At 44.7% G+C, this 144,179-nt stretch overlaps 2 long non-coding RNA genes and 11 other non-coding genes across 15 annotated transcripts; 4 read left to right on the forward strand and 9 right to left on the reverse strand.

The window, feature by feature from the left end:
* Positions 1 to 4,491: 4,491 nt before the first annotated feature.
* On the reverse strand, positions 4,492 to 4,563 carry trnat-cgu. Its single transcript has one exon. It is a non-coding gene; the product is annotated as a tRNA-Thr (tRNA).
* Positions 4,564 to 20,588: 16,025 nt separating this feature from the next.
* trnad-guc lies at positions 20,589 to 20,660 on the reverse strand. Its single transcript has one exon. It is a non-coding gene; the product is annotated as a tRNA-Asp (tRNA).
* A 4,419-nt stretch (positions 20,661 to 25,079) lies between these two features.
* On the reverse strand, positions 25,080 to 25,151 carry trnae-uuc. Its single transcript has one exon. It is a non-coding gene; the product is annotated as a tRNA-Glu (tRNA).
* A 22,810-nt stretch (positions 25,152 to 47,961) lies between these two features.
* On the reverse strand, positions 47,962 to 48,033 carry trnad-guc. Its single transcript has one exon. It is a non-coding gene; the product is annotated as a tRNA-Asp (tRNA).
* Positions 48,034 to 52,857: 4,824 nt separating this feature from the next.
* trnae-uuc lies at positions 52,858 to 52,929 on the reverse strand. Its single transcript has one exon. It is a non-coding gene; the product is annotated as a tRNA-Glu (tRNA).
* A 1,120-nt stretch (positions 52,930 to 54,049) lies between these two features.
* On the forward strand, positions 54,050 to 64,710 carry LOC119975938. Its single transcript, XR_005462835.1, has 3 exons — positions 54,050 to 54,187; positions 60,556 to 60,634; positions 61,513 to 64,710. It is a non-coding gene; the product is annotated as an uncharacterized LOC119975938 (long non-coding RNA).
* Positions 64,711 to 67,070: 2,360 nt separating this feature from the next.
* trnad-guc lies at positions 67,071 to 67,142 on the reverse strand. Its single transcript has one exon. It is a non-coding gene; the product is annotated as a tRNA-Asp (tRNA).
* A 7,075-nt stretch (positions 67,143 to 74,217) lies between these two features.
* On the reverse strand, positions 74,218 to 74,289 carry trnad-guc. The gene has a single exon. It is a non-coding gene; the product is annotated as a tRNA-Asp (tRNA).
* Positions 74,290 to 74,527: 238 nt separating this feature from the next.
* LOC119975937 lies at positions 74,528 to 110,202 on the forward strand. 3 transcript variants are annotated; one of them, XR_005462832.1, is made up of 4 exons: positions 74,528 to 74,704; positions 86,170 to 86,262; positions 97,920 to 98,140; positions 109,774 to 110,202. It is a non-coding gene; the product is annotated as an uncharacterized LOC119975937 (long non-coding RNA). The 3 variants fall into 3 exon arrangements; XR_005462834.1 differs by lacking the exons at positions 74,528 to 74,704; positions 86,170 to 86,262 and adding an exon at positions 86,271 to 86,332; XR_005462833.1 differs by lacking the exons at positions 74,528 to 74,704; positions 86,170 to 86,262 and adding an exon at positions 87,292 to 87,393.
* trnae-cuc lies at positions 83,293 to 83,364 on the reverse strand. Its single transcript has one exon. It is a non-coding gene; the product is annotated as a tRNA-Glu (tRNA).
* Positions 110,203 to 125,139: 14,937 nt separating the features above from the next.
* trnad-guc lies at positions 125,140 to 125,212 on the forward strand. The gene has a single exon. It is a non-coding gene; the product is annotated as a tRNA-Asp (tRNA).
* A 17,532-nt stretch (positions 125,213 to 142,744) lies between these two features.
* trnae-cuc lies at positions 142,745 to 142,816 on the reverse strand. Its single transcript has one exon. It is a non-coding gene; the product is annotated as a tRNA-Glu (tRNA).
* A 237-nt stretch (positions 142,817 to 143,053) lies between these two features.
* trnae-cuc lies at positions 143,054 to 143,125 on the forward strand. Its single transcript has one exon. It is a non-coding gene; the product is annotated as a tRNA-Glu (tRNA).
* Positions 143,126 to 144,179: the final 1,054 nt, after the last annotated feature.

Consider the following 144,179-nt stretch of genomic DNA (forward strand, 5'->3'; position numbering starts at 1 on the left):
CCCACTACCTTCCCATTGCAACCCGCCCGCCTCTTCAAGTATTCAATTCATTATATTTATTTGACCTTTCAGTGAAGGGTCATATGGACCGGATTCTTTACCTATGTTTTTTTCTCCACTGATGCTGCGAGACTAACTGATTTATCCAGAGTTTTCTGTTTCTATTTCAGCTCCCTATTGGCTCAACTGCTGTTATGCTGAGTAATAAGGGAGAAATTATAAACAAACTTGCGGACTCCACCTGTGTGAGACTGCGTGTTCTTTCAATCATTAGCAACATTCTGCAGACGGCAGGTCACCCTTCCAATTCTGCATTGCGCCTCCGTATGTTGATTGGTTCATTTTCTTGTGACCTTCACATACGATTTTCGGCGTCAATTTGGTCCCATCAAAGTTCTGCTGCAACAGTCTCTCTCCCAAGAAACTGACAATTGAAAATTACTGCACAATGAAACTTGACATTTGATCTTACTGCCCGGAATTTAATTTAGTGCTCCCCAACTCTCCTGCGCATTTAATTAATCTGAAATAAATCGCTGCACGATCGAGAAAATAATGCGATCTGTTTCTTGAAACATTTAAAATAAGATAAACTAATATCATATCTAAAAGAAACTGTGCTGCGTCCAGCCCTATGTTCTGCCCCACATTGCAAGTGAAAACATACAGCGCCATGCATGAACTCACGAGCATGTGGAAACTGCTCAGAGCGGATTACTCGACAGAGTTCATGGGTGAGAACGTTGAAAATATATCGTGCTTCTTTCCGCGCGTGTTGCTCCGATGGACTTCCTGCGTTAAGATAGATGATTCTCAGCATTAGCACGGATTCAAATAGTACACGTCTACTGGCTCTCCTTTGTCTAACTTTCTCGTTACCTAAAGAATCTAACACCTTTGCCAGGCATGACACCGTCTTGAAGAAGCCGTGCTCAATCAGCCCTATTTTACCATGCACTTCCAAGTACTCCTCAATATTAATAATTGACTGTAAAATCTTACCGGATTCAGACTGGCCGGCCTATAATACACGACTATAATATCCCGTGTTAAACAGGGATGTTCCATTCGTCATTTTCCAGTCCCCTGGGACCATACCTGACCGCAGTGATTCCTGAAAGATCACCGCCAGTGCCTCCATAATCTCTTCAGCTATCTCCTTCATAACCTTGGTGTACAGTCGATCCTTTCAAGATGTTTTATCCTCCTGCAGACCTTTCAGCTTCCCAGCACATTTTCCTTCGTGATGGCCACCACCCTCACCTCTTGCCTCTGACTCTCTTGAAGATCTGGTATGTCAGTGGCGTGTGTCACTGTGAAGACTGAAGGAGAAGGTGCCTTCATTACCTCCACGTGTGTTACGTTGCTAGCCTCTGTTCGTCTCTTTTTTCCTTTTCAAAGTTGTTTTTTTATAAATCTCGTGGACCCAATTCATTTCGTTTTCCACTTAAGGGGCAATTTAGCGTGGCGAAGCCACCTAGCCTGCACATCTTTGGTTGTGGGGGCGAAACACACGCAAAGAGGGAGAGAATGTGCAAACTCCACACGGGCAGTGACCCAGAGCCGAGAGCGAACATGGGACCTCGGCGCCGTGAGGCATCAGGACTAACCCACTTCTGCTGCCCTTCATTTTCAAATCAATCGAAAATTTTGCAACGCAAAGATTGAAAGAAATAGGCAATACTAAATCAAACTGCAGTTTGCTCAGAAGGAACTCCGACAATAAGCATTAATCTTGCCAACCAATGCAGATGAACCATTTTATCTGACAGCGAATAAACAACATCAAATCTTAGAAAACCTCTGCAGGTCAGGAAACAAGTAAGAAAATCACAGCCTCTGCCTGACGTCATCACAACCGCCGAGGCGGTTCGAGGATTTGAACCCGGGGCCATTCACATTCAGCACAAAGCAAAAACAGTCAAACCCTTAGTACAATGAACCTATTCCATTAGGTGCAGGTGCAGCCAGTATTGTGTTTATCCAGCATTTTCTGATTTTATTTCAGATTGCTAGCATGTGCAGTATTTTGTTTTCATTGTTACATATGGCCATTTTCCATTTCACTTGCTATTTTATTCCAATGAGACATTATTTCACATTGCAACTGTAAAACGGGAAATACTGGGTAATCCCCTCAACTCGGGCAGCATCAATGGAAAGGGAAATAAAGCCATTAACACAACACGGAACATTTCGAAATTCATTATGACGAAAAATATATAGAAGCCAGACGGGGGGACAAATACATCTGCGATACGTTGCTGGGAGGGGAATTAATGAGAAAACAAATTATCCTATTGTCATGGGAATCGGCCACATTAGAAACGGAAAATGACTGAAAAACAAAACACAAAAGCTAACCCGCTCCACGTCAGCTCTCCCAAATAACAGATTAGAAAGTAAAGAACATTTAATTGAAATAAAATACTGCGGATGCTAGAAATCTTAACTAAAATCTTATCTTTGACCAGAAACTGAACTTGACTAGCCCGATAAATGCTGTGACTGCAAGTGCAGGTCAGAGGCGAGGACTCCAGCGGCGAGCAACTCACCCCCTGAATCCCCAAATCATGTCCACCTCATACATGCCACAAGTCAGGAATATGATGGGACTCTTCCGACTTGCCTGGATGAGTGTAGCTGCAACAACACTCAGGAGCTCCATTCCATCCAGGAGAAAGCAGCCTGCTCGACTGGCGTCCCGTCCATCAACATTCAGTCCCTCCACCACTAACGCACAATAGCAGCCGTGTGTAGCAGCTTCAGGATGCATTGCAGGAACTCACCAAGTTTCCTTCGACAGCACCATCCAAACTAAATGAGGCTACCATTTAGAAGGACAGGGGCAACAGATAGATTCGAATATATGACATCGCCAGTTGGATGTTCCCATTTCTCGTACATTGTTGCAAAATATTTTGTCTGTCCCGTGTCCCGCTTCTTATCCCCGCCCTGCTGCAAGCTTTGTTCTGCAGTCTTCGTGTTAGTTACCATCCTTTGGGGTGACTGTTTACAGTTTTGGACACTGGAAAACCTCTGTCCTGTTGGGCCAGGCATCACGTCCCCTGAGGTTCTAGGCATAACCTGTGAGATCTTTCAGAAACTAGGCAATCAGCTAATTGGTGTTTGTGGGATTTTAGGCCTGGCCCTGTAGTTGCCCGGGATTGAGCAAGCCAGACAGAAAGTTTCAGGAAAGAAGCCGAGTCATCTGCAGAGTTCCATTTTATCTTCAGTTCTCAGAAATTTTCAGCCAGGTCGCAGCTGGAAGGCATTCTCTCTCTACTGTTCTTTTTCTGTCGGACAGGTGACAATTAAAACCTCCAAGGTAGTACCGTGAAGAAAGAAAGCTCGTAAGCCAACACTCTCTCAGGGTGTTGTAGCACCCTACAGATTACGCACCATTCTGACTTAGAAATATATCGTAATTTCTTCACTGTCGGTGCTTCAAAGTCCTAGAACCCTCCCTAAAGCACATTGCGTAGACTTGCATTAGATGGAATGCAGCGGTTCAAGAAGGAAGCTCACCACCACCTCCTCAGGGGTCATTAGGGAATGGAAACAAATGCTGGCCTAGCCAGAGAAACCCAGATCTTGTAAAAATGAATAAAATAAAAATACAATCCATTAACGAAATGCTCAATCCGCCGAACTTTAATGTTCTTAACACAAATTGCCAATACTCTTTACATTTTTCATAATTCTTCACCGTTTCTTGGATTTCAGATTCTATGTTTCATTTTCTATGTTTCACCCCCATGCGCTTCTAACCTTATTTTCAACCTTTGTTATCCCTCTTCAAATCTTCCCACATTCTGCTCTCTACTGTTATTGCACCAGTACCTCGCTGTTCCAATCCTTTTCAGACCTTGCTTTGCGTTTCTTATCAAGGAGAAATTCTGCTGCATTCGACGCTACCAAATTAATCTGAAAACCAGTAAAGGGATCTTCCATCCTAGTTCTGTTGAGCTAAGCCACATCTAGAATGTACAGATGCCACCTCTAGCAACCCTGACTCCGCTATTCAGCAAATTCGCTTTCACTCCCTGCACTGCATATTTCATTCGCATATTCGCCCACTAAAGAAGATAGCGCATGAAACTGGAAGCAATCTGCAATTATTACATTTTCAGTCCAGTTCGATTTTCTAACACTCTCAAATTCGTCAGCAGATACCGAAACTCTGACACCGAGGTCAAGCGTTCCGGGAACAGCACCTGGTTCCTCACTATCCCCGGTAGAATGATCTGCAGCCTGTAGGCGAGTTTGGTAATTGTGACACCAGCGTGAAAACGTGCGCTCCTGCAAGGATGTCCGGAGTTGCCGAACCATATTGACGAAGGAAAATTGTTAAAACCAGAACTGGGGACTAAAGTAGAGCTAAAACATGGGTTAAAAGTTTTTTTTTAATGCGATCACAATTTGAAATGAACGGCTCATTATGGCAAACAACACCTCGAGACGTACAAACTGAAACTGTACGGACTCATTAGGCACGGACGGGAATCGAACCCGCGATCTTTGGTTTACGAAACCAACGCCGTCCCACTTGGCCACCGCGCCCACGGGGATCACTGCAACAGATATAGGTATCTGTGGCATCGCGTGCCAGTGAGAAAAATGTGGCTAAAGCGAAGATGTTGAGAAGCAAAAAAGAGTTCAAAACATGTGGAATGGCAACTGGTGGCAACCTCCGCTATCTCGAAAAAACACTATAAACATTCAAAAGGTTGTGGGCCGACCAGCCGCTCACTTGTTATGACTCCCCAGTCCTTACGGTCCTCGTCCTGACTAACTGAAGCTGTGAAGTAAGGTACACTTTCCTACAGAGCAAGCCTGCTCTGGCGCCTTCTTCCGCCTGAAGGGAGTGGCAATGCGTTTATCTCACGAAGCGGTGACAAACTACCTATGGAAAGTCCATCCCTATCTCCTCCAGGCTACTAGGTCCGCGACTAGCTCTGGAAGAATTGCTGGCCAGTGGTCCAAGCTCAATTGGTAATGGGTCGACTCGTGAAGAACAGTCTATTAGCGCATCAATCAGATGTCGTCTGATTCTTCCTCCCCACTACTAATAAAAATAATAATCGCTTATCACTAACAAAAACTATTCACCGTCACTTCATAACCAGGGCCTTGGGAGAAGTCAAAACTTTCGTCTGACTCCTCCTCCTCACAACATTTTTGCAACAATTGTTTACCAGCACCCCGTAATCAGAACCAAAGTCAAAGTCAAGACTCTTGTCTAATTTCTCAGCCATACAGCCACCATCGGTCTGAAAATGTTCGGGACTTGGTTCACCATGGTCGCTTGAAACATGCTCAACAACCGTCAACATCTTTTTCTCTAAGTCCTCCATTGGCACTGAATGTTCAGTCGGCATTTCAGGGGCTAACTGCAGTACTGCCTTTCGAATCTCTGGGCGGCACGGTAGCACAGCGGACAGCACTGTTGCATCACAGCGCCAGGGTCTGCGATTTGATTCTCAGTTTAGGTTATTGTGCGGTGCCTGCACATTGTCGACTTGTCTACATGGGTTTCCTCCGGGTGTACCACAAGTCCCAAAAGACCTACTGATATGTGAATTGGATATTCTGAATTCTCCCTCTGTGTACCCGAACAGCCTCCAAAATGTGTACGAGCGTTTTTTCATAGTAACATCGTTGCTGTGTTAATGTGAAGCCGATTTAAATAAAGATTATTATACCATGGATATAATCGCTAAATCGTTCCTCATATATAAGTCTATTCCTTCCACTTGGAGTTGTTAAACCACTCCAACAAGTACGAGACCTGATACTAAATCACACTCCAAATGCAATTTATACAATGGAACTGTAATATAACCATATATAATATCCATTCATCAAGAATTCAGCTTTCACTGAGCTCTCTTGAGGAAAAATCAACTGCTTCTCCAACACAAGAGTTTGACTAGCCCTGGTGTCTCTGAAAATCGTTACGGTTTGCAGATCTCTGTTGAGGAAAATGAGGTGGCTTTCCATTTCGACACAAAACCGGTCTATCTTTCACCGACCTCTTTCTCTCCTCCCACAGGCTTGCACCAGAGCGTTCTCCACTTTCGCTTCTTTCTCAGAACACACATTTTGAACCCCCACCAGGGCCATGGGCCTTCCCTGCAGCTTCCAGCATGCCGGCCGAATGTGTCCTATCATATTACAGTAAAAATTTAGGCTTCCAACCATTACTTCTACCCCCACTATCTTTCTTCCTTTTCCGAGGCGGTGAGCACGGCGCCGTCCCAGCTATCCACTCGGTACCTTGGCTAATTACCATCCTCTCACTTTTCCACTTCTCATCCTTTTCAAAATTATGGAGGTGATGGATAAAAGGTTTAAATTTACGGATTAGCACGGAATCGTTAGGCATAATTGCTGCTTGCCTAACAATTTTCACCCTCTGTTCTTCAACATGGATTCTTATTGCTGAAGATAAGGAATTCTTAAACTCTTCTAAGAAAATTACCTCTCTCAGAGCCTCATAGGTAGTCGCAACTCCCAGTGTTCGTATCTAACTATTAAAATTGTTCTGTTCAACCTTCACAAGTCTGTCCCGGCGGTCTCTTAAAATTCCTGGTTTTTTTTATATATGTTTTGGGAACCAATTCATATGTATCCAGAATGGCTTTTTTTTTTTACTGTGTCATAATCTCTGACACCTGTTCTGACAAGGCAGCATAAAATTCCTGTGCCCTCCCTGTCAAATTACTCTGTAGGCGTAATAACCAATTCTCGTCTGTCCACTTCAATTTATTCTCTATTTTTCGAAAGTGCTCACGTTTCTACTTCATTCTCTTCATATTTTGGGAGAGCCTGTTTGAACCTAAACATACCAGCACCAAGTTCTGATCTAGGACTAGGCTCCTCTCTACGTTCTGGCAGCTTTCCACTCTGTGTCAGTACCTTTTCCATCTCTCCTCATTTCCATTTATTTCTGCTTCAACTCCATTAAAAGAAAATCCGTTTAATGCATTAATTGTAACCGGATTCTCTCCAGCTACTTGACGAAGTCTCTGATGCTACACGACGAAGACGGCTTCCCCGTGTTCCTGACAGCTGTATCAAATTTAAATGCTTAACAATCGCATCAACTACCTCCGCCATTTACAACTGTAGTTGGTGCCACTATTGTAGTTCACCTGCCAACTCGACAAGCTTGTCTTTATGAAGCTCCATTACGTAAACGACTGATAAGTGTTCGAATTGGAAACATGTTTAGCAGTTTCCATTGCAAACCTGTTATCTTGTGACAAACTTGATGTTTATGTATAATTATCTCTGTACACCAAATGCGCCGTCTATAGTTTCAAATCGAGGACCCGAGCCCCAATTTATGTCACAACACCCTGAGCGAGCGCGTGGTCAGTTCTAGCCACCCTCGACCGGGGTCGCTACACACGTGAATTAAAAAATAATTCTTATTAATTTATCGAGATTTGGGCCCTAGATGCCACAATGAGAGACAGACACGAGACTTGCAAGTAAAGACATGAACAAGCTATTAATTAATAACAAGTGGTAAAGATGACTATATGGAGCAATAACAGAACAATGATCTAACAATCTACCTGATCCCAAAAGCCACCCTCCAGCCAGTCCCACACAAGACAGACACACACACGGCGGCAATGGAGGGAAAAGGTTTAACATGAAAAGGGGATTAATAAGTACGAGATTCTTCTTTACTGCTACAGTAGCTCTTCGTAGCCAATGATTTCCTAAATATGTATCGAATCTTAAACTGCAGGTTGCAGAAAGCCCTCTAAATCGTCAGCCAGAGAGAGGGAGATATTCTAAGCTGCCTCGTGCCTGGATATCATCACAGCACATGCATATAAAAAAGGCACTTTTCACCAGATCCGCCTTCTCTCTGGAACTTTCTGTTTGGCTTCACCAATCACAGCCCCAATAGGAAATTGTACATTCCGCTTGCCAAATCAATCAAAATATCATCACCGCTTCTACCACGAAGTCTAAAGGGGATGCCTTGGATTCAAATATCATGATAGGGGTTCCAACTCTGCCCAAACTGTAGTTTAAACAGAAATCCCAGATGGTGCAGCAACGTTGTGGCAGCTTCACCAGAGGATACGCAGCAGGGTGGAGGTAAAAAGGAAAACACAGGAGACAATAAAAGGGTTTTACAACAGTATCGTAACGAATTTCTCGAATGAGCTGCTGCAATTCAGTCTTCTGCATTTCGACAGATCTCATTTAATCAAGGTCGTTTATATTCAGCCGAATTACATCTGCTTTTCAATCACGACAAAATACATTTATACACAACGCACATCAGCACAAATACATTGCGAGATAACTCAGATAAACACACAATTCTTCAGTACCATCACGCTGACAAACAGTTTATATGTTTCTATCATTTGCTGCATCCACAGTGCAATTTAGATTTGAGGAGATATCAAAAAGCACATGTGTATTCCATCGGATAGAACAAAATAATCTCATATGGGCATGTAGAATACAAGCGCGGAATGCCATCAATAACAGGTGCAGGGACAGTCAGTAAAGATGTGCGGAGTTACGTAAATGCCTTCCATTGCAGGCGCCAATGTGAAATTGCTGTATTTTGCAGATGGTGAGAAACGACAGACCTTGGAGGAGCAAGGGGATTGTAGACCATAGATACAGACTCATTCAACGTCAGTGGATATGTACAATAACTAGTTTCTAGTTCTCAAGGTCCTAACTGTCATCTCGGAGAAGACATTTATTCCTCAAGTTCAATTCTCTCGTATGAGCTGCTGCAATTAACGGAACAATAGAATCCCTACCAGACAGAATGAGGCAATAAGGCCCATCAGGTGCGTACCGACACTCCGAAGGAGCACCTTTGTCTTAAACGAGCGATTTATTATTAAACTGTGACCAACTCGTTCTAAATTGTCCTACCAGACGGCACATCGTCTCCAGCTCTACTTTGCCAAGACCATAGAGGATCTTGTAAGTTTATGCCAGCACCTCTTGCGCTTCCAAATTCGAGTGGATACAAAGCTAATCTCTCCAGCCTTTTCTGGTAAGACAATCCGTCCATTCCTAGACTATATGTAATAAATCCTCTTTGTAACGTTCCCAATTCATTTCTATATGTCCTTACATCATGGAGTCGAGTGTGTGCAAAATGCTCCAGATTAGGCCTCTTCAAATCCCTGGAGTACGGAATCATAACCTATAACTTTTGTAATCACTGTTCCTCAAAATGAACAAGATAATTATATCAGCTTTTTTGATTAATTGTTGTACCTTCGGGATTCATGCACTCAAATAATAGAGCAGGAAATATGGTGTCGTGCAGCAGTGTCTGCGGTGGTGTTGTAACCGTTGGTGCAAGACATTTCTAAATAAAATTATTGTGATGCTAATTGATGCTAATACATTCCAAAAAGTTTAACGGAACCACATAAAGTGTTATACGTTTACAAAAGTCCTCTGAACTCACAACAGTTTTCAGGCTGTGTGTTTTCAATATTTACTGCTACTCACTGAAGTAGCGATTAAATATAAAATTGCAAAACCAAACTCTGCAATTTCTTTTCATGTCAAAATCCTTGTTTCCTGCTCTCACTCACAGTCAATTCTATAACAAGTTTATTAAAGTTCCAAATTTTTGTTCATACAATGCTCTATTGTTTTTTATATGTTGTTAAACATTCGTTATTGTAAGATCCACGATGGTCAAATTGCAATATTATGTAGCTGCAATTGAGCCTGTTTGGCTTCCTTTCGTTTCAGCATATTCTCTCAGCACCATTTTATGACCAAGTGAGACCGGCGTCTGAGCTTCCTCTGTACAAGTCAGTTTGCCTCCTCCGTATCTGATACTGACGGGGGTGATTATTCTGTGGCCCTTTCAGCAATGCTGTGAAGGTACATAATTCCCACGAACTTAAAATGAGTTCGACATATCACTGGTTGGTATGGCCTCCCAGCCAAACACTGCCAACTGCCGAAGCAGTTAATATCCAGGGACTTAAATTGCACTGCATGTTATCCAGGAGTGAACCACTGAATAAAAGCGAAAACTGAAAGGTCAGTGTGAGAGAGCCACATACTGAATACTCCCTCCGATAGGAACCTGGAAACAAAGGGAGGCCATTTTGCCCCTCAAACATGTTCTGCCATTCAATGAGATAACAGGTGACCTGCAGCCTAACTCTATATATACCCATTAACCCACCTCCTTTAATACTTTTGGTTCACAAAAATCTATCAATCTGACATTTCAAATTTAAACTTGATTTGGCTCAATTGCCAATCATGGAAGAGAATGTAACTTTTGTTGGTGGAAGTGTTTCCTAATTTCTCCACGAATTTGTGGTCCATGGTGATCCTAAAAACATGAAATTTGATGTAACACGAAACCAAACTTGCACATATATAACGCATTTCACAAATTAACTTTCGGAATTCCCAGCATTGAGCATAATCCAAGATAAAGCAATCCAATTGATCAGAACTCCATGCATTAACTTAAACATGTACCCACTCCAGCTGCACATAGCCTTTTTCCAAAATTCTACTCCAATTCACAAATGTCGTCTTGAATATGCATTTTTTAAATTGTTATTTCGATAGTTCCCTGGAGCAATATGTTATGGAATTAACTCAGGAAAAAGTTATTTTACATCTAGTATTGTGTAATAAGACAGGTTAAATTTGTAAAGTCGTAGTCAGGATCCACTTGGAAATCGTGATCATAATACCATTGAATTCCATGTTAAATTTAAAAAGTACATAGACAAATCACAGATAGGAATCTTAAACTTAAAGAAAGTCAGCTGCATAGATACGAGGGCAAAGCTGGCTGTGGTTAATTGGGTGAATAGGTTAAAAGATAAGGCAGAAGAAAACAGTGGAAAACATTTAAAACACATTTAAGATGCTCAACATAAAAAGATTCCATTGCAAAACAAGAGTTCGGTGCGAAATATCCGTGTTTTATAAAGGAGGTCAAGGATAGGGTTATAATTAAAGGCGAGCTATAGTGTTGTAAAAGTCGGGTTAAGGCTAAGGGAGAGACTGTTTCAGAAACCAATAAAGAGCCAAAACAAGTTGCTGGAAGGGGGAAATAGAATATGAGAGTAAAAAAGGCAGAAATAATAAAACAGATTGCAAGAGCTTTTTCAAGTATATAAAAAGGAAGCGAGTAGTTCGAGTAAATGCCAATTACTTAGATGAAAGAACAGGAAACATTATCATGGGGAATTAAGGTACAGATGAGACATTGCTCAAATATTTTGTTTTGTCTTCATTCGAAGAAACAAATTACATTCAAGATGTCAAGGGTAAAGTTTAATATGAGTGAAGTAATTAAGTTAACTAATATCAGCAGACAAAAGGTGATGGAAATAACAGGAGAAGCTAAAGGATCAACTCCGCTGGTGGTGCTGAGGCAATCTGTGTTCATATGCAGCGAGACCTGGACAACATTTAGGCATGGGCTGACGATTGGCAAGTTGCATTTGTGCTGTTGAAAAAGGGTGAAGCAAAAAGGGGAAGTTCAGTTCAGGTTGGAGAGTAGGGAAGATCAAATTACTAAGATGCATTGGTCTCATGTTAACTTTCAGACAGCACTGGCATTCAATGGCCCGACCATCACTGAATCGCCCATTATCAACAGCCTGGGGATTACCATTGACTCCTGACTGAAAGATCTCACCGGTGTGATGTGCCTCAAAATCTCGCTTTAGTCTTAAATCTAGTTCTACAGTTTGTTTAATTTTACTGACTCCACACTTTGTCTTCACCAATCAAGCACAGAGAATCAACAGTATACAGACTCGCCGAATTAAACACAAAAGAATGGACCATGAAACAGCTGTGTTTCAAGAATTTGAACGTTCTTGAGGGCAGTGAGGGATGTGCAATGAATACGGATCTTGCCAATAGAAAATGCAGAAAAGGAGAGATCTCTATTTACACTGCATTACTTAAATCATGTATTTCTGTCGGAATATCCACTTGTTCAGAGATTTGTAGATTAAAGTTATATGGAATGTCCCAGAACAAAATTGAGGGAAGCTGAGTTTGGGGATAAACTCAAGTCAAACTTATTGGTCAAACATAGAAAAATAGGAAATAGAAGCAGGAGGAGGCCGTTCAGCCCTTCAAACCTGCTCCACCATTCATTATGATCATGGCTAATCAGCAAGTTCAATACCCTGATCCTGCCTGCTCCCATATCCCTTGATCACTTTAGATCCAGGAGGTATATCTAATTACTTCTTGAAATTACACGTTTTGTCGTCAATTACATTTGTGGTAGCGAATTCCAGGGGTTCACCACTCTCTGGGTGAAGAAATGTCTCCTCACTTCAGTCCTAAACGGTTATCCACAAACTATAACCCCTCGTTCTGAATTTCCACACCATCGTGAACATTCTTTCTGAATGTACCCTGTCTAATCCTGCCAGAATTTTGTAAGTTTCTATGAGAGTCCATCTCACTTCTCTAAACTCCATTGAATCTAATCCTTACCGACGTAGTCTCCTCTTATATGACAGTCCCGCACCACAGGAATCAACCTGGTAATCCTTCGCTGCACTCCCTCCATAGCAAGAACATCCTTTCTCAGTTAAGGATACTGCATACATTACTCCAGATGTGGCCTCATCTATGTCCTATACAATTGCAGTAAAATATCTCTATTCCACGGTGGAAACATCATAAGACCTGTTCAGATTCACCAGGGTCTCAAAAACACATGAATTACCTTTGAAGTACAGACCTTGACGTCATCTTCTATTCGGTACATCTGACACAGAAACAATTTGGCCGGATTGACCCGAGCTGGTGTTTATGTTCCATACCAGTAACCTCCCACCTATTTCATTTAATTCTATTAACATAACCTCGTCTTCCTTTCTTGTTAATGTGTCTACATAATTATTATTATCCAGTTTTTAAAAAATGCCTCTGCCAGGACCAATAATCCTCGACACCTTAAAGGATTGCAGTCTCTGGACTTTCAGACAATAAGCTTTTCCTGCCTAAATGGAAGCTTTATTATTTTCTCAAAATAGATCAGAATGTTGTTCACTCACTTATCTTATCTATATCCTTTCTTGCCTCCTTGCGGTTCCCTCACATTTATCTTCCCTACCTGCCTTCATGGCGTCTGGAAATTTAGCAACTGCACTTTTACGGGCGACAAGGTAGCACAGTGGGTAGCACTGTTGCTCCACCACGCCAGGGTTTCCGGTTCGATTCTCGATTGGTCACTGCATGTGCGGAATCTGCACGTTCTACCCGTGTCTGCGTGTTTCCTCTGGGTGCTCAGCTTTCCTCCCACATGTCCCGACAGGCGTGCTTGTTAGGTCTATTGGACGTTCTGAATTCTCCCTCTGTATATCCGAACAGGCTTTTCACAGTAACATTATTTAAGACTACTTGTGACAATATATATTATACCCCTTTTTCCAAGTCATTTACGTCAATTGTAAAAAGTCTATCCCAATGGCAGATTACTTGACATATCCTGTCAAATAGAAAAAAACAATTTATGCCAATATTCTGATGCCTATGAGCTATCCAAACTTCAACTCAAAAGATGAAACTAAAGCATCCAAGCGTAAATTATACTGCGAGGTGAGAAGGAAGTGTCCGCAGCATAATGGGGAGAACCCAGCGGAACAAAACAGGTGATTTGCTTTTCCTCCGTGTGGTCCGGTTTCCTCCCACAGTCCAAAGATGTGCAGGTTAGCTGGATTGGCCATGATAAATTGCCCTTAGTTTCCAAAAAGGTTAAGTAGGGTAACTGGGTTCCAGGGATTGGGTGGAGACATGGCCTGCAGTAGGGTGCTCTTTCCAAGGGCCGATGCAGACTCGATGGGCCGAATGGCATCCTTCTGCACTGTAAATTCTATGATTCTATGCTAACACGATCGGCCAAATGGTTTCCTGACTCGTAAAAATCCTGTGATTCAAAGCAACATAATTGTTTTTATTTTTTTGCGAAGAGAACAAACAATTCATTTGACAGGAGAGGCAAAGTGTCACGGAAGGCGAAGAATTGCAGCGTAGCCAATCATTCAAACAAGCTCACTGTTGTCGGCTCCATAAAGCGTGGCTCGTTCGAAAGAATGCCGGAGGGCGCTAATGAAAACTGTCTGAAGAATATGAAGATTTGCATTTCTTATCTTGCTGTTGTGTCTAGTCTTTCCAATGTTAGACAGCCGCGCGAGTAAAATTTGCTATTTTAAGATACAGAGAAACTCCCACTGGGGAACTAGGGGCTGGTTTAGCACAGAGCTAGATCGCTGGCTTTGAAAGGTGACCAAGGCAGGCCAGCACGGTTCAATACCCATAATAGCTTCCCCGAACAGGCGCCGGAATGTGGCGACTGGCGGCTTTTCACAGTAACTTCATTTGAGGCCTACTTATGACAATAAGCGATTTTCATTTCATAAACCCCACAGCAAATAAACTCTGACCGGATCTGTATTCTTTCGCTCAGTTTCAAGGATGCAGTTGGTGTTTAAGTGGTCAGTACTTCTGCCTTACAACTAGGGACCCAGGTTTAATATCAACCATGGTTTATCGCGTTTGTATGTTCTCTTTGATTTGGCTATGGTTTCTTCCACGTGTGTTCCGATTTCCTCCCACAGGCGGTAGGTATGAAGGTTAGATGGATTGGCCACTCTAATGTCACAGTATCGACAGCTTTGAGGTGGGGTGATAGTCCGAGTGACTGGTAGGGTGCCCTTTCAGACGATCAGTTGTCTCGAGGGTAGGAATGGCCTCATTATGTACTGTAGGCATTCCATTCTGCAGTATGTGGAGGACTTGAGAGGGATGCATGGAGAATCTTGCAGTGCACAGCTCCGTCTTTTTGTTTACTCAGGAAGAAATGCACAAATTCAGGAAATTAATGTTTTATTTTCTCGCAATCATTGGACATCCCAGAGCACTGTACAACTGAGAAGTGTTTGTTAAATCCTTACTTTTGAAGCGCCAGGTGAAAAGCTGCAGCTTCAGCAAATGCCGAAATAGCATATTTCGAATCCTCATTATAATTTGGAAACATTCTTTCTGCCACTGCGACAAAGTCAATGTTTGTTTGAGAGAGATTCAGCAATTGCCAGCAGTGCTCCTTTTTCAAATGCTGACTCATTTGAACTTCAATTGTGCGGAGCGCAACATGGTTTAGCTCACTGAGCTAAATCGCTGGCTTTTAAAGCAAACCAAGCAGGCTAGCAGCACGGTTCGATTCCTGTACCAGCCACCCCGGAAAGGCGCCGGAATGTGGCGACTAGGGGCTTTTCACAGTAACTTCATTGAAGCCTACTCGTGACATTAAGCGATTTTCATTTTCATATTAGCAATAGTATGCAATTACTGCATGTTTCCAAAGCTCTGGTCATCTACAAAACTATGGAGTTAAATGTTTTATATTCAACGTTTCCAAGGAGAATTTTTAGAAGCGGCTGTACATGAATTAACATTACATTGATGTGGAGATGCCGGCGTTGGACTGGGGTGAGCACAGTAAGAAGTCTTACAACACCAGGTTAAAGTCCAACAGGTTTGTTTCAAACACGAGCTTTCGGAGCACGTGCTCCGAAAGCTCGTGTTTGAAACAAACCTGTTGGACTTTAACCTGGTGTTGTAAGACTTCTTACTGTAACATTACATTGTCATTGTTAGCGTTGTTAATCCCGGTTTCCCAGACGGTAGCTGGAGATACTTAGCAGTGTGCTCACGAGAAACTAATTTCCAGCCTTCGGGCAGCAGGGATAATGGTTCCTGTTCCAGATTTTTTGTTTCAAACAGTCATTTGATGGCACGATATTTATCATAACATCGAATATTGTCGAGAGACAACACGCAGCTCACATTTCCATCTCTTTGTAAATTACAAAGCCTGGCATAATAGGGATAAAATTTGAAGGCTCCTTCAGCAGTTGAACTCATATTAAATTTATTTTTCCTTTGCCTCTTGTGCGGCTTGGAACACTGAAATATTTGCTTAAGTGTGTAAAGAAGGAGATTTCACTATTTATCCTGCTTCCATTAGGCTATCATTGACATGACGCCAATAGGTTTGATGTTTACCATGTGTTCCAGTCTTGCAGACTGGTACATACATGTGTAGCACATCCACCAGGATGTCCGGGCAGCGGGGATCCTGGTGCAGGGGGTCATCGAAGGGGAGCATGTTGCCCTACAACCACCAGCGTTTGACAGGCCGATGTTAATGAACAGGAAGGGGGTACCACTCAATGAACATTCAGGTGGTCTGTGACCAGCAGATGAGGATCCAGCAAGCCCACGCCCGGTACCCGGGCAGTGTGCATGACTCATTCATGTTGGTGCAATCATTCACCCCCAGCATGCTAGAGGGACACCGACACACCGGCTGTGGGGCTGGTTGCTGAGCGACAGCAGTTACCCATTGCAGTCGTGGCTGATGACGCCTATACGCGGCCAAAAACCGACGGGGAGAATCGATACAATGATGACCATTGTGTGACAGGGGTAGGTCGAGAGATGCTTCGGGGTGCTGAAGATGTGCTTCAGGTACCTGGACTGTTCTGGAGGCTTCCGCCAGTATGAGTCAAGAGGGTCAGCCGCATTGTTGTGGTCTGCTGCGTCCAGCACAATATAGCACAGCATTGGGGCGATATGCTGGAGGAGGAGGGGTAAGGGCAGGCCTCGTGAGACGAGGAGAATGAGGGTGAAGGGGCAATGGGTAGGACATGGGGTGCGACCATGCACGGGAGGCCGCAGTATGCCATCGGCAGGGACACGGAGCACGGGATGCTTTAGTCGACGCAAATTTCACCAACTGGCGATGGGGGAGGGTATTGCTCTGCAGGAGTACGGACATCACAATACTACCCCTTCACCACCGACCACCCTCACTCCCACACCCCAGAACACCCTCATCTTCCACACCACAGAGCACCCTTTACTCCCACACCACCGAGCCACCTCCATTATATATACACCTGTGAGACAATGAGTTAGGAGCATTGGGTTGACAGTGACAGTGGGATCGGTCAATGGGATGCAGGATGATGACAGCCAACTCTGCGGTGAGCTCTGTGCTCCATGATGTGAGACAATTTCTGACTCATGTCCCCAGGAGAATTTCCCACCTTGGTGATCCCTGCAGTGAGCTGGCGAGTCCATCACATGGCCCTGTCAAGTAGCTGGGGACGGCGTGATGGGGACGGTCGGTAGTTGCGGGGGGGGGGGGAAGTTACACGGTGCAGCCACTGGGCCTCACCAGTCGCCCAGCTCCTACTCCAGTGGCCAGCACTGACCGCCCACCCCCACACCCATCAGTCAGAGCACAGAGGCAGCTTTCAGAGTTGTTAACAGGTGTTGATTGTGAACAAATATATAGTCTGTGCCGTAGCCCCTACAACTAGTCTGTGCCCTGCACCCGTGCCAACTTAACTGGTGTCTAGCTTTCTGGCCTTACAGGCCCTAGTGATTCCCCGGACGGTACAGCAGGGGTGGAGGTGGACTGTTTTGACCCCTGCCCTGCGATGAGCGTCCCCGTTGGCGCAGACCGCCTGGGGCAGCCCGGCCTGGATGTGCCCGGCTGCTCTTCAGGCATCCCGGGTGGTGTGGTGCCAACCTGTTCTGTGCTCTGCCAACCTGATGCACCAGGGACAGGAGGTTGGGAGTCCGAAGTGCTGTGGTAGTCCGGCACCACCACTGCAGGAGTCACCGGCACGGGCCCCAGCACCATTTCCGCTCTCGGGGTGCCCGATGGCTCCCGTGCATCTCCATGGGACGGAGTTACGAGTCGAGCCTAACTCTGAGCCCACCCCACCTCCCCGACACCTGGTCCTGCCAGTCCTGGATGCCCGCTCTGGTATCGACCAGGTTCTGACTTTTAGCGGCCACGAAGCACATGGTGGCCCATCCCTGTCTGCGACTGTGCCACCCATCTATGGGACTGTGCCACCACCATCTGGGACTGCGCCATCGCCCTCTGTCTGTGCGATGCCGGCCAGCACCTGGGCAATGGCGCTGATGCTCTCAGACATGGCCTGCTGTGACTGGGCCAGGCTGAAGGGCGCCGCTGCAATCTGCAGCTGTCTCTGGCACATGATTGCCTGTGAGTGGGCAGACTGTCCTGAGCCCCGGCTCCCACCTGCACAAATAGCCCAGGCGTTGCATAACCTGACCCATGCTCGACACCTTTGCCCCCTGTGCCTCCACTGCAGTTTCGGCCTGGCCAGCAGAACTCCCTGCTTCTGCAGGCGGTTGAACGACTCCACCTGTGCCTGCAGTCGCTGGAAGCCGATCGCCTTCCCCTCCTCTGGTCCATGGGTCTCTGACTGTACTGAAACTACGGGTTTGGATGGATATTCCAGGGGCCTGGGACCCATCTGGGCTGAAGCTGGCTCCTGGGGCCAGGCTGCCCTCCGATCATCCGGCCTCTCGGATGCTCCTACCTCCACCTGCTGTACCGGGATGGCTGTACGCTGCACACCACGGTGTCCCAGGTGCCTCCTCACTAAATTGGTCAACCAAGGTGCTAGTCTCTGAGATAGTGGAGGGAGTAGGCGATAGCAGTGCTGGAAAGTCAATGTTATCATCGGACCCGTGGTCCTCGGTGTGAGGTGAGGGGTGTTGGTTTGTGGAGTGAGGGGGTGGGGGTTGAGAGATTGGGTTGTGGGGTCAAGGGTGTGAGGGGTTGGGGTGAGGGGTGCGTGGGCGGTTGGGCTGGGCACCCATATGTCAGACGGAGCCGCTACCAGGTATGGGGGTAACCTTTCCCTCGTAACGCAACCCGTCCGTTCCAGAAATCTGTGTTGTAAACCATCACTAAGCTGCTTCTAACACATTTATATTCGTCCTTAAATAAGGAGACTAACAGTATACGCGATAATCAATATTTTGTATCACCAACGACTGAACATAACCTTGCCAATTTACAACCAATTCCCTTCACAATAAATGATAACATTTATTAATTTTCTTCATTAACTGATGTATCTTTATAACAGCCTTTTATGATTCGTGCACTGGGACTCCACGTCCTTCTGAATACCAGGGCTCTGAAATTTCTTATCATCTTAATAACAAGCTTCCTTTTTATTCATCCTGCCAATATTGACAATTTTCACTGTCCACATTATATTCCATTTGCCATATGTTTGCCCTTCCCAGAGTCTAACTATGCCCTTTTGTAGCTTCCTTGTGTTCTCTTCACTATTTACTTTCCGATTTCTTTCGACAGTAAATTTAGCAATCATTCTTTCAGTGGCTTCATCTGAGTCATTTGTAAAATGTTGAGGCCCCTCCACTGAAGCCTGAGGCACACTGCTCATCACATACAACCAACTGGAAAAAAATATTCTCTCAAATCTCTGCTTCGTCTTCGCCAGCCAATCTTAATTTCCATCATAAGGTGGTGATGAGTGCATTCTTAAACCGACCAGTTCCATGTTTTTTTTTTCGGTACAACCAAAGTTCTGTTAGCAAGTAACCTCCAGGATTATTGCCCAGCAGCAGTGAAGGAAAAGAGATAGACTTCCAATCAGGAGAGCGTTGCAATATGGAGGGGATCTGGAGGAGGCGGGGGAGGGGGGTGTTGTTTCTGTCGGTCTATAACATCATGAAAAAGGAATTGAAGTAGGCCGTCCTGCCCCTCAAGCCTGCTCCGCCTTTCAATAGGATTATGACATTTCTAACGTCCACTTTCCTGACATTTCCACGTAACCCTTGATTCTCTGACTGATCAAGAACCTATCGACCTTAGACTCAAGTATACACAAGGATTCTCTGTAGCAAGGGGGTCCAAAGACTCACAATAATTATAATAATTTTTATTAGTGTCACAAGTAGGCTTACATTAACACTGCAGTGAAGTTACTGTGACTCTGAGAGAATACATTCCTCTTTATTTCAGTCTTAAATTGGCGCCCCTTTATTCTGAGACTATGCCCTCAGTGTCCTTGTTGCACTTTCTTAAAGTGTCCTGGGGGCATGTTCAACGGAAGCTTCCAAACGCATATTGAACTGCTATAAGAAAAGGAAAAATGCGGAACATTGTGGGGAGCAGGCAGCGGTGCAAAAACTCATCGTAAAAGCTTGTGCTGACACGTTGGGTAACCGACCTCCATCTGCACCACAACAGTTCTGTGATTCAAGGGAACGTGATCATTGTTTTTGAACAGTAAGAAGTCTTACAACACCAGGTTAAAGTCCAACAGGTTTGTTTCACCTGAAGAAGGAGCCGTGCTCCGAAAGCTCGTGTTTGAAACAAACCTGTTGGACTTTAACCTGGTGTTGTAAGACTTCTTACTGTGCTCACCCCAGTCCAACGCCGGCATCTCCACATCATTGTTTTTGAAGAGAGGAGGCACAATGCTCGGCAGGATTCACACAGTGCCACGGTGCCGAAGACTTTCAGCATCGCGGCCTGATTACTGACCGCTGTGGAGTAGATAAAATGTGAATAAATTGAAAGAACAAAGCCCAAGAAAAAATGTCGCCGAAGAATGCAGTTTCTTAGAGCATTAGTTTTCCATCTTCTTAAGGTTACACAAGGACAAGTAAAATATCCACCATCTTAAAATTATTATAAACTCCCCGTCGGGGAATTGAACCCCGGTCTCCCGCGTGACAGGCGGGGATACTGACCACTATACTAACGAGGAAGCAATGCAGGATAGTAATGCCTACATCCTACAGCTGCTACGATGTCAGAATAGCACATAACTTGTCGCAACAGCCGTGTTCTTTTATCAGTCACACAATATTATCTCTGTTGTGGACAACAGTTTAAGTGAGACACACAGCCGAATTGACACACAGACTAAGACACGTGGAGGAGCAGTGAAAAACCGAGGGATGCATTAATACACTGAGGAAGTTCACAGCTCCGTCAAATCTGTTCATTTTGGAAGAAACATGGGAGGGCAAGCAATATCCAACGACAGCGGACAGTGGAGAAATATTTTGTTTTAGTTCCTCACTTTTGGAATGCCAGAGTTAAAGTTTAAGATTCAGCAAATGCCAAAATACCACCCTCAGAATCAAGTAAAAATATTGAAACTTAATTTCTGTAACTATTATCACCCAGCTTTTTATAAAATACAGATTCCGCAATTGCCAACAGTTGTTATTTTTTAAAAATGCTTCTCCAGTTAAAACCTGATTCATCCCAGCCTCTGTTACTCACTGGAAGAAAGAATCCTGTTTCCAGCCGTTGCCCACAACCCAAAGATGCGCAGGGTCGTTGGATTGGCCACACTAAATTGCCCCTTCATTGGAAAAAAGTAATTGGGTACTCTAAAGTTCTTTTAAAAATGTTTTCCAACGTTTCTAATCTTTAATCCAATATTTTTTCGTGCGGTCGAGGGTGATGGGATTAATCTAATTTGGCAGGGGATTCGTCTGCAGTATGCAGGTACAGTAGGGGGTGACGCACAGCCAAATATAGAAGAAAAGACAATTCAGTCTGGAAGGCAGAGCAAAGAGAGAGATGTTAAGGCGTAGAACGGCGAGATGGTGCTTATTTCAACGCAAAGAGAACCAGGAGGAACGCCGCACAGACACGGGGAGAACATGCAGACAGCGACCCAAAGCCAGGTATCGAACTGGAGTCCTTGGTGTTGTGAAGCCACATTGCTAACCACTGTGCTACTATCGCCAGCACAGAGACATGACGGGAAAGGCAAGTTGTCAGCCTCATATTCCCGGGTATAGAATCTTCAGTCGACAATGGTAGATGTAACAGAGGAGGGGGGTTTGCAGTGTTGATCAAGGTGTCAGTTACCACAGTGAAGAGGGATGATATTTTAGCAAGCTACTCAATTGAGCCCATATAGATTAAGCATATAAACAGAAATAACGGGCAAACACGTTCCTGGGAGTGTACAATAGACCCTCCAGCAGTCAGGGAGAGATAAAGGAGCAGATATAGAGACACATTTCAGAGAAGTGCAAATGTAATATCGTAATGAGAGTGGGGAATTTCAACTTCTCCAATATTAATTGGGATCAGCAAAACATGAAAGGATTTCAGAGGGCGGAATTTTTAAATGCATCCAGGACAGGATGTTGAGACAACACCCAGAAAATCCGACAACAGAGGGGTGATAATTGACTTAATTTTCAGGAATGAAGCCTGGCAGATCAGAGAAGTATCAGTGGGGGAGCATTTCGGTTATAGGGACCATAACCTTGTCAGATTTAAATTAATTAAGGAAAGGGGCGAAGATGGGTCGTAAATAAACGTTCTCATTTGGGGAAGGCTGGTTTTATTTGCGTGAAAAAAGATATTGGCAGAGCGGAAGCGGAGCCGGTACGTCTCGGAGGATCCACATAAAAGTCCGGGAGTCATTCAAAAAGGAAACAGTACAAAGCCTTGAAGGCCGGTTCAAGGTAAAGGGTGGGACCAAACAGTCCACCTAACCCTGCATGTCAAGTGATATACAGGATTAGATAAGGAAAATAATGGAGGCTTATTATAGAGACTGGGTCTCAAAACAATGGATGCCCGAGATGGTTAAATATTTCAGGAGGGAGAATTTAAAATGAAATTAGGAGAGCGAAGAGTTGGCATGAAATAACAAAGTCAGGGAAAATGAGGAGCATCTCAATGTGTGTGATCAGGGAAAGAGGAATATAATATACCCCCTAAGGGACAAAGTGGCAATCTGTGTGCGTACCCGGAAAATGGACATGGGATATTAAATGAGTATTTTGCATTTGTTTTCACCATAGACAAGAAAGACAACATCAGTCTAGAAAGCAGAGGCGGGACTTTGATATAGTTCAACAGATTAGCATTGAGAGGGTGGGGATACCGGTTATAGTGGGCTCAGAAATGCTGAACCCCCATGCCAAGATTAAATGTATCAGAGGCTGCTGTGCGAGGCAAGCGATGATATTTCAAGGTCTTTTATGTTAATTTTCAAATCTTCTCTCGTCAAAAGAGAAGGAGGATTTCAGGACGGAAAATGCGCTGCCATTGACCAAGAATTTAAGGGAAAATGTGGGTAATTAAAGTCCAGTCAGCCTAACATTATAGGTAGATTATTGGAAACAAAAATGTTAGTTGGGTTTACTGGGTTACGGGGACAGGGTGGAGGATGGGTTTAGGTAGGGTGCTCTTTCCAAGGACCGGTTCAGATTCGGTGGGCTGAATGCCTCCTTCTTCACTGTAAATCCTATGATTCTGGCATTATGGAGACTTTACCTTTATCTTAGCTGGCAAAATAATGGTGTACTTAGCTGGGGTAGATAGGAAACGTAGGGGCGGGGGGGGGGGGGGGGGGGTGGCTTGGTTTAAGCTCGGTGGCAGGAGATTCAGAAATGGTTTCAGGAAAAAACACTTTCACCCAGTGGGTGATTGGAATCTGGAACTTTTTCTGCAGCAGTTTATAAATATTCTCATTGGAAACGCAGCAGTTTATAAATATTCTCATTGGAATCTGGAACTCACTGCCTGGAAAGCTGGTAAAGGCTAATACCCTCATTATATTTAAGAAGCATTTCGATGAGCTCTTGTAACACGTGCATGACCTGAGGCCAAGTGGTCGAAATGGGATTCCAATATCGAGGCACTTGATGCCCGGTGTAGAGATGATGGACCAAAGGATCGCTTTCTGTGTTGTAGATATCTATGACTCTTTGAAAGCTCTGGAAGCAACATGGTTTATATTCTGCGTTTCCAATGAGAATATTTATAACCTGCAGCAGAAAAATTACCATTACATTGCCCTTGTCGGCCCATCGAGTGTGCACCCACACTTGGAAGCAGCATCCCAATTAAGCCCACGCCTCCACCCTATCTCTGTAACCCGATAACCCCACCCTAACATCTTGGATACTATGGGGCAATTTTGCATGGCCAATCCACCTAACCTGCTGTGGATTGTGGGATGAAACCGGAGAATTCGAAGGAAACCCAGGGGGAGAAACTGGAAACTCCACTGTCACCAGAGACCGGAGTAGAACCCAAGTCCAATTTAACCTCCGTCTCCCAATTGATAGGTGAAGATATTTAGCACAGATTTTCCGAGAAACGCACTCTCAGCTTTCAGACGGCACACATCATGATTCATCTTCCAGTGAAACATTTATTTGATGGCGCTCTATTTAACTTTCTATTGGCCATTGTTGAAAGACAACATGCAACTCACATCTAATTTTATTTGTATACTATAAGGTCCAGGTACAATAGAGTGTAGAGAACGGGTAGATTCTAAAATGCGAAGACACATTCAGAACAGTGAGATAATCTGAGGAGCAGAAACATATGCAAAGATAGGTAAACACACATGGATACGTAAAACTGACACGCCGGCAGGTACAAACACAGTCACATAGACAGACGTAAAGACGTGCTCTGATTTACACACAGGTAGGCACACCCATCTGGACATCCCCACAGCGATTCAGACAGACATATAGAGCGGAACCTCTTTACACACGGAGCGGGAAAATACGCACAGCGATACACAGATGCATATCGACATGAAAAAGAAAGCTGTCGCGTGTTCCCCCTTCTATTCGTGTACGTCTTTGTCAAAGGAAGATTTTCGCCAAGAATTATGAAATATCTCCTTAGATGTCTGCCATTGCTTATAGACATTCATACGGGCAGACTAACATCCTAAATAGGAGCAGAAATAGAGCATTCGATCCATGGAACATGCTCCGCCATTTGAGTAGGTCATGGTTGATCAGTTACTCTTAAAGTGTACAATTCAATCTGCCTCTTCTTCCGAACCATGAAGATTTGAAGGCTCCTTTGTCAGTTTAACGAATCTGACATTTTATTTTCCCCTTGTGTCTTTGCGGCTTGGAAACGTGAATAATTATTCAAATGAGGAAGGGCAAAGCTTTCACCTTTACACTCTCTTGACCTGAGACCAATAAGATAGCTGCCTGCTGCACGTAGTATTCATGAGCTTCCCGTGAAAGCGCAAATGAACTTCATCACTTGGTAAATATTTGAATCAGATGACAACAGAATGCTGATCGTTGAAATAAACTAGTGATGAAATAAATAATTTTCCAGCGCCAGTTGTGATCTGAGTGATTACCTTTTTAAGAAAAACAGTTGCTTCCCTGACCGGGAATCGAACCCGAGCCGCGGCGGTGAAAGCGCCGAATCCTAACCACTAGACCACCAGGGAGAACGTGCAAAAGTAGATTTGCGATCATTCACACTATGCAGATCTGTGTCAACAGTATTTGTATGGTTGTTAATTTCTGAACTATACTGGTTTATTATCTATTTAGATGAATCTGTCATTTATTCAGCTGAATCTGACTTAAATCACATAATTTGTGCCCAGCATTTTCCTTTCTCCCATACTTTTCAATTTCTTCTCAACACACTTATGCACCATACAGGCTCACACAACTGTACTGAAAATAAAAAAAATATGTGTACGCAGAGATTACATCGATACACCCGCAATCCGTTTGAAAGTATCACCAGTGACTAGTATTGTTTGCTGGGAGGCAGCATTAAACAATTGTGGCAACATGAGCAGCAGAATTGTATTCAACCACAATCGACAACTTCATGGCCCGGCATATCCCCTACTCTACCGTTGACAGCAAGCCAGGAGACCAAGCCTGGTTCAAGAATTGTGCAGGAGAGCATGCCAGGAGCAACATCAGGCGTACCGAAAAATGAGGTGCCGACCTGGTGAAGCTACAACAATGGACGACATGTATGCCAAACAGCAGAAGCAGCAAGCAATTGACAGAGCTAAGTTTTTCCACAACAAACGCATCAGATCGAACCACTGTAGTCCTGCCACAGACAGCCGTGAATGGCGGTGGACAAGCAAATTATTCACTGGTGGCAGCTCCACATCCTGAACGATGGAGGAGTCCAACACATATGTGCAAAAGACAAGTCTGAGACGTTCACAACAATCTTCAGCCAGAAATGTCGAGTCGACCATCTATCTCAGTCTGCTCCTGTGGTTCCCAGCATCACAGATGCCAGTCTTCAGCCAATACGATTCACTCCATGTGAAATCAAGAAGGCACTGGATACTGCAAATGCAATGGACCCTGACAATATGAAGATGATTTGATTTATTGTCACATGTACCAAAGTACAATGAAAAGTATTCTTCTGCGGCCAAGGGAACGTACGCAGTACGTACAAAGTCGACAAAAAAAGAATAATCGAGAGAGTACATTCACAAATGGTACAACGACAAACAATGATTGGTTACAGTGCAGAACAAGAGGCCAAACAAAGCAAATACATAAGCAAGAGCAGCACAGGACGTCGTGAATAGTGTTCTTACAGGGAACAGATCAGCCCGAGGGAGATATCCCGGCAATATCCCGGCCATATTCCTGGAGGCCTGTGGTCCAGAACTTTCCGTACCAGTAGCCAAGCTATTAGAGTACAGCTACAACACTGGCATCTGCCCGGTAATGACGAAGATTGTCAAGGTATGTCCTGTATGCAAGAGACAGGACAAATTCAACACAGCCAATTACTGCCCTATCAGTCTACTCTCCATCATCAGGGAAGTGATGGAACGAGTCATCACAGTGCTATCAAGTGGCACATGATCAGCAATAACCTGCTCACGGATGCTCAACTTTGTTTTCGCCAGTGTCACTCAGCTCCTGACCTCACTGCAGACTTGGTTCCAACGTGGACAAAAGAGCTGAATGCCAGAGGTGAGGTGACAGTGCCTGCCCTTGACATCAAGGCATCATTTGTCCCAGTATAATATCAAGGCGCTCTAGCTAACCTGGTGTCAATGGGAATCAGGAGGAAAACACTGCCGGTTGGAGTCATAGCTGGCTCAAAGGAGGATGGTTGTGGTGGCTGGAGGACATTCATCTCTACTCCAGAGCATCACTGCAGGAGATCCTCAGGGTAATGTGCTAGGCCCAACCACCTTCAGGTTCTTCATCAATGACCTCCCTTCCATCATAAGGTCAGAAGTGGGGATGTTGTGGATGACTGCACAATGTACAGCACCATTCGCAATTCCAGTCCATGTTCAAATGCAGCAAGACCCTGACAATATCCTGTCTTGGGCTGACATGCGGCAAGTTACATAAGCGGCAATCACCATCTCCTGCAAGAGATGATCCAAGCAGCGCCCCTTGGCGTTCAATGACACGACCATCGCTGAATTCCCCACAATAAAATCCTGGCTGTTACCATTGATCAGAAACTGAACTGGACTAGCGACATTAATACTGTGGCTACCAGGGCAGCTCAAATGCTCGGATTACTACGGCACGTAACTCATCTGACCCCCATCCCCCCCACCCACCTCCCCCCCTCCACCCCACCAACCCAACCCCCACCCCTCACCCCTCTTCCAAAGGTTGTCCACCATCTACCAGGCACAAGTCAGGAGTGTAATTGAATACTCTCCAACTGCCTGGATGAGTGCAGTTCCAACAGCACTCAGAAGCTCACCGCCATTCAGAACACCATACGTTTGATTGTTTTCCCTTCCACAAGCATTCAAACCCTCCACCACCGACCAACAGTGTCAGCCATGTGTACCATCTACAAGATGCACTGCACTAACTCACAAATGTTCCTCAGACAACACCTTCCAAACCCACGACCACAACCATCAACAAGTACAAGGGCCGCAGATACATGGACACCACACCACCTGGGGGTTCCCTCCAAGTCACTCAGCACCTTGACTTGGAAATATATCGCCGTTTTGCATTGTCACTGGGGCAATATCCTGGAACCCCCTCCGTAAAAGCACAGTGGGTGTACCTACACCTGAACGACTGCCGCGTTTCAAGAAGGCAGCTCACCACCACGCTCTGAAGGGCAACTTGGGATGGACAATAAATCGTGGCCTAACCAGCGAAGTCCATATCCTGCAAATAAACAAAACAATATCTCACATCTGAGCTCTAGGTATTACCCACACTTAGTGAAGGAGGTGTGCAGGCCATGATCACTCGATGTGGATGCCTTCTCGAAGCTTCAAAACCCGATGGTGTGCGTGGCGACTCACATTTTTTTGCTGAAGATCTGTTCCAATGTAACTTCCTTCATACTGTCCGTTAGCATTGAGTTGTTGATATACGCCCACAACTGATCGGAGTTCCATTGTCCCATCCAGACCCAACTCATTAATGGCAGAAACAGGCACTCCTGTTTGTCCAGGGTGATACAATACAGACCCTTTTGTCCTGCTGCAAATTTGATCAGGTATGTCTGGAAATTTGTTGCATATTCACAGCATGGTCGTGTTCTTTTGAGTAAACGTGAGTGGGTAATCTCACAGTCCAGATAGCAATAATGAGTTTATGTCTGAATAAACACAAATTATTGCAGATGCGGGAATCTGAAAAGAAAGAGAAAATGCTGGAAAATCTTACAAGTCTGGCATCATCTGTAGGGAGAGAAAATAACTAACGTTTCGAGTCCAATGACTCGTTGTCAAAGCTGAGTTTATTTGTTGACTTGCGTGCTGTTGCAGACATACATTATCATTTCAGCCATGGCCTCATGTGGTAGTTTATGATACTGGCCACGTATCGTACCAGCCTGTTTTCACGACCACAATGTTTACCTATGCTTTCAGAATTCCTCTCTTCTGGAATTGTATATGCATTCGAGGTTTCACGCAATCTCTTAGGTGTCAGCCACGCCAACAGAACAGCACAGCGTCACATACAATGGTAAGGTATCACCAAACATAGCATTCGTTCAGCTGTCTTAATTCCAGTCAATCGAATTCACCTTATAAAAACATAGAAACATAGACAAAAGGAGCAGGGGAGGCCATTCGGTCCATCGAGCCTGCTCCACCTTTTACTATGGTCATGGTTGATCATCAAGTTCAACACCGTGCTCTCCCATATTCCATGATCCCTTTAGCTCCAGGAGCTATATCTACTTTCTTCTTGAAATTACACATTTTGGCCTCAACTACTTTCTGTGATAACGACTTCCACAGATACGCTCGTGACGTTTAAGGGGCGTCTTGACAATTACATGTATAGAATGGGAATAGAGGGATACGGACCCAGGAATTGTAGAAGCTTTTCTTAGGTGGGCAGCATGGTCGGTGCAGGTTTGGAAGGCCTAAGTGTCTGTTCCTATTCTGTACTTTTATTTGTTATTTGTTCTTTGTATTCACCGCTATCTTGGTGAAGACATTTCTCCTCACCTCATTCCTAAAAGGTTTACCCCTTATGCTCAAACTATGACCCCTAGTTCTCGACTCCCTCCGCCACGGTAATATTCTTTCTGAATCTGTTTTATGTAATCCTGTTGGAAGTTTTTTTCATTTCTGTGAGATCTCCTCTCACTCTCCTAAACTCCAATGAATATAATCCTAACTGATTTAGTCTCCTCATGTGGCGGAAATCCCTGGAATCAGCCAGGTAAACATTTGCTTCACCCACTCCATAGCAAAAACATCCTTCCTCGGATAAGGGCACCAGAGCTGCACAGAAAAGTCGAGTGGTGGCCTCACCAATGCCCTGTACAATTGCAGTAAAACGTCTCCATTCCTATACTCAAAACCTCTCGTCATGAAAGCCAACATACGATTTGCCTTCTTTACTGCCTGCTGTACCTACAAGCTTAATTTATGTGACTGATGCACGAGGACACCAAGGATAGCATACTCGTTGAGTATCCATATATCTCAATTTACACCTATTCAAATAATAATATGCCTTCCTATTTTTGTTAACGAAGTGGAATACCTCATATTTGTCCACATTATACTTCATCTTCAATACATGTGATCACTCACTCGGCCTGGAGCATCTCTACATCCTCCTGACAGATCACACTCCCACCCAACTTTGCGTCATCTGGAAATTTGGAGATCATACATTTAGTTCCCTCCTCCAAATTATTAACATATAATGTGAACAGTTGGGGTTCTAGCATAAATCTCTCTGGTACCTCACGAGTCACTCCCTGCCAATCAGAAAAAGCCCCATTTATTCCAACGTTTTGCTTCCTGTCTGCTAATCAGCTTTTTATCCATCTCAAGGCACTACCCATAATCCCATGTGCTTTAACTTTAGATACTGATCTGCTATGTAGGAATGATAGTTTATTGATTTATTGATTCATTGGTTTACGGATGTTTTATGTACTGATTCAGTGAATTGCTAAAGTGTGGAATTATTCAAAATGCCATGAATGTGAAAGGATACTCATTGTATCAAATAAGGAATCAACTATTTAACATTGGGGTCTTTTCTGTAGCTATTCACAAATTGTTTCAACGAGTATTCCACATCATGAATAGACCATTGTCTTTCAGTGCATTTATCAATGTATCAAATGTATGAATGTATCAAATAAGTAGTTATAGCAAGGTCTATGGACAAAAGTGGCGAGAGAAACCTATTCTCATGAGGTGGCACACGGAGACACTGAATTGTTCCTGATGGATACCAGTCAATCATAAGTAATGGCCAGTGTTTAATTAATAAATCGTCCTCTATGTAACAGATCTATTTGAACAAATCAGGTCTCAGCTTAGAATTAGAAAACATTGAGAGTAAATCAGGTATTCGACTATCGATAAGGATTTCCATAAAGTAAGACCTCCGGGCCAAGGTCGATCTCCCGACTTCCTGCCTTCCCCAATTATTGAATTATCCTATTCGTTAATTCTGAATGTGGTTTCTTTATGCCTTTATGATTAATGATTTCCTTTGCCATGTATTTGACCAACTCATGTATTGTTTGATACTTAGTTTATAACTTTTTGATTTAGTTCATATGCAAGTGCATTACAGTGAATAATTAGCAATAAAGTTGTATTTTCGACACCAAGCAACCGGACAATCGACTTTTATTTGAAGATAAGTTAAGAGATCATACAATCTGGCGAGCCAGCCAGGAGGGCAACGAAGAAGAGACTGAACACCACACCGAGGCTTCGGGTAGCAGATCAGCAGAACCGAATTAGGAGACCCTCAATTCTGGGACCGTTGACAGTTGGGTGACTTCCTACACTTGTCTCATGAACACGTCTGCTTTGAAATTGGCTCAAGTCCCAGTAACAGTCAAGCATCTGATGGTGGTGTATATGTATCATATGGCGTTATAGATGGAGGATCTTCTAATTTTTCTTCCAAAAATAATGTTGATAGAGTTGTCCAAAATACACCTTATTACTCAGAATTTACTTAACACAGTTGCATAAGAAGTGAATCAAAACGTGGATCAAAATAATACATAAACTCGTCAGACTACAGCGAAAAATCATCGAAACATTAACATAAGAAAAAGGTAAAGAAAATACTTGAAAGAAATAATTTCTACGGATGCTTCAAGAATTCTGGAAGGGTAGAATTTTCCTAATAATCAATCATACGATCATATTCTTAAGGAAATCCGTATCTATGTTTTAGTCCCTTTTTCAATCTCATTGGTTCTAATTCACCCCCCACCCCCCGAATCGTTCAGGCAGGTATCAATCACTTAACAGGTGATTGGTTAATTTGACATTAATCTCTTATTCCAAGTCAATTATTATTTCCCTGAGACAGCACAGCTTCCCATGTATTCTCTCTCACTATTAAAGTTTTGCTTCGTGTCTTGTCTAGCCTTACTATGTTACTGGATTGTTGCAATTCTGTTGAACGTGCCTTCATACTGCTTCTTGAAGTAAGGTTGTACGGCACATCTTTGCAACATTGTTAGTATCTGTAGACAGTCATGGTCAAGGTTCAATAATTCACTCATTCTTTTACAGAATTAGTATTTTCCAGGAGTTATTTAATTCTGCAATATATGTTTAGTTGTTTTCTTAAAGGACTCCTACTTAATGGGTAAATGCAATATAGGTGCACATTGCGATCCTTTCGACGAAAGGAATAGTCTGCGGCTTGAGGCCCGACTTAAAAATATTATTTCAGTGTTGAAATGGCAGCCGAAAATCTGCAGAAGAAATGTTTCAAATGGTAAAGCATTACATAGAACAGCGATTTGTTTTGACCAAGACCAGTACAGAGATTGAACAGAAAATGTTAAAGTATGATACTTCCAAAGGATGAGATAAGGGAAGTTTGGGGAAAAGCTACCAGTCGGAGAAATGAAAACCGGACCAAGTGGTCCCTGATTGTCATGAGCCAGCTCCGAAGGGGAAACGAGACAATAGCAAGTACTGTACCAACTATGATTGCGACATTAAAAAAAACAGAAGGAGCAATTACCGTGAAGAGTTTTTTTTAAAAGCCCAAACTCGAAAAGCTAGAACATTTAGACGAAGATGTTGCGAAAGTAAACATGAAGTATTTCAGCTGAATTTAGAGAAAAATGAGCTACGTTTAAGAAAAAGCGAGCAAGCGTCGGAAAATGCGAAACTTAAAATGGAAGTATCAGGACTTCTGATTCAGAATAGGAGACTAAAACGTTGGATACTGGAGGAGCTCCTGACACGGGCGGAAGTCGGTTCAACGGCCCTCAACAACTATGCGACAAAGGTGTGTCCACGAAACAGTGGATTTGATCGGAGAACTTCATCCCTTGCCTCCGCCTCTGCCAGTCTGTGAGGTAATATAGGCCACTCCCAATAAAAGACGTACCGGCACAGTGAGAAAGAAGTTAGCCGTAACCGTAAGTCTTTCTGAGGAGATTCACTTAATTTCAAAGTAAAAATAATTAATCCAAAGCATTCGAAAAATAAATCACCAAAAGTAGCCACAGAATCAGTCAACATATAATGCTTTACCTAATTCAAATGCTCCACGGGAGCCGAAACCAATGTCACATTGGTCCTCTGCTATGCGCTGTTGTGGAGGTCGTAGCACGCCGCCACTATGCGGCCAACCTTCTCAGCATCATACTGGCGAGCCCCTCCAGAGTGGCCCAGGCACCTAAACCACATCTTCAGGAGGCTGAAGCACAGCTTGATCATGCCCCTGGTCGCTGTATGGTCATTGTGGTTGCGGGTCTCCGCGTCAGTCTCTGGTCTCCAGATAGGCGTGAGCAGCCACAACCACAGTGAATAACACCTGTCACCCAGGAGCAACCTCTCAGCGGGGCAGGTGGGGGGGGGGGGGCACTTGAACATGTCAGGAGTTATCGGTGTGTCAGGATGAAGATGTAATGTACACTGTCTGAGTATCCAGCAGAGAGGTGAATGATGCGCTGCTGATGGTCACATATCAACTGCAAGTTCATCGAGTGGAACCCCTGTCAGTTGCTGTATTGCAGCCTGTCATCTGCAGGTGCTCGTATGGGGTCATGCATCACGTCGATCACCCCGTGGAATTGGGGCATTCCGTCCATGGTGGTGAAGCCCGCTGCCCGAGCATCCTGGCGGGCTCACTGCACATTGAAAAAGATGTTTTGCTCCACCTTGGCATATAGGGCCTCCGTGGCATTGCAGATGCACCTGTGCACTGAGGTCTGTGAGATCCCAGACAGGTTCATGGGAGGACCCCGCTGCGTAAACTTTCAAGGTGACCGCCACCTTGACGGTCACTGGGAGAAGGTGTCCTACCGATAGCCCCGCAGTGCCAGTTGTGCCATCATCTGGCAGATATGTTGCAATGTCTCTCTGCTCAGTTGGAGTCTTCGATTGCCTGCCCACTCTGGCAGGTCCTTCAATGACAGGCTGTGCCCGTACACATGAGGCCTCATGTGGCATCTCCTTGGCAACTTCTCCTCGGCCTGCTGAGCGGTTCGCTCTCCTTCCTGTGTGGCTGCCCACTGCCCCTCTGCTGCACGCACTGATGCTGCCCGCCCCACAGCTGCACACACCGCTGCTGCCATCTGCTGCAGCGTCCTCCTCCTCTTCAAGCAGCGCCACATGTATAACCACAGAGCATCCCTTAGTGCTGCGGCGACCAGCAGGAAGGATATCATTGCTGTTTGTATTCCAATATCAATTATCTGCAGGGGGGTGAAATATCGATATGTTAGCAGGGTGTATATCCCGCGCCCAATCAGGTTCACCAGGCTTCATGGTGGCCCCGGATGACACTGCCATACACCCCTCATGTCCCTTCCCCCCTCCTGTCCCTGCACCCCTGGCACTGTCACCTGTCCCTCGCCAGGGGCTACTTTGAGTGTTGCCTTTGTTGGGTTGCTGGTGAGTGGCAGCTGGTTAGAGGAGGTTGGGACAGGGGGTGGTGGTGTGGTGAAGGGGTGATATGCGGTGGGTGAGAAGGGTGGGAGAGGTGGGGGCACCCATGTGGCCGGTGTCACAATGCAGATCCAGGAGCCAAGCTGGGTGGTCAGTCGATGCCCAGGCCGGCGTAATGGCGGTCCATGTCTGATGTCTGCAACCGTGTTCTGATGCGGTCACCCGGCCTCTCGACCTATTCGCCTCTCCCGGACCTTGCAGGACCTCCACCACTCCAGCCTGTACAGCCAGTGTCCAGGGCGGCCCCGCAGTCGCTCGTCTCCGCATCCTCCCTCCTCTCTCTCTCCCTCAGCAGCCACCATGCTGGTTTCACTATTTTTATCTGCACAAGTGAACGGCGCCATTGGTAACTCAGCCCATTGGAGGCGGAGTATCGCGGAGGCCCTGGAAAATACCCGGTTCTGTTCAAAATTACATGCACATGCTGTCCACTGGGCTGTCCACTGGACGTGTGTTGCGGAATGCATCGACATCGCTGTTGAGGTGACGAGGAATCACAATTTGACGGCAAATCAGCGCCTACCGTAATTTTGCTGTGGGAACAGATTCTCCGTCAAAGGCTAATGGAGGAACCCGCCCTCTATGCTCAAATGGGGAGTAACAGTTCTTATGGACTCTGACAACGGAACCCACTTTGCAGGTGCTGTTTGCAAAGATGTTTGTAAAGTATTGGATATCCAGTGGAAGTTACATTGCCCTTACCCCCCGCAAACCTCAGGACAAGTGGAACAGACAAACCAGACCTTCAAAGGGCGATTATTCAAGTATCACCAAGAAGAAATGCCATCGCCTCAAGCCTGTCCTGCTAGTCGTGTGCAGTATTAGAGCAACACCAAACAGAACCATGGGCTGGAGTCCTTTCGAAGTAACCCCAGCAGCTGTTAAGGTCCAAGAAAAGAAGTCCTGGATGCATGCCTCACTTGTTAAAATAATCATTATGGCTAAAATTAATTTCTGTAAAATGTTTGCCACGATTTTGATTTTTGGTTGTCTTTCAGCTTTACAGACCACGGCCAGCCCACAGAGGCTCACAAGGAGTTAAATGATAACACTTTTCCTTGTATGCCCAACATGTATGCCAAAGATTTCAATGTTTCCAAAATGTTGGGGAGGTATCGTGATTTCCACTCACACCATTTAATGGTGCATATTTTGTTTACAACCAGATGGTCTATCCTGGGCTTCCACGTTTTCAGTCAGGATTATGTTATCTGGGCTATGTGATACCCGCTATTCGTCATTTCCCTTCTTTATTGGAGGTAACAAGGGTAAGAAGTAAACGTGCCATTGCTATACGTGATAGTTTTCTTGCTCAGTTCATTCCTTTTTATTGGGGTGCCAAGGTAGCCAGGCAGATTAATAAGATGACAATCCATCTAAAAGGTAGCTAACGACACCTCCATAGCCCTGTTCACGATTTTTCCTGAAATGCTAGCTATCTGCACTGCGGCCTTGCAAAATCGAATGGCTCTTGGCTATATTCTCTGATTGGATCAGACTGTTGTACTGATGTTCTCGAGAATACCAAAGAGATTACTGATTTTGGCGAAACACATCCAGAAGGAGGTTGAAAATCTCAAGTAACCCGAGTCCAGCACCCTTTGGGGTTGGGCTAATGGGTGGATAGGGACCTTGGGAGCCTCAGTGTTACAGGGTTTGGTCATGTTCTTTGTAGTTATTTTTGCAACGTATTTCATGTTTCTGACAACTAAATGTATCAGTAAGAGAACATCAAGACGCCTTGAACCAGTGTATATGTGTACACTTAGACAAATATCGTTATAGGATATGAATGGTTCTTACTGTTCGCTGTAAATGCATGTAACTTTTTAAAAATACCTATTGCTGTCTTGAAGGCTGTTCCTAAACAAGAGACCATCAAAGCCGATTATGAATGTGCATCCTGGCTGGGAGGTTTGCAACAGTAACTCGGGAGGGTTTAAACAAGTAAGGCAGGGGATGGTAATCAGAGCACTGGCTTAGTAGGTGTAATAACTGAATGGGACATAGAGAACAAAAATAAGAGGACAGCATCACCCTGTCTGTTCGGATGCAATGGTTTGAAGGCAGATGAACTTAGAGCACGTTTTACAACTTGGAATTATGATGTTGTGTCTATCACAGAAACGCCGTTAAAGTAAGGGCAGGTTTGGCAGATGAACGATGGAGGATATAGATACTTCAGGAGAGATAGAGGGGTGTAAAAGGGGTGGGAGAGTAGCATTACCTGTGAAGGAGAATATTGCAGACACACGGCGGGTGGACACCTCGGAGGGCTCATACAATTAGGCAATCTGGGTAGAGTTTAGGAACAGGACGGGGGTAATCACAATGTTGGCCGTTTGTTACAAGCCCTCCAACTGTCAGCGAGAGATAGAGGAGCAGATAGGTAGATATATTTTGGGTTGGTGCGAAATTAACAGGGTTGTTGTGGTAGGGGATTTTAATTTCCGAATATATTGACTGGGGGGCAATTAGTGATCGGGGCTTGAATGGTGCGGAGTTTATAAGATCTATCCAGGAAGGCTTCTTAATGCATTATGTAGATAGTTCAACACGGGAAGGGGAAGTACTAGATCTAGTATTGGGGAATGACAGGTAGTTCAGGTTTCAGTAGGGGAACATTTTGGGAGTAGTGACCACAATTCCGTAAGTTTTAGGATACCTTTGGATAGGAATGAGGGTAACCTTGGCGTTTAAGTGCTAAACTGCAGAATGGCAAATTGTGATAGCATTAGACAGGAATTGAAGAATTTGGATTGCTGCATCTATAGGAGGGTAAATCAACGTCGGTCATGCAGGAGTCTTTCAAGCGACTGTTGGTTAGGATTCAGGAAAGTCGTTCCCGAGAGAATTAAGGCGGTTTAATGAGTCTTGGATAACAAGGGATATTGTGAACCTCGTCAAAAATAAAAAGGAGGTGGTTAGCACTGCTGCCTACTGCGCTGAGAACCCGGTTTCACATCCCGCCTCTGGGTCACTGTCCATGTGTAGATTGCACATTCTGCCCGTGTTTACGTGGGTTTCAACAACACAACCCAAAGATGTGCAGTTTAGGTGGATTGGTCATGCTAAATTGCCCCTTAATTGGAGAAAATTAATTGGGTATTCAAAACATAGAAAAAAAAGAAAAATAAATAAAAAGGAGACTTGTGTACGATCCAGAAGGGTAGGGATTAGATATTTCAGTAATTTCAGGGAAGGTGGTAAAAGAGGGGGAGGGTGGCATTGTTAGTCAAGGACGGTATTACGGTGGCAGAAAGGACGTTTGATGAGGACTCGTCTACTGAGGTAGTATGGGCTGAGGTTAGAAACAGAAAAGGAGAGGTGATCCCGTTGGGAGTTTTCTATAGGCCTCCGAAAAGTTCCAGAGATGTAGAGGAAAGGATTGCAAAGATGATTCTGGATAGGAGCGAAAGTAACAGGGTAGTTGTTACGGGGGAGTAAATTTCCAAATATTGTCTGGAAACGCTATAGATCTAGTAATTTTGATGGGTCAGTTTTTGTCCAATGTGTGCAGGAGGGTTTCCTGACACAATATATAGATAGGCTAACAAGAGGCGAGGCCGCATTGGATTTGGTACTGGGTAATGAACCAGGACAGGTGCTAGATTTGGAGTCGGTGAGCACTTTGGTTATGGTGACCACAATTCTGTTAAGTTTACTGTAGCGATGGAAAGGGATAGGTATATACCGCAGGGCAACAGTTATAGATGGGGGGGGGTTAGGCAATTATGATGCGATGGGGTAACACGTAGGATGCAGAGGATGGGGAAGGAAACTGCAGGGGATGGGCACAATTGAAATGTGGAGCTCGTCCAAGGAACAGCTACTGCATGTCCTTGACAAGTATGTACCTGTCAGGCATGGAGGAAGTGGTCGAGCGAGAGAGCCGTGGTTTACTAAAGTAGTTGAATCACTTGTCAAGAGGAAGAAGGAAGCTTATGTCAAGATGAGACGTGAAGGTTCAATTAGGGCGCTCGAGAGTTACATGTTAACTAGAAAGGACCAAAGAGAGCTAAGAAGAGCCAGGAGGGGGCATGAGGAGTCTTTGGCAGGTAGGATCAAGGATAACCCTAAAGCTTTCTACAGGTATGTCAGTAAAATAATGACTAGGGTAAAAGTAGGGCCAGTCAAGGACAATAGTGGGAAGTTGTGCTTGGACTCCGAGGAGATAGGAGCGGTGCTGAATAAATATTATTCGTCAATATTCACGCAAGAAAAAGACAATGTTGTCAAGGAGAATACTCAGATATAGGCTTCTAGACCAGAAGGGCTTGAGGTTCATAAGGAGGAAATGTTAGCAATTCTGGAAAGTGTGAAAATAGATATGTCCCCAGGGCCGGATGGGATTTATCCTAGGATTCTCTGGGAAGCTAGGGAGGAGATTGCTTAGCCTTTGACTTTGATCTTTATATCGTCATTGTCTACAGGAATCGTGCCAGAAGATTGGAGGATAGCAAATGTTGTCCCCTTGTTCACGAAGGGGAGTAGAGACAACCCCGGTAACTATAGACCAGTGAGCCTTACTTCTGTTGTGGGCAAAGTCTTTGAAAGTTTTATAAGAGATAGGATTTATAATCATCTAGAAAGGAATAATTTGATTAGGGATAGTTAACAGGGTTTTGTAAAGGGTAGGCGTACCTCACAAACCTTATTGAGTTATTTGAGAAGGTTACCAAACAGGCGGACGAGAGTAAAGCAGTTGATGTGGTGTGTATGGATTTCAGTAAAACGTTTGATAAGGTTCCTCACGGTAGGCTATTGCAGAAAATACGGAGGCATGGGATTCAGGGTGATTTAGCAGTTCGGATCAGAAATTGGCTTTGTGTAAGAAGACAGTGTAAGAAGGTGGTTGATGGGAAATGTTCCGCCTGGAGTTAAGTTACTAGTGGTCTTCCACAGTGATCTGTTTTGGGACTGCTGTTTGTCACTTTTTTAAATGACCTGGAGGAGAGCGCAGAAGAATGGGTGAAAAAATTTGCAGATGACACTAAAGTCAGTGGAGTTGTGGAGAGTGCGGAAAGATGTTGCAGGTTACAGAGGGACATAGATTTCTGCAGAGCTGGGCTGAGAGGTAGCAAATGGAGTTTAATGCAGTAAAGTGTGAGGTGATTCATTTTGGAAGGAGTAACAAGAAGACAGAGTACTGGGCTAATGGTAAGATTCTTGGTAGTTTGGATGAGCAGAATGATCTCGGTGTCCATGTACGTAGATCCCTGAAAGTTACCACTCAGGTTGATAGGGTTATTAAGAAGGAGTAAGGTGTGTTAGCTTTTTTTGGTAGAGGGATTGAGTTTCGGAGCAATGGCGTCATGTTGCAGCTGTACAAAACGCTGGTGCGGCCACATTTGGAGCATTGTGTGCAGTTCTGGTCGCTGCATGATGTGGAAGGATGTGGAAGCATTGGAAAGGGTGCAGAGGAGATATACCAGGATGTTGCCTGGTATGGAGGAAGATCTTTTGAGGAAAGGCTGAGGGACTTAAGGCTGTTTTCGTTAGACAGAAGAAGGTCAAGAGGTGACTTAATTGACGCATACAAGATGATTAGAGGATTAGATAGAGGATTAGATTCCCGTAACAGCCTCCCTGAACAGGCGCCGGAATGTGGCGACTATTGGGCTTTTCACAGTAACTTCATTTGAAGCCTACTCGTGACAATAAGCGATTTTCATTTCATTTCATTTCAAACAATACTTTTCACTGTATACTAATACATGTGAAAATAATAAATCAAATCAAATACTCAGTTCACCTAGAATACTGAGAAATTAGAGCAAAATTAAACTCCAACTTTGAGGCCTTCATCTCTGTCAGACCCAATCTGCATTTCGCCAACGCATATTTTTTTCTCGTCTGGAGGTCAGTATTCCAGTTCTCTCCTTTGCCTATGTCCATTGATTGGTTCACATTCCTGTGAAGTTCCCGTGCGAAAACCGGCGTCAATTCTCTCGATCAACGTTCTCCTGCAGCACTTCCTGACGTTTGAAACGGACACTCGAACACTACTGCTTGCTATTTGAGCACCAAAAGTACATAGAACATAGACATAGAACAGTACAGCACAGAACAGGCCCTTCGGCCCTCAATGTTGTGCCGAGCCATGATCACCCTACTCAAACCCACGTATCCACCCTATACCCGTAACCCAACAACCCCCCCCCTTAACCTTACTTTTATTAGGACACTACGGGCAATTTAGCATGGCCAATCCACCTAACCCGCACATCTTTGGACTGTGGGAGGAAACCGGAGCACCCGGAGGAAACCCACGCACACAGGGGGAGGACGTGCAGACTCCACACAGACAGTGACCCAGCCGGGAATCGAACCTGGGACCCTGGAGCTGTGAAGCATTTATGCTAACCACCATGCTACCCTGCTGCCCCTAATACAAGTAATACAAAGTAAGGCCAGAGCAGGACTGAACTCTGGGTTCACCAGCTCTCTCGGGCGGCATGATCTTTCACACATGATGTTAATTGAGCAAATACAGCCGGCGGTCCGAAGGTGCGAGCGTGTTTTCCGCCATGGTTGCTGAAAGGGGACAACCCGACAGAGTTTATAGCGGTGAAACAGAAAAACTAAATATTCATTATCGAGTTGCACTGATAAACATCCTGCGCCTAATTAATCCAATAAACGTCCATTCCACTTGATCGACACAAAGTCCTTTTTTTGCGACCCATTGTTTATGTCTTTTCCCAGTCGGAAAAATGCAAACTGGCACACTTAGGCTGTGAACGCGGAACTGTCGAAAACTCGTTGAAGTAAACATTGGAATGGAGTATCACTCCTGAGACTAACGTCCGCCAGCATTCCTGTAATTCAGTTAATTTAAACTTCCATTGCCATCATAAACCAACGTTTCGAATCGCACTGAGGAAAAAACATAACGTTTTAACGGAACTGCGAAGAGTTTGAAAAGTAATAAGTCTGAAGCACACATAAGCGGGAAGGGAGGAAAATTAACCACCTGGAAGGGCTGTGTTAGCTGGGAGGTCAGCAAACAATTATCTCACAAGGGACTTTGTCACCCACGGGGAAAGGGAGCGGTATGCATGGAGACATGGAACGGTCACAACACAGAGGGAATACATTCGGATCTCAGTGTTCCCTTCAGTTCCAGGGCAATGAAACAAGTGAATACGTTAAACGTGTATCTATGGAAGTTGTGAATTGTATGGTTTTAGGAACAAATTACCATCTGAAATTAAATACAAAATGAGACTGAAACTGGAAATTGCAATTCAATTTCTAACCAATTCCAGGCAGTGTCTACAGTCAGAATGGTGGATCCATGTCTCGTCGGAAGGCTGTGAAAGACCTCAATGAATGATAAGCCTCTCCTCCTCGAGGAGACTTTGAAATTCATTAGAGCACTGCAGGAGTACCAGGAGATGGGCATTGAGCGCCACACCCACTGGCAGTAAAATCCACAACGACGAAGTTGTGGTTTACCGTTGACCCTGAGCATTAATTCTATTCCAGTATTCCTCGTTTCCACTGCATTCTATCCTGTCACTGCCCGACTTTGCATTATGTAATCTGGTGTTCTGACTGTGTTTGCCCAGTGAATGATAACAGACCTGAAAGAGTTTCATGAGGCCTTTTAATCAGTGCAACTGGGTGAATAAAAAGCAAATAAACTATGGTCAGATCAATATGAAAACGTAGGATTGACAGCCGCATGTTTTTTTCAAGAAGATTACACGGGATGATAAATTATAGAACCCGCCAACTAACCGCCCAAGTTGGGGATGTGAACTGCTGAATTCCGATAAATTCACAGCTGATGGTGTATTCATTTACTCCATGTATGTACCGTTGAAACCTCCTGCTCTGTCTCTATTTTCTTCTCAAACTTAACACCGATAGTGAATCCTAAATTTTACAATGCAAGGAACGAATGAAAAAAGGCAAAACGAAACCAAAAAGCTGTTTGCTAGTAAGGATCTCCGACAATCTGTCGTCTCCTTACCACTCAACGAAAGTAATCATTTCATCTGAAAGCGACAGCAAAAAATAACAATGAATAAAATCTTGCAGAATCTCGGCACGTCTGGCAACCATCAAACTGATGGAACTGAAAGAGGGAGGTTAGGAGGTGAACAACCGGAACATGACGTGCCATATGCAGTTTGCAGGGAGGAACTCACTCTGGCAAGAATGTGAAAAACTGAAGATCGCCCATTCAAATTCCTTGGGAACAGAATAAAAGCGATTGGGCAGGCATTTTGTTTCTTTTTAACTCAGAGCTGATTCGACCTCGAACGGTGAATCTGAAAGCAAGTTCGAAACTAATTCCATAAATTATGTTGGAAAGTAAGGTGGATTGGCCATGTTCAATTGCCCGACCGTGTCCAAAGATATGCAGGTGAGGTGGGGTTACGCGGATAGGGCGCAAGAATGGGCCTATATAGTTCTTCCTTGGTAGGTTGGGTGTAGACTCGATGGGTCGAACGACCTCCTTCTGCACTGTCGGCATTATATTGACACATAGATAGGAACGTGGAGTTAAACAATGGCAGAAAACATTTGATAAATTGGTAAACGAAGCAAAAGTGATGTGAGGAAAAATAATTCACGTGGCAAGCTGTTGGAATATGATTATTTTCTGTTGTTTCATGGAACTTGTGTCTCTCGCTTGACCTGCATTTTTCTTATACATATGATATTACACGAATATACAAATTAAGAGCAGGATGAGGCCACTCTGCCACTCGATACTTTTCCTCTAATCAGTGAGTTCATGGCTGATCTACTTGTAACTTGAATCCCATTTTCCTGCCCAACCCAATAACCTTTCACTCCCTTCTTAATGAATTATCTATCTCTCAAACTGAAAAATACTCAAAGATTCTGCTTCGAACTTAATGTTAAGGAGGAGTTCCAGAGACTCACGTTTCTCTCAGAGAAAAAGATTCTCCTCTCCTCTGCCTTAAATGAGTGATTGCTTATTTTTAAACTTTTGAAGGCCCCGCGGTTTGTTTAAGGTTGCAACCAAGTCGCCTGTGAGAATTTTAAACTCCAATGCCTACGAACCTAACATTTTCAAACTTACCTCGTAAGGCAACTCGCCCGTTCCAGAAATTAGTGTGGTACGCCATCACCGAGCTGCTTCGAACATATTTATATTCATTCTTAAATAAGGAGCCTAACGGCAGGCACGATACTCGAGATTTCATGCCACCAATGACTGAAACATAATCTTAACAATTTACAATCAATTCCCTTCACAATAAGTGGTAACATTTATCAGTTTTCCTCATTACCTACTGTATCTTTATAACAGCCTTTTATGATTCGTGCACTGGGACTCCACCTGCTTCTGAATACCAGGGCTCTGAAATCTCTCGTAATTTTAATAATACGTTTCCTTTTTATTGTTCCTGCCAATGTTGATAATTTGTCACTGTCCACATTATACTCAATTTGCCAGATGTCTGCCCACTCGCATAGTCTATCCATGCCCTTTTGTAGCTTCCTTGCCTTCTCCACACAATATACTTGCCGATTTCTTTGTGTCAACAGTAAATTAAGCAATCATTCTTTCAGTGGCTTCATCTCAGTCATTTGTAAAACGTTGAGGCCCCCACACTGAACCCTGAGGCACGCCGCTCGTCACATACAACCAACTGGGGTAAAAAAAAACTCTCTGCTTCGTCTTTGTGAGCCAGACTTAATTTCCATCAAAAGGTGGTGATGGGCAGCATTCTTAAAATGACCCAGTCCATGTTCTTTCGGCACATCCGCACTGCTGTTAGAAAGTAACTTCCAGATAAGGACATACCCGCGACCATCACAACAGACAGTATTAGAAGAGCTACTGGATGGAGACATCCAAGGCAGAGGGAACTGTAGTGACATGCACGATCGATTGCAAGAGATGGCTGACACCAAACTGGACACGACAAGAAAGAAATGGGAGGAAGAGTTGAGGTTCGAAAAACAGTGGGGATTTTGGAGCAAAGCACTGCACAGGGTCAACTCTACCTCCACATGCAGGAGGCTCAACCTCACGCAGCTAAAAGTGGCACTAAGAGCCCACGTGACCAGAACCAGAATGAGCTGGTTCTCCCGGAGGTGGAGGCTCGATGTGATAGGTGCCAAGGAGGCCCGGTCAACCACACCCACATGTTCTGACCTTGCCACAGCCTTGCTGGGTACTGGCAGTTTCTTCGAGGCAATATCGAAGGTAGTGGTGATGAGGGTTGAGCCCTGACCGAAACTGGCGGTTTTCGAGGTACCATGCCAGCCAGATATTTTCATGGGTAGGAGGGCGGACGACCTTCCTTGCCTTTGCCTCCCTGATCGCCTGCTGTAGAATCCTGCTCGGCTGGCGGCCAACAGTACCATCTAAAGATTCAGACTAGCTGTCCAACCATTCGGAATTTTTCGAAATGGAGAAAAACTGATTTGGCATCCGTGGGTCAGAAGAGGGCTTCCACCAAACAGGGGGGCCATTCACCGACTATTCTGAGACCTATTTACGACCAACACATGAACAAATGCATAGCCAGTAGCCAGGGAGAAACAGCCAGGACAAGGCAGAAAGAGGAAAGCGAGGGAAGAGGGTGGAGGCAGCAAGGTAAGGTAGCAAAACCCAACAAGAAAGAATGGGGGGCTGCAGTGAAGAAGGGGGAAGAAGGTGGGATGGGAGGGAGGGCGAAGGGAAGAGAAATAAAAAGGGGAGCCAGAAGGGAGAACAGATAAGAGAACAAAACCGGTGGGGGGGGGGGGGGGGGGGGGGGGGGTGGGGGGGGCGAGCACATAGGGAGGCAACAGTGGCAGCAACCACAACAAGGCAAGAGAACGTGAGGAAAAGCGGGAAGTGGAAATCAGCAACGGACCAGTTAGATTATCGGTAAAAAGAAATTAATAGAAGAGTAGGGAGGGTAGTTCCTCGTTAGTATAGTGGTTAGTATCCTCGCCTGTCACGCGGGAGACCGGGATTCAATTCCACAACGGGGAGATTTAATTTCTATTTTAGCGCAGCAAGCTAGCACAGTGCTTAGCATAGTTGCTTCACAGCTCCAGGATTCCAGCTTCGATTCCAGGCTCCGGTCACTGCCTGTGCGGAGTCTGCACCTTCTCCCATGTCTGCGTAGATTTCCTCTCACAGTCCAAAGATGTACAGGTTAGCTGGATTAGCCATGATAAATTTCCCTTTGTGTCCAGAAAGGTTTGGTGGGGTTACTGGGTTACGGGGATAGGGGGGTGGCATGGGTTTAATTGGGGTGCTCTTTCCAATGGCCGGTGCAAACTCGATGGACCGAATGGCCTCCTTCTGCACTGTAAATTCTATGAAACACCCCTCCCATCCGGTATATCTCCTGGACCTATGTGTTTTGCTTTGCAAGCTATATACATGTATCGATAACTTTTGCAAAACTGTACTTTACAATATTTATTTTTAAAAAGTGAGGGCATCGGTGGGTGGGCGGGGGGGGGGGATCAGGGAGAAGGGAGCTGGAGGGGGGGGGGTTAGGGAGGATTGTACGCTGAGTCAGAGGACGACAAGCTGTAAATAGCGAAACCTAAGTAGAAGCCACATACATTTGTTGACAGGGCCCGTAACGGTTCCTCTCCCACGCCTCAATCCACGTCCCCTGCCCTCACTTCCAGAACAAGAATAGAGCTCCCCTCGTTCTCACATTTCACCCCACCAACCTTCGTATGCAGAACATAATCCTCCGCCATTTCTGCCATATCCAACCTGATGCCACCACCAAACACATCTTCCCTTCGCTCCCTCTGTCAGCATTCAACAAATAGTGTTCCTTCCAAGATAATCTAGTCCACTCCTTCACCATACCCAGCACCCCTCCCAACACCCATGGCACCTTCCCATGCAATCAATGATGGTGGAACATCCGTCCCTTTACCTCCTCCATGCTTAACATCCCAGGTCCAAAACATTCATTCCAGGTTAGCAGCGTTTCACTTGCACCTCTTTCAATCTGGTCTATTGCATTCGCTGCCCCCAATGTGGTCTCCTCTATATCGCAGAGACCAAACCCAGACTGGGTAATCGCTTTGTTGAGCACCTTCGGTCTGTGTGCATTCAGGACTCTGACCTTCCCGTTGATTGCCATTTTACCACAAGACCCTGCTTCCATACCCACATGTCTGTCCTTGGCCTGCGACCATGTTCCAGTGAAGCTCAACGCAAACTGGAGGGACAACATCTCATCTTCCGGTTCGGCACACCTTCCATTCGCAACATCAAATTCAACAACTTCAGATGATTAGCTCGACCCCACCTTGACCCATTTGTTTTCATCCCATTTAATTTTAACTGTCTTTTACAATTTATTTATTTCTTGTCTTTATATATATTTAACCCCCCCTAATTGTATCCACTTTTCCTTACCCTTTCACCCCTTTGCTTCCCCTTCCCCTTCCCCCACATCTACAGCTGTCAGTTTACCCTCTGATGTTAGTTTCTCTGCTGTTTAGCCTTTCACACGTTTTGTACTCTCTGGGGACTGTCATTAGAACTCTTTCCCCGTGGTTTCCAGGCTATTAGCACTCCGTTTCCCTGGGTTCCTGTGGCTATGACTCATCTTTGATTCTCACTCCACAGTATAAATATTTCGCAGTTTCCCTTCTGCCTTACAATTTGTCAAAGGGTCATCTGGACTCGAAACATTAGCTCTTTCCTCTCCCGACAGATGCTGCCAGACCTGCTGAGAATTTTCAGCATTTTCTCTTTGGTTCCAGATTCCAGCATCCGCAGTAACTTACTTTTATTAAGAATCCTCTTTATACTATACAATAAATGAAAATGAACGGCAATATATGTAATTTCGAAAATCCCAATAAAAAGATTTTTACATTAAAGAAAGGAACTTCCAGGACTTTGGCCCAGCAGCAGTGAAGGAACGGAGATCGACTTCCAAGTCAGGAGCGTTTTGTAAAATGAAGGAAATCTGGGGGTAAGGGAGAGAACTATTGCATAATAAAAATGAATTCAAGTTGATCGTTCTGTCCCTCGTCTGCTCAGCCGTTCAATAGGATTATGGCATTCCTAAAGTCCACTTTCCTGCAAATTCCACGTAACCCTTGATTCCCACATTGATCTGGAATCTATCTATCTCAGAGCAAAAACACAAGGACTCTGTTTCCATAGCTCCCTGTAGCAAGGAGGTCCCAAGACCCACAATAATTACAATAATCTTTATTAGTGTCACAAGTAGACTTACATTAACAATGCAATGAAGTTACTGTGACTGTGAGAGTCGAATTTCCTCGTCATTTCAGTCTTAAAATTTGGACATTCTGGATTTTCCCTCTGTGTACACGAACAGGCGCCGGAATGTGGCGACTAGGGGAACTTTCAGAGTAACTTCATTGCAGTGTTAACGTAAGTCTACTTGTGACAGTAAAGATTATTATTATTAATTGGCTCTTCTATATCCTGAGACAATGCCCTGTTTCGTATCGCTTCAGGAATGCACTGCCTGAAACTGTGCTGGGTGCATGTTCAAGGGAAGCATTCAAATGCATCCTGAACTGCTATAAGAATAGGAAAAATGCGCAACATTGTGGGGAACCGGCAGCGACACGAAAACTCCTTGTGAGAGCCGGTGCTGACACGATGGGTGACTGATCTCTGTCTGCACCGCAACAGTTCTGTGATTCAAGGGAACGGAACCATTTTTTAAAAGAGAGGTTTCGCACAATGCCACGAATGTCGAAGAATTTCAGCATCGCCTAATTGCTGACAGTTGTAGGTTGAACAAAGGTCACGAAGAAATGTAGGGAAAGAAGGTTTGCAATTTCTTAGAGTTTGGGCTTCCATCTTTTTAACGATACACAAGGAAAATCTTAAAATTATTAAAAACTCCCCGTCGGGGAATTGAACCCCGGTCTCCCGCGTGACAGGCGGGGATACTGACCACTATACTAACGAGGAAGTGATACAACAATTCAATGCATACATCCTCCACTTGTGGCGACAGCTGTATCGGTCCCACGAAACCTCCATTGCGTACAGCAATTTAAGTGAGACACACAGCCGAATTGACACACAGACTAAGACACGTGGAGGAGCAGTGAGAAACCGAAAGGGACGCATAAATGTACTGAGGAATTTGCCGTTCAGAGCTCCGTCAAATCTGTTCATTTTGGAAGAAAAAGGGGAGGGCAAGGAATGTGTTATTTTCTCGCAAGCATTGGACATGGGACCGCGGAGAAGTATTTTTTTTTTTAAGTTCGTCACTTTTGGAGTGCCAGAGTTAAAGTTGAAGATGCAGCAAATGCCAAAAGACCATCCGGAGAATCATGTAAAAATATTGAAAATTCATTTCCGTATCCATTACCATCCAGTTATTATTTTAATACAGATTCCGCAATTGTCAACAGTTTTTTTTAATGCTTACCCAGTTAAAACCTGACTCCTTCGTGGCTCTGTTGCTCACTGGAAGAAAGGATTGGGTTCCCAGTCGTTCGCCCACAACCAAAGAAGCGCATGTTCGCTGGTTTGGCCAATTGAACCCAGATAGGTGAAGCACGTAAGCAAAAAAAACGGGCAATCACGTTCCTGGGAGTGGACTATATGTGCTTCAGCAGTCAGGGAGAGTTAGAAGAGTGGACATAGAGACAAATTGCAGAGAAATGCAAATGTAGTATCTTAATGAGAGCGGGGAAATTTAACTTCTCCAATATTAACCGGGATCAGCAAAATATGAAAGGCTTTCAGAGGGTGGAATTTTTAAATGCATCCAAGAGTTCATTTTGAGACAACACGCAGAAATTGACAATTTTGGGGAATGAACCCTGGCAGATGATAGAAGTGTCAGTGGGAGAGCATTTCGGTGATAGGGACCATAACCTCAAGATTTAAAGTAGTTACGGAACAGGGCTAAGATGGATTGTAAATAAAGGTTCTGAGCTGGGGGAAGGAAGAAGATTTTAATTGCTTGAAAAAATAGATTGGAGAAGCGGACGCGGATCAGGTACGCGTTGAGAGATCCACATAAAAGTAGTGGGAGTCGCTCAGAAAGGAAATAGAGTACAAAGCCTTGAAGTCCGTTTAAAAGTAAATGGTGGGACCAACAAGTACACGTAACCCTGCATGTCGAGGAATGTACAGGGTTAAATAAAGAAAACAATGGAGGCTTATGACAGAGACGGGTCTCAAAACAATGGATGCCCTTGGTGGTTAAATAAAGTGCAAGAGGGGATACGTAAAATGAAATTAGGAGAGCGAAGAGATGGCATGAAAAACAAAGTCAGGGAAAATGAAGGAACATCCAAGGTGTTTGACAGTATATTGAGGAAAAGAGAGAAACAATATAGCTCCTGAGGAACAAAGTGGCAACCTGTGTGCATCGCCGGATAACTGACGTGATATATTAAATAAGTATTTTACATCTGTGTTCACCATGGAGAAGGAAGATATCAGTCTAGAAAGCAGATCATAGAATTGTCAGTGGGAGACTTTGATTTAATTCGATAGGTTAGCTTTGAGAGAGAGACGTTACCGGTTTTAGTGGGCTGCAAAATGCTCAACCGCCACGCCAAGATTAAATGTATCCGAGGCTGCTGTGCGACGAAAGAGATCATATTGCAAGGGCTCTGAAGTTAATTTTCAAATCGTCTCTCATCACATGGTAACAGAGGACTGGAACACAGCAAATGCGCTGCCATTCTCCAAGAATTGAAGGGAAAATATGGGTAATTAAAGACCATTCAGTCTAACATTAATGTTCGCAAAATTATTGGAAATAATTCTGTGGGACATAAATAATCTCCACTTGGAGAGGCAAGGATTAATCAAGAATCGTCATCAAGGCTTTATGGGGTTGACCATTTCTCACAAATTTGCATGACGTTTCCCAGTAGGTGACTAATTGTGTAGATGGGGACAGTGCAGTTAATGTCGTCCACCTGGAATTCTGGAAGGCTTGTGACAGGGCCCCGTATTGGAAACTGATAAAGAACGTATGATCCCAGGGGATGCTGGGGAATTTGGCAAGGTGATTCCAAAGTTGTCTTCCTGACAGCAGACAGTGTGTGATGATCTAACGTTGTTTCGATGACTGGAAACCTGCGTCCAGTTGGGGCACTGCAGAGATTGGTGCTTTGTTCCTTGCTGTTTGTGGTGTACAATAATGCTCTTGACGTGAATGTGGAGAGCATGATCAGTCAATCCGCAGATGACACGAAAATTGTGTGGTAAAGAGTGAGGAAGGAAATTGACAATGGAGGGATTTGAAAAACAGGATGGGATTTATTTTTTAAAAACAAAAAAAATGAGTGAGGAAGGAAACCTGAGATTACAGCATGATATAGACAGACGGGTCAGCTGGTGCAGAACAGTGGGAAATGGAACGTGACCTTGAAAAGTATGAGGTGATGCATTTCGTGAAGACTAAGAAGACAAGGGAATACAGAATGAATAGTACTTCGCTAGGAAGTACAGAGGGCCAAATTTATTTTGGGGAGCAGGCCATATTTCGCAGAAGGCAGCAGGGTAGGTAAAGGGGGTGGTTAAGGAGGTATATGGGATACTAACATTTATTAGCAAAGGCAGAGAACATCAGAGCAGGGAGGTTATGATGGAGCTGTTTGAAATGTTTGTTGGGCCACAGAGTACTCTATGACGTTCCAGTAGCGACACTCTTAAAAAGGGTGCAATTGCACTGGAAAAACATATTCATCAAAATGTTTCAACTATGGAGGCTGATGGGCCTGGAGTTGTTTTCCTCAGAGAAGAGAAAAATGTGTGGGACCTGACTGGGGTTATTCATGAAGGTCGCATTTTCAACGTTGCCGCTTGCCGGAGGTGTGGTGATCCTCTGGTTTAATCACCAGCAGTCAGCTCTCCTCCTCAAATTTGAAAGCAGCATATGGTCATCTGGGATTATGGCGACTTTACCATTACCGTCCTTACAAAACAATGGTGTACATTACTAGGGTAGATAGGAAACAATTTGTCCCGGAATGGGGGTGGGGGGGGGGGGGGGGGGGTGGGGTGGGAATGCAGGGGGGAGGGGGGAGGGTCGGGAGGAATAGCCTGTTGTCATAGATTTAAACTCGGTGGCAGGAGATTTAGAAGGGGTTTCAGGAAAAACACTTTCACCCAGTGGGTGGTTGGAAACTGGAAATCACTGCCTGCAAAGATGGTACAGGGTGAAACCCTCACTACATTTAAGAAGAGTTTCGATGAGCTCTTGAAACGCATGCAAGACCTGCGGTCAAGTGGTGTACAATAGAATTCGAATATCTAGGCACTTGATGGCTGACGCACACACACGATGGACCGAAAGACCGTTTTCTGTGTTGTAAATCTCTATGACTTTGAAAGCTTTGGATCAACATGGTTTATATTTTGCATTTCCAATGAGAATATTTATAAACTGCTGCAGAAGAATTACGATTGCATTGTGCTTGTCGGCACATCGAGTCTGCACTCATACTTGGAAGCAGCACCCTATTTAAGTCCATGCCTCTACCCTATCCCCATAACCCTGTAACCCTCCGTAACCTTTGGATACTATGGGGCAATTTAGCATGGGATATCCATCTAACCTGTTGTGGACTGTGGGATAAAACTGGAGCATCCGAAGGAAACCCAAGCCGACAGGGGGAGAAGGTAGAATCTCCGCAGTCCCCAGACCCCGGAGTTGAACCCGGGTCCCTTTTAACCTGTGTCTCGCAGTTGATAGTTGGAGAAATTTAGCAGCGTTTTTGCGAGAAACTCGCTTTCAGCTTCCAGGCGGCAGGGATCATGATTCATCTTCCAGTGTAACATTTATTTGATGGCGCTCTATTTGACTTTCTATCGGCCATTGTTGAAGGACAACATGCAACTCACATTTCATTCTCTTTATATATTATACGGTCCGATACAATAGGGTGGAGGGAACGGGTAGATTGTAAAATGCAAGGACTCACTCAGCACAGTGAGAAAATATGAGGACCAGAATACACATAAAGATAGGTAAACAGACGTGGGCATATACACACTGACAGATCGGCAGGTCCAAACACAGTCACACAGACAGACGAAAAGACGGGCACTCATTCACACATAGACAGACACACCCATCTGGACATCCCCAAATGTCGATACAGAGACTCAGACAGATATATAGAGCGGAACATGTTTAAACATGGGTCGGGAAAATACGCACAGCGATACGCAGATGCATATCGACATGAAAAACAAAGCTGCCGCGTGTTCACCCTCTTATTCGAGTGATTCTTTGTCAAAGGAAGATTTTCGTCCAGAGTTATGAAATATCTCCTTAAAAGTCTGCCACAGCTCATAAGCATTCATACGAACAGAGCAGGAATAGAGCATTCGGTCCATGGAACATGTTCCTCCATTTCATATGATCATGACTGAGCAGTTACTATTAAAGTGTGCAATTCAGTCTGCCTCTCCTTCCGAACCATGAGGTTTGAAGGCTCCTTTATCAGTTTAATGGACCTGACATTTCTTTTTCCCCTTGTGACTTATGCGGCTTGGTAATGTGAAAAGTTGATCAAGTGCGTAAAGGCAGAGCTTTCACCTTTACGCTCTCATGACCCGAGACCTATAACATAGCTGCCTGCAGCCCGTCGTAGTCATGAGTTTCGCCTGAAGGCCCAAATTACCTTTATCAATTAGCAGACATTGGAATCAGTTGTCAGCAGAATGCTGATCGTTGAAATAATAAGGGATAAAATAAATAATTCTCCAAAGCCACTTGCAATCTGAGTGATTACCGTGTTTGAGGAAAAAAGCTTCTTCCCTGACCGGGAATCGAACCCGGGCCGCGGCGGTGAAAGCGCCGAATCCTAACCACTAGACCACCAGGGAGAAGGTATCCGTATTTATCAACGTTCATTCTCAAAATGCACATCTTGTGTCAATGGTCCTTTTATGGCTCTTAGTTTTGCGTGGTTTCTGAGTGTAAACCCATTTTTGAACTATTCTCGTTTATTATCTATGTACATGAATCTGTCATGTATTCAGCTAAATCTGACTTAATTCGCATAATTTTTGCTCGGCATATTCATTTCTCCCATATTTTTCAATCATTTCTCAAAAAACGTATGCACCATACAGGTTTACACAACTGTACTGAAAATTAAAAAAATATGATGTGGAGATGTCGGCTTTGAACTGGGGTGGACACAGTAAGAAGTCCAGGTTAAAGTCCAACTGGTTTATTTCGAATCACCAGTTTCCGTAGCGGAGCTCCTTCCTCAGATGACTGAAGAGGTAGGTTCCAGAAACACATATATAGACAAAATCAAATAGTGCAAGACTATACTTTAATGCGAGTCTTTGCAGGTAATTAAGTCCTTCAATGTCCAGATGGAGCGACTGGAGAGAGGGATAACAACAGGTTGAAGAGCTTTGAATTGTCTCAAGCCAGGATCGTTGGTAGGATTTTGCAAGCCCAGGCCAGATGGTAGCGGGTGAATGCAATACAACATGAATCCAAGATCCCGGTTGAGGCCCTACTCATGTGTACGGAACTTAACTATCAGTCTCTGCTCAGCGATTCTGCGTTGTCGCGAGTCCTGAAGGCCAACTTGGAGAATGCTTACCCGAAGAGTAGAGGGTGAATGCCCTTTAACTGCTGAAGTGTTCTCCGATTGGAAGGGAACATTCTGCTTTGCAATTGTCACGCGATGTTAGATCATCCATTATCACATCATTTGCATGGTCTCACCAATGTACCATGGGTCAGGATATCCTGTGCTGCAGCGTATGAGGTAGACAACGATGGCCGAGTTGCACAAGTATGTTCCTCGTACCTGCTGGGTGGTGTTTTCTTGTGTAATGGTGGTGTCCATGTCAATGATCTGGCACGTCACAGAGGTAGCCATGGCAGGGTTGTGTAGTGTCAATGTCGCTGTTTTCCTGAAGGCTGGTTAATTTGCTGAAAACAATGGTCTGTTTGAGGTTGTGCGTTGTTTGAAAGCAAGTAGTGGAGGGTGTGGGGATTGTCTTGGCAAGATGTTCGTCTTCATCGATGACGTGTTAAAGGCTGTGAAGAAGATGCGGTAGCTTCTCTGCTCCGGGGAAATACAGGACGATGTTGTGTCCGTATTCGTCTTCTGAGGAGGTCAGTGCGTTATTTTGCTGCGGCATGTTGGAACTGTCGATCAAGTACGTGTCGAGGTGACAAAAGTGACAAAGAATCGATTTAGGGTCTGAGTTAGTATTGACTCAGAAAACGGAACGCACTTTATAGGTGCTGTTTGCAAAGAATTTTGTAAAGTGTTGAATATCCAGTGGGAGCTACATTTCCCTTACCACGCACAGTCCTCAGCATAAGTGGAACGTACAAACCAGACCTTGAAAGAGCGATTATCAAAGTAGCACCAAGAATGAATGTCATGGCCTCAAGCCGTACCACTTCTCCTGTGCAGTATCAGTGCAACACAAAACAGAACCACGGCTTTGAGTCCTTTCGAAGTAATTACTGGCAGGCCCATATCCTTGCCAGGGACTACTGACTTATGAAAAGCCGATTGCTATTAGATGAGCGATGCATTACTTAAATATTGCCAGGATCTATCAAATGCCGAGGGTTCTGCTTTCTTACAGGTATCAGCAGTGTGGGGCGACCCTCTCGAAGGCGGGCACGACATTGAGCCAGACGTTGATGTCTACATGAAGAAATTGCAGAAAGTACCTTGGGGTTCAAGTGGGGGGACCCTTTCAGGTGCTACTCATAACCCCAGCGGCTGTGCAGGTCCAAGGAAAGAAGTCCTGGATCCATGCCTCACATGTTAAAAGAGATCATTATTTTTTAAAATTAATATCCGTAAAATGTTTGCCGCCATTTTGATTTTTGGTTGTCTTTTTAGCTTAACAGACCGAGGCTATCCCACCGAGGCTCACAAGGAGTTAACTGATAACACGTTTCTTTGTGTCTCCAACGTGTATGCCAATGAATTCAATGCTTTCAAATGTTGGGGATGTATCGCGATTCCCAACCACTTAGGGGAAGATATTACGGTTTTCTCTATTCCTTTTAGTTCTTCGAAGACAGCAGAATAGTACATTTATCAAAGCATCACCCCTTCTTTCCAAGCTCATGCGGGAGCCAATACAAGGAGGGGAACGAAATCTCGGGTTTACCTGAGAAAGAGGGGTCAGTTATGGCGGTCTGCAGATTACCTGCTGACTACTTTTTCAGGGGGTATCAATCCATTACGACAGGGACCAGAATCCTCCCCAGACAAACCCCCCACCACCTTCAATCAGTATGTTTGACAAGTTATCACAATAGGAGGCGGGAAAGTGGGTGCAGTAATTGCACCCACTTGTTTTTCATGCAAGTAGGACTTACAGATATACTCCAACGTTAATAGAGGTCGCTCTAAATTACATCCTATTGTCAGGCCTACACAATTCTACCGGCAGTGGGAGTTTCTCAGGTCGCTGGTACCCAGAAGGTGCTGCTTGACTTCTCATAATGGTGCTTCCATTGTTTGTAACCAGAGGGCCTTTCCTTGCCTTCCACGTTTTCGGTAAGATTATGTTGTCTGGGATATGTGATACTCGCTTTTCGTCATTTCCCTTGTTTATTGGAGGTAACAGGGGAAATAAGTAAACGTGCCAGTACTACACGTGATATATTTCTTGTTCATTCCTTTTTATTGTGATGCCAAAGTAGCCAGAGAGTTTAATAAGATGATAATCATCATCCAAAAGGTAGCTAATGATACCCCCATAGCCCTGTTCAAGATTTCCGCTGAAATGCTTGCTATCCATACTGTGGCCTTGCAAAATTGAATGGCTCTCGATTATATTCTCTGATGGGATCAGACTGTTGTATTTATATTCTAGCTAAATCCAGAGAGATTACTGATTTAGGCAAAACACGTCCAGAAGGCGGTTGAAAAACTCATGCATTTCGAGTCAAGCACCCTTTGAGTAATTTGGGAGGATTTAAAATTATATGCCAGGAGGGTAGGAACCAGAGTGCTAGCTTAGAGGCATATAACTAAAGGGGAATTACTGAACAAAAATAAGAGGACACCATCACCCTGTCTGTTCAAACTCCATGGTTTGAACTGCGTTTGTTTCAACGCCAGAAGTATAGCAGCTAAGGCAGATGAACTTAGAACGTGGAATTATGATGTTGTGGCTATCGCAGAAACATAGTTAAAGGAAGGGCAGCATTGGCACCTGAACGTTGGAGGATACAGATGCTTCAGGAGAGATGGGGGTGTTAAAGTGGTGAGGGAGTAGCATTACTTGTTAAGGAGAATATTGTAGCCGTACTGCGGGAGGACACCTCGGAGGGCTCATACAATGAGGCAATCTGGGTAGAGCTTCAGAACAGGAAGGGGGCAATCATAATGATAGGCGTTTATTACAGGCCCCCCAACTGCCAGCGAGAGATAGAGGAGCAGATAGGTAGAGATATTTTGGATAGGTGCAAAAGTAAAAGTGTTGTTGTGGTAGGAGATTGTAATTTCCCTTATATTAAGAACATAAGAACATAAGAACTAGGAGCAGGAGTAGGCCATCTGGCCCCTCGAGCCTGCTCCGCCATTCAATTAGATCATGGCTGATCTTTTGTGGACTCAGCTCCACTTTCCGGCCCGAACACCATAACCCTTAATCCCTTTATTCTTCAAAAAACTATCTATCTTTACCTTAAAAACATGCAATGAAGGAGCCTCAACTGCTTCACTGGGCAAGGAATTCCATAGATTCACAACCCTTTGGGTGAAGAAGTTCCTCCTAAACTCAGTTCTAAATCTACTTCCCCTTATTTTGAGGCTATGCCCCCTAGTTCTGCTGTCACCCGCCAGTGGAAACAACCTGCCCGCATCTATCCTATCTATTCCCTTCATAATTTTAAATGTTTCTATAAGATCCCCCCTCATCCTTCTAAATTCCAACGAGTACAGTCCCAGTCTACTCAACCTCTCCTCATAATCCAACCCCTTCAGCTCTGGGATTAACCTAGTGAATCTCCTCTGCACACCCTCCAGCGTCAGTACGTCCTTTCTCAAGTAAGGAGACCAAAACTGAACACAATACTCCAGGTGTGGCCGCACTAACACCTTATACAATTGCAACATAACCTCCCTAGTCTTAAACTCCATCCCTCTAGCAATGAAGGACAACATTCCATTTGCCTTCTTAATCACCTGTTGCACTTGTAAACCAACCTTCTGTGACTCATGCACTAGCACACCCAAGTCTCTCTGAACAGCGGCATGCTTTAATATTTTATCGTTTAAATAATAATCCCGTTTGCTGTTATTCCTACCAAAATGGATAACCTCACATTTGTCAACATTGTATTCCATCTGCCAGACCCGAGCCCATTCACTTAACCTATCCAAATCCCTCTGCAGACTTCCAGTATCCTCTGCACTTTTCGCTTTACCACTCATCTTAGTGTCATCTGCAAACTTGGACACATTGCCCTTGGTCCCCAACTCCAAATCATCAATGTAAATTGTGAACAATTGTGGGCCCAACACGGATCCCTGAGGGACACCACTAGCTACTGATTGCCAACCAGAGAAACACCCATTTATCCCAACTCTTTGCTTTCTATTAATTAACCAATCCTCTATCCATGCTACTACTTTACCCTTAATGCCATGCATCTTTATCTTATGCAGCAACCTTTTGTGTGGCACCTTGTCAAAGGCTTTCTGGAAATCCAGATATACCACATCCATCGGCTCCCCGTTATCTACTGCACTGGTAATGTCCTAATATTGACTGGGACTCACTTAGTACTCGGGGCTTGGATAGGGTTGTATTTGTAAGGTGTATCCAGCAAGGCTTTTTGATGCAATATGTAGATAATCCAACTCGGCAGGGGCAGTAATGGACCTGGTATTGGGGAATGACAGGGAGTTGAGATTTCTGTTGGGGAACAGTTTGGGAGTCGTGACTACAATTCCGTAAGTTTTCGGCTACCTTTGGATAAGGTACCCCTGGTGTTAAGCTGCTAAACTGGGGAAAGGCAAATTATGATAACATTAAACAGGAATTTATGGGAGTCTTTCAAGCGACAGTTGGTTAGGATTCAGGAAAGTCACGTTACTGAGAGAACGAAGGATAAATATGGGAAGTTTAGGGAGTCTTTGATAATGAGGGATATGGTGAACCTCGGCAAAAATACAAATGAAACTTGTGAACGGTCTAGAAGGGGAGGGACAGTCGAAACCCTTGAGGAGTATAACAAAAGCTGGAAGGTACTGAAGCGGGAACGTCGGTGGGCTAATAGGGGTCATGAAAAGTCTTTGACAAGTAGGATTAAGGTGGATCTCAAAGCGTTTTATTCACATGTAAAAACCAAGAGGGTGGCCAGGGAAGGGATTGCACACCATTAAGGACAGAGGGGGAATCCATGTGTTGAGCCAGAGGAAATGGCCGAGGTACTAAGTGAGTACTTTGCATCAGTGTTCACCAAAGAAAAGGACAAAGTGGAAGATCATTCTCGGATAGGGTGTCTGGACAATCTTGGTCATGCTGAATCGAAACGGAGGATGTATTGGGTATTTTAAAAGATATTAAGGTGGATAGGTCTCCTGCAAAGGGATGGTATTTACCCCAGAATACTGAGGGAAGCAATGGAGGAAATTGCTGAGGCCTCGATTGACATCCTTGTATCCTCATTAGCTAGTGAGATCCCAGGGGACTGAAAAATAGCTAATCTGGTACTGCTGTTTAAGAAAAGTAGCAGGGATGATCCTGGAAACTATGGGCCACCAGCCAGCTTCGCGACAGTAGGCTGTAAATTATTGGAGAGAATTCTCAAGGACAGGATTTATACCGATTTGGAAACAAATGGATTCATTAGCGAAATGACAGCATGGTTTTGTCAATGAGACGTCTTGCCTCCAGCTTGATGGTGTTTTTTGAGGATGTGACAAAGATGATTGATGAGGGGACACTGATGAATGTTGTTTAAATGGACTTCAATAAATACTTTGATAAGGTGCCTCATGGCAGACTGGCACAAAAGGTGAACCACACGGGATTAGAGATGAGGTGGTAAGATGGATACAGAACTAAATCGGTCACAGAAGGCAAAGAGTAGCAGTTGAAGGGTGTTTATCTGAATGGAATATTGTGACTCGTGGTGGTCCAAAGGTATCTCTGCTGGGGCCTCTGTTGTTTGTAGTATTTATAAACGATTTGAAGGAAAATGTAGCTGGTCTGATTAATACGTTCATCGATGACACTAAGAGGTGGAGTGGCAGAAAATGTTGAGGAGTGACAGAGGATACAGCACATAATAATCGATAAATTGGATACATACGCAGAGAAATGGCAAATGGAGTTCAATCCGGACAGATGTGCGGAAATGCATTTTGGTAGGTCTATCATAAAGGGCAAATATACCGTAAATGGCAAAACTCTTAGAAATATGAAAAGTCAGAGAGACCTGGGTGTACAGGTCCATAAACCTTTGAAAGTGGCAACTCAGGTGGACAAAGTTTTCAAGAAAGCATATGGAATGTTTGCCTTCATTGGACGGGGCACCGAGTATAAAAACTGGCAAGTCATGCTTTAGTTGTATAGAACCTGTGGTAAGGCCGCACATGCAATTCTGCAAACAATTCTGGTCGCCCCACTACCAGGAAGCTTTGATGACGGTACAGAGCAGGTATACCAGGATTCTGCCTGGTCTGGAGGGTGGTAGCTATGCGGAAAGGCTGAATAGACTCGGTCTGTTTTCATGAGAAAGGTGAAGGTTGAGGGGTGAACTGATAGAGGGCTGCAAGGTTATGAAGGACATGGATAGAGTGGATGGGCAGGCACTCTTTCCCAGGGTGGAGGGGTCAGTCACCAGAGATCATAGGTTTAAGGTTCCGGGGCAAAGTGTAGAGGAGATGTGCAAGGCAAGTTCTTTACACAGAGGGTGCTGAGTGTCCAGAATCCCCAGCCAGGGCATTTTGTGGGAGCAGATACATTGATGGTGTTCAAAAGACATCTCGACAAATACATGGATAACATGGTTGTAGAGGGACACGGCACTAGGAAGTGCTGAGGGTTTTGGCCAAGGATGGTATCATTTTTGTTTTATAAATTTAGAGTACCCAACTCATTTTCGTCCAATTAAGGGGCAATTTAGCGTGGCCAATCCACCTACCCTGCACATCTTTGGGTTGTGGGTGTGAAACCCGCACAAACATGGGGAGAATGTACAAACTCTACAAGGACAGTGACCCAGAGCCAGGATCGAACCTGGGACCTCGGCGCAGTGCGGCAGCAGTGCTAACCACCAAGGGTAGTATCATGACCGGTACAGGCTTGGAGGACCGAAGGGCTTGTTCCTGTGCTGTATAGTCCTTTGTTCTTTGTTCTTTTAGCTTCTATTTCTTTACTTATTTTTTCTTTTCGTATTACTTTAATTTATTCATTCCATTTTGATCGAATAAACAAAAGGGGGAATGATAGAATATTGATTTATTGATTCATTGATTTCGTGAATTTTTGTAGGAACTGATTGAAAGCATCGCTACGTGCATAGTGGAATTATTCAAACGCCATGATTTTGAAAAGATAATCAGTGTTTCAGGTAATGAATCAGCAATTGAACTTTAGGATCTTGGCTGTCGAAACTCAGACATTGTTTCAACGAATCTTTCATAGAATGAACAGACCATTATATTTAATTGCATTTAGTAACAAGAATGTATCAAGAAATTAGTTACAGCAAGGTCTATGGTGTGCAGTAGCGTGAGAAATCCATTCTCATGATATGGCGCATGTAGGCACTGAATGTTTCCTGATGGATACCAGTCATCTTAAGTAATAGCCAATGTTTGATTAATAAATCGTCCTCTAAGTAACAGACATCTATTTGAACAAATCAGGAGTCTCAAGTGAGCATTAGAATCCTATGGAATTGAATGAGGGATTAGACCTTTCTATAACGATTCCCTTAAAGTAAGAACTCGTGGCCGACGTCGGTCTCTTGTGTTCCTGCCTTCCCGAATTCGTGAATTATCCTGTTCGTTTATTTGAAAAGTGATTTATTTATCCTTTTCTGACTTATAGTTTCCTTTGCCATGTATTTGACCAACTCGTGTATTGTTTGATATTTAGTTGATAAGTTTTGATTTCGTTCATATGCAAAATGAGCAATAAGTTGTATTTTCGATACCGACGAGCAACCAGACAATCGACCTCTTAGAAAATAAAATAAGAGTTCCTACAGAGACGTTGATGAAAGCCTTCTGAAAGTCTAAATAAACCACATCAGCCCGTTCTGCCTGGTGAACTCTACTAGTTACATCTTCAAAGAATTCTAGCAGATTTGTCAAGCATGATTTTCTTTTTGTAACACTTGCTTAACAGATAAATGCAGAAAATACAAATTAGCCTAATCAATGTCGTATTTCTACTACGCAAAGTGCAAATATGAATTACTAATCCAGCTATTATTCCTTACAGTTTCAACACATCTTGGCTTCTTCTCAAATGGAATAAGACGTAAACAAAGATAAGCGGGAAGGCAGGAATAATAGCGAACAGGAAGTGCCGTGTTAGTCAGAATTATAGAAAATAGAATTAGCAATGAACCACATAAATACTTGATGACCCACCTGAATAAGGAAGAGAAAACATAATCTTGAACTAATCACAACATAAATTGAAGCCACTCTGACATTAGTGTTATTTCCAGATCTGGGTCAATAGAATCAATGAACAATGTAAATATGCGACTGGAGTGGGCGCGAACAGATGGTTTATGAAAAACTTCCAACCGAACTGATTAATGACTGTAAAACTAAACTGAAACCAATGCAATGTAAGTTATAACTAACTCCAGGCAATATGTACAATCAGAATTGTGCATTCCATATTTGGTCGGAAGGCTGTGAAGTACCTAAATGCAAGATAAGAGTCTCCCACTCGAGGTTATTTGAAATGTATAAGAACACGGCAGGAGGCCGAGGACATCAGGTCTCAATACAATTCGCCAAGTCGAACCCGTAGTTTAGCTGGTTACCAATTCCATGAAGGTACCGGATGATATCGACCAGTAATTCTATTCTAACATATTCGTTCCATACACTTTGTATGCCGTGAACCTGCCACTGCACAACGTCGCGATGAAGAATCTGATACATCTGTTGCCTGGAAATTATATAGCCATTCCAGAGATTCAACATCCCTCTTTTCATCGGAATCTGAGTGGAAATTGAATGTTCGATCAGACAATTCCATAGCAAAGGGACAACGAAATAGAAATTGAAAAACGAAAAGTGGATTAATAAACTCTGACACGCGAGGGCGCTGCCGTTTTAAGCAATACGTGGAACGTATCAGTGCTTCAAGTAACGAAGATTCATTCCATCGCGTTTCGGTGCTGCAGAGAATTCGCATTCAGGCAGATTCTAGTCTAGATTACTGCGCCTATAACGCAGAGCACAAACAGTTATCGAGGCGCGGGGTTGATTCTCCAACATGTTGCAGCAAAGTCGTAAAAAGAGCTTGTTTCAAAACAGTGATTTTTTTTTAGTTGCGAGGCATATTAGGACACTTTAGAAATCCTGACTCAGAAGTTAACGTACATGCGGAATGTGTCCAGGATTTCATGCTCAATCTATTTCCAACAATTTCGGAATATTGCTTTTTGACTCATTGCAGTGGCAGTCTCCAAATGGAGAGAGAAGTCAGTATTTTATCGGAAATTGCTTTGAGAAAAAGTAGGCGGTAATGGGTAAAGTGACAAATATAATAAAGTCACAAGCACTTTCTCTCTTTAGGAACTTCGACTCCAAAATGTTGTGATCTAAACTAAAGCTGCAGTATAGACTTTTTTGCCCAGCATTGATTTTAGTTTTGAGCTACAATGGTACAATTATTTTAAACTGGATTGCAGAAACTCACGAATAATTTCTCCTGTGTCATGGATGTTTACAGCATGGACAGAGGCCCTTTGGCCTAGCATGTCCATGCCGCCCAGTTTCTACTGTGTTCGCTTTCTAGAATACTGCGAAATTCGAGCAAAATAAATCTCTAACTTTGAGGCCTTCATCTCTGTCAGACGTCACCTGCATTTAGCTAACGTATGTTTTTTTCTGGTCGGGAGGTCTGTTGTATTCCAGTTATACATTTTGTCGATTGATTGGTTCAAAATCCTGTCAAGTTCCCGTCCGAAAAACGGCGTCAGTTCTCTCGTTTCAAAGTTCTGCTGCATCACTTTCGGACGAGTGTTAGCTGGGAGGTCAGCAAACAATCATCTTATAAGAGATTCTGTGACTCACGGTCAAAAGGACCGGTAGGCATAGAGACATGGAATGGTCACAATACAGAGGGAACTCATTCGGATCTCAGTATTGGCTTCAGTTCCAGGGCAATGTAACAAGTGAATAAATTAAACGTGTGACTGTGGAAGGTGTGAATGGTATGGTTTTATGAACAAATTGCTGAACTTAAAACAAATACAGAATGAGACTGAAACAGAAAATTGGCAGGTAATGTATAACCAACTCCAGGCAGTATCTACAATCAGAATTGTGGATTCATGATCAGTCGGAAGGCTGTGAAAGGCCTAAATGAATGATGAGCGTCTCCTCCTCGAGGATACTTTTAAATTCATGAGAGGACTGCAGGAGGACCGGGAGATGGTCGTTGAGAGCCACATCACCTATCAATAGAATCCACAACGATGAAGGTGTGAAGTTTACGTTTGACCCCCAGCATTAATTCTATTCCAGTATACCGCGTTTCCACCGCATTCTATCCGAAGAAACCGTCACTGTCCTACGTTGCAATGGAAATTCTGGTGCTCTGACTGCTTTTGCCCAGTGAATGATAACAGACCTGCAAGAGTTTCTTTCGCCCTCTTTTAATTAGAACTGGACATCCAACCGCAAAGAAACACTTGCGTTCTACTCAGTGCAACTGGGTGAATAAAAAAGATAAACTATGGTCAGATCAAAATAAAATCGTGGGACTGTCAGCCCTGTTCAACTGCATGTGCTGTCAGGGAAGATTACACGTGATGATATGTTAGAGCCCCCGGCAAAAGATCACACCCGCGAGCTAACCGCTCAAGTTGGGGTTGAGTGAACTGCTGAATTAGGATAAATTCACAGTTGATGAAGGTGTGTTCATTTACTCCTTGTGTGTTACGTTAAAAACTTTCTGCTGTTTCTTTTTTCTTCTCAAACTTAACACCGATAGATGAATTCTACATTCTGCAAAGCAGGGAGAAAAAAGTCAAAACAAAACCAAAAGGCTGTTTTGCTTGCAAGGATCTTCGACAACCTGCCGTCTCCTTGCAACCCAATGAAAAGTCATTTTACAAAATTAATAATAAATAAAATCTTGCAGAATCTCAGCACACAGGAAATCACAGCCTGTGATCTCCATATTTCAGATTTGCAGCTTCCGCAATATTTCGTTTTTTATTCATCATTATGAGCTTCTGCCGTTCAGAATGTATATCAATTCGTTGTCATTTTATTCCAATGAGCCATTCTTTCGCATTGCAGGAGCAAAAAGAGAAACTGAGTTGAAATATCTTTGTCTCTGCTGGAAATGAGCTGGAAAAATATTTCCATGACTTTGATTTCGAAATTGAGTAGTAGCATTCAATTTACAATGGGCCGAAGGGCCTCTTGCTGTAATGTAAAGCTCTAAAAGCAAATGAATGCTGCTGGAACAATAATATTTGTTGTTTTGACTTAGTTCATTGTATGTAATTCTGATCATTCCCTTCATCCATCATGTAAACAGACAGAGGGGAGATGTCCGGGCAGATGTCAAGTATGGCATACTCCATTTATGAAGATAAACTGGGAACCATCGAACTGATGGAGCTGAAACAGGGAGGTTTGGAGGTGAACCACCGGAGGTTTTACACAAGGCGCGGCATATGGAGTTTGCAGGGAAGAATTCACTCTGGCGGGTTTGTGAAAAACTGAAGGTCCCGCATTTAATCTCCTTAGGAACAGAATAAAAGAGATCGGGCAGGCGTTTTTTTTTACCTCAGATCTGATTTGACCTGGTACGGTCAATCTGTAAACAAGTAAGATGTTAATGCCATAAATAATTTTCGAAGGTAATGTGGAGTGGCCATGCTAAATTGCCCGTTCATGTCCAAAGATATGCAGGTAGGTGGGAAATATCCTTCTGCATGTGTGTTGGTGAGTTCCAAGGCGATGGTAAATGAAGCAAAATCGATACGAGGAAAAAGTATTTCGCGCGGCTGGTTTTCGGGGTGCGGTTATTTTCTATTGTTTCATGGAGCTTGGGTGTCACTTGCTTTACCTGCATTTTTATTATACAAATTATATTACACGAATATATAAATAAAGAGCGGGAATAAGGTCACTGGGCCCCTCGATCCTGCTTCTCCAATCGTAAGATTATGTCTGATCTGCTTGAAACTGGAGCTCCGCATTCCTGCCTCACATGATAAAATTTAATTCCCTTGTGAATCAATAATGTAGCTGTCAAACATAAACATATTCAAAGATTGTGATTTCTTTTCCTCCTCTGCCTTAAATGAGTGAGCCCTCATTTTAAAATCGTGACGCGGAATACTCGATTCTCCGAAAAGAGGAAACATCCTCTCCATATCCAACCTTTTAAGAACCCACTGGTTCTTAAAGGTTGCGATCAAGCCACCTTTGAACATTTAAAACTCCAATGCATACGAACCTAACCTTTCCAACCATCCTTCGTAAGACAACCTGCCTATTGCAGGACTTCGTAAGCCATCACTGAGCTCCTTTAACACATTTACATTCGTCCTTAATTAAAGAGACTAACAGTGTACACCGTACTCCGAATTTGGTGTCACCAATGACTGAAACGTGATTTACTAGTTTTATAATCAATCCCTTCACAATAAATGATAACATTCATTCGTTTTTCTCAGTACCTGCTGTATCTTTATAACAGCCTTTTATGATTCGTGCACCGGGACTCAGCAATCTTCTGAATACCAGGGCTCTGAAATCTCTCATCACCTGAATAACACGCTTCCTTTTTATTCTTCGTGCCAACGTTGACAATTTGTAACTGTCCATATTATACTCTATTTGCCAGAACTTTGCCCACTCGCATCGTCTATCTGTGCCATTTTGAAGCTTCCATGCGTTCTCTTCACAATATAGCAATCATTCTTTCAGTGGCTTAATCTAAGTCATTTGGAAAAGGTTGAATCCCCTACACTGAACCTTGAGGCATACTGAATGTCACATACTGTCAACTGGAGGAAAATATCTTCACTAACCTCTGCTTCGTCTTAGCGAGTTCGTCTTAATTTCAATCATAGGTTGATGATGAGCCACCATCTTAAATCGACCGTCCATCTTTTGTTGGTACACCCACAGTGCTGTTAGCAAAGAATGTCCAGGGTTTTGACCCAGCAGCAGTGGAGGGAAGGAGATAGATTTCCCGATCAGGAGATTGTTGTAATTTGGAGGGTAGTGACACAAGTAAGCTGACATTAACACTGCAATGAAGTTACTGTGATTCTGAGAGACGAAATTGCTCTTCATTTCAATCTTAAATTGGAGCCCTTTTATTCTGAGACAATGCCCTCAGTGCCCTTGTTGCTTCAGGAATGCAATGCCCTAAAGTCTGAGGGGGCAAGTTCAACGGAAGCTTTCAAGTGCTGTAAATTAAAGGAAAAATTGCGCAACATTGTGGGGAGCAGACAGCCGGACGAAAACTCATTATAAGATCCGGCGCTGACACGATGGGTAACTACTCTCCGTCTGCACCGCAAAGTTCTGTGATTCAAGGGAAACTGATCATTATTTTCAAGAGAGGACGCATTATTAAAGCTCGACAGAATTCCCAGTGCCACGGATGTCGAAGAATTTCAGTATCGTTTGATCACTGACCGTTGTAGGTTGAACGAAGACCACGAAAAAATATTGGCGAAGAAAGTAAAGGTTTGCAGTTTCTTAGTTCTGGTTTTCTACCTTTCTAATGGTACACAAGCACACGGAAAATCATTATAAACATCTTAAAATTATTATAAACTCCCCGTCGGGGAATTGAACCCCGGTCTCCCGCGTGACAGGCGGGGATACTAACCACTATACTAACGAGGAAGTGATGCAGCTCTATGATGCATACATGCTCCACTTGCTATGGTAATGTCAGAACAGGAACTAACCTGTGGTGACAACTGTATTCTTTGAAGACACACGATATTATCTCTGTTGCGGGCACGAGTTTAAGTGAGGCACGCAGCGGAACCAACACACAGACTAAGACATGTGGAGGAGCAGTGAGAAGCTCAGAGGCACGCAGTAATACACTGAGGAACTTGCCGTTCACAGCTCCGTCAAATCTGTTCATTTTGGATCAAAGACGGGATGTCAAGGAATGTTTTATTTTCTCAAAAGCATTGAAAAACCAATGGCAGCGGACAGCGGAGAAGTGTGTTTTTAGTTCCTCACATTTGGAGTGCCAGATTTAAAGTTGAAGATTCAGCAAACAACAAAGTACCATCCTCAGAATCACGTATACATATTGAAACTTTCTTTCTGTAACTATTACCACCCAGTTAATTGTTCAATACAGATTCCGCAATTGTCAACAGTTGTTATTTTTTTTTAATGCTCACCCAGCTAAAACCTGACTCATTAGTGGCTCTGTTACTCAATGGAAGAAAGAATCAGGGGCGGGATTTGGTGCTTTGTTCCTTGCTGTTTTAGTGTACGTTAATGGCCTCGATGTCAATGTGGAGGGCATGATCAGTCAGTTGGCAGATTACACGAAAATTGGTGGACTGGTAAAGGGTGAGATGGGAAACCTGAGATTACAGGATGACATGGACGGACAGGTCAGCTCTGCCAAATAGTGGTAAATCGAACTTGACCCTGAAAAGTACGAGCTGATGTATTTTGTGAAGACTAAGAAGAAAAGGGAATACACAATGAACGGTGGTACGTTGGAAGTGCAGAGGACCAAAATTACTTTGGGGTGCATGTCAAAGATCGCAGAAGGCAGCAGGGTAGATGGATAGGGTGGTTAAGGTGGCACATGGAGTACGAACCTTTATTAGCCGAGGTATAGAATATAAGAGCAGAGAGGTTATGCTGGAGCTGTTTGAAATGTTCGTTATGCCACAGAGTACTCTGTGCAATTCCAGCCGCCACATTATAAGAAGCATGCAATTGCACTTGAAAGAGTGCAGAGCATATTCACCAGAATGTTGCCAGGGTCAGAGTGTTTCATCTATGAAGGCTGATGGACCTGGCGTTTTATTCCTCAGAGCAGAGAAAACTGAGTGGCAGACATGATTTGTGTTACTCATGAAGGCCACATGCTCAGTTTTGCGCCTCGCCTGAGGTGTGGTGATCCTCAGGTTAAATTACCACCAGTCAGCTCTCCCCCTCAAGATGGACTTTAACCTGGTGTTGTAAGACTTATTACTCAAAATGGAAAGCAGCCTATGGTTATCGGGGTCTATGACGACTTTACCTTTACCTGACCATACATAACTTTGCTGTACACAGGTAGGTAGGAAAAATCTTTTCCCGTAGTAAAGAGGTCAATAGCCAGGCGCATAGACTTACGTTCAGTGGCAGGAGTTATGGAAGGGATTTCAGGAAAAAACACTTTCACCCAGTGGGTAGTGGAAATCTGGAACTCACTTCCTGCAAATCTAGTACGAGCAGAAACACAGGGCGCGATTCTCCCGAGTTACGAAAAATCGGGAAGCTGGCATCAAAAACGGGCGCATTTGACGCCAGCCTCTGCCCCCCCGACCGGGAACCGATTCATCTCCCCGGTCGAGGCTAGCATCGCGCGGCCGTGAACTCCGGCATCGCGGGCTTAACGAATTTCGTTAAGCCCGCTAGCCAAAGTTAGCGATGGCTGACGCGTCAGATGACGTCAGCCACGCATGCGCAGATTGGACGACTCCAACCCACGTATGCGCGGATGACATCATCACGCATATGCGTGAAACCCGCGCATGCGCGGGACGGTATGCCCCTCAGCTGCCCCGCGAATGGATCCAGCGGGGCGGCGGAGGGAGAAAGAGTGCGCGGGTTAAGTACCCGCTGCCCACGATCGGTGCCCACCGATCGCGGGCCCATGGCACCCTTGGCACTGCCGTGGTACGGCCGTGCCAATCGGTGCAATGGTTCCCCAGATCGGGACTTTACGGCCGTTTTTACGAACGATCAGGCCAGGTGTGTTGTACGTTCATAAAAACGGCCGTAAAGGCCTTGGAAATCGGCCCATCGGCCAGGGGTGTATCGCTGCTCGCCGTAAAAAAACAGCGAGCAGCGATTCGTGTCGGGGAGCGGGCGTGGGGGGGGGGGGAGAATAGCGGGAGGGCGTCGGACCAGCGTGTCCGTAAAAATTTACGCCCCCTGCTATTCTCCGATTTTTTGTATGTCCGGAGAATTGCGCCCACAACATTTAAGACGCATTTCGCTGAGATCTTGTGACACATGCAAAACCTGGGGCCAAGTAGTGGAAAATGGGATTGGAATATATAGGCACTTGATAGGTGGCGCAGACACGATGCACAGAAGGATCTCTTGGAGTTGTAAATCTCTATGACTATAAAAGCTCTGGAAGCAACATGGTTTATAGTCTGTGTTTCCAATGAGATTATTTATAAACTGCTGCAGAAGAGTTAACATTGCATGGCACTTGTTGGCCATTTTATCATAGAATCATGGAATTTACATGCAGAGGGAGGCAAATCGGCCCATCACGTCAACGCAGTCCCTTGGAAAAAACAGCATGCTTAAGCCCACGCCCCCAATCTATCTCCATAACCCAGTAAACCTATCTAACCTTTTGGACACTAAGGGGAAATTTTGCCATTGCAAATCCACCTAACCTGCACATATTTGGACAGTGGGAGAAAACATGAGTACCGGGAGAAAACCCACTCACACACTGGGAGAAAGTGCAAGCTCCACACAATAATCCAAGGCCGGAATTGTTCCCGAGTTGCTTTCAAATTTGAATTTGAATGTCGCCTATTCATATTCCTTGGGAACAGAATAAAAGAGACTGGGCAGGCATTTTTTTTCTTACCTCATGCCCAAAGATATGCAGGTTAGGTGGGGTTACGGGGAGCGGGGATAGGGCGGATGAGTGGGCCTATGTGCAGCTGCTCATTGTAGATTGGGTGCACACTCAATGGGCCGAATGGCCTTCTTCTGCACTGTCGAGATTATATGGACACATACACAGGAATGTGGAGTTAAACAATGACAGAATATGTTGGATACATTCAGCGATTCAGGCCTCAGACCAGATGTCAATGATAGAGACATGGAGAAAGAAAGAGGAGGGAGAAATAGAGAGACAGAGAGAGGGAGAAAGCGATAAACGGAAAGAGAAGAATGAAAGTTGTATCTCACGATTGATTTTGGGTGTATATCCAACAGATCCTTCGTGAGCACCTGCAGGTGAATAATATTGAGCAATTCTGATTGAAGTCAATGAAAGGTGGGAAATGTCCTTCTGCATGTGTGTTGGTGAGTTCCAAGGTGATGGTAAATGAAGCAAAATCGATACAGGAATAGTGCCAGAAGACTGGAGGATAGTAAGTGTTGTCCCCTTGTTCCATTAGGGGAGTAGAGATAACCCCGGTAACTATAGACCAGTAAGCCTTACTTCTGTTGTGGGAAAAGTCTTGGAAAGGTTTATAAGAGATAGGATGTATAATCATCTGGAAAGGAATAATTTGATTAGAGATAGTCAACATGGTTTTGTGAAGGGTAGGTCGTGCCTCACAAACCTCATTGAGTTCTTCGAGAAGGTGACCAAACAGGTGGATGAGGGTAAAGCAGTTGATGTGGTGTATATGGATTTCAGTAAAGCGTTTGATAAGGTTCCCCACGTTAGGCTATTGCAGAAAATACAGAGGCACGGGACTCAGGGTGATTTAGCAGTTTGGATCAGAAATTGGCTAGCTGACAGAGACAGTGGTTGATGAGAAATATTCTGACTGGTGTCCAGTTACTAGTGGTGTACCATAAGGATCTGTTTTGGGGCCGCTGCTGTTTGTCATTTGTATAAATGACCTGGAGGAGGGCGTAGCAGGATTGGTGAGTTAATTTGGAGATGACACTAAAGTCGGTGGAGTTGTGGACAGTGCAGAAGGATGTTACAAGTTACAGAGGGACATAGATAAGCTGCAGAGCTGGGCTGACAGGTGGCAAATGGAGTTTAATGTAGAAAAGTGTGAGGCGATTCATTTTGGAAGGAATAACAGGAAGACAGAGTACTGGGCTAATGGTAAGATTCTTGGTAGTGAGGACGAGCAGAGAGATCTCGGTGTCCATGTCCATAGATCCCTGAAAGGTGCCACCCAGGTTGAGAGGGTTGTTAAGAAGGCGTACGGTGTGTTAGCTTTTATTGGTAGAGTTTCGGTGCCATGAGGTCGTGTTGCAGTTGTACAAAACTCTGGTGCAGCCGCATTTGGAGTATTGCATGCAGTTCTGGTCGCCGCATTATAGGAAGGATGTGGAAGCATTGAAAAGGGTACAGAGGAGATTTACAAGGATGTTGCCTGGTATGGAGGGAAGATCTTATGACGAAAGGCTGAAGGACTTGAGGCTGCTTTCGTTAGAGAGAAGAAGATTAAGAGGTGACTTAAGTGAGGCATACAAGATGATCAGAAAGATTAGGTAGGGTGGACATTGAGAGCCTTTTTCCTCGTATGGTGATGTCCAGCACGAGGGGACATAGCTTTAAATTGAGGGGAGATAGATATAGGACAGATGTCAGAGGTAGGTTCTTTATTCAGAGAGTAGTAAGGGCGTGGAATGCCCTGCCAGCAACAGTAGTGGACTCGCCAACACTAAACGCATTCAAAGGGTCATTGGATAGTCATATGGACGATAAGGGAATAGTGTAGAGGGACTTTAGAGGGGTTTCACAGGACGGCGCAACATCGAGGGCCGAAGGGCCTATACTGCGCTGTAATGTTCTATGTTCTAATGTATTTCACGTGGCAGGTTTTCGGGGTGATTATTTTCAATTGTTTCATGGAGCTTGTGTGTCACTCGCATGACCTGCATTTTTGTTATACATATGATATTACACGAATACTGTATATGAATAAAGAACGGGATGCGGTCACTGGGCCCCTCGATCCTGCTCCTCCAATCGTGAGATTATGTCTGATCTGCTTGTAACTGGAGCTGCACATTCCTGCCTCACCCAATAACCTGTCATTCCCCAGATAATCAATAATGTACCTCACAAACCTAAAAAAAAGCCGAAGATTCTGATTCCTTTTCCCCTTAAAGAAATTAGTTCTAGAGACTCACGGCATTCTGAGAGAAATACAATGTCTTCACCTCCGCCTTAAATGAGTGATTCCTTATTTTTAAATTGTCACCCAGAAATCTGGATTCTCCGTCAAGAGGAGCCATCTTCTCCATATCCAACCTTTCCAGAACCCACGGGTTCTTAAAGGTTGCAATAAAGTCACCCTTGAGAATTTTAAACTCTAATGCATACGAACCTAACCTTCCTAACCACCTTTGGTAAGACAACCTGCCCATGCAGGATTTGTAACCCATCACTGAGCTGCTACTAACACATTTCCATTCGTCCTTAACTAAAGAGACTAACAGTGTACACCGTACTCCGAATTTGGTGTCACCAATGTCTGAAACATGATTTACTATTTTATAATCAATTCCCTTCACAATAAATGATAACATTCATTCGTTTTCCTCATTACCTGCTGTATCTTTATAACAGCCTTTTATGATTTGTGCACAGGAACTTTGCAATCTTCTGAATACCAAGGCTCTGAAATCTCTCATCATCTGAATAATACGCATCCTTTTTATTCTTCCTGCCAAAGTTGACAATCTGTAACTGCCCATATTATACTCCATTTGCCAGAACTTTGCCCACTCGCAACATCTATCTGTGCCCTTTTGTAGCTTCCATGCGTTCTCTTCACAATATAGCAATCATTCTTTCAGTGGCTTAATCTAAGACATTTGTAAAACGTTCAGTCCCCTACACTGAACCCTGAGGCATACTGAATGTCACATTCTGTCAACTGGGGGAAAATATCCTCACTAACCTCTGCTTCGTCTTAGCAAGCTCGTCTTAAATTCAATCATAGGTTGGTGATGAGCCACCTTCTTAAACTGACCAAATCCAGCTTTTGTTTTTACACCCACAGTGCTGTTAGCAAGGAATGTCCAGGATTTTGATCCAGTAGCAATGAAGGGAAGGAGATAGATTTCCCGACCAGGAGATAGTGGTAATTTGGAGGATAGTGACACCAGTAAGCTAACATTAACACTGCAATGAAGTTGCTGTGATTCTGGGAGACGAAATTCCTCTTCATTTCAATATTAAATTGGAGCCCTTTTATTCTGAGACCATGCCCTCAGTGCTCTTGTCGCTTCAGGAATGTAATGCCTGAAGGTCTGATGGGGGCAAGTTCAACGGAAGCTTTGAAATGCTGTAAACAAAGGAAAAATTGCGCAACATTCTGGGGAGCAGGCAGCGGGACGAAAACTTATTATAAGAGCCAGTGCTGACACGATGGGTAACTACTCTCCGTCTGCACCGCAAAGTTCTGTGATTCAAGGGAATGCGATCATTGTTTTAAAGAGAGGAAGCATAGATCGATAGAATTTACAGTGCAGAAGGAGGCCATTCGGCCCATCGGAAAGAGCACCCCACCAAAACTTCCACCTACACAACCCAACCGAACACTAAGGGCAATTTTGGACACTAACAGCAATTTTAGCATGGTCAATCCACTTAACCTGCACATCTTTGGACTGTGGGAAGAAACCTGAGCACCGGACGCACACATGGGAAAAACGTGAGGACTCCCCACAGACAATGACCCAGTGGGGAATCGACCTGGGACCCTGGAGCTGCGAATTAATTATGCTAATCACCAAGCTACCGTGCTGCCCGCCATTCTACCGGACTGCTCACTGTGGTACAGTGCTGCCTAATGAAGCATAATTAAAGCTCGACACAATTCGCAGTGCCACCGATGTCGAAGAATTTCAGCATCGTTTGATCACTGACCGTTGCAGGTTGAACAAAGACTACGAAAAATGTTGGCGAAGGGAATGTAAAGGTTTGCAGTTTCTTAGAGTTCTGGTTTTCCACTTTTCTCCTGGCACACAGAAAATCTAATCTTAAAATTATTATAAACTCCCCGTCGGGGAATTGAACCCCGGTCTCCCGCGTGACAGGCGGGGATACTAACCACTATACTAACGAGGAAGTGATGCAGCTCTATGATGCATACATGCTCCACTTGCTATGGTAATGTCAGAACAGGAACTAACTTGTGGTGACAACTGTATTCTTTGAAGACACACGATATTATCTCTGTTGCGGGCATGAGTTTAAGTGAGGCACGCAGCGGAACCAACACACAGACTAAGACATGTGGAGGAGCAGTGAGAAGCTCAGAGGCACGCAGTAATACACTGAGGAACTTGCCGTTCACAGCTCCGTCAAATCTGTTCATTTTGGATCAAAGACGGGATGTCAAGGAATGTTTTATTTTCTCAAAAGCATTGAAAAACCAATGGCAGCGGACAGCGGAGAAGTGTGTTTTTAGTTCCTCACATTTGGAGTGCCAGATTTAAAGTTGAAGATTCAGCAAACAACAAAGTACCATCCTCAGAATCACGTATAAATATTGAAACTTTCTTTCTGTAACTATTACCACCCAGTTAATTGTTCAATACAGATTCCGCAATTGTCAACAGTTGTTATTTTTTTTAATGCTCACCCAGCTAAAACCTGACTCATTAGTGGCTCTGTTACTCAATGGAAGAAAGAATCAGGGATTTGGTGCTTTGTTCCTTGCTGTTTTAGTGTACGTTAATGGCCTCGATGTCAATGTGGAGGGCATGATCAGTCAGTTGGCAGATTACACGAAAATTGGTGGACTGGTAAAGGGTGAGATGGGAAACCTGAGATTACAGGATGACATGGACGGACAGGTCAGCTCTGCCAAATAGTGGTAAATCGAACTTGACCCTGAAAAGTATGAGCTGATGTATTTTGTGAAGACTAAGAAGAAAAGGGAATACACAATGAACGGTAGTACGGAGGAAGTGCAAAGGACCAAAATTACTTTGATGTACATGCCGAAGTTCCCAGAAGACAGCAGGTAGGTGGATAGCGTGGTTAAGGAGGCATATGGAGTACTAACCTTTATTAGCCGAGGTATAGAATATAAGAGCAGAGAGGTTATGATGGAGCTGTTTGAAATGTTTGTTATGCCACAGAGTACTCTGTTCAGTTCCAGTCGCCACATTATAAGAAGCATGTGATTGCACTTGAAAGAGTGCAGAGCGTATTCGCCAGGATGTTGCCGGAGTCAGAGTGTTTCAGCTATGAAGGCTGATAGACATGGCGTTTTATTCCTCAGAGCAGAGAAAGCTGAGTCGCAGACATGATTTGTGTTATTCATGAAGGCCACATGCACAGCCTTGCATCTCACCAGTCAGCTCTCCCCCTCAAGATGGACTTTAACCTGGTGTTGTAAGACATCTTACTCAAAATGGAAAGCAGCCTACGGTTTTCGAGGACTATGTCGACTTTACCTTTCTCTTACCGTACACAACTTGATGCACTAGAGTCAACAGGAAAAACGTTTTCCAGTAGTAATGGGGCCAAAGGCCAGGGTCATAGACTTAAGTGGCAGGAAATATGGAAGGTATTTGAGGAAAAAACACTTTCAACCAGTGGGTGGTGGAAATCTGGAACTCACTGCCTGCAAAGCTGGTACATGCTTAAACACTCACAACATTTAAGAAGCATTTCGCTGAGGTCTTGTAACACATGCAAGACCTGGCGACAAGTGGTGGGAAACGGGATTGGCATATATCGGCACTTGATATCTGGCACAGACACGATGGACAGAAGGATCTCTTTGTGTTGTAAATCTCTATGAAAGCTCTGGAAGCAAAATGGATTATAGTCTGTGTTTCCAAAGAGAATATTTATAACATGCTGCAGAAGAATTAACGTTGCATGGCACTTGTTGGCCATTTTATCTTAGAATCATAGAATATACATGCAGAGGGAGGCAATTCGGCCCATCGAGTCTACACCGCTCCTTGGAAAGAGCAGCTTGCTTTAGCCCATGCCCCAATCTATCCCCGTAACCCAGTAACCCTATCTAACATTTTTGACACTCAGGGGCAATTTTAGCATTGCAAATCCACCGAACCTGCACATCTTTGGACTGTGGGAGGAAACAGGAGCACCGGAAGGAAACCCACTTAGACACTGGGAGAATGTGCAAGCTCCACACAGTAACCCGAGGCTGGATTTGATCCAAAGTCCCTTTTAACCTCCACCACCCAGTTGATAAGGGGAGATATTTAGCACCGTTTCTGCGAAAATCTCACTCCCAGTTTCCAGACGACAGTGATCATAATTCATCTTCCAGTAAAACATTTATTTGATGGCGCTATATTTAACTTTCTATTGGCCATTGTTGATATACAGCATGCAATTCACATAATTCTCTTTTTAACTATCAGGTCCTGTACAATAGGATGTAGGGAATGGGTAGATTGTGAAAAGACACACTCAGAATAGTGAAGAAAATATGAGGTGCAGAAACATACATAAAGATAGGTAAACAGACATGGACACATACACACTGACAGGTCGGCAGGTACAAACGCAGTCACATAGACAGATGTAAAGTCGGACACTCACTTACACACAGATAGACACAGCTATCTGAACATCACCACAGAGACTCAGACAGACATACAGAGTGGAATATGTTTATACATATGAGCAAAAAGAAGAGCTCCTATGTGACTGCTTGGAGACAGTGGACTGCTCCATATTTAAAAACTCAGCGACCAACTTAAATGAGTATGCCACAACCATCACAGTCTTCATCAGTAAATGTGTGGACGAATGCTTGCCAAAGAAAACAGTACGTATGTTCCCCAACTGGAAACCATGGCTTAATCGCAAGATTGACTCCCTAATGAAGGGCAGGTATGAGCCGTTCAATTCAGACGCACCCTGACCTGTACAAGAAATTCAGGTTCAACCTCTAAAAAGTCATCGAGGATGCCAAGCTAGAATATCAGACCAAGCTAGAGTCACAGATAGCGTTACAGGCTCTAGAAGGTTGCGGCAAGGCCTAAACAAGATAATGGGTTACAAAGCAAGTCGAACAGTATCTCTGGCAGCCACGCACTCCTCCCCAACGAACTCAATGCATTCTCTTATCGGTTCGAGCAGGAAACTAATGATCCACTGTCAAGTGCCCCAGCTTCCCATAACACACCCATAACACCATCACAGCTTCTGAAGTCAAACCAGCCTTCCTGAAAGTGAACCCTTGGAAGGCAACGGATCTGGACGAGATACCTAGTGCACTCAGACCCCATATGGACCAGCTGACAGGTGTATTCGCTGACATCCTTTTAAAATTCTTTGATCCACTGCAATTTGCATAATGCCGCAACCAGTCCAGAGTAGACGCCATCTCCCTGGCCCTACACTCATCCTAAGAGCATCTCGACAACAAGGATTTCTACATCAGAAACCTAATTATTGACTACAGCTCTGCCTTCAACACCATAATCCTAGCTAAACTCATATCAAAGCTCCAAAATCTAGGACTTGGCTCCTCACTCTGCAACTGGATCCTCGACTTTCTAAGTCACAGACCACAATCAGTAAGAATAAACAACAGCTCCTCAACAATCACCCTCAATACCGGCAAGGCTGCGTACTCAGTCGCATACTATGATTCCTGTACACACACAACTGCGTGGCAAAATTTGGTTCCAACTCGATCTACAAGTTTGCTGATGACACGACCATAGTGGGCCGGATCTTGAATAACAATGTTTCAAAAAATGTTTCTTTCCCGCTGTTACCAGATTCCTAAGCGGCCCTCTTATGGACTGAACAGATTAATATTACACCCCTGTATGCTTCATACGATGCCGGTGTCTAAGTGTTGACATTGCGTACCTTGTTGCCCTGTTATGTATTTTCTTTCTATTTTCTTATCATTTCATGTACTTAATGATCTGTGTGAGCTGCTCGCAGAAAAATATTTTCACTGTACCTCGGTACAAGTGACAATAAACAAATCCAATCCAAAACACAAGCCGGGAAAATATGCACAGCAACACACAGATGCATCGTGACATGAAAAGGAAAGCTGCACCGTGTTCACCCTTCTATTAGACTATTAGAGTGTGTCGTTGTCAAAGGAAGGTTTTGTCAAGAATTATGAAACATCTCCGTAAAATTCTGCCACTGCTTATAAACATTCATATGGATAGATGAACATTCTAAATAGGAGCAGAAATAGAACGTTTGGAACATGCACCGCCATTTGATAAAGTCATTGCTAATCAGTTACTGCAGACATTTTCAAATTGGGGGTCACGACCCATGGGTGGGTCGTGGGCGGTTGTCGGGAGGGTTGTCGAGCCATCCATTACGGCTTTCCCGACCATGGGAATTCACATGCTCAGTCGACTTTTAACAATGCCAGCTGCGAGCGGCTTTAAAACTGGTGGCAGCGATCAGTTAAAAAAATCCGGGCACACTGCACATGTGTGACCACTCATCAGCGCGCATGTGGCCTGGAAATGTTGGGACCTGAACCCCGAGTCAAAGTGCGATCGAGGCATGGTGGCCGCTGATTGCGTGATGATCACAAATGATGAACAAGCCTATGATCTCGATCTTTTTCTGCATCCCTAAACATTACTCAAATGATCTGGAGAGAGTATATATTCCTCATGGTTTAATCATGGACAGAACTGAACGTTTGGCAAGGGATATAATGAAAGCCATGGGAAATCATCACATCATCACCCTCTGTGTACTGAAGGGTGGGTATAAGTGTTTTGCTGACCTTTTAGATGACAGTAAAGCATTTAATCGAAAGAGTGACCAGTCAATCCCAATGATGGTGGTCTTCATCTACTGTAATGATCAGTCAATAGGGGGATGCTCAGAGTTTACAAACTGAGGTACGAAATCCATGCTTTTCTCTTCTACAAATTGTCTTGTCTGGCTGATTTGTTTGCTGATGAAACTTGGATGCTAACTATGTCTTACCTTGCAGACATATTTTCAATTTTAAATGAACTGAATCTCAAATCGCAAGGGAAGGATGATGATTGCTTTCGGCACTGTGAAGCATTCACAGCTTTCCAAAAGTCACTGAAAGTTTGGCAATTGCGAATGCAAAGCCAAAATTACTACATGTTCCCCACACTGATACGACACATCGATGAAAACAGCACTAGTAAGGAAACTGTAAATGGACTGGCAAGTCTGACTCCAAATGAAGCTGACTGAACTTCTGTGCCTCAGCTTTGACAGCACATTAAAACACAGCAAAAGTCAATGATACTGCCAGCATTCTGGAGTGGCGTCTCTGAAAAATATCAGGAGCTGAGAAAACAAACATTTAGTTGTTCTTGTCCTTCACAATGATGTACATGTGCGAGGTTGGATTTTCCCACCTCACAAAGCTTAAGACGGCACTAAGGAACCAGCTGAATCCTAAACGTGATATGTGCATAGCCCTCTCCTCTTCTGAATCTGCTTGGAGTGAGATTGTGAGGACCAAGCAAGCACACCTCTTGCATTAATAGTAAGAGAAAATGGTGGGTCGCGAATGTCGGCCGGCATGGGTGACGAAGATCGGCCGATGTTGGTTACCAAGGTCGACCAGCATGGGTCCCGAATATTGGCCAGTTGGTAAAAATGGGTCCCCGGAAAAAGAATGTTTCAAAAACACAGAGTGACTGTCAGAAGTGTTTGGATGGATTGGATTTGTTTATTGTCACGTGTACCGAGGTACAGTGAAAAGTATTTTTCTGCAAGCAGCTCAACAGATCATTCAGTACATGGAAGAAAAGGGAGTTAAACAAAATTCAAGAAAATACAAGAAAATACATAATAGGGCAACACAAGATAGACAATGTAACTACATAAGCATTGGCATCAGATGAAGAATACAGGGTGTAGTGCTAATGAGGTCAGTCAATAAGAGGGTAATTTAGGAGTCTGGTGACAGTGGGGATGAAAAGCTGTTTTTAAGTCTGTTCGTGCGTGTTCTCAGACTTCTGTATCTCCTGCCCGATGGAAGAAGTTGGAAAAGTGATTAAGCCGGGTGGGAGGGATCCTTGATTGTGCTGCCTGCTTTCCCCCGGCAGCGGGAGGTGTAGATGGAGTCCATGGATGGGAGGCATGATTCTGTGATGGACTGGGCTGTATTCATGACTCACTGAAGTTCTTTGAGGTCCTGTGCTGTGTAGTTGCCATACCAGGCTGTGATGCAGCCCAATAGGATGCTTTCTATAGTGCATCTGTAAAAGTTGGTAAGGGTTAATGTGGACATGCACAATTTCCTTAGTTACCTATGGAAGTATAGGCACTGTTGTGCTTTCTTGGTGATAGCATCGACGTGAGTGGACCAGGACAGATTTTTGGTGATGTGCACCCCCAGGAATTTGAAACTGCTAACCATCTCCACCTCGGCCCCGTTGATGCTGACAGTACTTGGCTTCATAAAGTCAGTGACCAGCTCTTTAGTTTTTCTGGCATTGAGGGAGAGATCGTTGTCATTACACCACTCCACTAGGTTCTCTATCTCCCTCCTGTATTCTGACTCGTCGTTATTCGAGATCTGGCCCACTATGGTCGTGTCATCAGCAAACTTGTAGATGGAGTTGGAACCAAATTTTGCCACGCAGTCGTGTGTGTACAGGGAGTAGATTAGGGGGCTAAGTACACAGCCTTGCGGGGCACCGGTATTGAGGACTATTGTGGAGGAGGTGTTGGTGTTCATTCTTACTGATTGTGGTCTGTTGGTCAGAAAATCGAGGTTCCAGTTGCAGAGTGGAGAGACAAGTCCTAGGTTTTCGAGCTTTAATATGAGCTTGGCTTGGATTATGGTGTTGAAGGCGGAGCTGTAGTCAATAAATAGAAGGTTGATGTAGGAGTCTTTGTTTGCAAGATGCTCTAGGGATGAGTGGAGGGCCAGGGATATAGTGTCCGATGTGGACCGGTTGCGACGGTATGCGAATTGAAGTGGGTCAAGGCATTCTGGGAGTATGGAGATGATGCACTTCATGATCAGCCTCTCAAAGCACTTCTTTACAACTGATGTCAGGGCCACCGAGTGGTAGTCATTGACGCACGTTGCCTGGTTCTTCTTTGGTACCGGTATGATGGTGGTCTTCTTGAAGCAGGTGGGGAACTCGGAGTGGAGTAGGGATAGGTTAAAGATGTCTGTGAATACCTCTGTCAGCTTGTCTGTGCAGGCTCTGAGTGCACGACCAGGGATCCCGTCCGCACCCATCGCCTTCCATAGGTTCACTTTCAGGAAGGCTGATCTGACTTCGGAAACTGTGATGGTGGGTATGGGTGAATTATGGGCTGCTGGGGCACGACAGCAGATTGTTGGTTACCTGCTCGAACCGAGCATAGAATACATTAAGTTCATCGGGGAGGGGTGCTCTGCTGCCAGAGATACTGCTCGGCTTCGCTTTGGATCCCGTTATGTTATTTAGTCCTTGCCACAACCGCCGAGAGTCTGTCTGTGACTCTAGCTTAGTTTGATATTCTCTCTTGGCATCTCGGATGGCTTTGCGGAGTTCGTACCTGGATTTTTTGCATAGGACAGGGTCGTCAGCCTGGAACACCACAGATCTGTCCTTCAGTAGGGAATCAATCTCGCAGTTGAGCCATGGTTTCCTGTTGGGGAACGTATGTACTGCTTTCTTTGGCATGCAGTCGTCCACACATTTGCTGATGAAGTCTGTGACGGTGGTGGCATACTCATTTAAGTTAGTCGCTGAGTTCTTAAATATGGACCAGTCCACTGTCTCTAAGCAGTCACGCAAGAGCTCTTCTGTCTCCTCGGACCAGCACTGCACAACTTTCTTAGCTGATTTCTCCCGCTTGAGTTTCTGCTTGTAAGCCAGGAGAAGGAGTACAGTCTAATGGTCTGATTTCCCAAAATGCAGTTGGGGGATGGAACGGTAGGCGCCCTTGATTTTTGAGTAGCAGTGGTCAAGAGTGTTGTTGCCCCTGGTGGAACAGGAGATGTGCTGGTGGAATTTTGGCAGTACACTCTTGAGGTTGGCCTTTTTAGAGTCTCCAGCCACGATGAATAAGGCCTCCGGGTGTTCTGTTTCGTAGTGTTTATGACTGTGTACAGTTCATCCAGCGTCTTCCTCACTTCTGCCTGGGGTGGGATGTAGACCGCTGTGATAATGGCTGGTGAACTCACGTGGAAGATAGTGTGGGCAATTTACGGTCAAGTATTCCAGGTCTGGGAAGCAGTGGTCGCCAGGGTCGCCACATCCAACCACCAGGAGGAGTTGATGAGGAGGCAAACTCCTCCACCCTTCGCTTTGCCTGAAGATGCCGTGCGGCCCACCGGGTGAATAGAGAAGCCTTCAGGTTGTACAGCACAGTCCAGTGAGGCGGGGTGAGCCATGTCTGTGAAACAGAGCACACAGCAGTCTCTTACTTCCCTCTAAGAGGTAAGTCAGCCGTTAAGTTCATCCAGCTTGTTTTCAATCGCTTGGATGTTTGCCAGGAGTATGCTGGGGAGAGGGATCTTGAAACCGCCTTGCTTCAGTCTAACCTGCAGACCGTTGCCTTTCCCTCGCCCCCCCCCCCCCCCCCCGCCCTCCCCCCTCCCCCTCCGCCCCGCCCCCCCCCTCCGGCCCGCCACCACCCCCCCGCCCCGCCCCCCGGCCCCCCCCCCCCCCGGCCCCCTCCGGCCCCCCCCCCCCCCGCCGCCCCCCTCCCAAGGGCGCCGAAGTTCAGCTTGCCGAGGCGCCAGCAACCCTCGGGCCGGCGCTGCCGTCGTTCTGCGGGCGCGCGAATACCTTGCAGGCATTGCAGTGTGCAATTCAATCTGCCTTCTCTACGGAACCATGAAGATTTGAAGGTCTTTTGTCAGTTTAACAAATTTGACATTTCTTTAATCTCCGTGTGACTTGTGTGGCTTGGAAAGGTCAAAAATTGTTCAAGTGAGTCAGGACAGAGCTTTCACCTTTAGACTCTCAAAAAACGGGTCCAAGAAGATAGATGCCTGCAGCCCATGCAGTCATGAGCTTCATCTGAAAGCCCAAATTACCTTTATCACTTGGCAGACATTTGACTCAGTTGACAGCAGAATGCTGATCGTTGAAAAAAATAATTCTCCAATGCGAATTGTGATTATCATTTTAAGAAAAAATTGCGTTCCCTGACCGGGAATCGAACCCGGGCCGCGGCGGTGAGAGCGCCGAATCCTAACCACTAGACCACCAGGGAAACCTTATGTTGCCAGATCAGCGTTCATTCTTAATATGCAGTTTCTCTGTCAAGGGTATTTGTACAACTTGCACTTCAGTCATTTCTGAGTGTAAATGCATTTCAGGTCTCTACTGGTTCATTATCTATTTATATAAATCTCTCTATTTCATCAGCTGAATCTTACTTAATATAATTTTCAGAAACTTTTGTTCTGCATCTTCCTTTCTCCCATACTTTTCAATTATTACTCAACACATTAGGCACGAGAAAGGTTTACAAAACTGCACTGAAAATTTAAAAAAATTGTTACGCCAAAATTTACTTACAATGAGCACATCGATACACCCACAATCCATTTGACAATATCATCAGTGACTACTTGTTTTTTTTACTGGAAGGCAGCATTAAACAATTGTGGCAACAATGAGCCCTAACAAACCTGGGGAAAACTCTCCACTTGTTGATGTTGTGCTGAATGCTGAGGAATATGTTCGTTTCAAACACGAGCTTTCGGAGCACGGCTCCTTCTTCACCTGAAGAAGGAGCCGTGCTCCGAAAGCTCGTGTTTGAAACAAACCTGTTGGACTTTAACCTGGTGTTGTAAGACTTCTTACTGTGCTCACCCCAGTCCAACGCCGGCATCTCCACATCAGGAATATGTTGTGGTTGTTGAATGCCCGAGCACTCCATGCAAATGATCTTAAGGTTGATGGCCTAAGTTTACGCATTTTCAGCTTTTTGTCAATAACGTTCCGGTATCTTCATAAGGTCAGATTTGTTCATGTTCCTCCATTATTACATGATATTCCATGGCCATTCGCAATTCCTCCGACACTGAAGCAGTGCGTGCAATGTACAGCACGACATTAATAAGATTGGATTGATACGTGGCAGGAACACCGTTCTTCCAAACTCGATTACCCATAATCCATTTGCAAGTATCACAATAATCAGAGATATTAATATATTCATAACCTGTTGTAATCCAATAATTTCCAGAAGTTACAAACCTGTTAAAATCGCATTGTAAATTAATGTTTTCTGTTTTAAACGTCAAGCGAAGTGAGTCATTGGCTTGCGTACTAATTTATGAATACAGATTTGGGAGACTACCAATAAAAAAATGTTGGAATATTCAACAGGAAGTTTGGAAACAACTACTCTAGTGTGTGTACAGGACGCGGAATGTGAAGGGCAGAGAAAAGTGGAAGCAGAAACAGAGAAACGAAGTGGAGAGTTGCACAGAGAGTATGTACTGCATGGATCAGTGGAAAATCATAGAATTTCAGAACCGTAACAGTACACACATACGTGATGCGTCCCGAAATTCCCATACTGAAAGAACAACACACCGAGATCGATTCACCCGCCTTCTCCACATTGCCGTGCAATATATATATGGGGAGAGTGGGGACTTATATATTATATATATTCTGTATAATCATTTTCAGATAATGATACCATTCCCTTTTGAATGCCATATTTAAATCTGTCTCCGCCACAAACTCTGGCAATGCATTCCAGGTGCTGAGCACTCTGCATAACCTCTCCCCCCCCCCCCCCACACCCACACACACACACACATCATCATGCCACCATTGCAGAGCTAGTCATTTATAACTGTGAGATCATTTATTATTTCATACCTTATTTTATTTAATTATTATCAATAATATGTTGAATAATGATTAATTGTTGCATTTACATGGTCATCAAATTCGGCATCTGTGCCATTATGCTTGCTTTCTTCAATGTGTCTGTCTACATATTTACCTACCCCACAGACCGAACCACCGAACTAACTCACTACCCATCTCCTTAAAGATGTGCCCTCTGGCTCTTCGTGCAACGTCAGCAATTTTCTCCTATCAACTCTGTCCAGACTGCTCATGATTTTGAATACTTTTGATGAAATCGTTTTTAATCTCTTCTCCGAGGAGACCAAGCCCAGCTTCTCCCTAACTGAATTTCCTGACCCCTGGAACTCGTCCTCGTGAATCTTTCCTGCATCGCCTCTAATGCTGAAGTGTTGTGCCAAGAACTGGACACAATATTTCTATTTTATATTGATTGACGATAAATTCCTGAGAAGTATGTGTATTTTAGTAGTGTAAAACTAGGGACCATTGAGGAGAAAGGTGACTTCAGTCTCCAGGGACAAAACTCACTAACCTCTGAACTAACCTCTGCACATGTACAAAAACGAATCTCAAAATCTCAATTTCGAGGCTGCCATATCCAAAATATCACACTGCTGCGATTAGATAAACAATTATTATGGATGGCGCAGCAGAGGAAAGTGGATTTGAGACCAAAACTAGATCAGTGATGATCGTATCGAAAGACGTGGTCAAAGGACATCCACCGGCTCCCAAATCTTACTTTCCTAGGTACGCCTCGAATTTGCTGTTCCGAAAAGGCCTCGCCGGCTCTCATGCTGTTCCATTCAATCTGGAAGCATCTCTGTTTTATTTATGAAAGTTAAATCTAAGCGTTTTGGCCATTTTCAAGGCCGAGATCATCGGCCTCAGATGGTGGAAGGCAGGGCAACCCTGAGATTATTAAGAAGTCTTACAACACCAGGTTAATGTCCAACAGGTTTGTTGGACCTGAGATTGCCAGTGTTCTGTTTCCATATTTTGAGGTTGTTTTCTGTAAATTATTATTTGTAGTTGAGATTATCGTAGTTCCATACAATAATCTGTTTGGCTGTGTCTGTTTATGTTGCATAATATTGTAGATTTTGCATTTGTATCACATGCTTAAACCCGTTGAGCAGTACCTGAAGCTCCTTTGATTGACAGCTCTCATCTCCGCCCGCAGCTGCACGCAGTCACGTGACCTGACATTGCATCTGACGCGGTAACGCGCTGACCTCACTGTGCAACACGTTCGCTCCGAGAGGCCTTGGAACAGGTAGGTATCTGAGCGTGAGCGATGATGACAACAGATGTTTGGGTCGCTGCTACAGGTGGTGGACCCTGCGGTGAGCGGGTTTGAGGCCTACATTGAGATGGCTATCTTGTGCCCGTTAGCGATCTGGGCCTCCGGGCCTGGGACTAACTCATGAGAGTGAGCTAAGCGGCAGCTGCTCAGAGTCTCGGTCCAGTCGGTGGTTGCGGCCTCTGTGAGGTCACAATTGCTGAGGTTGTAAAACGAGAGTTGTGTCCAGCGGAGATCCGCAGCGATCTGTGCTGGGCTCTTGCTGTTTGTATATTAATGATCTACATGGGAATGTGCGTTGTATGATCAGTAATTTCCTAAATGACAAAAAATGGTGGAGTGGTAAAGACCGAGCGGCAAGAAAGCCTTAGATTACAGGAGCAGAATTAGGCCATTCGGCCCACCGAGTCTGCTGCACCATGTCTGCTCCACCATTTGATCATGACTGAAATGTTTGTCATTCCCATTCTCCTGCCTGCCCCCCCATGACCCCTGATTCCCCTATTAATCAAGAACCTACTTATCTCTGTCTTAGCTCACTCAGCTAAATCGCTGGCTTTTAAAGCAGACCAAGCAGGCCAGCAGCACAGTTCGATTCCTGTACCAGCCTCCCCGTGCCGGAATGTGGCGACTAGGCGCTTTTCACAGTAACTTCATTGAAGGCAATAAGCAATTTTCATTTTTCATTTTTTTCAGAAAGACATTCAGTGATTTGGCCACCACAGCCTTCTGCGGCAAAGAGTTCCACATATTCACCACCCTCCTCCTCATCTCTGTTTTAAAGGCATGATGTGGAGATGCCGGCGTTGGACTGGGGTGAGCACAGTAAGAAGTCTTACAACACCAGGTTAAAGTCCAACAGGTTTGTTTCAAACACGAGCTTTCGGAGCACGGCTCGTGCCGTGCCGTGCACGGAGCCGAGCCGTGCTCCGAAAGCTCGTGTTTGAAACAAACCTGTTGGACTTTAACCTGGTGTTGTAAGACTTCTTACTCTGTTTTAAAGGATCATCCCTTCAATCTGAGGCTGTGATCTCGGGTTCTAATTTTTACGATAAGTAGAAACATCCTCTCCATGTCCATTCTATCTAGGCCTCTCAGTATCCTGTAAGTTTCAATAAGAACATTTATCCTTTTAAACTCCCAACGAGTACAGACCCAGAGTCCTAAACTGCTCCTCTTATGACAAGCTCTTCATTCCAGGGATCATTTTTTTGACCCTCCCCTGAATCATTTGGGTAGCACATCTGTCCTTGCATATGGGGTCCAAAACTGTTCACAATACTCCAAATGGGGTCTGACCAGAGCCTTTTACAGCCACAGAAGTATATCCCTGCCCTGGTATTCTAGCCCATTTGACGTGAATGCTAACATTGCAGTTGCCTTCTCACTGCTGACTGAACCTGCAGATTAACCTTAAGAGAATTTTGAACGAGAACTCCAAAGTCCCCTTTTAAAAAAAATAATTTTTATTGAAATTTTTACAAAATATAAACAACTGCTGCCGGCCTATTTCCCTACCGTTCTGCTAGGAAGTCCAGGAAAGGCTGCCACTGCCTAAAGAACCCTTGTACTGATCCCCTCAGGGCAAATTTCACCTTCTCTGATTTAATGAACTCCGCCATATCATTGATCCAGGCCTCCACGATTGGGGGCCTCGCATCCTTCCACTGAAGAAGAATCCTCCGCCGGGCTACTAGGGACGCAAAGGCCAGAACACCGGCCTCTTTTGCCTCCTGCACTCCCGGCTCCACTGCAACCCCAAAAATTGTGAGTCCCCAGCCTGGCGTGACCCTGGATCCCACCACCCTCGACACCGTCCTTGCTACCCCCTTCCAAAATTCCCCCAGCGCTGGGCACGCCCAAAACATATGGGCGTGGTTCGCTGGGCTCCCCGAGCACCTAGTACACCTGTCCTCACCCCAGAAAAACCTACTCATCCTCGTCCCAGTCATGTGGGCCCTATACAGCACCTTGAACTGTATGAGGCTAAGCCTCGCACAGGAAGAGGAGGAATTCACTCTCTCCAGAGCATCCGCCCACGTCCCCTCCTCAATCTCCTCACCCAGCTCCTCTTCCCATTTACCTTCAGTTCCTCCAACGAGGCCTCGTCAACCTCCTGCATCACCCGGTATATGTCCGAAATCCTCCCTCCTCCAACCCACCCCCTCGAGAGCAACCAATCCCGCACCCCTCGTGGGGGCAGCAAGGGGAACTCCTCCACCTGCTGCCTGGCAAACACCCTCACCTGCATGTACCTAAACATGTTCCCCGGGGGGGGAGCCCAAACTTCCCCTGTAACTCCCCAAGCTCACAAACCTCCCCTACACAAACAGGTCCCTCAGCCTCCTAACCCCTCCCTGTGCCAGCCCAGGAATCCGCCATCAATGCTCCCTGGGATGAACCGATGGTTTCCCCCGTATCGGGGCCTCCATCGAGCCCCCCACTTCTCTCCGATGCCGTCTCCATTGCCCCCCAATTTTGAGGGTAGCCGCCACCACCGGGCTCGTGGTATACCTCGTTGGAGGGAGCGGCAAAGGCGCCGTTACCAGCGCCTCCATGCTCGTGCCCACACATGACGCCGCCTCCATCCTCTTCCATGCTGCCCCTTCCTCGTCCATTACCCACTTACACACCATCGCTGCGTTGGCTGCCTAATAGTACCCACAGAGGTTGGGCAATGCCAGCCCCCCCCTATCCCTGCCTCATTCCAGGAACACTCTTCTCACCATCGGAGTCCCATGCGCCCACACAAATCACGTGATACTCCTGTTGACCCTCCTAAAGAAGGCCTTTGGGATAAGGATGGGGAGGCACTGGAACAGGAACAAAAACCTCGGGAGCACCGTCATCTTAACGGACTGCACCCTCCCCGCCAGTGACAGCGGTAACTTATCCCACCTCTTAACCTCCTCCTCCATCTGCTCCTTGTGAGGTTGAGTTTCTGCAGGGCCCCCCAGCTCCCAGCCACCTGGACCCCTAGGTACCTAAAGCTCTTCCCTGCCTGCTTCAATGGGAGCCTACCAATCCCCTCCTCTTGATCCCCCGGATAGACCACAAACAACTCACCCTTGCCCAGGTTCAACTTATACCCCGAGAAACCCCCGAATTCTCGAAGAATCCTCATCACCTCCGGCATCCCCCCCACCGGGTCCGCCACATACAGCAACAGGTCGTCCGCATACAGCGACACTCAATGCTCCTCCCCACCCCGCACCAGGCCCCTCCAGTTCCCTGACTCCATCAATGCCATGGCCAGGGGCTCAATCGCCAACGCGAAGAGCAAGGCGGACAGGGGGCACCCCTGTCTCGTCCCCCGGTACAGCCGAAAGTACTCCAACCTCCTCCTATTTGTGGCTACACTCACCACCGGGGCCTCATAGAGCAGCTTCACCCACCGGATAAACCCCTCCCCAAACCCAAACCTCTCCAACACCTCCCACAAATACTCCCACTCAACCCTATCAAAGGCCTTCTCCGCATCCATTGCCACCACTATCTCCGCGTCCCCTTCCATGGCCGGCATCATAATGACATTGAGGAGCCTTTGCACGTACGTATTCAACTGCCTTCCCTTCACAAACCCCGTCTGGTCCTCGTGTATGACCCCGGGCACGCAATCCTCTATTCTAATAGCCAGGATCTTTGGCAGCAGCCTAGCGTCGGCATTCAGCAGCGAAATCGGCCTATATGACCCGCACTGCAGAGGGTCCTTGTCCCGCTTCAGGATCAAGGAAATCAGCGCCTGTGACATAGTTGGGGGAAAAGCCCCCCCTCCCTTGCCTCGTTAAAGGTCCGGACCAACAGGGGGCCCAACAGGTCCAAATACCTTTTATAAAATTCCGCCGGAAACCCATCCGGCCCCGGCGCCTTCCCCGACCGCTTTCGGAGCTGGTGTGCCAGCATCCTGCTCGCCTTCTCCCCGTATTCATACACCGCCCCCTGTGCTTTCCTCCACTGCGCTTCCGCCTTTCTGGTAGTCAATAGGTGGAATCTGGCCTGAAGGCTACGCCTCTCCCCCAGCAATCCCTCCTCTGGAGCCTCCGCATATCTCCTATCCACCCGCACCATCTCCCCTATCAGTCTCTCTCTCTCCCTCTTCTCCCCCCTCTCCCTATGGGTTCGGATGGAGATCAATTCCCCCCTCATCACCGCCTTCAATGCCCCCAGACCGTCCCCACTCGGACCTCCCCGTTGTCATTGGCCTCAAGGTACCTTTCGATACACCCCCGAACCCTCTCGGCCACCTCCTCATCTGCCAGCAGCCCCACCTCCAAGCGACAGAGCGGACGTTGGTCCCTCTCTTCCCCCAGCCCGAGGTCCACCCAGTGCGGGGCATGATCTGAAATGGCAATGGCGGAGTATTCCGCATCCTCCACCCTGGAAACCAACCCCCTACTCAGGACAAAAAAATCAATCCTCGAGTAGGCCTTATGTACGTGGGAGAAAAACGAGTATTCCCTGGCCCTTGGCCTCACAAACCTCCAGGGGTCCACCCCACCATCTGGTCCATAAATCCCCTCAGCACCTTAGCCGCCGCCGGCTTCCTACCCGTCCGGGACTTGGATCGATCCAATGGGGGATCCAGTACCGTGTTGAAGTCCCCCCCCATGATCATTACCCCCACCTCCAGGTCCGGAATGCGGCCCAACATATGCCGCATAAACCCCGCATCATCCCAATTTGGGGCGTAAACATTCACCAACACCACCCGCACCCCCTGCAGCTTGCCACTCACCATCACATATCTCCCGCCACTGTCAGCCACCACATTTAACACCTTTTTCCCTACCAGGATCGCCACCCCCCTACTCTTCTCATCCAGCCCTGAGTGATATACTTGGCCCACCCATCCCTTCCTCAGCCGAACCTGGTCCACCACTCTCAGGTGTGTCTCCTGGAGCATGGCCACATCTGCCTTCAGCCCATTCAGGTGCGCAGATACCCGGGCCCGTTTGACCGGCCCATTCAGCCTCCTCACATTCCAGGTTATCAGCCAGATCAGAGGGCTCCCTGCCCCCCTCCCCTGCCGATTAGCCATATCCCATCCCTTGCCCACCCCCGGCCAGCGTCCCCCGCTCTGCCAGTTTCCCACGGCGGCAACTCCCCCCCCCCCCCCTCCATCTCCCCCTGCGTTCTCCAGCTCCTTCCTGACCGTTTCAGCAGCAACCCGGTACCCCCCCCCCCCCCCCCCCCCCCCCCCAAGGCTAGGACCCCTCCTAGCCACGCCCCACCCTCCATAGCACTTCCGTGAGCCAGCTAACTTCTGCTGACCCCGGCGACTCCCGCCTTACCTCCGACTCCTCTACAAGTGGGACTACCCCTCCTCCATCATGCCCGTCAATGGGTCCTCCCTCCCCCCCCCCCCCCCCCCCGGCTCTTGCGCGGGAAAAGAAAACAGCCAGCAACGACCCGCGCTTCTCAGCCCCGACCACGCCCCCACCATCTCCCAGCGTGGGAAACCCGAAGAAAGCCCACGCTTTCGCCCTGCCCGGCCCCGCCTCCCCCAGGGCTACTCCCATTGTCAGTCCCCCCCACCAGCTCCCCGAAATCCCCATATACCCCTCTGCCCGAAGCCGTCCACCCGATCCCTGCAGAAAAACCCATACAGAAAAGACAAATCAACATCACCCCACCCACTCTAGGGCCAACCCACATCTTACATTAAACCAAGCAAATACAAATACAGTATTATACAGCATCCCTCATCTTAGACCCTCAGTTTGAGTCCAATTTCGCGGCTTGCACAAAGGCCCACGCCTCCTCCGGGGACTCAAAATAATGGTGCTGATCCTTATAGGTGACTCACAGACGCGCCGGCTGCAACATGCCGAACTTCACACTCCATCAATGGAGCACCGCCTTCGTCCGGTTAAACCCAGCCCCCCGCCTCGCCACCTCCGCACTCCAGTCCTGGAAGATCCGCACCTCCTCCGTGTTCTCCCACTTGCTGCTCCGCTCCTTCTTTGCCCACCGGAGCACACACTCACGATCCACGAACCGGTGAAACCGCACCAATACCGCCTGTGGCGGCTTGTTCGGCTTGGGCCTCCTAGCCAGAATTCTGTGGGCCCCCTCTAACTCCAGGGGCTCCTGGAAGGACCCAGCCCCCATCAGCGAGTTTAACATAGTCACCACATAGGCCGCTAGGTCTGACCCCTCCAGCCCCTCCGAGAGGCCCAGGATCCGCAAATTCTTCCTCCTTGACCGGTTGCCCAGCTCCTCGAACCGCTCCTGCCATCTTTTATGGAGCGCCTCGTGCATCTCCACCTTCCCCGCCACGGCAACGACCTCATCCTCCCTTTCGGAGTCCTGCTGCTGCAGCTCCAGGATCGCAGCCCCCTGGGCTATCTGGGTCTCCATTAGCTCCCTGTTGGTTACCTTCAGCGACTCCAGCAGCTCCAACTTAAGCTCCTGCAAGCAGCGCAGCAGAGTCGCCTGCTGCTCCTGAGCCCACTGCCAGCTCCTCAAGGCCTCCGCCGGCCGACATTTTGTCTTCCTTCCCCAGCTTTTCCGGGGCTGCTTTCTCCGGTTTTCTCCTTACCCCACTCCTGGTCTGGACCATAGGACCGTTGGGGTCGACTCCTGACCTCTTCCCACCTCGGGATTTGCCGCCACAGCTCCGTTGGGGGCCCTGAAAGGAGCCCCAAAGTCCGTTCTCAGCGGGAGCTGCCGAATGTGCGGCTTAGCTCCTTATTGCCGCCACCGGAAGTCTCCTAAGTCCCCTTGTGCTTCTGATTTCCTAAGCCTTTTCTCATTTAGAAAATAGTCTATGTCTCCATTCTTCATATGAAAGGGCATGACCTCACACCTTTCCACATAGTATTCCATCTGTCACTCCTTTGTCCACACTCCGAGCCTGTCCAAGTAATTCTGCAGCCCTCCACACCGTTTCCTCAATACTACCTGCCCCTCTGCATAATATTTGTATCATATGCAATCTTAGCTGGGGTTACATAGAACATAGGTACATAGAAGATAGGAGCAGGAGGAGGCCTTTTGGTCCATGAGTCTGCTCCGCCCTTTATCATGACCATGACTGATTATCTAACTCAATAGCCTAATCCTGATTTCTTCCCAGAACCTTTGATCCCATTCTCCCTGTGCTATATCCAGCCGCCTCTTGAATATATTCAATGTTTCAGCATCAAATGTCTCCTCATCTCTGTCCGAATTGGTTTACCCTGAATCCTCAGGCTGTGACCCTTGGTTCTGGACCCACCACCATCGGGAACATCTTTCATGCATCTACCCTGTCTAGTCATTAGAATTGTATTAGTCTCTATGAGATCCCCCTCATTCTTCTGAATTCCAGCGAGAACAATCCTAACCTAGTCAATCTCTCCTCATATGACAGTCCCGCCATCCCTGGAATCAGTCTGGTAAACCTTTGCTGCACTCCCTCGAGAGCAAGAACATCCTTAGAAAAGGAGACCAAAACTGCACATTCTAGTGTGGCCTCACCAAGGCCCTGTATAATTGCAACATCACTTCCCTGCTCCTGTACTCGAAACCTCTCGCAATGTAGGCCAACATGCCATTAGCCATCTTTACCGCCTGCTGCACCTGCATGCTTACCTTCAGTGACTGGGGCACAAGGACACCCAGATCCTGCTGCAACTCCCCTCTCCCAATTTACAACCATTCAGGGAGTAATCTGCCTTCCTGTTTTTCCTTCCAAAGTGAATAACCTCACAATTATTGTGTTAGGTTAGCCTGGGGTTGGTATCTTTAGAGCAAAGAAGGCTGAGGGGGTCCTGATTGAATTTTACAAAATTATGAAGGAGTTCGATACAAAGCAAAATTTCCCCATAGTTGAAGGACCAATAGTAAGGGGAATATGCTAAGGAAAATTGCCAGGGGATTTGAGGAAAGTCATATCATCCAGATGGTGGTGAGAATCTTCAACACACTGCCTGAATGGGTGGTAGAGGTGGCAGCCCTCACAATGTTTAGGAAGCATTTAAACAAATACTTTAAACACCATAGCATCAAGTGCTGGAAAATTGGATTAGAACAGCTCTGTGCTTGATGGCTATCACAGACACGATGGACTGCAGGACCTCTTTCTGTGTTGTAAAACTCAGACTATTTTAATCTGCTTTTGGTCTCGCAGATTGACAGATTGCAGATTTCTTTTAATCTGCAAATCAATTTTGGCAGATGGAGAGTTTCGTAATTGTGAATTCAAATGTGCAAGTATTCATCTTTAATACTGACCTTCCTCCATTGCAAGATCTCTCTCTTTCTTATTTCATTAATTCCCCTGTGTAACTGTGACCTTGCAGACAGAATCTGTGAATTCAACTACTTCTGTGATCCTGACTGCTTCTCTGAGGCATCACTGTCTTGTTTTCATTCAGTGGGCAAAGAACCATAAGTGTCTGCAACTGTTAATACATTGGCTCCAAGTTCCACAATACCTCAATTTTAGTATTCTAATCCCAAAATTCCCATTCCTTTCATGATCTTGTATCTCCCATATCTCTGCAAACAATTCCTCCAAACTCTCTGCACTCTACCAATACAAGATTCCTTTGCATCCTCAATTTTTTTTTGCTCCACCCTTTGGCTGTAGTGTTTTCAGCTATCAATCTAATAATCGCTTTGATTTCCTCCCTAATTGTCTCCTGGCTTAAGACCATCCATATAACCCAACACTTTATCTAATCTTTGGATCACCTGTTTTCATAACACATACAGAGATTTACAGCATGGAATAAGACCATTCTGTCCACTTAGTTTGCATTGGCTGACATGTAGCTATCCTGCCTTTCTGCCTCACTGTCCAGGGCATTTCAGTTCATTTTATAGTCCCAGGGGTGATCAACTGATCATAAGAACCAAATTTACTGTACAACATTGAGGAAATGCCAAGATTTCAAATTCAAACTTCTACTTTAACAATCAACCAAAAACAACTTTAACTTGTATTAACAGGCAATCAAGTGAATAGGTATTAAAAATTAGATATTAAATGAAATATATAATCAAGTTAAAACTCAGACAGTCCACTCAGCATATTCAGAGGCCAATATCAGCCACAATGTCCTTTCGGACTCTGATCTTTCTCGGAAAGTATTCCAGCTCATTTCCTGCAAGGAATTAGCCACTAATTCTCATCTGACATCAGATTCCACTCAATCCTAATCCATGGTTACAGTCCACAACAAAATATCACATTTGCAAGAGCCTTCTCAGCTCTGCATACATCACTCTTTGTTAGATGGCTCACTCTAGTCATTTAATTACTTTAAAGCAATGAAACAAAGGTAGCAATTGTTTTTCTTATTCCCAGCCTTATTCCCTTTTTAAACTGCACCAGCAACTGTTTCTCCTTAAAAAAACAGCTCATGTGGTTCCAGCTTTATGCCAGCTGGGATCACATCCGTGCGTGTGGATGCTTGGGGTCCTATGGTTTGTGAGCCCTCAGCAGTCTAAGTTGTGCGTACTCAACGCATCTGCAAGCAGTTTCTTTCCCTCCACCCTTCCCCCAAAGGGAACCTAATCTGGCAGCCCTCCTGGACTCCCAGTGCTGGCAACCCATCAGCACCATTCTCGCAGACTCTGAGAACTGTGGATTCCATCGCAGTTTCACCACATCAATTTCAAGCACTTTTTAAATGTAATCATAGTTACAGGTAGAAGACTGAGATTTTTTTTCCAATTAAGGGGAAATTTAGCATGGCCAATTCACCTACCCTGCACATCTTTACGTTGTGGGGGTGAGACCCACCCAAACATGGGGAGAATGCACAAACTGCACACGGGCAGTGACCTGGGGCCAGGACCAAACCCGGGTCCTCGGCGCTGAGGCAGCAGTGCGAACCACTGCATCATCGTGCCGCTGGGGATAAGACTAAAGACGAGGTACGATGGGCCAAATTGCCTCCAGTTGTGCTGCAATCCTTCAATAATTCGACAATTAATCCTTGTTCCCCTAGTAACAGGGTCTCAGACCCTCTGTGCCAAGCTGGATACTGGAGTATTAACATCTACTTGAAACAAGCTGGGTAGTGAGACTGGATAGTAGAGGAAGACATTTGGGAACTGGGGGATGGTGACATGGGCTGCAGAAGAGGTATCTGGGGATGGGGTGGGGTTGGAATAAATTAAGGGGTAGAGTATTGGTTTCCACGGGCCTGTTTGGCCAGCGAATTAGCTCGAGGCTGATGTACATTATAACTTCATTTCCCTGCCTTTATTGGCAGGATCGTTATGTTGTGGTGAGGTTTATTTACAGGACCTATGTGTTGTATTGAGGTGTATTTACAGGAGCTCTGTTTTGTATTGAGGATTACTTACAGGAGCTCTGTTGAAGTTTAATCACAAGAGCTCTGTATTGAAGTTTATTTACAAGAGCTCTGTATTGAAGTTTATTTACAAGAGCTCTGTATTGAGGTTTATTTACAAGAGTTCTGTGTTGAGATTTATTTACAGGAGCTCTGTGTTGAGGTTTATTTACAGGAGTTCTGTGTTGAGATTTATTTACAGGAGCTCTGTGTTGAGGTTTATTTACAGGAGTTCTGTGTTGAGATTTATTTACAGGAGCTCTGTGTTGATGTTTATTTACAGGAGCTCGCTTTTGTGTTGAAGTTTATTTACAGGAACTGTTTTTGTTGAGGTTTATTTACAGGAGCTCTTTATGTGTTGAGGTTTATTTACAGGAGCACTGTGTTGAGATTTATTTACAGGAGCACTGTTGAGATTTATTTACAGGAGCACTGTGTTGAGGTTTATTTACAGGAGCACTGTGTTGAGGTTTATTTACAGGAGCTCTGTGTTGAGGTTTATTTACAGGAGTTCTGTTATGTGTTGAGGTTTATTTACAGGAGCACTGTGTTGAGATTTATTTACAGGAGCACTGTGTTGAGATTTATTTACAGGAGCACTGTTGAGATTTATTTACAGGAGCACTGTGTTGAGGTTTATTTACAGGAGCACTGTGTTGAGGTTTATTTACAGGAGCACTGTGTTGAGGTTTATTTACAGGAGCACTGTGTTGAGGTTTATTTACAGGAGCTCTGTGTTGAGGTTTATTTACAGGAGTTCTGTTATGTGTTGAGGTTTATTTACAGGAGCACTGTGTTGAGATTTATTTACAGGAGCACTGTGTTGAGATTTATTTACAGGAGCACTGTTGAGATTTATTTACAGGAGCACTGTGTTGAGGTTTATTTACAGGAGCACTGTGTTGAGGTTTATTTACAGGAGCACTGTGTTGAGGTTTATTTACAGGAGCACTGTGTTGAGGTTTATTTACAGGAGCACTGTTGACGTTTATTTACAGCAGCACTGTGTTGAGGTTTATTTATAGGAGCACTGTGTTGAGGTTTATTTACAGGAGCTCTGTTTTGCATTGAGGTTTATTTGCAGGATGTTTATGTTGTGATGTGGTTTATTTACAGGAGCTGTTTTCTGTTGGGGTTTATTTACAGAAGCTCTAAGTTGTGTTATGGTTTATTTATTTGGGTTGGTGTATGGACTCTGGGGCATGACCTGATTTTGGCACTTTGTAAGTTTGTTTCAGTTTGTTGCCTCTGGAGATGGTTTGTGCAGGTTAATGCTTTGATGGATCTTTTTCTGTGAAGTTGGTGTTTTGGGTTTCATGCTCTGGAATCTCTATTTTTCAGGATTTCACTCGCTCTGATATCCGTATGAATCAATGACTCCAATTCCTGGTTAACAACAATTTATCAGTGCTGGTTCATTACGATAGCATTGATCCCTCAGCAATGGTGGAGTCAGAGGGCTCTGAATATTAGACAATGCAGATGCAGGAGTCTCGAGTCTGGAACACTATAGGAGAAAGAAGACATTTGGATTGCTGTGACATGGAGCAAGAAGATGGGTGGTGAGTCATCACTCTGCCCATTCCACAGATCACCATTTTAAACAAACTCCACTGAGCAGTTGCAAAAAATATCTGCGGGAAATCAGGACCATTAAAATAGTCACGCTGGGATCAGAGTTCCAGTTTGACTTAAATAATCACGGTTTCCTAATGTACGCGAGTAGATAGGATCTGGGCATGGAAGACAGATTTTCCAGAATATTGTAATGGCTCACGTATGTAATGGGTCCAAAGAAAAATTAGCAGCAACATAATCCCCATATCATTCCTCCCTTTCCCCTCTGACCTGCTCTGCCTACCACCTCGGCCACACTGCTTCCCCATTGGCCCCGCCCCACCTCTCCCCCACAAAGCTCACCCTGCCTCTTCTCCGACCAGCACAAATTCTCCCGAATTGAATGGCTGTGTTTAGTTGACGTTGAAGGATGCCCAATATTGTCTTTCTGTCATGTGGGGTTTAATTGACAGCAGGGAAATTAAGCAGTGTGTGAGGGACTGAGTTTGATTGTTAACATGTGTGGTGGTGTCTCTGGGTTTGGATTTTATTGACTGGGTGTGATTTCACTGTGATATACAGGCAGGGCATGAGCATTGCTTGAGTGCTGTTTCTTGACAATGAAATGTGGATTGCCTCTCAGATTTGGGTCTGAATGGCTGGATGCATGTTTGCTTGGAGTGGGCATGGTTTTGGTGGGACTGGATTTGGTTGGTTGGGTATTTTTGATTGACAACAAACTGGGTGGTGTCTCTGTGAGGAATCTGATCGACTGGATGTATTTCTGATGACTTGTGGTCTAGAGCAGGTTTTCCCAAACAATTTGAGCCATGAGACCCCTACTGATATCCAAAAAGTATCCGGAAATGGCAGTTATTCTTTGGCCATGAAATTGGTGCGAATTCAGAAATCAATTGTAAAAACATATTTTCTAGCTACATCTAAACAGAAATATGGAAGTAGGAAGAGGCATAGAGTCACAAATACAGTTGCCAGCTATGTGGCCACCACACTAACCTCAGAGCAGGCCACCCTCCCATGGCACTGAGCATTAACCCCTGGAAGTACTACAAAATTCAGGAATTGGTAACCTGGGAATAACTAAGAAGGCCTCTTGCTGCAAAAAATACTGAATTCTTACCTTTTGTTTTTTTAATGGGAGGAGTGATCTGAGAAGTTGATTCTCGTTTGGGACACAGGCTCATCTTTCTCCCTCACAAACACCTCCCAAACACTCACCACATCTCTCATACAAACACACACACCCACTCATATAAATGTACACACCACTCTCTCATACAAACACTCGCCCCTCTATCTCTCATATAAACACACACCCTGTCTCTCATACAAACACATGCCATTTTTCTCTCATACAAACACACGCCCCCTCTCTCATACAAACGCACTTGCCCCTCTTTCTTATACAAACGCACTCACCACTCACTCATACATAGACACTCGCTCCTCTCTCTCCTGCACATAAACTCACCACTCTGTCTTTCAAAGGCAGTCGCTTCTCTCCCTCTCATAGAATAGCACTCCCACCTCTCACCCTCATACAATAGCACCCACGCATCTCAACCTCATGCAATAGCACTCGCACCTCTCTCATACAAATTCACTCGCGCCTCCTCTCTCACAAAAATGTACGGGGCAGCATGGTGGCACAGTTAGCCCTGCTGCCTCACGGTGCCAATGTCCCAGGTTCGTTTCTGACTGGGTCACTGTCCGTGTGGAGTTTGTACATTAGCATAGAACATAGCTTAGAACATACATACAGAAGGAGGCCATTCGGCCAATTGAGTCTGCACCCTATCCCTGTAACCTCACTTCCATCCTATCCCGGTAACCCAACAACCCCTCCTAACCATTTTGGTCACTAAGGGCAATTTATCATGGCCAATCTACCGAACCTGCACGTCTTTGAACTGTGGGAGGAAACTGGAGGAAACGGAGAACGTGCAGACTGTGCACAGACAGTGACCCAGCGGGAAATTGAACGTGGCACCCTGGCGCTGTGAAGCCACAGTGCTATCCACTTGTGCTGCCCATAGTAGACCTCTTTGAAACCAATATTTAAAAAATAAACTTTGAACAATCTAATACAGCTCATTCAAAGACACTTCTACTGAAACAAACTCATTCTAAAAAGATAAATCCCTTCAATTTGTTCTAAGAACAAACAAACACTGATCTCCCGTGTTTGGGTGGGTTTTGCCCCCACAACCCAAAAATGTGCAAGCTAGGTGGATTGGCATTGCTAAATTGCCCCTTAATTGGAAAAAAATGAATTGGGTACTCTAAATTTATAAAAGCAGAAACAAATGCACTCGCACCTCTCTCACACAAACACACTCGCGCCTCTCTTAATCATACACACACTCTCAACCCTCTCATACAAGTGCAGTTGCACTCCTCTCACTCATTCAAATGCCGTCACCCATCCCTCTCTCATAGAAATGATCTCGCCCTTCCCTATCTGGGAGGGCTGGTTAAGCTCAGTGGGCTAGACAGCTGGTTTGTGATGCAGGTCAAGGCCAACAGTGTGGGTTCAATTCCCCTGCCAACTGAGAATTCTGAATTCTCCCTCTGTGTATCCGAACAGGTGCCGGAATGTGGCGACTTGGGGCTTTTCACAGTAACTTCATTGCAGTGTCAATGTAAGCCTACTTGTGACAATAAAGGCTCTTAAATTAAATGCTCTTACCCCTCCCCCATACAAACGCTCTGTCATTCTGTCTCCCACTCTCATTGAAACACTCTACCTCAGACAAAACCATACCCCCCCCCCCCCACCCCATGCTCTCATACAGACACACTTGCCGCTCTCTCAGACAGACACACGCGCACCCTTGCTCTCATTGGGATGCACCCGCATCCCCTTTCTCTCACACAAACATATTCGCCCACCTTTCTCCTACAAAAACATTCGCCCCTCCCTTTATCATGGAAACTCACTCATCCCTCCCTCTCTCCTCCAAACATAGGGGCCCCTCTCTCTTCTACAAACACAATGTTTCCACCTCTCTCTCCTACAAATACATCACCCCTCTTTCTCTCAAACAAAAACAACTGCCCCCCCGCTCTCATGAAAACGAACCCAACGCACACTCATGCAAACACATTCATGCCTCTCTCTCATGCCTTAGGGCAGCAGGGTAGCATGGTGGTTAGCATAAATGCTTCGCAGCTCCAGGGTCCCAGGTTCGATTCCCGGCTGGGTCACTGTCTGTGTGGAGTCTGCACGTCCTCCCCCTGTGTGCGTGGGTTTCCTCCGGGTGCTCCGGTTTCCTCCCACAGTCCAAAGATGTGCGGGTTAGGTGGATTGGCCATGCTAAATTGCCCGTAGTGTCCTAATAAAAAGTAAGGTTAAGGAGGGGGTTGTTGGGTTACGGGTATAGGGTGGATACGTAGTTTTGAGTAGGGTGATCATGGCTCGGCACAACATTGAGGGCCGAAGGGCCTGTTCTGTGCTGTACTGTTCTATGTTCTATGTTCATGCAAACTCGTACACTTTTCTCTCTCTCTCATATGAACACACCGCCCCTCACACCCATACAGACACATTTGACCCTCTCTCTGATACAAACACACTCACCCCTCTCTCTCCTACAAACATACTCACCCCTCTCTCTCTTTTTTCTTCTATATATACCGTAGTATTTCTTTTTTCCATTTAAGGAGCAATTAGCGGCCAAGCCACCTACCATGCACATCTTTTGGTTGTGGGGGCGAAACCCACGCAAAGACGAGGAGAATGTGCAAACTCCACATGGACAGTGACCCAGAGCCGGGATCGAACCTGGGACCTCAGCGCCATGAGGCAGCAATGCTACCCACTGCGCCACCGTGCTGCCCCCCTCTCTTCTGAAAACACACTCGTCCCCCTCTCTCTCATGCAAACACATTCTCCCCTCTCTGTCTCTCGTACAAACACACTTGGGGTGTTCTCTCGTACATATTCATTTGCCACTCCTCATACAAACGCACCCACCGCCCTAGTCGCCCTGTCCCTCTCTCATACAAACACATCACCCCTCTTTCTCTCAGACAAAAACACCTGCCCCCCATCTTATACAGATACATTTGCCCCCGCTCTCATACAGATGCACTCATCCCCCCCTTTCATACAGACACCCCCCCCCCCCCCCCCCCCCACTCTCTCATAATGTCATATGCGCGCCCCTTTTTCATACGGACTCACCTTTCCCCCTCTCTCATACAGACACACACACACCCTCTCTCATACAGACACACACGCCCCCTTCTCTCATACAGACATGCACATTCCCCTCTCTCATACAGACACGCTCACCTCCCTCACTCATGTGGTCAAACTCACCCCTCATACAAACACACGCAACCCCTCTCTCATAGAAACACGTGCCCCCTCTCTCATATAGACAGACAGACGGGGCCACCTCACTTTCATACAGACACACTCACCCCCCCCCCCCCCCACTCTCTCTTTCAGACACACTCGCCTTCCTCTCTCTAATATGGATAAACCTGCCCCTTTCATACAGACAAACGTTTCCCCCTCTCTCATACAGATACACACGCCCCCCGTCTCTCCCATACAGACATCTCGCTTCCTGCTCTCTCATACAGACACATTCACCTCCCTCTCTCTCATATGGATAAAGTCATCCACTCTCTCATACAGGCACATGTGGCCACACTCGCCACCCCGCTTCTCTCATATAAACACATTTTCCTCCTCTCTCATGCAAACACACTTGCCTTGCCATTCAAAGTACTGAGAGTGACTTCTACTAAGTTTCATTGTTAGCTTGCTGCTTTTTCACTTCAGACTTTTCAGATTTTTCACTCGGAAAGCTGAGTGACAATCTATGAAAGACATGAATCACAGTGGTTCAGTGAATGTAACATAAAGAGCAGGTGTAATCTGGCCTCTTGAGCCTGATCCGTGATTCAATGTGACCATTCCTGATCTTTTGTCTCAACTCCATTTTTTCGCCTGCTCCCAGTATCCCTTGAATCCAAGTGATCAAAAACCGGATCATATTAACCTGAAGGGTGTTTAAAGATGGTAATTCAAAACCCTCAATCCTAAATGAATGTCCACTTTCCCTGAGACTGTGAACTCACTTTCTAGATTTCCTAAACAGGAGAAACAGTCGTTGGTGACTGTCAGAATGTATAGGTTTTAATGGGATAACCTCTCATTCGTAAAAGCTCCGGAACGTTTAAACCCGATTGACTAAGTATCTCATCAAAGGACAAACCTCTTACTCTCGTGAAACTCTGATCTAGCACCTCCAGGGAAAATTTTGTTTCTTCAATAATGCAGACCAAATCTGGGCCAAGTGTTTCAGGTGTGAACTCCTCAGTGTAATTTGTCCTTATTCTTGCCCTCCTACTATAAAGGACAGCATGACATTTTTCTTTTGCATTTCTTGCTGGAGCTGTATGCTAACTTTATTTCCCTTGTGTGCATTTACTCAAGTTGCTCTGAATATCACCGTTTCATGTTTCATGCCTCAATGAAGATATTCTTCTTTTCTATTCTCACAATCAAAGTGAATTATCTCACAGTGCCCCACATTCTTGTCTATCTGATACCTTGGGCTGGATTCTCAAAAAATGGGGCTATGTCCCAAAGCCAACGTAAAAACGCTGCCGTGTTACTCCCCAGTTTCCTGCAGGGTGCTGGTAGGGACACTGCTTTGGCTGCGGATACTGGCCCGCACTTCCGGTTCCGAATTTGTCTATACACACGGCATCGGCCTCCAGCGGCAGCGCCAAGCGCCATGGTGAACTCTGAACATGGATAATGTAGGCCCCCCTCCATTGGCCACATGCCGCTGCATCAGACCAGCACAATCGCTGTCCCAGCCCACATAAGGGCCCCCCCGGTGCTTGACCCCCCCCCCCGCCCCCCACCAAGGTGACCGCGGACTGACTCCTAAGCGCCACGCGAGCGTCCCGACCGGCCATACCACATTAGTTACACACCGTCGCAAACTCGGCCAGCCGGGAGCGAACTCGGCCAGTCGGGAGCGGAGTATCGATGGCAAGGCCTCTGGCTATGGCCCCCCAGCTGCGCGACATAAATCGCGTATGAGCGATTCTCCGGAACCCGGAGAATCCAGACCCTTTTTCCATTCAATTAACCCTCCTCTGTCTTTCTGTGCCCTCCTGACGGCTTGCATTCCAAACTAGCTTTGTACTAACAGCAAACTTGGATCCATCACTCTCAGACTTTTTGTCTAAGTCATGAGTATGGATTCTAAATAGCTTAGATCCCAACAGTGATCCTTGTGAAATTCCATGAGTTACAGCCTGCTAACTTAAAAATGCTGTTTATCACTGCGCTTCATTTACTGTCCACTAACCTCTCCTCTGTCCATGCAAATGCATTACTCAAATCCAGAAGCCCTTAACTTGCATATTGATGGCCAAGAGGGGAAGCCCATTCGACTCATCAGGTCCATGCCTGCTCCCCATGGTGTCAGTCCCATTCTCCCAATCTAGCTCCATATATCTCCAACTTTGTTTCCTTCAACTGCCCATCCAGTTTCCTTTTGAAATAATTGTTTCTGCTTCCACTACTGTGTGGAAAAAAATCTCCAGGCCATGACCACTCACAATGTAAACACATTCTTCGCCTCATTCCCTCTGCACCTCTTGTGCAAAATCTGAGATCTGTGTCCAGGTTCTTGACAACCAACCAGTATGAAAAATGTGTTCCTTGAATATCTAATCCAAGCCAATCATAATCTTTTACAACTTTTTACAATATGCCGTTGATCTCCTTTGCTCCGTGGAGAACACACCCATTTTTCCAACCTAACCTTGTAAACAAAACCGGCCCCACCATTTCTGCCATTCTTGGAGCCAATCTGAACCCTCTTAGATTTTTCCAAAGTACCTGAACTGGACACAAGACCCTGGTTGGGGCCTGATCAGATCTTTATCAAGTGCTGCCGCAATGTGTTTTCAAACTCTTGGATGTAGGGCATCAGGTCCTCAGGATTTGTTGGGTTATAATTCCTCAATTTTCCCTATTGATATTATTTATTTGTTACTCACTTTACTTAACCCCTTGGTTGCTCTCTCATTGCGTATTTAATTTGTGTATTCTAAAATGAAAACAAACAGCCAGCATGACAATTTATACTGTCTCTGCCTTGAATGGATCAATATTTAATTTAGCTACTCAGTTCCTTTTTGTACGTCAGATAAGTACATTTTTTCAATTGCATTACATTAATATATGAAATATATTCCTGATTAGTTTATTCTTTGTATCGTTTTTGGGTTTTATATTACTTTTGCTAGCCTTTTGCTGTTTTCTAAGGTACACTCTATCCTTAGACTCAGTATTATTATAATGTTACATTATATTATGAGCCTGTTCTTTTAAATTCATATTCTTATTTTCCGTAATAAACCAGGAATCAATGTTATTTCTGAGCTTTTGTTTTTTCTATTGAATGGATTTTTGCCAGAACATTTTCAGCACTGTTTATTGAGTCAGGGAGTAGAGATAATTTTGGATAACCTATGTTTTTATTGTTGATTATTGGAAAGAAGATATAGATTTGTGAGGTTAATTTTGTGTTTCTGTGTAAGAAGGGGTTAAAACTTTTGTTTGATCCCTCAACATCTATGTTTGTGTGTATGGGTGTTTATGATTTCATTTCAAACTGTGTCTCTGTTCGGCTTAGAGCGTTTATGACATGAAAATTAAACCAAAATTTGTGGAATAAATAGCTGTTGCTTCGTAGTGTGTATGGGGTGAGGTTTGGAGGCACATTTAAATAGAAATACCATCTGAGTGCAGTTTAACTGAACCCAGAGCAGAAGGAGCTTAGCTGTAAGAGCGAAACAGGTCTCACAGCTCTGCCAGAAACAGAAAAACAATACAGTGGCATAATGGGCAAGAAAACAAGCTCCTGAAACTAAAGTTATGAAAAGTGGGATGCCAAGGAAGATTGAAGTTAAAAGGGAAACAGGAACTGGAATTTGAGCAGAATTCTTTTCACTTAAGTTAAAGAGAGAAGTGGAAGGTACACACAGGGTAAAATTGGCAAGGGAAAAGCCAGGTATCCAGTTGGTGTCCTTGCTACCGTCTGAGAAATGACAGTACTCTTAATTGGGGATCGGTATCTGAGAGATTGTGTGGAAGCTTGAATGCATGTGGCAATTCAAGACAGATAAATATTGAAAGGAGAGTTGGAAATCCTAGAAATGGATGCTTCCTGAAAACAATTGAGAGAAAGCTTTGTGTAGGAAAAGATTCTAAGTTGTGTATTTTCAGGAGTGGACTTGAGAAACATGCGTTTGGAAATATGTTTGTGGATGCCAGAGGCTAGTTGGCTCTCAGTGTAATAAACATCTCGGGGGATTTGTGGGAAAATCCACAGATGTTCGATTGGGTGGCATCCGTACCTTGGTGTCAGAGTGGTGTGCATCTGATGACGATTTGGCTGTTGGTTCACAGAACTGGGTATTTCCTGAGAAAGTTATATTTAAGACTTATTTTGTAAGTTGTGCTATTCTTAAATTCTGTGTACATTTGTAAAGATAAATGGGAGTGAAGGAGTATTTTATTATAGAAACATGGAAAATAGAAGCAGGGGGAGATCAATTGGCACTTTTAATCTGCTTCATCATTCATTATGATCATGTCTGATCATCCAACTCAATAGACTGATCTCAACATTCCCCACCCCACCCGACCCATATTCTTTGATTCCCTTTGCCCCAAGTGCTAGATCTAACTGCTTCTTGTAAACATACAATGATTTGGCCTCAAGTGCTTTCTGTGATGGCGAATTCCATGGTCCAAGCACTACGGGTGAATAAATGTTTTCTCACCTCAGTCCTATATGGTCCATCCCGTATCCTCAGAATATCACTCCTGGTTCTGGACACCCCTACCATTGGGAAAAACCTTCTTGCATCTACCCTGTCTAACACTGTTAGAACCTTATAGTTTTCGATGAGATCCACCTTCATTCTTCAAAATCTCCAGCGAATAAAATCCTAACGAATCAATCTCTCCTCATACATAAGGCCTGCTGTCCCAGGAATCAGTCTGGTAAACTCTGCACTCCCTCTATAGCAAGAGTATCCTTCCTCAGATAAGGAGACCAAAACTGCACACAATGTGTCAGATATAGCCTCACCAATTGCAGCAAGACATCCCTGCTCCTGTACTCATGCTCTCGCTTTGAAAGCTAAAATACCATTTGCCTTATGTATCACCTGTTGTACTTGCCTGCTTATTTCAGTGACAGGTGTGCAAGGACATGGAGCTACCATTGCAGAGCCACTCTCTTAATTTATGGTTATTCAGGTAATAATCTGACTTCCAATTTTTGCTACAAAACTGGATGACCTCACATTTATCAAGTTATACTACATCTGCCATTCATTTGCTCACTCACTCAACTTGTACATCCACACTGAATCCTCTTCACAGCTCACCCTTCCACCCAACATGTGCCATCTGCAAGTTTGGAGATATTCCATTTCCTCATTTAAATAATTGATGTGTATTGTAAATAGCTGGAGACCTGCAGCATCTCACCAGTTACTACCTGCAATTTATTCCTACTCTTTCTTTCGTGTCTGACAGCCAGTTTTCTATCTGTCTCAATAGTCTAGCCCAAATCACGTGTGTTTTAATTTACATGCTAATCTCTTATATTTGACTTTTAGAAAGTCCAAATAAACCCCATCCACTGTCCTCCCTTCATCAATGCTATGAGTTACATCCTCAAAGCATTCTTGTAGATATTTCAAGCGTGATTTCCCTTTTGTAGATTCTTGTTGACTCTGTCTGATCCTGTCACTGCCTTCCAAGTGCTCTGCAATATAACCTTCGATAATGGATTCTTGCACTTTCCCCACTACCAACATCATGCTTACTGGTCTATAACCCTGTTTTCCCTCAACCTTTTTAAAATTGTGGGGTTACATTATCTCCCGCACAATCTGAAGGAACTGTTCCAGCATCTATTGAATATTGCAAGGTGACCACCAATGCATCCACTATATCTAAGGCCTTTTCCATGAATACCGTGGGATCTATTTTATCAAACCCTGGGGATTTATCATTCTTCAATCCCATCAATTTCCCCCAAAACCATTTCCCTACTTATACTGATCTCCTTCAGTTCCTCCATCTCACTAAACCCTGTGTTCCCCAACATTTCTAGTTTGTTATTTGTGTTCCTTTGTGAAGATAGAATTAAAGTAAATATTTAATTGACCAGCAATTTCTTTCTTGCCCATTAACAATTCCTCTGTTTTTAACTGTATAACCTACATTTGTCTTGACCAATATCTTTCCCTTCACATACCTATAGAAGCTTTTTGCAGTCAGTTTTTATGATTTCCAAAAGCACTATTCTATTTTGCTTAATCAATCTCTTGGCCCTCCTCTGCTGAATTCTAACTGCTCCCAGTCCTCAGGTCTGTTTTTCTTGGCAATTTGTATGCTTCTTCCTTGGATCTAATACTATCTCTAATTTCACGTCTAAGCCACGGTTTGGCCATGTTTCCCATTTTACTTTTGCATCAGACAGGGACAAACAATTGTTGCAGTTCACCAATGTGCTCCTTGAATGTTTGCCATTGCATATCCACCATCATCCCTTTAAGTAATGTAATAATAATAATCTTTATTATTGTCACAAGTAGGCTTACATTAACACTGCAATTAAATTACTGTGAAAATCCCCTAATCGCCACACTCCAGCACCTGTTTTGGTACACTGAGGGAGAATTCAGAATGTCCAATTCACCTAAAAGCACGTCTTTTGGGATTAGTTCACAATTCTTCTTCACCAACTCATGTCTCATATAACTATAGTTTCCTTTATTTAAATTAAGGAACCTTGTCTCATAATCAACTACATTCTCTACCTTGATGAAAGGTTCTGGCATACAATGGACGCTCTTCCCCAAGGGGTAGCACAACTAGTTTGCCAATGATTACTTTCTTGTTACACAATATCCAGTCTAGGTGGCATGTTCTCCAGTTTATTCCTCAATGTATTTTTCCAGAATACCGTCCTGTTTTTTCTAAGAGTAGGGGTGTCAATTACAAGGGGTCACAATTTCAATGTGAGAGGGGAAAAGTTTAAGGGAGATGTGCGTGGAAAGTTTTTTACGCAGAGGGTGGTGGGTGCCTGGAATGCTTTGCCAGCGGAGGTGGTAGAGGCGGGCACGATAACATCATTTAAGATGCATCTGGACAGATATATGAACGGGTGGGAAACAGAGAGAAGTAGACCTTGGAAAATAGGCAACAGGTTTAGATAAAGGATCTGAATTGGCGCAGGCTGGGAGGGTCGAAGGGCCTGTTCCTGTGCTGTAATATTCTTTGTTCTTTGTATACTTTGGGAATTCTTCCTCTCTGGGACTGGGAAAATTTTGATCTGAGCAATCTATACATATTAAAATTGCCCCTAATTACAGATCTCCATTCATTGTATGCACCTTTAATTTCTGTTTAATGCCATTCCCAACTTCAGTACAGTTTGGTGGCGTAGATACAACCCCCACTAATGTTTTTTTTACACTTTGGTGTTTCTCAGGAAAGGAGGAATATCCCTGATAGTAAAGGATGAAATGAGCCATTTTGTTTTCATTTCAGATTTCCAGCTTTGAACAACTCCCAGTTGGGTGATGTTATGTAGGTGGAAACCAATTTCAGGAATGAGCTAAAATTATTGAAGTTAAATACTGCTGTGCTAAACCTTGAGGCAACTGCCAGAAAATGTTGTTGGGTAAGACCACAGTCTATACAGGGTCTATACTGCCTTACTGAGGGGTTGGAACCCGTCTAAAACTCTTGGGACAGTGTACACCAGAGAATATTTGAAATGAAATTTAAATTTAAGTATGATCAGCAAATATTTTAACTATGACCTGTAATTGTATGTATGTTTATGTAACTTATATTCTCTTGCAATGTACTGAAAGGAATTGAGTAGCATTGCACTATATGTAATGTCATATTAAAATTGTTATGCAATGTAGTTTTGCAATTTTTATGAATAAAATATGTTTTCTAGCCAAAAAATTGAAAAACTTTCTTTTAGCACGATGACGAACGTTCATCAGAGAATGCAAGTATTTACAATCACAAGGAGTTGTTATGATAAGCTTGGCTGGTGTGCGTTCAATTCCAGCCCCACTTGACCTGGAGCACAATACAATTGAAATGAACCAATAATTCTTATCAAACACAAGAAGCCTTTGCTCTTTGGCTGCCCAACAATTCCAATCACCAGGTTTGTAAATGTATACATAATTAATGTTTATTAATAACTAACTAATATTGAATAGGCAACAAATACAACTAGTGACTATTGTCTAATTCCTGTCCCCCCTCTTTAACTCACTCCACCCTCTAGACAAACAAGACAGACACACACAGAGGGTGTAAAGGAAAATATTACAATAAGTAAAAGGGATCCAAGTATTGATTTCAGATAGACATTTTCAAATTAGATTCCTTTCTGTCTCGCTATCAGTTGGCTGTTCTTGCTTTCAGTCTGTAAGGGTTTTTCACCGCAGACTCATCAGAATCTCAAGACTTATCTGCAGATTCAGAAACCAGCAGGCTCAAAAACATTTTGGAAAGAGAGAGAGTGCAACTCACAGCTGCTTCTCTCAAAACCCAGAGAGTTGTTTCCTTCCTGGGTCCTCTGAAAACCTCCCAGCTGACTGAAGCCAATCATTGCCTAGCGGCCAATCCATTGGCCACCAGCTAAACAATTGAACTGAATCCCTCTGACCTCTCGGGTTCCAGAAACCCTGAATTCTTCTGTTAAAATTCGAAATCTTCACAGCAAAATGAACGATATTTGGAACTTTTCTGTTACTCACTGCCTTTGCTCAAATTAAAGGTGTATGTCCATGAAATCTCCACGGATCAAAAATGATAACGGCAACATAAATAAATGGGAAATACTGGACTAATAGGAAGGGTCCTTACAGGATGAAAATCATTTTCACAATTATTTAACCACCCAACAGGAAAGAAAAGCAGATCAGGGGTCTACAGCCCCAGTCGTGCCTCTGAGTTAATATTAAATATCATGTTATGCATAGGATGGCTCGGACATGAAAGGGAACATGTTGGGGGGGGATGTAAAAGAAGAATTCAAAAATAATGTTGCTTGGTAAATCTGGTATACGCTGTTCACCTGGCTGACATTCTTCACTGTTTACTCATAATCTGACTTTCACTGTTACTGTTAACCTGATTTGCACTCTACTTGATTTACACTGTTTATGGTTAATCTGATTTACGCTGTTAGCTCTTACGAGAATTCATTCTAGGACAATAGAGGGATAACCAGATGTATTTAATAAAATGATTATTTATAGAATTCAACATTACAAATTCTGATTTGTCCCTAACCAACACCATGTCCAGAAATATTTCTATATACTCTTAATCAAGCGAAGAATCAATAAATTAAACAAAATGACAGGGTTGACAGGCCCTGGTGGGCATTGTAACTAACATAAAATGTCAACAAATTAATTCAAAATGTAATTCCCGGGGTGATGATGCACCCAAACCTGTGCAGTGCCCAACAGTCGTGGAAGGCAAGAAGTGTCCCATTGGACAGAGCATGCTCCCTCGCCAAAGATCACCTGACCATGAAAAATCTTTTAGTTCATTAAAAGTAGAAATCCATGAGAGATTGCCACTCTGAGGAAGTTACGTGCCTATATTGTCTCTCCTTGTTCTTTTAATCAAACGGAATCACTAAACAGTTCTGTGCATTAAATTGAATAACATATCAAATGCTTTTGCTGTGTTCTTTGTTCTATGTTTGTTCAACCAAAATTGGAAATAAGACCAGGTGTAGGCCATTGGGCCTTTTCGTGCACGTTGTTAATTATTTGGCTCGTCGCTTTTGGTGTATGATTCCTGCTCTGGGGGTCAAAGAACCAATTAATTGTATTTATTCACTACCTCCAGAAGCAATAAAAAAAACTTAATTGAATCGAATATGTGAGAGGTCCCAGGTTCAAATCCTGAATTTTTCCATGCATGTCCCATGCATATTTCATGCCATAAGGGGTGCAGGGATAGCTGGAATGGTAGTATTGTCGTATGAGGAGACATTAGCTTAGCAATGACTGCATTGTGCTGGTGGTTTAGGAGAATGAGAGTGGAGTGAATCTCAGTGAAGAATAGGAAATTCTGGCAGGACTAGATGCAAGGATGTTGTGTCCTCTGTCCATGGGTCAAGAAGAAAGTGATGTGGAGATGCCGGGGTTGGACTGGGGTGAGCACAGTAAGAGCTCTTACAACACCAGGTTAAAGTCCAACAGGTTTGTTTCAAACATTAGCTTTCGGAGCACTGCTCCTTTCTCAGGTGAATCTGAGGAAGGAGCAGAGCTCCGAAAGCTACTGTTTGAAACAACTGATGTGGCCATCAATTCACAAGACACATGGTTGGAAGTGAACAGTGGTTTTAATAATCTCACAACGGAGCCTGTCTGCGACGATGTGAACTGGCAGGCAGGCTCAGACTGCCAAGCTTTATACAACCAGTTGGTGGGAGGAGCCAAGGGTGGAGCCCAGTACAAACTCCCAGTACATCTCCCCCTAGGGGCAGAGCTGCACAACTGCTCGTGTGCCGAGCTTACACAGACATAGTACATCATATGTAATAACAGTGTGAATTACGCTACTGTGATTCACCACATTCACCCCCTGTAAAAAATTGAGTCCAGCGGGGGTGATGTGTCTAAAATTTTCCCGATTGCGGGTTACAGTTACAAGTTACAATTTACAGGTTTAGTCAATCCGGAGGCCGAGTCGTCCTCTGGGATCGATAAAGCACCAGGGTTGCAGCCTCTTCTGGTGGCTGGGCGGTGGTGGTCGGCGAGGCAACCATGGCGGACTCGGGGGGGGGGGGGGGGGGGGGGATTCGTCCAGAGCTTCGTATCCGACTTGTTTGGCTGGTGACGGGGAATGCCGGAAACCTAATGGCGCGGGGGTGTGGAGCACGGGCAGCGGAACTGCAGGCGTGGGGGCAAAGGGGGTTGGGAGGGGTATAGTGCGAGAGGTATCTCAGTGGAGGTAGTGTCGGAGTAGGATCCTGCAGGTGCCAGGTCCTGGAGAGAAACAGTGTCCTGACGGCCATCAGGGTACTCTATAAATGCGTAGTGTGGGTTGGAATGGAGCAGGAGCACTCTCTCTACGCGTGGATCAGTCTTGTGAGCCGGGACGTGCTTCCGGAGGAGAACCGGGCCCGGTGTCTTTAACCATGCTGGGAGCGAATCCCCCGTGGTAGTGCCCCTGGGAGAAAATGAATCGCTGCTCATGAGGGGTCTGGGTGGTGGCCGTACATAGGAGGGACCTAATAGCATGGAGCGCGTCAGGGAGGACCTCCTGCCAATGGGAGGTCGGGAGCTTCCTGGACCGGAGGGTCAGTAGGACAGTCTTCCAGACCGTCGCGTTCTCCCTCTCCACCTGCCCGTTCCCCCTGGGATTGTAGCTGGTAGTCCTGTTTGAGGCAATGCCCTTTTCGAGCAGGTACTGACGCAGCTCGTTGCTCATAAAGGACGAACACCTGTCGCTGTGTACGTAGCTGGGGAACCCGAACAGAGTGAAGATACTCTGCAGGGTCCTAATGACTGTGTGGGAGGTCATGTCGGTACACGGGATAGCAAGGTGTAAGCTAGAGAACTTGTTGATGACTTCAGGAAGTACGCATTCCTATTGGTCGAGGTGAGTTGCACTTTGAAATCGATAGCGAGGCATTCAAAGGGTCGAGAGGCCTTGACCAGGTGGGCCCTGTCTGGTCTATAGAAGTGTGGTTTGCACACCGCGCAGACCCTGGTGATGGCCTTTACCTCCTCGGTGGAGGAAGGCAGATTTTGGGCTTTGACATAGTGGGCGAGCCGGGTGACCCCTGGGTGGCAGAGGTCATCGTGGATAGCTTTCAGGCGGTCGTCTTGCACGCTGCGCACGTGCCGTGGGACAGGGCATCTGGGGGCTCGTTGAGCTTCCCCGGTCGGTACATAATATCGTATTTGTAAGTGGAGAGTTCGATCCTCCACCGTAGGATCTTATCATTTTTGATTTTTCCCCTTTGGGAGTTGTCGAACATAAAGGCTACCGATCTTTGGTCGGTGATGAGGGTGAACCTCCTACCTGCGAGGTAGTGCCTCCAGTGATGTATCGCTTCCACTATGGCTTGTGCTTCCTTTCGACTGAGGACTGTCGAAGTTCTAAAGCGGAGAGGGTTCAAGGGAAAAAGGCCACTGGTCTCCCTGTCTGATTTAGTGTGGCTGCGAGAGCGACCTCTGAGCCATCACTCTCTACCTGAAAGGGGACGGATTCATCCACCACCCGCATGGCCGCTTTGGCGATGTCCTCCTTGATCCGAGTGAAGGGCTGACGAGCCTCATCCGATTGGGAGAAGAGCGTGGCCTTAAATAGTGGGCGGGCTTTGTCCGCATATTGAGGGACCCACTGGGTGTAATAGGTTAAGAATCCCAGGCTCCTTTTGAGGGCCCTGGGACAATGAGGAAGAGGGAGTTCTAAGAGGGTGCGCATACGGTCCGGGTCGGGGCCCAGGACTCCGTTCTCCATGACATAGCCGAGGATGGCTAGACCTGGTCGTGCGGAAAACACATTTCTCCGTGTTATAGGTAGCTGACAGTATGTAGACTTCAGATTCACCATGGAAAAGAGTTTATAGTGGCCAATCTGATTCACCATGTCTGCAATTCTGGGAGGGGGAAACGCATTGAGGAGCATGAACCGATTAATGGTCTGGCTATAGTCCACTACCATTCGGAATTTTCCCCCTGTCTTGATAACCACCACCTGAGCTCTCCAGGGACTGTTACTGGCCTCTATGATCCCCTCACGTAGGAGCCTATGGAACTCAGTTCTCATAAATACCCTGTCCTGCAGGCTGTATTGTCTGCTGCATGTGGCTACGGGTTTGCAGTCCGCCATGAGATTGGTAAAGAGTGGAGGGGGGTCGATTTTTAGAGTGGCGAGGCTGCAACTAGTGAGTGGGGGGCAAGGGCCCACCGAAGCTAAGTGTGAGGCTTTTCAAGTTGCACTGGAAATCGAGTCCCAGTAGAAGTGAGGCGCAGAGTTCAGGGAGCACGTACAGCTGGAAGTTTGAGTAGCTAGTGCCCTGGATGTTTAGGGTCGCGGCGGTGCACCCTTGGAGGTGAACAGAGTGGGAACCCGAAGTGAGGGAGATATTTTGCCATGCAGGGAAAATAGGGAGCAAACAGCGTCTTACCAGTTCTGGGTGTATGAAGCTCTTGGTGCTCCCGGAGTCGAAAAGGCACGGTGTACTGTAGCCGTTGATCTGAACAGTCATCATAGAATTTCGGAGGTGCTTTGGACGCGACTGGTTCAGTGTCACTGTGCTTAGTTGCAGGTAGTCAGTGGCTCGATCAGCTGTGCTGGAGTGGCCCCATGATGAGTGCCCTCTGAGTTCGGAATCTTCTAGTCGACTTTCTGAGTTGGAAGAGGATGGAGCCCAAGGTGGCTGCCCCCATGAGTTGCACATGGCCGGCCGCATGGAGGAGGATTGCCAAGATGGCCGCCCCCATAGGTCGCACATGGCCGACCGCATGGAGGAGGATTGCCAAGCGGGCGCCCCCATGTTTCGCACATGTCGGGTGGGGGCGGAGTCGGCATACAGGCTGCAGCATTTCGGGGGCCTGCGGGCCTGTGGATTCTAAAAATGAGTGCTCTGGGCTGTGGGGGAGTTAGGAGAGGAGGCCTGCTTTGCCAGGCGGACTCGGGGATAGTGTCCCTTGCGACCACAGCTGCTGCAGATTGCGTTACGGGCCGGGCAGTACTGCCGTGGGTGCTGGGGCTGCCCGCAAAAGTGGCACACGAGCTGCGTGATGGCTGGGTGGCCGTGTGGCGTAGGCTGGAGGCCCAGGATGGGGCCGCGTGGCCCGCGGGGAACGAGTTGAGGCTGCAGAATGTAACCTCCATCGTGGTAGTTAGTTCAACTGTGTCCTCTAAGTTCTGGGCCCCTTTTTCTAACAACCTCTGGCGCACATAGTTCGATCTGAGGCCTGCCGTGTACACGTCTCTAACGGCAAGTTCCATGTACTGTTCGGCTGATACAGCCTGGTAATTACAGTCCCAAGCTAAAATTTTTAACTCCCGCAGGAATTCTTCTAACGACTCCGCGGGGCGCTGGCGGTGGGTCGTAAAAATATGGCGCATGTAGACCTCATTCATGGGCCTCACCTACATTCAATCTAGCATGGCTAGGGCCCCCGTATATGAGTTGGTACCAGTTAGTTGACAAGATATATGGTGGCTCACCCTTGTGTGCAGTAGGTTGAGTTTCTGCTCCTCGGTAGTTTCAGCAGTACTTGATTCAGCCAGGCAGGCCTTGAAACATCTGAGCCGGTGTAGAAAGATTTCTCTTGCCTCTGCAGCCAGCGGGTCGAGTTAGTCGGTCAGGTTTGAGGGCTGATTCCATAGTTGTTTCTTTGAGTTGTTTCTTCAATTTCTTCTTGTTTCCTGAGATTATTAAATTCATGTGACCATCAATTCGCAGACACATGGTTGGAAGTGAACAGTGGTTTTAATAATCTCACAACGGAGCCTGCCTGCGACGCGATGAACTGGCAGGCAGTCTCAGACTGCCAAGCTTTATGCAATCAGTTGGTGGGAGGAGCCATGAGCAGAGCCAAGGGTGGAGCCCAGTACAAACTCCCGTACACCCAGTACATCTCCCCCTAGCGGCAGAGCCACGCAACTGCTGGTGTTCCGAGCTTACACAGACATAGTACATCATATGTAATAACAGTGTGAATTACGCTATTGTGATTCACCACAACAACCCTGTTGGACTTTAACTTGGTGTTGGAGGACTTCTTATCAAGAAGAAAGTGGCACAGTCTCAGCATAGGTGTAGCCTACCCGGGACTGAGAAAAGGAGAAACGTCTTCATTCAGAGGGTGGGGAACTTATGGAATTCTCTACCACAGAGGGCGTTGGAAGGGGAATCACTGAATATTTTTATGAAGGAAATAGATGTATCGACTCTCGAAGGGGTGTCTGCGGAGCCCAGGAATATTGCGTCCATATAGAAAATCAGTCACGATTATATTGAATGGCGATTATATCTCATAGGCCAAATCACATACTCGTTCTCCTCTTTCCTCGGTCATAGCTGATCGAAATGTGGCGTTACTCTACCTTCGCGCCTGCTCCCATTGCCTTTCACCGCTAAATCAGAAATCCATGTAAGGCAGCCTTGAGTGTAATAACCGTCCAGCCTCCTCTCACCTCTGGGAAAGATAATTCCGAAGTTGAACAATTTTTGGTAAGCTTCCGAGACTAAAACGTTTCTCCTGTACCTCCTTATGTCTGTCATGAATCGGAAACTCCTTATTTTTAAATTAGATTTTCCTGCGATGAGAAACAATCTCGCCAACTAGAGTCCCTCAAAGTCCTGCCAAAGTCCCTCAAAACTTTATGTTTCATTATGATCAGCTCCCGCGGTTTCCACAGATCTGAAACAAACGTATGTTGCTTTATTTTGGCAAACTGAATCACGGTAGTCTCTTTGTCAGATTCGGTTATCTTGCAAGGTAGGGTGCTCGATCCCACTTTGGGGCAAAATCATTCCCCATTTTCCCCCTTTATGTGTCTTTGTAATACAGTTTTGTCTCTGTATTTTGGCTGCCGTATTATATTTCAAAGCGTTGTCCGCTCTTGTGTTATCCAATAAGGTTCCATGCAGTTGTTGTAACGATTATTAATTACAAATATAATGAGAACAAAATATCATCCAAAATTAAATCCTATTTGATCCAACATGCCAGCAAATTAGAACGTCCAATCAATTACAAATATATAAAGGAATTGGGTACGAATTGACTAATAATAATCTATTATTATTGTTTTTCTTTTACAAATTTCGAGTATTAATTTTTCCCCCAATTCAGGGCAATTAGGCCAATTCACCAACCCTGGACATATTTTTAGGCTGCGGGGGTAAAACCCACGCAGAAACTATAACGTCTGCTGAATCTGCATCAGAGCATTAATGAAATAATAAAAATAATCTTTATTGTTACAAATAGGCTTACTTAAGACTGCAATGAGCTACTGTGAAAAGCTCCCAGGCGCCACATTCGGGCGCCGATGTTTCCAGAGATATAAAGATATATTTCATATTCAAATGAACTATGACATTTTGACATTTGCTGAATCTGCAGTATTTCTCCCTCTGTACTCATCAAAAATATGTGTCTGCCTGCAAAATACTTTGCGACGTCCCGAGGTGGTGAAAGGAAACATTTTTTTTCTCTCAATTAGCAAAGGGAAGATGTGGGACATTTACTCCTTGCAGTTTCCATTCCTCTCTGTTTTTATGTCTGTCTGACTCCGCCTGTCGAGTTTCTATCTTTCGCTGTTTGACACCTCGTTCATTAATCTGGAATCCTGGCTGGTTCTGCTGATTCGCAACAGAATTACTATTGGTATGCCTTCACAATGAAATACAGAAGTGACGTCATTGTGTTTTTCTCGTTAGTATAGTAGTTAGTGTCCACGCCTGTCACGCAGGAGACCTGGGTTCAATTCCCCGACGGGAGAGTGTTTCTTTTTAAATATCATATTTATTTTCAACGCTTTATTTCATTTTAAAATGCTTGCCAATAAAAAAAGGAGAATTGAAAAAGTAGCGAAAGATCACCATAGAATCCCGAAAATACAGAGGAACGCCATTCGGCCCATCTAATCTGCACTAACTCTCACGAAAGAGCACTCTACCGAGGCTGACCCCTGATGGACCTGCATATCTTTGGTCCCTCAGGCGCAATTTTAGCTTGGCCAATCTACAGAACTTGCACTTCTTTGGACTGATGGAGGAAACTGGATGAAAACCATGCACAGACGGGAAGAACGTGGAAGCTCCACGCCGGCAATAACACTAACACAGAATTGTCCTCCTGGGTGCCTGGTGCTGTTAAGCAGTAGGGCTAACCGTTGTGTCAGCGTGATAACCCAAGCTTGATTTCTGATAAACGTTAGCATTCATCAATAACATTTTCATGGTCAACCAGGTCAGAGAACAGCCAGCCTGCAGCGATGACCCAGTGCTCACGGCGATGGAATGAAAAACTGTTGGATTCACGGCGCTGATGCGAATTCGGCTGCTCTGCTTCATGTCTCAGCAGTTAATTGTTTTTAACATATCATTACCTTAGCGCAATGACTTCACACCTTGCAACCAAATGAGTTGTTTTTTTCTAAGTATCTTTCTGCTGTATTCATTCATCAACTTTCTATCGGAAATAAAGGAAAAAGAAAGTCAAAAGAACTACATGCCTGTTTGCCTTACCTTTATATCTCAGTAATAGAGTCGGAGAGCTTCGGGGCACAGGAAAAGGAAATCTAAAGCAGTTTTGTAATTATTGATGTAACTATTGATGTCAGACTAGCTGCTGCTAATTCTCCTATTTTTCACTCCCTGCTTTTAAATGGTGGGGTTATATTTGCCACCCTCCAATCTGTCGAAACTGCTCCAGGGTCTATCGAATTTTGGAAGATGCTTCCAGAGCCACTTCCTTTAATACTCTAGGATGGAGATTATCAGGCCGTGGTGATTTGCCAAACTTTAAACTCATTAATTTTCCGAACACCATTTTTTATACATACTCTTTTCCTTTAATTCCACTCTCTTACTCGACCTTGGTCCCAAACATTTCTGAGATGATGCCTGTGCACACCATTGTGAAGGCAGAACCAAAGTATATGTTTAATTCATCTGCCACTTTTTTCCACCACGTTTTAATTTTTTTGGTGTCTGACTGTATGGGACTTACATTTGCCTTTATTAATTATTTTCTTTTCACATATTTATAGCTTTTATAATAAGATTTTATGTTCCGTGTAATTTTACTCTCATACATTATTTATCCCATCTTGATCAAATTATTTGTCCTCCTTTTCTGACTTTTAAAATTCTCCCAATGCCCAGCTTGCTACATTTTCCAGCAATTTTACCTGTCTCCTCTTTGGATTTAATATTCTCCCTAATTTATTCTGAAAACCAGGCGTACAAAATTACCCATGGAGAATCACCTTCTGGAACTGAGCCAATTTTGGAACCAATTTGGCAAATTGTCTTGGATGCCATGGGCTCTTACCTGCTTGATCACTCTCCCATAAGGGATTTTCTGAAATGCCTTACTGAAGTTTTTGTAGACTATATCAAAAACTCTTCCCTCATCTACTGACCGTTACCTCCTCGAAAATTCAAACACGATCTCCCCTTGAAAAGATCATCTTGACTGTCTTGATTCATCCTTTACTCTCCAAGTGGAGGCTAATTCTTTGGATTTTTTTCCATTACTTTCCTCACCACTGAAGTTAGACTGACTGGTCTGTAATTTATTATTTTTTTCCTACCATCCTTCTTGAATAATGGTACGACATTACCTGCCATCCAGTCCTCTGGCACCTCATCTGTGGCTGGAGAGGATATTAAAATTAGCATCAGAATCCTTGCAATCTGTTTCATTCATCTCCTCTGCCCCAGCCACACTGGTTTAATTTATTGTCGCCCACATGCTCAGCGTGAGGAAAAGGCAGAACGCGACGAATTGAGTTCATTGAAGAATGAATATCAGCCAAGGGCGTTAAGGGATATTGAGCAAAGGCAGATGGATCAAAGATCAGACATGATCTCACTGAATGGAGGAAACATCTCAAGGAAATTAATGTCCTTGCCTTGTTCCTGTCATCCTGTTGAAAGCAATCAAGTTACCGCTCTCAGCCACTGTGACGTCACATTGACCTGGGCATAGCTTCATTGCCACCACCAGGATCTGAAGCCAATGGAGTTGTCCAGTCAACTTTGTGAGGGTCACGAAGAATCCAGCATGAATTCGTAGAGACAAATACAAAGTAACTTTATCACAACAGTATGAACACAGTTCCAGTAGTTCACTACTGACTCCATCTTTACCGGTACCACACTGGTCCGCTCTATTTATACTGCTGTACTGCTAACGATTGATCCACATCGCTCATTTGGGGAGCTCATGTTCCTCAACAAGCAATCAATTTTCCCCAGCAATATGATCTTGGCAGGTTATAACAGCCAACGTTTATGAAGTTAACCCCTCCTTGTAATCCAACCCCTTCAGCTCTGGGATTAACCTAGTGAATCTCCTCTTCACACCCTCCAGCGCCAGTATGTCCATTCTCAGGTTAGGTGGCCAAAACTGAACACAATACTCCAGGTGTGGCCTCACTAACACCTTATACAATTGCAGCATAACCTCCCTAGTCTTAAACACCATCCCTCTAGCAATGAAGGATACAATACCATTTGCATTCTTAATCACCTGTTGCACCTGTAAACCAACTTTTTGAAACTCATGCGCTAGCACACCCAGGTCCCTCTGCACAGCAGCATGTTTTAATATTTTATCATTTAAATAATAATCCCTTTTGCTGTTATTCCTACCAAAATGGATAACCTCACATTTGTCAACATTATATTCCATCTGCCAGACACTAGCCCATTCACTTAACCGATCCAAATCACCCTGCAGACTTCCAGTATCCTCTGCACTTTTCTGCTTTACCAGTCATCTTAGTGTCATCTGCAAACTTGGACACATTGCCCTTGGTCCCCAACTCCAAATCATCTATGTAAATTGTGAACAATTGTGGGCCCAACACTGATCCCGGAGGGACGCCACTAGTGACTGATTGCCAACCAGAGAAACACACATTATTTCCTCACTCTTTGCTTTCTACCACTTTACCCTTAATGCCATGCATCTTTATCTTATGCAGCAACCTTTTGTGTGGCACCTTGTGAAAGGCTTTCTGCAAATCCAGATATACCACATCCATTGGCTCCCCGTTATCTATCGCACTGGTAATGTCCTCAAAAAATTCCATTAAATTAGTTAGGTACGACCTGCCCTTTATGGACCTATGCTGCGTCTGCCCAGTGGGACAATTTCCATCCAAATGCCTCGCTATTTCTTCCTTGATGATAGATTCCAGCATCTTCCCTACTACCGAAGATAAGCTCACTGGCCTATCAGCCAGTCCTTTGAAAAGGGGGTCTTCCCGCCGCCCTCAGGAGCACCTCTCGGCGGCCCAGCACAGCACCAGCCGCCCCAAAATGAAGAACATCATCTCTGTCCCTGTACAATGAGGGATCCCTGTTCCTCGGACACCAGGACTTAACTGTTGGCGCGGCGCCTGCACGTCCTCTATTACCCACGCGTCCGTCAACGACGTATGGGGAAATATGCGCAAGGTTCAGCTGCCAAAGAGATACAGAAAGAGAGAAAAAAATGTCAATCAAAGGAGAGGCACTCACTATGCACCTGTTTTTTTGGGGTAATTCCCTTCAAATGCAAAATCTTTAATATTTTGAAAAACAGGGAAAACGGAACAAAACATATCAATGGAAAATGTCATATAAAAAAAAGAAACGTTCAGAAAAGAGCAGAGGAAAGTGAATAAAACGACCAGAAATAAAAATAGAGATATGATGCCAGCCTTTAAGCTGGTTAACTGTTGGGGTCCTGGGTCACTGCAAGGTATTGATGATTTTCCGCCCTTAAGGTATACAATTCAAGTTCCTTCCAATAGCTGAGCAATTTCGATTGTCAGAGCTGAAAGGTGTGAATAAGTCCATGAACGTGACACACACAAACCAATTGCTACTTTTCGGAAGATGAGTCATGGTGTTCTCGAAAAATTGACTTGTTTTCCTGTCTCTACAGATTCTAAATATGAGTCGCTTCATCCGATGTGCGAAATGTAGATGGACAACGAGGAAATATTTTGTTCACTGTGTCGCAAAATGCGGTTTGTTAATAATGATGAAAACAAATAAGTCTTACAACACCAGGTTAAAGGCCAACATGTTTGTTTAAACACTAGCTTTCGGAGCAGTGCTCCTTCCTCAAGTGAGTGTTTGAAACAAACATGTTGGACTTTAACCTGGTGTTGTAAGACTTCTTACTGTACTTACCCCAGTCGAACGCCAGTATCTCCACATCATGGGAAACAAACAAAGTAGCGGTAAAATAAGCTCCAATCGCAGCGCGAAGAGAATTGGGATTTCCCTGACCAGGAATCGAACCCAGGCGGTGGTGGTGAAAGCGCTGAATCCTAACCACTAGACAATCAGGGAAGTACAGACTGTTAAGCAACCAATGATATTGGTATTTGCACATCACTGCGATATGTGTTTGTGTACAAGTCCAGTGAACACAATTGCTTTGGATGGAACACACATTTCTTCAGCACCAGAGCAGGTATAATCACAATTTATTTTCAAGCCTCACAATGCTAATCGTATTTATAACCTTATATAATCAGATCCAGCTCATTTTACCGTGTACCATGTGCAAGACCGGGTGCTTGACGTGGACAGGACCCCAATGGACGCAGGGAAGCCTTTCATTATGATCAAGGCTGATTATCCGACTCAGTAGCCTATTGTCGCTTCCACCGTGTCATTCCATCCCTTCGGCCCCAAGAGCAATAACTCTTTCTTGAGCATTCCCACAGTGTCGTGGAATACTTGCTTCCCCTCCGGGGAGGTGGGTTCTGTGGTGACAGAGTACTGCAATACTGGAAACGCACTCTGCCACAGCATTGGCAGGTTGTTTTTGATGAGATTATTGTGAGGTTTGGATCTTGCTCTCTTTCCGCTGTTTACCTTTGGCCTCCGCCTGCTTCACTCTGTTACTTTCCAGGTCAGCAGATGTTTCTTCTCTTGGGTGTGAGTTCTTGGGCAATCTATTTCCATTTGACAATGGGGATGTTGCATTTATTTGGTGAGGCTTTCAGATTATCTCAATAGTGTTTATTCTGTCTTCTTAATGACCACTTGCAGAGCTTGCAGACCTCAGAGTATAGCATTTGTTTCGGAAATATTATGTCAGGAATCCGGACAGAGTGGCCCGCCCAACGCAGCTAGTGGAGCGTGACCACTGCCTCTAGCCTGTGAGAGGACCCTCACGTTGATCCAAATATCCTGCCAATGGATGCACAGGATATTGAAGAGGCAGTTTTGCTGAAATCGATCCAGCGATTTGAGGTGTCTGCTGTACGTTGTCAATGTTCCTGATGCATACAGGACCACCCTTCCATGTGTACCATGAATTGGTGCTGGATTTGAGGTCTCGGTCTTCCAATATTATTTCTCAGGCATCCGAAGACTACATTGGCGCATTGGCGATGATGCTGCATTTCATGTCGATATCTAATTGCGCCTTGAGGAGGGTCCCGAGCTTTATCTAATCCCGTCTTGAAATCAAGAAAAATGTCCACCTCAACGGCTTTCTCTGGTACGGAATTCAATAGACAATTCACTATTCTCTGGTTGAAGAAATGTCTCCTCATGGCAACCATAAATGGTTCACGGTATATCCTAAGACTTTTCCCCCTTGTTCTGAACACTATTGTGAATATCCTTTGTGCTTAAACCGTGCCTGGACCTCTTAGAATTAACAGGAATCTATGAGATATCCCCTAATTTATTCTAAACTCCAGCGAATTGGATTAAGTAGTGTCTTCGATTTAAATGATTTGGCGATGCCGGCGTTGGACTGGGGTGAGCACAGTAAGAAGTCTTACAACACCAGGTGGTTAGGTTAGGTGGAGTTATGGGTTTGGGAGGAGGTGTGGCCTTAAGGAGGATTTAAGGAGGAGCTTTTTCCAAGGGCCGATGCAGACTCCATGTGCCGAATGGCCTTCTTCTGCACTGTAAATTCTACCAACTATGAATATAAATATTGTATCTCCGTACACAATAAACAAATCAATTAGCAAAGGAAAGTCGTTAGGAGATACATTTGCTCCTTGCGGTTTCCAGTCGTCTCTCTCTCTGTTTTTATATTCATTCATCTGGCATCCTGGACTCATTCTGATAAGTCAAAACAGAATTACTGTTGGTATGCTTTCATAATGAATTAGTCACGATGTTCTTTTGTCTATTCCTCGTTAGTATAGTGGTCAGTATCCCCGCCTGTCATGCGGGAGACCGGGGTTCAATTCCCCCGACGGGGAGATTTAATCCTGTTGAAATTTATTATTTTCAATGCCTCGTTCCATTTTAAAACGGATGCCAAGAAATTGATAAAGTAGCAAAAGAATCCCGACAGTGCAAAAGGTGACCATTGGGCCCTCGGCTAATCCCCGCCGAACCTGCATAATTTTGGACCCTAGCATGGCCAGTCCACCGAACTTACACTTCTTTGGACTGTGGGAGGCAACTGGAGGAAAACCACGAAGACACGGGAAGAATGTGTAAAACTCCACAGAGAAAATAACCCAAAGACAGAATTGACCTAAGGACCCTGGTGCTGTCAGGCAGGAGGGCTAACCATTGTGCCACATGTGACCCCAAACTTGATTTCTGATACACGTTAGCATTCATCAGTAATATTTTCATGGTCGACCATGTCAAAGAACAGTCAGCCTGTAGTGACGGAATTAAACTCTGGAGGAGATTCACGGCGCTGATGCGAATTCAGCTCCTGTGCCTCATGTCTATGTAATTAATTGTTTTAAACATATTAAATTCCTTCGGAACTGATCTGAGAGGAATGATTCCACACCTTTCAACAAATTAGTTGCTTTTCTAAATATCGTTCTGCTGCATGTATTCATTAAATTTCGGTTGGAAATTTTTAAAAAATCGAAGGAACTATTAATAATAACTTAATGTCAAAAGTAGGCTTCAACGAAGTTAGTGTGAAAAGCCCCTAGTCGCCACTTTCCTGCGTCTTTTCGGGGAGGCCGGTACGGGAATTGTGCCCGCGCTGCTGGCATTGTTCTCCACTGTAAATCAGTTATTTAGCAAATTATGCGAAACCTACATGACTTATGCTTGCCCTTTGTGACGATTAGGAGACTTTCACAGAACTTCATTGCAGAACTTCATTGCATTGAGTAAGCCTACTCGTGACACTGATAAAGATTGTATTTCAGTCATAAAGAGAGCTTCAGGGCACAGGACAGGAAAATTTAAAGACGTTTTCTAAGAATTGATGTAACTACTGATATCAGGCTGGTTGGTGTTGATTTTCCTATTTTTCTCCCCCTCCTTTTTAAATGGTGCTGTTATATTTGCCACCCTACAATCTTTAGGACCTGCTCCAGAGTCTATAGAAATTTAGAAGATTGTTACAGTGCCACTTCCTTTAATACTCTGGAATGGAGATTATCAGGCCGTGGTGATTTGCCAACCTTTAACTTCATTAATTTTCCTAACACCATTTTTTTAAACATAAACTATTTTCTTTGAATTCCACCCTCTCACGCCATCCTTCGTTCCCACACATTTCTGAGAGGATATCTATGCACACCGTTGTGAAGGCAGAATCAAAGCATGTGTTTAATTATTCTGTCACTTCTTTCTGCCACGTTTTAATTTCCCTGGCTTCTGACAGTATGGAACATGCATTTGTCTTTATATTAAAAAAAAATATTCCCCTTATTTTCAACATTTTCATCAAATAAACAACAAAAGAAAACAAACAAAACAAATGTTTTGTTCTCCCAAATAGCACCCTGTTGAGTACAGATCAAAACATCACCCGTACATTCCAAGTAAAAAACAAAGAAAAATTAATAATTGAGCAGTGAACCGTGTACTCAAGAACAAGGGGCAGCATGGTAGCATGGTGGTTAGCATCAATGCTTCACAGCTCCAGGGTCCCAGGTTTGATTCCCGGCTGGGTCACTGTCTGTGCGGAGTCTGCACATCCTCCCCGTGTGTGCGTGGGTTTCCTCCGGGTGCTCCGGTTTCCTCCCACAGTCCAAAGATGTGCGGGTTAGGTGGATTGGCCATGCTAAATTGCCCGTAGTGTCCTAATAGTAAGGTTAAGGGGGGGGGGGGGGGAGTTGTTGGGTTACGGGTATAGGGTGGATACGTGGATTTGAGTAGGGTGATCATTGCTCGGCCGAAGGGCCTGTTCTGTGCTGTACTGTTCTAAAAAAAAACAACAATAACCGCAACCACCCTCCCTCGCCCTAATGTTCGACGGCAACCAATTCTCGACAATGCATCATAAACAGTTCCCATTAATTGTTGAACTCTTCTTTCGTCCCCCTCAGCTCAAACTTCACTTCCTGAAGAGTCAAAAATGTCAGTAGATCCCCCCGCCAAGCCGAGGCACAAGGAGTAGACACTGTCCTAAACTGAACAAGAGCCTCCTCCCCCTCCTCCGGACAATCAACGAGGTGAAGGCTAAAACATCTCGACCCGCACCCGGCTGCAGCCCTGGACGGTCCAACACACTGAAACTGACTTCGAGGGGCCGTGGTGCCGAGTTCATTTGCACTAACACCGAGATGACGATGAAAACCTCCCTCCAATAATTTCCAGCTTCCTAGCAAAGTTCTGGAGCTGCAGGCACCTAACCCTTCCCCTTGCCCCAGTCTATATTCTCCCCCAACATTTTCAAACTCGTAAAACGCCCCCCAGTAAGAGGTCTTTTAATACGCTGATCCTCTTCTCCTGCCATCTCCGACAGCTCCCGTCGAGCTCCCCTGGCGCAAATTTATGGTTTCCCCTAATCTGCATCTCCCCTGACCCCGCCCTCAGTTCAATGTGCTGTTTCAACTGCCTCCAAATCTTCAAAGTTGCTGCACCAAAGTACTCCCAGAGTATTTATCCGGAGCCTTCGGGAGCATTGCTGTTGCCAACGGCCTCAACCCAGAGCCACTGCACAGACCCTTCTCCATCCTACCCCATTGGGGCTCCCCCTTTCCAAGCCAACTCCTCACCTTCTCGGCATTCTCTGTCCAATAGTAACATAAATTCGGGATGTCCAAACCCCCCCCCCCCCCTCCCCCCCCCCCGCTTGTCGCCCTCTCTGCAGAACCACCTTCCTAACACTGGCTAACTTCCCCCCGCCCTTCCCCCTTCACCGTAAATAAACAAGGTGATCAACTTATCTACTTCCTTAACAAAAATCTTCGGCAGGCGCTGAAGTAAAAACAAAAATTGCGGCAGCAGATTCATTTTAATCGCCTGCACCCCACTTGCCTGTGACAGACGAAGGTTATGCCACCTTGCCAAATCCGCTTCCACACACACCACCAAGCTAGTAAAATTACACCTGAGGAGTCCCCCTCAACCCGCAATCCCGCGCCATCTGCACCCCCAAATACCTGAAGTGGGTTGGTGCCCTGTGGCATGGCACCACCTCCCACCCCCGTCACCACTCCTGTCCGGGACACCACAAAGTACTCACTCTTTTCCAGGTTACATTTGTCTTTATTATCCATTTTCAATTCACATATTTATACAAGCTTTTATAAATTGCCATGTTCCATGCAATTTTACTCTCATTTTATTTTTCCCCTCTTGATCAAATTGTTTGTCAACCTTTGCAGAATTCTAAAATTCTCCCAATGCCCCAGCTTGCTACAATTTTCAATAATTTTATAATTGCTTTGTGTTTAATACTGAACCTAATTCATTCTTTCAACCAGCTTTAGGGGCCTCACCTCATGGTGGTTAGCATCAATGCTTCACAGCTCCAGGGTCCCAGGTTCGATTCCCGGCTGGGTCCCTGTCTGTGTGGAGTCTGCACGTCCTCCCTGTGTGTGCGTGGGTTTCCTCCGGGTGCTCCGGTTTCCTCCCACAGTCCAAAGATGTGCGGGTTAGGTGGATTGACCATGCTAAATTGCCCGTAGTGTAAGGTTAATGGGGGGATTGTTGAGTTACGGGTATACGGGTTACGTGGGTTTAAGTAGGGTGATCATTGCTCGGCACAACATCGAGGGCCGAAGGGCCTGTTCTGTGCTGTACTGTTCTATGTTTACAAAAATAGCCATTGACAATCATCTTCTGGCACTAAGACAGTTTTGTGACAAATTTTGCAAATTGCCTTGCAATGAGCTCTTTCCTGCGTGATCCGCCTCCCATGAGGGACTATCTGAAATGCCTTACTGAAGTTTCTGCAGACTAAATCAATTACCCTTCCCTCATCCACTCACCCAGATACGTCCTCGAAAATTCAAACATGATCTTCCCTTGAATAAAACATGTTGACTATCTTGATTCATCTTCTATATTGAAACTAATTCTGACACTCAGAATTTATTTCCATTATTTCCAGACCACTTATGTTAGAGTCAGCCTGTAATTTCTTAGTTTATTCCTACCACGCTTTGAATAATGGTACCACATTACCTGCCAATCAGTCCTCAGGTTCCTCTCCCGTGGCTGGAGAGAATGTCAAAATAAGCGTCAGAATCGTTGCAATCTCCTTTCTCGCCTTCCCATTTTTCTGCCCCGGCCACGTTTTTCTTGACGCCTCCATGCTCAGTGTGAAGAAAACGCGGAGCGCAACGGGAATTGAGTGCAGTGAAGAATATATATCAGGTCAGGGAATTAAGGGCTATTGACCAAAGCCAGGTGGATGAAATATCAGCCATGATCCCACTGAATGGAGGAAAAATCTCACCGAAATTAATGTCCTTGTCTTGTTTCTGTAATCCTGTTGAAAACAATCGCGTTACTGCTCTCAGCTACTGTGACATCACATTGACCTGGGCATAGCTTCGTCGCCACCGTCAGGACCTGAAGTCAATGGAGTTGTCCAGTGAACTTTGTGAGGGCCACGAAGAATCTAGCACGAATTCGTAGCGTCAAATACAAAGTAACTTTATACAACAATTATTTACCCAGTTCCAGTTGTTCACTGCTGGCTCCATCTTTACCGGTACCACACTGGTCAGCTATGTTTATACGGCTGTACTGCTAACGATTGACCGTATCCCTCCTTTGGGGAGTTCATATTCCTCAAGAAACAACTAATTGTCCCCAGCAATAGCATCCGGGCAGGTTATAACAGCCAGCTTTTTTGAAGTTAACTAAGGGAGTGTATGCCCATGTTCCCAAGAGGATTGAATGGCGTGGCGACGAGTGCCCACGCTGCTGAAACTGATGAACAGAGGGAATTGGTGCGGATGGGTGAGCTGGGTGGCTGGTGGTGTGTTCGCTGCTGGTACTTGTGAGAGCGGTTGTTGGGGGTGGCGTTGGGATGGGTGGTATTTATGGGGACCATATACTACAACCCAGTAACATTTCTTGTATTGCTACAATATCACCATAACCCTGCTGGTCCATTAAGACTTACAGCGGTCAACCAAATGAAGAGGTTCAATTCCGAACGGACTACAGAAGACACAAAATGGATGCCGCCTGATATAAAATGATCTCTGTCAATGTTCTTGACCCTATGTTATTATCAGTGTCTTCTACTTAAGTAGTAAAGCTTTGTGCAAAACAAGTGATCCACAACCAGATGCATCCGTAGAGACAATGAGCCATTGGCAACCTTTGCCCAATGTCTGTATTCTTAGCTATTTGTAACTGACAAAATGGCTCCAAATTGAGGAACAAGCAAGGAACGTGGCTGGACTATTGACCCCCATGACATTATGTAACGGTGCTCTATGTAATGAATTGATCGGGTACGGCAAACTGCCAATTAGAGGCCATAGGAACATAAGAACATAAGAACTAGGAGCAGGAGTAGGCCATCTGGCCCCTCGAGCCTGCTCCGCCATTCAATTAGATCATGGCTGATCTTTTGTGGACTCAGCTCCACTTTCCGGCCCGAACACCATAACCCTTAATCCCTTTATTCTTCAAAAAACTATCTATCTTTACCTTAAAAACGTGTAATGAAGGAGCCTCAACTGCTTCACTGGGCAAGGAATTCCATAGATTCACAACCCTTTGGGTGAAGAAGTTCCTCCTAAACTCAGTCCTAAATCTACTTCCCCTTATTTTGAGGCTATGTCCCCTAGTTCTGCTGTCACACGCAAGTGGAAACAACCTGCCCGCATCTATCCTATCTATTCCCTTCATAATTTTAAAAGTTTCTATAAGATCCCCCCTCATCCTTCTAAATTCCAACGAGTACAGTCCCAGTCTACTCAACCTCTCCTCATAATCCAACCCCTTCAGATCTGGGATTAACCTAGTGAATCTCCTCTGCACACCCTCCAGCGCCAGTACGTCCTTTCTCAAGTACGGAGACCAAAACTGAACACAATACTCCAGGTGTGGCCGCACTAACACCTTATACAATTGCAACATAACCTCCCTAGTCTTAAACTCCATCCCTCTAGCAATGAAGGACAAAATTCCATTTGCCTTCGTAATCACCTGTTGCACTTGTAAACCAACCTTCTGTGACTCATGCACTTGCACACCCAAGTCTCTCTGAACAGCGGCATGCTTTAATATTTTATTGTTTAAATAATAATCCCGTTTGCTGTTATTCCTACCAAAATAGATAACCTCACATTTGTCAACATAAGGCCGAACATGTCACCATTTATGGCATGGAAGATGCATATTATGAATTGTGACGCAAACAGAATTGATTGGGTAAATGTGAATGCAAACGAATTCTGCTTTCCTTCTGTATATTAACCCAAGTGCGACCTCAGACGAAAAAAGGTGCTGCACAGACCGTGGGGGTCAAAGGCCTTTTCTCCTAGAGCTCTGAAAATTAATAAATTGCTTCTTTACTCACTCAAAAGTCTATTCGCGAATATTTTCACTTACACAACCATCCGAGGGCACGGGATTACGGGGTAAACGTTTTTTAAGGATCTGTCAATGGAACATCTTCGAATGCAGATGGTAACTCCATGTATGCCGCTTTTGCCGCACTCACGGCGCCAGTCCCAGGTGGGAAACGCAGGAAACTAACGGTATCAACCAGACCTTCGAAAGGGGATCTTCTCGGCACTCACAGCAGCGTACAGTGCCCGCCGACCCCAGTTCAAGAACACCAGCACTGTCCCTGTAGAACGGCGGCGGACTGTTGCATGGACAACGGTGCTTAACTTTCGGCGCGTATTCTTTTAAACGCCGCATCCGTCATGAACATGTCGGGATTTATGGAAAAGGTTCAGCTTCCCGAGAGATACAGAAAGCGAGAGAGAAATGCGTCAATCAATGGAGCGGCAGTCACTGTGCATCGGTTTTTTTTGAGAATTTCCTTCAAATGCAATCTTTAATATTTAATACAAAACATAGGGCAAACGAAACAAATCATGTAAATGAAAAATACTTCAAATGAAAAATAAATGTTTAGAAAAAAAACAGAATAAATTGAATACCGCGACCAGAAATAAAAATAGATGTATTCATATTACTTACATATATTGCAGAAAAGGAGCTGCTGAAAGTCCTGTAGCGCATCAAGGTAGACAACTCCCCGGGACCTGATTAAATGTATCACAGGACTTTGTAGGAGGCGAGGGAGGAAATTGCGTGTCCCTTAGCAGAGATATTTGAATCATCGACAGCCACAGGGGAGGTGCCTGATCGTTGCAGGATAGCAAACGTTGTGCCTTTATTTAAGAATAACCACAGAAAATCTGAGAAATACAGACCGACGAACCTAACGTCTGTGCTGGGTAAATTGTTGGAAGGTGTTCTGAGAGACAGGATTAGCAGGCATTTAGAGAGGCGAGGGCTGATTAGGAACAGTCAGCATAGCTTTGTGAGTGTAATATCATATCGCACGAATTTAATTGATTTTTTTTGAAGGGGTAACCAAGAAGTTAAATGAGGGAAGTGCAGTGCACGTTGTCCCAAAAGACTTTAGCAAGGCCTTTGACATAGGATCACATGGTAGGTTGTTGCATAAGGTTAAACGCAATTGGATACAAAGTTAGCTTGACGACAGAAGATAAAGTGTGGTTGTAGAGGGTTAAGTTTCATAATGGAGGATTGTGACGAGCGGTGTGCCTCAAGTATCAGTACTGAGCCCACTGTTATTTGTTATTCATGTTAATGATTTGGATGAGAATTTAGGAGGCATGGTTAGTAAGTTTGCAGAAGACACCAAGATTGGTGGCTCAGTGGGCAGTGAAGAAGGTTATCTAGGATTGCAACGGGACCTTGTTCAATTGGGCTAGGGGGCTGATGAATGGCAGATGGAGGTAACTTAGATAAATATGAGGTGATGCATTGGTGGATCGCATTGGGGCAGAACCTACTCAGTTAATCGTAGGGTGTTGGGGAGAGTTGTAGAATAACGAGGCCTGGTTCATAGCTCTTTGAAAGTGAAGTCACGGGTGGATAGGATGGCGAAGAAGGCATCAACATGCTTGGTTTCATTGGTCAGAATATTGGATACAGAAGTTGGGTCGTCTTGTTGAAGTTGGACAATACATTAGTAAGGCCAGACTTGGGATATTATGTACAGTTCTTGGCACCTTAGTATAGAAAGGATATTATGAAACTAGAAAGAGTGCAGAAAACATGTACAAGGATGCTACCGGGACTTGATGGTTTGAATTATAAGGAGAGGCTCTATAGAGTGGGTCTTTCCCTCTCTGAGCATAGGAGGTTTCGGGGTGATCGTTTAGGTGTCTATAAAACAATGAGGGGCATAGATGGAGATGGTAAACGTTTTCCCCCAAAGTTAGAGAAGTCTAAAATTAGAGGGCATAGGTTAAAGGTGAGAAGGGAGAAATACCAAAGGGCCCAGAGCTGCAATCCTTTTCTTACAGAGGGTAGTGAGTGTCTGAACGAGCTGCCAGAGGCGGTAGCAGAGGCGGGTACAATTTTGTCTTTTAAGAAGCATTTAGACACCATGGGCACTTCGGGACTCCTTTCTCTTTTTCGCCTTTGCTCTTTTTTCCATCGTGGGAGGGTTTGTTTTATTTGATGCATATATTGACAGGCGGGCCGTTGGTTGGGGTGGTGGGAGGATGGGATCGTTGTTGATGTTAAGGGTATTGACTTTGTATTTGTTACCATTTACTGCTTGTTGGCGGGGTGTAAATTTTGAAGGAAAATATGAAAATGGAGAATAAAACCATTTTTTAAAAAAGCATTTAGACAGTTATATAGGTAAGTTGGGTGATAAGGGATATGTGCTAAATGCGGGCAATTGGGACTAACAAAGGTAGAAACTAGCCGGCATGGAGACGTTGGTCCGAAAGGGCCTGGTTCCATGCTGTAAACCTTTATGACTATGAACCTATGCTACCATCCGGGAAGCTGTTTAACTGTCAGAGAGTCCTGTGTCATTGCAAGATATTGATGATTTTCTGCCTTCGGTTATAAAATGAGCATAGTGCACAAATATGTTCTTGCTGAACAACCCTGTCCAGCGGCTCAAGTTCCTTCCAATAGCTGAGCAATTTCGGTTGTCAGAGCTGGAAGATGTGAATAAGTCCATGAAAGTGACACCTGCAAACCTATTGCTACTTTTCGGAAGACATGTCATGGTGTTCTCGAAAAGTGGACTTGATTTTCTGTCTTCACTATTCGGCCAAACGTGCTGAGATTCTCCGACACGGTTTGCTTGCATCATAGATGTGCTTGCTGCCCATCTAACGTGGGAAATATTTTGTTCATTGCGTGGCAAAATCCGATTTGTTAATAATAATAAAAACGCATTCGTGAAGTATTCTTTGAAATGGCACGTGTAGGAAGAACAGCATTACCTAACCGGGAATCAAACGCGAGCGGCGGCGGTGAGAGCGCCGAATCCTAACCGCTAGAGTACCAGGGAAACATAAATATGCAGACCATCTGTGATAGTACTATGTGTATTACTGCGAAATGTGTGTGTGTATACAGATCTTGTGCACTCAATCATGTTGGGAATTGATATAAAGTCAAACAAACATTACTTTAGCACCAGAGCAAATACATAATCAATATGTGTTTACAAGCCTCACAACGTTAACCGCATTTGTAACCTGATATAATTGGATCCAGGTGGTTTTATCATGTACCATGTGCTGGAACGGGTGCCTGATGCGGGCAGGAGCCCGGTGGACGCAGCGGAGCCATTCTTTATGATCATGGCTGATTTTCCGACGGTAACCAATTGTCGCTTTCCCCCATATATTTTGACCTCTATAACATCAAGAGGTATAACCCCTTCTTGTGCAGACCTTGAGCATGACTTGCTTCCACTCCGCGGAGATGGGTTCTTTGGTGGCTGAGTACTCCAATACTGGAAACGCACACTCTGCCACAGCTTTGGCAGGTGGTGTTTGATGAGGTGGGTGGGAGTCTGCATTCTGCCCTCTCTTTCCGCTTTATACTTTTCGATCCGCCTGCTCCACCCTGTGACTTTCGAGGTCAGCAGATGCTTTTGTCCTTGTCCGTGCGTTCCAGGGTCATGAATTCCCAGGGGTCAATGCCGATGTTGCATTTGTTTGTGGTGGCTTTCAGAACGTCCTTTTAGGGTTTTCTATGCAGTCTTAGTGATCAGTTGCTATTGCAGAGCTAGACGTGGAGCATTTGTTTCGAGAGTCAGGCATGCGGTCCCAGTCCCACTATCGCAGCTGGTGGCGCGTGACCACTCCCTCTATACTGATGACTGTTGCCTGGGAGAGGACGCTCACGTTGATACGTGATCCTGACAATGGGTATGCAGGACTTTCCGGAGGCATTTTTTAAGAAGGATGAAACCTCTATGGGTTTCGTTTGTGTACCATTGCACGCCTTTGAATGTATGAGGTATCTGCCTTTGGGTATATGAGTCTGTGTCCATATCTGTTTCTGTCTGTGTGCAGACTTTTTCAGCAGTTCTGCCTATCAATTAAGTTAACTATCTTTATGTTTGTGCTTCACATTTTCTGCACGTTTCGGAATCAATTTTTATTTCTCCCAATATAACTGGTTCTCCAGATCATATAACTGGGCGTCGATCCAGAGAGAGAGTCGGACATATGGCTTGGAAGATTTAATTCAAAACTAGCCGATGGAACGAGAAAGAGAATGCCATGAATCAAACGTTTGGATAGTTTTTTTTACTGAAAGAAGGAACCCGATTCCTACCGTCAGGACGGCCAGAACGAATTCCTCGCTTGTGCATTGCTGATAATCCTCATGTCAAATGTGCCCGGAGGTAAGATCCCCGAAAGCGACCACACAAATTTCCAAAGTAACATTTGGCTAGATTGTGCGTCGTCCTAAAATGTCCCTTTGGAAATTTGAGATAAAAATGATCTTTTTTCAGGACTTCGTTGATCAGAGCCAATCAGGAGACCTGAATTATGTTGCTTGCCTCTTACTGATTGGGGAGATTTTAACTGATCAACCGATTCCGAGATGAACAATTTAAACTGCTGCTGGAACTGAACAATAAAAACTGAACATAAAAGTAAATCACTGCGGATGATGGAATCTGAAGCAAAAAACAAAAATACCGGACAATGTCAGCGGATGTGAGAGCATCTGTCAATTAGATTTTGTTGAATTAAAAAACACAGATATTTGTAGAGAGATGAAGTATTTATTATTTAGATGTAACTCTTAAAATTGTATTTTCACATTTACTGAATTTGCAGTATTTCTAATTCTGTTCCCATTTGTACATCGAAAGCATTTCTCTGGCTGCAGAATACATTCAATTGTCCCGAGGTGGTGAAAGATAAACATTTATGTATTTGTATTCTCTCCCTCAATCAGCAAAGAGTTGGCGTTCTGATATGTAGGTGTACACCTCGCAGTCTCCAGCCCCAACCCCAATCCCGCCTGAAACCATTGGAAACTGATTGATAAAATGAAACAATTCGGTTGACCAATCTGCAAATTAAATATAGGCTTGTATCTCAAAAATTAATTTCTGTGAAAAAGCATTTTGCAAACTCTAAAGCAAGGCCATTCAGGGCAAGATGATAAGGAAAGGTACCATTCCACATGCGATTATGAAGGGAAAACTGCCCTATGTTCTCCCTTCCTTTGTGCTCGTGAATTAGGATCAGGTAAAGTAAAAAATGTAGCAAATTAATTTCCTGAACCGTTCTGAGGTATGCTTTGTTATTGTCATGTTTAGTTAAAAAAAAGGCTAAAATGTGTTTGGATAGGAAACTAAACTTCAATTATTGTGAACCTCTGTTTAAAAGATATTCAAAATGGGCTAGGATTCAAGAGATAGATTTGAAAGTAAGTGGTCCATGTTTAGCAACTTTTGTGCCAGTCAGTTTTAAAAGAAAGATAAGACGATTTTGGCAGCAATCAAATTTTAACTTCCCTGTATTTGAGTTACAAAAAATATTCAGATTCAGTAAACAACTCGTTTCACTAAGTATTTCTTGCATCTTTGGTTACGTAGCAAATATTGGAAATCGAAGGGAAAAGGATGGACAATAGAAATGAATTCGAAGCAAATAGCACAAAACAAGTTTTTTGAATTACGTAAAGGGACACATTTGCGTTCCAAGTTCCTCCTCCCACACCCCGCCCCTTTTGGTTCTGTCAGAAAAGTAACCATTTCAGTAGATAGCTGTTTCTTTCAAATCGTCTGGAAAATTCCGTGTCTATGACTGTGTCCTGGTCTATGTTAGTTTATCGAAGGTTTAATTGTGGATTTGTTAGAATTGAACAAGACCAGTTAAATGTGGGAAATTTAAGCATAGTCTCAAGGAATTTGGATTAAGTGTGAGAATTATGTAATGTTTGTTGCATCTCGCCACAAACCTCCCCCCCCCCCCCCCCCCCCCGCCCCAGAAAAGGAACAAGCATTTTTGCAGGTGATAATTTAATTGTTTGAGAATGCTTATGAGATTTTGAACTAACAAAGAATAGCTCACACCTATAAAATCAAGCATTGGAAATTTACTTATATGCAACAAAGTAATTTAAGTTACAATGAAGTCGCAAGAGGAAATGGGAAAACAACAATGTTTAATAGTGAGAGTTACTGGAGGCGAAGTAACACAGAGGTGACGCACCCTCTGCTTGTATGTCTGAACAAAATATAAAACATAAATTATAGGAACAGAATTAGGACATTCGGCCATCTGGTCTGCACTGCTATTCGGCAATGGCTGATATGCTCCCCGTCTACATTCCCCTTTCTTCTCCCCATAACACCTAAACTCCTCGTTAATCAAGAAATCTCCTTATTAATCAAAACACCAAATTTATGCTTAAGATGCTTTTATCTACAGGGGCACAGACCCAGAGCTATAAGCTGGAATTAGGCACAGTCGTTCTTTTATAGAGCATGAGAATTAGGAGCAGGAGTGGGCAATGTAGCCTCTCAAGCCTTCTCCACCGTTCAATATGAGCACGGCTGATCTCATCATGGCCTCAACGCCACTGTCTTGCCCGTTTTCTGAACCCTTCAACTCATTACTAATTAAAAATCTATCTAACTCCCCCTTAAGTTCACACACTTTCCCAGCACGCATTTTACTTTGGGGTAGAGAATTCCGCAGATACACGACCCTTTGGGAGAAGTAGTTTCTCCTCATCTCTATTTAAAATTTGCTCCGACTTATAATGAAACTATCGCCTCCCATTCCAGAATGCCCCACAAGAGGAAGCATCCGCTCCACGTCTACTTTTATCCTTTTATTCCATTTGATTATCTTATGTACCTAAATTTGATCTCACCTTATTATTCTAAATTCTCGAGAGTATAGGCCTAAACAGCTCAATCTGAATAAGGCAACCCGTCATCGCTGGAATCAATCTAGTGAGCATCCTCTCAACTGCCTCCAATGCCATTACATCGTTTCATAAATAAGAGAATTAAGACTGTGCACAATACTCCAGGTGTGGTCTCACCAATGCCGTGTATAGTTCCAACAATACTTCATTATCTTTATGCTCCATTTTCTTAGCTGTAGACGCCAATATTCCATTCGCTTCTCTATTACCTGCTGTACCTGCATGCTAGTTTTCTGCGACTGATGCATGAGGACACTTCTGCACCGGAGAACCCCGAAGTCTCTCCCCGTTTAGATTGTACGTTGCCTTTCCTTTTTTCCCGACCAAAATGGATGACCTCGCACTTATCCACGTTAAATTCCATCTGCCACATTTCACTCTCCTAACCTATCTGTATCAATTTGTGAAGTATGTAGTTTCTCATTGCAAATCAATCCAAATCCCACATAGTCACAAGTAAGGTTAAGATAATTAGGAAAGGGGAAGAAATTAGATCCATAACCACATTATAGCTCAGGTTATGTCTGAGAAGGCAGCAGGCAAAGAGAGAAAATTAACACAAACGATTTTGTGTGTGAATGATTCCGTTTGTATCTGTTTGTGTCAGAGAACTCATGACTAGTTAACCCCTGTAGTCTGGTCTTGTATGTTATTTAACTTTTATTCCTTGCTTGTCTAATATGTGACCCAAGGAAATATTAAAGTGTAAAATTAATTAATGCATGTGCCTAAATGTGTAGTAAGGGGCTGTGATTTTCCAGTATTCTGTCTTTAAGGTCCTCTTGCTGCAAGAGAATGTTGATAATTACCTGTTAAATTTTACAGCTGTGAGAATGTATGTTGTTTTTGTCTTCTGTGCACGCTCATGGGTCTGTTTTATTATTGGTTTTGGCAATTAAAGGATAGTGAGAAGTGGAAGCCGGCTAGTTTAGTCCAAGCCGCGCAGGCGGGACAGGCAATGGAGAAGCCGCAGTCAAAGTCGGGCAGGCGTATTAACGCTCACCCGAGCGCCTGGTTGAAGCCCCGAATAAATTATGGTATTTTTATTTGTTTGTGTTTTCGGTTTGTTTTGTTCTTCTATTGTAAGAATTAATTTAAACTACACAGATTCACTGTATCATTAAAAAAAACGACAGGAAGTAATGTGGACTTCGACTGGGGAGCCGAGAGCTCCATCTCGCGGTTCATACCGGGACATCAGTCTAGCTTCACTCAAAAATGCAGAAAGATGGTTGAAACACACATTTTATGGCTGGGGAGGAAAACACTGATGGGTGGGTCAAATAAACAATAAGAAACATAGGGGGGTAATCGTTGTCATCCGCCTTTATCTACAAACAATTGGAGAAATGAATGAAATGCTGCAGACGAAAGGGTGTCAGTGGCTGCAGTATGTTGCGACACAATCGTGTATGGTGATGAGGTAGAACCATCCGCTGTCGGTAGAATACTGCATCCGACAGCCCCTCTGTTTAATCATAATAAACCAATGGTCCGTATGACCATAAATAATGGATAATAAACGCACAGCGCCAGATTAAAACCCAACCAAATGTTTGAGCGCTTCACAAGACCACATAGGGGTGAGGAACAAGAAATACAGCCCTGACGCGGGCACTCATACAAGCTCCAGCGTTAGGATTGCAATTCATGGGATAGGTATTTAATGAGGAAAACACGACGGCAAGGTTGTTTGCGTTTTGGAAGACAGACAATTTCCAGCTAGATTACAAACAAGCTTTGATAATAAACTTACGTCGCAAGAAGGAGCTTTAAATTAAATTGAAAAATAGTAATGAAATGCTTTTTAGGAAAATTAAGACATCAGAGATATTAACCTTAAGAGAATCTCAAATTGATCATGAGATAGCGAATTAAAAAAAACATTCGATTCAAATATAGAAACGTCAAGGAGAATGAAATACTTCGTAACAATTGACAACAAGTTGGAAAAGAGATAGGTTAAAATTGTGCCATCCATCATATTACTCAATCAAGCAATCAGCTGCTGCTGGATATAAAAAATCCATATAGAACATCCGATATTGCAGATTTTGATCATGGGAAGATTGAAAACAGTTTCATAGGCTAGAAAGGCTCAAGTAGATAGTCTATTACTTCACTAGGAGGATTACAGTAGTTAAGGATTAGGGTTATATGAAAATTGTGGGAAGGATCATGTATGTGATGTGCAGATGGACGTTGAGGAAGTGAATATGGCAAGAGAAGAGCCTTTGGATGAGTTTGTGGACTGGTTACTGTGGAGTGGTCAATAGAAAGCCAAGAACAGGATGGGTGATAGTTGAAGAACGCGCGACAATACTAAAAGAGACATCTAGGTGGTTTCTATGGATATATGGACAAAGGTTAATTGAAGAAAATATGAAATAGATTCAATTTACAACGGAAAACCAACAGCATTGTTATTTGAATTAGGGACAATTCTGGAAGGCGCAGTGCGCTAACGGTGTAGCTACCGAAGTAACCAGCTGCGCTTCGAGCAGGTACGACGATGATGGCGGGTGGATTCGGGTCTACGAGAGACGTGTTCAGCACTGGGATCGCTGAGATCTGGGGGGTGGGCGGGAAAGAGAAGTCTCCATAGGATGGGCTGGCTGGCACCTTGGTGCGGCCTGCGCCCCTTGGCCTGGGACTGGAGCCGCTGCGTGGGCCCGAGAGGCGGGTCTCCTCGGTCTGTCAGATACACGCCCTACCAGCGACTATAACTGCGCGTTAATCTCCACGGATGAGCCGAGTTTGAAGGTGGTATTTTAAATCAGGTGTCTTTTCTCTTCAAGGTCCCCAGACTTGGAGACTTTGCATTGAATGGAGGGAGCAAAATGTTATTTTTATCTGCATTGAGTGGTTACTGCACCTTCTGGGAAACCTATTAGGCAGACGTTTGTTTAAAAGCTTCGTCGGATGTTCGCCAGTTCTGCATAAACGCTGGGGATTTGGGAACATACAGCAGATCCGGCAACCTTCGAGGATAACGAAATAGACTTACATTTTCAGTTTGAAGACATTTCACAGAGCATCAAGTGCTGCCAGTGCTGCTGAAAGTCCAAATGTCTCTGTTTCACATCCCTTTCATTTGTAGCAATGATTTGAAACAGACTCGGGGAGAGTTTGCATAATTAACAGTGCTGTAAACAGAGTAGTCCGGAAAGTCATCTGACAGCTTCAGAAATATTGAAAAAGATCTCCATAGTGTCAGCCCGGAACTCGCTGTAATTTAAATCTGATGGCGAGACTTGGACGTGTAGATTTGTTTGATCCAGCTTATTTGGCTTTGGCTCTTATAATGCCAGGGTTGAAGGTATTGCAGCTGGGAATTTAGAATGTTATCGGGATTAAATGAATATTACATAGGTTCTGTAAAACCTGGGTTTGATCTGAGCACCGCAAATTGAAACTGTAACCCTTGGCCATCTCTCTGCACAAATGTTCTCGGACAGGGTAAGTTTACAAGTATAAAGCAGAAATAAATCCTTAACACCTGAAATGTTAACTCACTTTATCTCCTACAGACGCTCTCAGACTTTGCTATCTTTGGTTCGTATATCCAGACAGGCTTCAAGGCAAAGTTGTATATCGGTACAAATGTTCCCCCAGGTTCAGCAATAGTAAGAGAGCCAACAAGGTGTATTGGAGGGGAGAATTACGAAGGGGTTGTGATTATGGTACTGAAAGAAAGATGGGATAAGAGAGAGGTTGGTATTTTACAGCATCGAACACAGACTCGATTGTATTAGATTTGGAAGTAATTAATAAGTTTTGCCATCGCAAAATATTCAAAGAAGCGTTCCCTTTGTAGCTGAACAGTTAACAATATTATTGCTGCGGCCTCTTCCTATGCTGCAAAACTCAATGACTGTATGAACTTAACCGACGTTTAGCATCCGTCTTCGCGATCGAGGGTAAAAGTATCCCAGTTAAATATGTGCAAGCTGAGTGATTGCAGAAAATGTAAACATTCTACCTTCTTCCTTCAGCCTTCCTCTGACCAGAAGCCAAAATGATAAATGTTAATGTCTTGTCGAGTTCAACAGCTTGACCTGACAGTAGAAATTAGCTTGCTCACTTGGCAAACACTTTCTTCAAAGGAGCAAACAATTGCTAAAATCATCATTCCCTGACCGGGAATCGAACCCGGGCCGCGGCGGTGAGAGCGCCGAATCCTAACCACTAGACCACCAGGGAAAGCTGCAAACATATGTGCCGATTGCTGTAATTATAATTCAATGAACTTGGTTCACGGTGGATTATTTTGTTTCTTGTGTTGCTGACTCTGTGTGTTTTTGTATGGATCACTGAGTCTCACTTTCCTGAGGAGTTTTTTTTTCTGCTTATTTATTTCTCTTTTAATTTCAGAGACGCTTGATACGTTTACAGATAACACGGATGCAAAAAGCCACACTAATAAGTCACACACAGATTTCCCTGGTGGTCTAGTGGTTAGGATTCGGCGCTCTCACCGCCGCGGCCCGGGTTCGATTCCCGATCAGGGAACGATGATTTTAGGGGCTGTTTTAGCTCACTCAGCTAAACCGCTGTCTTTTAAAGCAGACAAAGCAGGCCAGCAGTACGGTTCAATTCGGACAGGCGCCGGAATGTGGCGACTAGGGGCTTTTCACAGTAACTTCATTGAAGCCTACTCGTGACAATAAGCGTTTTTCATTTTTGATTCACACTACTATATCTATTCTCAAATCGCACTCTGACACACGCACAATCCGTTGTCCAGCATTACAATATTTTTCATGAATTGTTGCATTTTTAGAACCTGATGTCATCCGATCCCGGGACTCCACAATAGCTACGTTAGCTGCACTATACAAATGGAACTTTATTATTAATTATTAGAATTAATCCATTGATATTCATCTATAATTTTCCGTCTTCGTGCTGTAATTTCATTTGGATCTTTACCAAAAATAGGGACTGGAATATTCGATAAAACAGATCGCTAGAAACTATTATCATCGAACTGTTTCTGTGAACAAGACACAGGTGCTAGAACTGAAAGGTCATTGATCGGTGGAAAGCCAGACTCAGGAAGTGAAGATATGAGGAGTTACGCGTGCTCGAAGGACTATCGAGTGATTGCGCATTTTTAAAATCGAGATTCATCCAGAACAGCACAGTGACGCAGAACTCTATGCTCTCAGGGCTGTTGTCAGGGGCGCACACAGAGACGAACATCCACTGTGACTGGAAAATCAGCAACTCTGTGAAAGATGCTCTTTAGTCGACCCAAACCTTGTTGGCCTTCCAGTGCAATGAGCTGCCCCGACCGCCTTTTGCAGACTGGCATATATGAAAGACCACGACTATGTGCTGAAGGGTGCACTAAACTTTAAGGCAGCTCCCGCAGGGGCCGAATGTGGAAAGGTTTCGTCTAAATTAACCTTTCAGCCATAATACATTGAGAGGAGGGAAATTGTATGCCCCTTTCAGGCTATCAGGCTCAGATATAGTTTGCATGCAGCAAATTATACACTTTTCACATTTGTATGGACGCACCTCAAAGTGCAACTTGATTTGGTCAGATAACTTTAAAAGC

This window comes from Scyliorhinus canicula, chromosome 13, assembly GCF_902713615.1.
Source record: "Scyliorhinus canicula chromosome 13, sScyCan1.1, whole genome shotgun sequence".
Classification (NCBI taxonomy): domain Eukaryota; kingdom Metazoa; phylum Chordata; class Chondrichthyes; order Carcharhiniformes; family Scyliorhinidae; genus Scyliorhinus; species Scyliorhinus canicula.